The sequence below is a fragment of the Poromitra crassiceps genome, assembly GCF_964638095.1.
Source record: "Poromitra crassiceps genome assembly, chromosome: 20".
Lineage (NCBI taxonomy): Eukaryota > Metazoa > Chordata > Actinopteri > Beryciformes > Melamphaidae > Poromitra > Poromitra crassiceps.
Genome location: NC_139637.1, coordinates 8,772,400 through 8,904,677, shown reverse-complemented (window position 1 = coordinate 8,904,677; position 132,278 = coordinate 8,772,400). Strand labels below are relative to the sequence as shown.

Sequence of the window (132,278 nt, the reverse complement as noted above, 5' to 3'; positions counted from 1 at the left end):
AACCTGGTGCATTTGAGAGCAAAATGAAGAGGCTAAATCTGTGAAGAACTACACACATCTCTAATGTGTTGTGACTTTACAAATAATTAGGCCTAAACAATTAATATTAAGTGTATTTACACATTGTGCACAAATTGCATTCATTGTGACAAATTTACAATAGTTAATATCCAGCCAGAATCATTGCAAATGGATGTTCAAAGTAACAGTTAGCAATAGCATTCAGTTAATCAATGCCTAATGACAGCCAGATTCCATGTTAAACTTTAAAACAGAAAAACGGAAAAACGTTTAGCAAAAACTGGTCCATTGGAGTGAATGGAGATGTCAGAACTCTTCTATTATATGGCTCTGCTTGGGACTAAAGCACCTGGGGTTTTTCATCTTATAATAACATAATATAATAATCTTATAACAACTCTCATAATAGTGTAGACCTGAATGAGGATGCAAAGCACACTGGATTAGCAGCACATGCAAGTGATGTTCTCATGTTGTTCCACCAGACGGCGCTCTCGGTTTGTTGTTGGGATATCAGTGGCCTGTCTTCTTCGTGGGTAGAAGGTGACCGGAAGAATCAGAGAGCCGGTGGCGATAGAATAAGTGACATGTGCCTCTAGCAAAGTACAAGTTAACTAAAAGAGATATAACGCTACTCCCTTTGTGCTGTGGTCTCATTTTGAAACTTTACAGAGTCCAGTCATCAATGGTCAAACGTCGCCAAGTCGCAGATGATCACCAGTGTGATGTAATAATGGGCTTTTGTACCTCATGGGTATCCGTAGTTGATGACGCTGTACGTAACACGGAAGCAAACAGAACGTGATACTGTGATGAACTGCATGAGCTGTACTGCACGAGTAGCTACTAAAGTTATGCTGATATAAAGTCGTTGTCAAGCCTCATTAATATTACAACCAGTGTCTTTTGCTAACAGCGACCAGAACAGAGGTATGTTTACTATTTGTTTTACATTCAAATGATCAAACAGAGGATTTCATACCTGGAAAAGATTATTACATATTGAAAGCATTTTGTCTACGACGTATAACAACACCATGCTCTATTTTTGGAGCATGTCATGTTGTCTCACACAAAAATATATGTTTTAGAGATCATTGACAGTATATTTTATTGTACTTACAGTGAAATGCTCTAACCTAGGTCAGGGGTTTTCAAAGTCTGAGACTGTGAGCCTCCCCCCAGACAAGGCTTGGGAAAAGGACCCCCCCCCCTCTCGCTCAATTGCCTATGGGATCATGATTATTTGAGTCCAGACACTCAACAATTGTCACAAGATAGCCTGATATTACTGTTTGACATACATCAGACGACACCAAATACATAGAAAGGCCTGTCTGATGGCATTTATTTGTTCTGACTCTGGGAAAAACTCTCAAATTCCCCAAAACTACTGTATATCTGAACTACGGTATCTCTTTAACCAAATCACACTCATTTAGTCTATTCTATGTGACAACCTTTTAAAAACTAATGTACTATTTTTTCACTTCCATTCACTGAGTCTCGCCTGAAACTACTTGGAGCCCCCCTGGGGAGGCCTGCCTCACACTCACTTTAAAAACCTCTGATCTAGATCAAAAGCGACTGGGTTTAGACTGGTCCAACCTGGGCTGGAATTGTCAGTGAGCGCCTAAGATGGTTTTACACTCTTCTTTTCCAGAGGAGTTGTTTTCAGCCATGGCGCTGTACACGAGAGCCGCCGAGATCCTGGAGAAAGCTGAGCAGAAGCAGGGCGCTCTGAAGACTCTGGTGTACGACAGCGGCTTTGAGAACATCAAGCAGCTGTTCGCCCTGGTGTGCGAGACCCAGAAGTACTCGTCCATCCTGCAGGAAATCATCAGGTCCACCAAGCTGCTCAAACTGAGCCGGCTGAAGATGAGCCTGGCCAAAGTGCTGGTGTACGACCTGCTGCTGGGCCGCGGGCTGAAGTGCGGCGGCGCCTGGAAGGCCGTGATGACGAAGCACCGGTCCAGACTGCAGGCGGAGCTGGCCCGCATCAAGATCAAACACAAGGTCAGCAGGAACCAGGACCTGCTCCCTGCCACCGGCGTCCAGCCACCCGAGGCCGAGCAGCTGCCCAGGTATCAAGGGTATTAGAGTTAAAGGGATAGTTTGGTTTGTTTGAAGTGGGGTCCTATCAGCTAGTTCGATACACTAACTTAATTAGGTACAGTGTTCTGGAGGCTGGGCACATTGTGGAACGAGACCGCGCACTCAGTGCAGCAGCCAAACCAGCCTTTTCTCTGTAAGTACGGGGGGTCAACAACTAAAACGTAATTTAGCCACCTAAAACAACGCCCACCTAAACAAATCGATATCCGTGTACATGCACGCTCTATTTTGACAATTTTCAGCGCTTTACTTTTCCGCAAAACAGCAGTTTCATTCGGCACTGCTTTTTCTCCCAACCGTACAACTACCGTATTCCTCCGCTAAAAGCCTGGATTACTCCGCAGTTATTTGGGGGTATTTTATTTCTCCCGGTTTGTTAGTGAAGAGACAACAAATAGAATACACAAACGAAAATATTAGTGATTTTGATAGCGAGGATGATATGCCATTCACCTTGGTGACAAGAGGATACAATTATGAACCAGAGAGAATACAGAAGATGAACTTTTGCAGAGAGTGAACAGGCAGAAAGAGAGATGCGCCTCCTGCCTAAATGCCGGGGTGCCCTGCAGACCTTTTTCACCATTCCCAGGATAAATTGTGGAAAACGTCCCAGACCAGAGAGGCCAGGTGACTTGTTGTCTCTAAAGTAAGTCAGTGTTTTGTCTCTCTTCTAAGCCTTCCTGTTTTGTAAACCGCGGCTCTGTGCTCTGTGCAGGCTTTAGCGGAGGAATACGGTGGTTGTACGGTTGGGAGAAAAAGCAGTGCCGAATGAAATTGCTGTTTTGCGGAAAAGTAAAGAGCTGAAAATTGTCAAAATAGAACGTGCATGTACACGGATATCGATTTGTTTAGGTGGGCGTTGTTTTAGGTGGCTAAATTACGTTTTAGTTGTTGACCCCCCGTACTTACAGAGAAAAGGCTGGTTTGGGTGCTGCGCTGAGTGCGCGGTCTCGTTCCACAATGCGCCCAGCCTCCAGAACACTGTACCTAATTAAGTTAGTGTATCGAACTAGCTGATAGGACCCCACTTCAAACAAACCGAACTATCCCTTTAACTGAAGCTAAACAAACTGAAAATATATTGTGTTCTTAAGAAACTAACTAAAATAAAAAATATACAGAACATTTCTTTAGTTTTAGTCTTTGACCAATTTGTCAACAGAAGCATGAGGCGGCATTGATGCATAATGTTTATTGAGACTGGGATGTCTACATAACTCTTAGTGAATTTCACAGTGTTGTTGCCCTTGGCAAATAGCCCCACCACCACCCCATTATAAAAAAGAAAAGAAAAAAGCAAACCCACTCTGGAAACTTACTGTAACTAAACTGAATTGAAAACAAAAATTTTAAACAAAATAAAAACTTGATGACGAATACTAAACTCTAAATATCTCTGCCAGGTATGTGCGCGTGAACACCCTGAAGACCACGGTGGACGATGCCGTCGACTACCTGAAGAGGGACGGGTTCTCCTACCTGGGACAGGCCTGGAGGCTGGAGGACCTGAGCCTGAAGAAGAAATCCTTTGTGAGGGATCTGCACCTCTCGGACCTGCTGGTCTTTGCTCCTAAGACGGACTTCCATGACCACTTCTTGTACAAGGCGGGTCACATCATCCTGCAGGACAAAGCCAGCTGCCTCCCTGCCCACCTCCTCGACCCGCCGCCCGGCAGCCACGTCCTCGACGCCTGCGCCGCCCCGGGCAACAAGACCAGCCACCTGGCGGCCATCTTGAAGAACAAGGGGAAGCTGTTTGCCTTTGATTTGGACGCCAAGCGTCTGTCCACCATGTCCACCCTCCTGCTGCGGGCGGGGGTCACGTGTCAGCAGCTGGCCAACCAGGACTTCCTGAAGGTGGATCCCGACAGCCCGCAGTATAAAGACGTGGAGTTTGTCCTGCTGGATCCCTCGTGCAGCGGATCAGGTAGGATTCAGTGTTTGATCTCATAGTTGGTGGTGCTGCTGCAGCGATGAAGCGCGAAGCAGGCGAGACCTCGAGCGCGAAGCAAAGTACGAGGTACAGTAGAAATGAGCGCTGTCAGCTGAGTGGGCGAGCGTGTGCATGTGAACTGCGTGCGCTGGAAATACTGGAAGCGTGCTCTATTTCTAGTATGCTATAACACACCAATAATAATAATAACTAATAATAATAATAATAACTAATAATCTAGTATGCTATAATACACGATCAGTAATACACACGATCAGTAACGCATGATCAGTAACGCCATGTTTTGTTTACAACAGTCCTCCTGGATCAGATTTGTATTGCTTTCGGTCAGCCTGCACCTCATCAGTAACCTGACGCTGCCAGATGGTTTGTGTGTCGTGTGATCGTGATCTCATGATCTCGCGTGAATCCAGCTGCCTCGCAAGGTTTCCTCATCAGTGATTGTGTGCATTTTCCCCTCTCATATCATTTGCTTATGATGTGTGTGTGTGTGTGTGTGTGTGTGTGTGTGTGTGTGTGTGTGTGTGTGTGTGTATTTTGCAGGTATGGTGTGTCTGCGTGACGACGCCTCCTCCACTGACAGGGAGAAGCAGCAAGCTCGTCTGGCCTCCCTGGCCTCCTTCCAGCTGCGCTGCCTGAACCACGGCCTGCGCTTCCCCCGCCTGCAGCGCCTGGTCTACTCCACCTGCTCCGTCCACAGCCAGGAGAACGAGGAGGTCGTCACTGCCTGTCTGCAGCAAAACCCCGGCTTCAGGTAGGTCTACTCCACCTGCTGCGGGCTAAAGAGGTGTCCTGCTGCAGCTGTCTATACTTTAAATTTAAACCATTTTATATTGCAATTACAGCGTTTCCGTTTTTGCAAGTGGACAGTGTTTGGGACTGCACTAACGTGCAGTTTGAAGATCTGGATTATGAACAGTAAATATTGAACCCTCCCCTGGACATCTCTGTCTCCCCCTCAGGCTGGTTCCTCTGCTGGCCCAGTGGCCGGAGCGTGGCCTGCAGCCGCTCAGCCAGTGCCTGCGTGCCAGCACCAGCACCACCCTCACACACGGCTTCTTTGTGGCTCTGCTGGAGAAACACTGTGAAGACCAGGAGCAAGCGCTGCACATCATGTAAATATTGTCCAGTGATTTAAAATTTAAATTATTGTGGAAATCATGATTTTTTTTATCCTGTGCAATCTGTACTCTGAATTTGTACAGTAAAACCTTTAGGGGAAACTGTCTATTCTATTCTAGCCAATTCCACCTAAAAGTCTTACTTTACAAATGCAATAGACTTTTGCATTTTGGACACTTCCCCTGATAATGCAAATTAATTAGAAGTAGTCATTTGTTTTTGATGTGTGATTTCTTCTTCCAGACACCTTTCTGTCATCAAAGAAATCTAGGCAGGAGTGTAATCTATAAAGGAATGTTTTGAATGTATTTTCGCTGATAGACTCCCAGGTTGAGGACCACAAGAACAGTCAAGTTAGTCCGAACTAGGGGTGCCGCAAAATAATCGATTAATCGATTAGTCGTCGACACACTCACTAGTCGGAGTGAAAATTACTAATCGACAATTATTTTACTATTTTATTTTTATTTTTTGCGTCTTTCACCGTCAGTCATCCATGCGCTAGTAGAATTCCCAGGGTCACTGAAGGCAACTGCCCCTCCGCCCCCCTCCCCGCACACGGAGGCAGGAGTTGAGAAGTACACAAAGGAGGAGCAACAATGGCCACGCGACAGAAAACTAGCAAAGTTTGGCAATACTTTGATGAAGAAAGAGACAACAAGGTTGTGTGTCGGCTATGTTCTCTCAAGCTTGCATATAACCACTCTACCACTGCAATGAGGACCCACCTTCAGAACAAGCATCTCGACGTAAACTTGCGTGGAGGAGATGATGCGGATAGTAGCAGGCAGACCAGTATCACAGCTTTTACTGCAGAACCCCGCAGACGATGTGACCCTCGCCGGTCCGAAACGATCACACAACTCCTCGCTGAGATGACTGCCCGCGATATGCTACCACTGTGCTTTGTCGAGGGCGAAGGCTTTCGCAAGTTGATGAACTTTGTCGAGCCCGCATACACCGTGCCGGGGCGCACCTTGATAACATCCAGAGTGGAGGTGAGCCATGGCAAAATGACTGAGTACATTAAACAGCAGTTAGAGGAGGCACAGTGTGTGGCAATAACGTCAGACATCTGGACGTCCATTGCAACAGAAGCATACGTGACAATAACCTGTCATTTCATCAACGAACGTGGACAGCTCTGTAGCTGTGTTCTACAAACCCGCCCCATGGAGGACAGGCATAGCGGTGAAAATCTGGCAGCACACCTGCGAGAAGCAGTCAGTGACTGGAAACTGGAAGAGAAAGTCGTTGCCTGTGTGCACGATAATGCAAATAAATACATGTAATAATTGCATGTTGAATGTTTTGACATAGATTAAATTATGGTCAATTTAGATGGCGTCCTGATTATTATTATTATTAATTTTTTTTATTATTAATTTAAATTAAAAAAAAAAAAAATAATAATAATAATTTTTTTTTTTTTTTTTTTTTTGCTTATAGACTAATCGACTAATCGTCTTCAGAATTTAAGGGTAATCGACAGGAAAACTAATCGATAAAGGCATCCCTAGTCCGAACCATCTAAAACACCTGAACTGAATTCACAAGGTTTCCACACAACAGCATCAACATGTTTGCTTCCCTCCCTCTGCTCTCTTAACAGTGACCCCGGTCCAGAGGAGACACCCTGCCGCCCGTCTGTCTGTGAGGAGAAGCCTGCTGCCTCTCCAGGAGAGGCAGCAGCCAGCGAGGAGGAAATGGAGGCGACGGAGGACAAACCTGAAGTGCACGCCGTCGGTATGCCAGCCAAGAAGAAGAGGAAGAGGAAGAAGAAAAAGAAGGCAGACAAAGCAGAGTGAAACTGGACATTTAAAATGGAGAGACTGCCACCGTGTTGTCTGGAGGGGAATGTCATGCACAGGGCCTATACCTTTCCAATGAAACATCTGGGGAATGGAACTGAAAATAAAGATTTTTTTTTACTCTATAACATTGCCTCTGTCTGTGCCCAGGGTTCCTACGAAAGTATGGAATTTGATTAGACTATTTTCCAGATCTGGAAAAAGGAAGAGTATGGGAAAATATTTGTTTCCAGACTATTGTCTTGACTATCTGACTATACATTTTTCTAAATATTAAAATAATTAATTTATTCAAATATTTGTATTTATTTTTTCAAACAGACAAACTCATGAGACACAAAAATAAAATAAAAGACAAAACAAAACAGCAACATACGTATAACTGATGACCACTACCTCACACAGTTCCCATCACCACCTTATTATAGAAACATAAAAAAGTAGACAGAATATCATTTTACTCTATTGCAGCATATTGAGACTCAAAATTATTTAAAAATGGTTGCCAGACTTTAAAAAACTTTTGCACAGACCCTCGAATTGAGTATTTCAACTTTTCAAGTTTTAGATGAGCCATCACTTCTCCAACCCATTGTTTATGTGTAGGAGGTATAACCTAACCTGAATCTGCCAGATGGGGGCGGCATTGTTCAACAATTCACGATGTCAGGTTGTGAAACAAATGTGAACCAACCTACATCCATCTGGCAGCGTCAGGTTAGGTATAACCAACTTCAGTTTGAAAATTCTGAATTTAGACAAAATCAATTGTTAAGTAATCAATTGTTAATTAAGTTAATGGCCACACTGGGTTAACCCATTGATACCTGATGCAGCATTTGCGTGTATATCCCTCATTTGTGTGTGTATCCCTTTAAGACTGCGAACCACGGTCTTAAAGGGAATGCTGCATCAGGTATCAATGGGTTAATGCTGAACTTCAACACATGAAAACAACAAGGCACAGACAGAGTATTGTAGAGAAAAAAAGGCTTTATTCCATAACATTAACATAACATTTATTCTGTAACATTCTCTGGATATTTCCATCAGTTAAATAAACAATGCGAGAAAAGAGGTCCGTCCACCAGAAGCAGCTTGATCAAGATGTTGACCAATACTTGACCCAATTGATGATTACAAGGATGGCTTCTGATTGGACGAAGGTGTTTACATTCATTAATTACGTTCAATTGTTGCTGTAACCGTATGTTGAAAAAATCTGCCCAACGCCTGACTCCTGTGACATAACATCGTATCGTGACATAACATCGTATCGTGACATACGTGTACATTGAATGTAGGTCAGCTGCTTAACTCGTGTCAAATGAAGATGCAAAATGCGATCTGCCCACAGTGTGAAAACAATTCAACATCACAGTTCAGTCATTTGAAGCATCACTGACCTACAGAAAGGCAAACGCAAACAAAACAATTTGCAGGCTGAAAAAAAAAAACGTTTTATTGCAAAGTGAACCAACAGTCTGTCTGCACCTGGTGTCTCACAAACGAAAACAAGTCAGCAGGAGAAATAAACTATTAATCAGAGGTATTATTTTGTATCGTTCAAGTCATTAGCGTTCATATAGCGTGTCCATAAAGGCCGACTGGTTACATCCTGGAGCACTATTGGGAATGTTTGTCAGGTGATCTCAGGTCTGACATACTAACCATGAAAAGGGGAACAAGGAACATCAAGAGGAACATTTCAGTTTGAACCAAACCAACTGATCATAATATGAAGAGTAGACATCAAATGACACCAACAAATCCTGCACCTGTTGCACTGATTTTGCTGTTGATGATATTCCCGGGCTGTGTCGATTCTAAATATCATTCTAAAGCTAAACAGACTATCCCCTCCTTCAGGAAGTGAAAAGTGAGTGGGATTGTGTCACGATTGGGAGAGCTCCGCCTACCAATCGTCTGGGCACTAATTGTCAAAAATAGTTGTTTGAACGGCGGCTAACAAACCAAACCAAACCGACGGCCCTCTGTCACGTGACCAGAAATGACGCTCCCCCCCCCCCCGCTATTCTCCGTAGTGAAACAAACTGGAGATCACTTGGTAACATGGAGAGAACTTTTTAAATGTTGAAAATAGATTTTCCCCCCGAGCAACGTTACTTTATATGACTCCATTTTATCTGTTTACAAGCACACGACTTCTGCCTACCACCGGCCTTTCTGCACGAAGGGACACTAACCTAACTAATCTAACTAACCTAACCTAAACACTTTGGATTGTTGTTGTTTTACTCTCTAAATGAGTGGTGTGGATATAGACTGAGACCTGAGGCTGGTGTCAGTAACGTGTGCAAGCTGGACGTGTTATTAGGTGAAGTATGCAGTTTGTGCTGAATGATGGAATGAGCTGGAGGCACTTCAGTGTTTGGCGACGCCGTTGGTCTTCTTTGCGTTCTTCCCTCTTAGGGAGTCTCTGTACAGAAGCAGCCTCTCTGTGGTGTGAGGGGGCAGACGGCTCCTCTTGGCCCGGACGATGCATGTGGCCATGGGACAGAGGCGGTCGAAGCCCCCCGAGGTGGCCGGTACGGCCAGCAGCTTCCTGACAATGTTCTGCAGCCGGGGGAAGCGGTTAGCACACCTCCAGAACGGCAAGCTGGAGTTAGCGCACAGCAGCGGCTCCGACAGGTACATGTCCAGCTCAGAGATCTTCTTCTTTTTGGCGGGTGGCTGGAGAAAGTTGAAGATGGAGTCGGACTTGCGCTTGACGTCGTTTTCGCCGTCTCCATCGCCGCCGTCGGTGTCGTCTAAGCCGGCGCCGGAAGCGTCCGCGATCGAGTTGGACTGGCTCTCCTCTTCGTGGTCCTGCTTGCTTTGCGTTCCCTCGCCTGTCGTCTGTTCAGCTGCCTCCACAGTGGGAGAGGCCACGGCGTCCATGTTTTCCACTGTCTCCTCCACCGTCTCCTCCAACATGGAGCGAGCCTGGGACTTTGACAGAGCCATTAGGAACATCTCTCCTTCCTGTTTGGCATCAGGGAATGGCTGGAAAAAGGCAGTCAGGGTTAGAGTTTTGCTTCCAAGGCCAGATACAAACTGTGATTTGTACTTTGACAGATTACATTTAAACTCAAAGAACCATTGTTGCAAAACGACAGAACAATTATTTGTGGATGACGTTCTCTCACTCATAGATCTACCACAGATTGGATGGGGCATTGCTGTTACACTGTGTAACAGAAGGCAGCCATCTTGCCTGGGTCACAGGTATGGACAGAAATGTAGCTTTCAACATCTGAAAATACATTGAATGCTATTTTATTTTTTATCTTCACTGCTGAGACTTTTCCGGGTGTTTGGAAAGCAGTCAAACCATTGTTTTCTTTTCCATTAAATCTATAGGATCAGATGTGGCAAAAGAGCTATTTTGTCTGAGAAACAGAATTTTGTCTGTCATACTAAAGCCATTTTGGGGCCACCATCTCCCATCTCTCTTTGTCACCGTTCAATTGATCTACTTTAGATCAAGGATGACAACGAACTTCATACATCTGTCCAAACTCCATACCTGCAGTTTGATCCTGGGGTCGAGCACGGCGGCGACGATCAGGTCCCTCTGGAGGATCATGGACTGGAAGTGGGTGTGGAGGCCCATGCGCAGGCCCTTGGAGAAGTGGGTGTAGCTGGTGCTGCGGTTCTCCAAGCTCTTATCCAGGCCAACGATGGAGGGGATGATGAAGGAGATGGTCACCCCATTTCCCTGGAGGACCTGCAAGAAGAAATTAAAGCAGTCAGTCAGTTTCTACCAACAATATACTTCACTGGTTACAAATTAAGCACATCTCAAATCTAAATGATCCAACATACAAAAACAAAAAAACAATAAAATAACAAAAAACATGAAAACTGTTAGACTGTCCTTGTCAGGTGTGAAACCGACCAAAAGTAGATCCGCAACCCATTTGGGTATCAATGAGATGTAAAACAGCAACTAACTTGCCTAGGCTGAGCTTTGCCTATGTTGGCACCTCGTAACTCTCTTACCTGGATGGCTTCCTCAAAGGGCTCGAGGAGACCCAGGATGTCGACCACCTGTTCCCGCTTGGCCTGGACCAGCGGCGGGGCACTGGTGGTGTCCTTGGCCTCTATTCGAGCCTGGGCCAGGACGGATGTGATGGCGCTCCAGGCCGTCTCCTGGACCATCCGGCGCATGGAGATCATCATGGAGTTCCAACGGCAACTACTGGAGGGAGGGGACAGAGACAGGCCGCACTCCTTCAACAGCACCTGAGAAAGAAAACGTGTGACGGCCATATAAGTACCATGCGTCTCTAGAGACAGAAATTGTTTTTTTTTATCTCGCTAATCTGTGATTCCCCATTGAAAAAGTATCTGTCAGTTTACTAAAGGAAATGTTCTGGGGACATGATGGGTGTATAATGAAATCATTCAATTAAATAAACTATTCGATTGGAATTTAATCACCCAAAATGCATTTTAATGCCAGGTCCCTTTACACCTTGTATTAAAACACATGGGCTGTAAAAAAAACAACAACACAAGTGTATTTCTCCTACCTCGGTCCAGTAGGCGCTGCTCCTGAAGAAAGCCACCACATTGTGGACCTGGGAGAGCAGGTTCTCCACAACCCTGGAGTTCTTCAGTGCCTCCTTGATCACCAGCTGCAGCATTTTGGCCACACAGCTGGTCCCGGTTCCCATCTGCAGCTCCGAGAAGGGCGACTCCTCCGTTTCGGACAGCTGGTCCGACAGAAAGGCCACCAACTCGTCTCCGTCCGGTTCCCCCCTGTGAGACGAGCACATGATCTTGTAGTCGCAGAACAAGCTGTTGGCCGCCACCGCTTCCTTGGCCTGGTTGGGGAGGACGTAGCCGATGTTGTGCGGGAAAATGCCGTAGCTCAGCAGCACGCCTTCCAGCTTGCGGGCCACGGCGCCGCTCAGGTTCTTGCGGCCGAGGCGACGGAACGCCACGGTGGGATGACGGATCTGCCAGCTGTCGTTGAGGTAGTGGAGCTGCACGGCGACGATGGGCTCCTCCGACGATTGGCCACCTGCCCACAGGTCAAAGGTGACGTGAATGACGCCCTCCCCGCCACTGGCGGTGGCCAGGCAGGCCTTCAGGTCGTGGATAATTTTCAAACTATTCTCAATTTAACTGACGGTCTCAAATTGCGTGTTTTTCCAGTGAAAGTCACCTGAGAGGCAGCATGTCCTCGGCAATCATCCTCAGCGCTGCCTCAGTGAGCTTCCCCTGGATCTCCATCTGGACCGGTGCAATGGCTGGGCTGGAGCTGGAGCTGGAGCTGAGGGGGCGCGAGGAATACTCCTTCCTCGATGGTAAGGTCTGTGGAGGAGGGACCTTCTTCTGCTTGGCTTTCTTCTCCTCCTTCGGCTTTGTCTCTTTCTTGGGGTTGAGCTACAGGACCAGTAAGGAGTAGGAGTTAAAAAGTGAAGAACTATCTTAGCCCTACATATTATGCATACATGCTTGCCAGCTGTGTGTGCCTTGGCAAATAAGCACTTTTCTATGACAGGTTAGGAATCCTGAAGTTAAATTCAATACATTTTAAGGCTTTTTTAAGACCTTTTCAATATATTGTAAGACATCAACGCCAGCAATATTGGTGTAAATCACAAGTTTCATCACAATAGGATATATAGATTCTTTGGACAACAGATATTTGCCGATAGCACAAAGTCTGCCACAATACGATTTCGATTCAATTCAAGGGGCTGCGATCGATATGAGACGATAGCACACAGTATGCCCACTTAACGCAATCAGCATAATAGCTACACAATTTAATACCTCATCAAATAGTGATTAAGACTTTTTAAGGGCCTTAATTTTCCCTAAATTGATCTATCAACTTTAATACTTTTCAAGACCCAGTCATGAATACATACAAACACGTCTGATCTTGTAGCCACACCACATGACTACAGTGAGACACATCAATGGCTTGGGCATCGAGAACAACAAAACACATTGATCATCGAATTGATATAGTGTCATTGAAATGTAATGATTATAGCATTCTAACCGCCACAAGAGGGACGCGGCCACTCGTCAAAGGAGGTGCCGGCTCAGTGTCTAGAACAACGTCACACTTGAAGTCTACCTGCAAGACAACAGACCACACCAACTTGAATGTAGAGACTTCTATTGTGCATGTATGTACTATACAGCATGGCATTAGTATTATGTCATCTGGCTATTAGGCGTGTGCGATGTCAACCAAAGTGCCATCGCGATGGTTCCACAGTGACACAGCACGATGGACGATGGCACCCGTGTTGACGGTGGGGGTGGGCAGACAGCGCGCAACACTCAGCAGAGAGAGGGCAGGTGGAGGGGCTGGTGCTGAAACAACACTCAGCAGAGAGAGGGCAGGTGGAGGGGCTGGTGCTGAAACTGTGACCAGAGCTGAAGCTATTTAGCATATCGCCGCTGTCGTTCCAGGACCTCGAATTTCCAAAACATGAACTTTTCAGGAAGTAAAAAAAATCTGTTTGCTCTTAAACTACTGAACCAAATGTCGTCCAAGTTGGCACATGTCTTAATTATAGTTAGTTTCCCGCTGAATGTGTCATTACTTTATAAATATCTTACCTGGATAAGCTCAAATGATGTTGTTTATATTATCAGTCCGACTTGGAAGCGCTTTCTCACGGCCAGTCAAGCGGGAGAGAGTCGCATACTCATGCACGAGCCCCCAAGCTCCAGGCCGCGGGGGCGCGCGCAGGAGCAGCAGAATTGCCCCTCGCCTCTGATGGCCGAATGGGGGCTTTCACATGGGGTGAGAAATAGTCTGACATAACGTAACGTTAACGTTACTTTATTCTCGTCAGAAAACACTTTGCATGTTAAAACAAGTTTGCAGCCTAGGAATAACTGGAAAACATTTGATTGATATATTAACGTCAGAGGAAGCCAGGATTAGTCAAAACGATATGAGAAATACACAGCGCGTCTGCCGTGTGTCTTTTCCGGGTTTATTGTCCTGCGTGGGGGGGTACACGCGGAGGTAGGGGGGGAATTTCGAGGTTTGACTGACAGATTGAGGGCGAATGGCATTACGAGATTTACTCACAAGCTCGTTTTAATGCTTTTCCATTGGTTGCATTTGTTAAAAACCACACAGAGACGTGAAGGGTGACCAATGGCATTGATTCATGCGAAAAAAGGCACATTCGAGGTCCTGGAACGACAGCGACGATATGTTGGATATTTTTTAAATCAACGATGGTCCGATGTAGAAGGCTCGGAGGTGGATGGGGGTCGGCCCATCGACCATGGTCGACGCCATCGTGCCAACCCTACCGTCTATGGTGCGCATGTTATTAATGCTGTATGTTGTTAGAAGGCCTGGGGCTGTGAATCTTCACTGGCCTCACGATTCGATTCGATTACGATTCAGAGGGCTACGATTCGATTCGATTACGATTATCGATGCATCTTAAATCGCTGCATCACTTCTTTCCGCAATACATGATTTATTTTTTCTCACTTTCTTTTTTCTCACTGTGTGGCTACTTTTAAAATAAAAGTGCATTTGGAATTGCATTGTATTATGATCCATAATTAAAATAAACAACTGCATGTACTTCAATTATGTTTTATTTGATTATTAAAAAAAATAAAATAATAACAATAATAATTTAATAATCGATTTTTGACATTTGTGAATCGATGCAGAATCGTGCACGTCCGCATCGCGATGCATCTTATAATCGATTATTTTTGACAGCCCTATGGGTCGCATAACATCAGGACCATTTAGGTCAGTTGTCCATCACAGAAAATGCATTCAAATACTTTCCTGTGATTGCCCAAACATTATGGCACTCATCGCATTGTCCTCTGTGCCAAATACCACCCATGTGTTACCAAACAGGCTAAAACAATGCATACAAAGTATTTGCAATTACTATGCGCCCCAGTTCAGATTTTTAGACACGTGCTAATCTCAATGATCTCCGAGTATCGTACCTCTCCGTGCTCAAACTGCTGGATGTCGACGGTGACGCTGTCAAGATCTTCATTGAATAAACCCAGCTCGGCTTTACGTCTGATGGTCGCGTTCCAATGGTTCTTAATAGCATTGTCCGTCCTGCCAGAGGGATTGAAAATTAGCATTGACACCTCAGCATCGTTACTTATTTAAAAACATTAATTAACTTATTAATTATTATACTCGTTACTTATTTTGCTGTAAACATTGGTTTACAGCGATCTGATGCATGTTTATGTCGAGTCAACGGGATTAGATATATACACATATATACACACACACACACACACACATATATATATATATATATATATACTGTATTACAGTACATCATCTTCTTTCTGATGGACCATCCACCTTGTCAAACATCAAGACTAATGTCAACAAATCAACCACTGCTATGTGCCCCACCTTCCAGGGAGAAGCCTGGCGATCTCGGCCCACCGGTTTCCCAAAATGCTTTGGGCTTTGTAGACGATGAGGTCTTCCTCGTTGCTCCAGTTTGACTTTTTGACAAGCGGGTCAAGGTGGTTGTTCCAGCGCTCACGACACTGTTTCCCCTGCCGCCCCTTCAGGTTCTTAGCTACCACAGCCCAGTTTTTGGTGCCATGCTGGGCAACAAGTTCAACCACCTAAACAGAGAAAACAAATATGGACACAAACGGAAGGGGTGGATACGATTGATTTCATCATTTTCCAAAGCAGAGTAATTAGGGGTTCAAGCCCTGAAGGGGCTGAAACCCTATTGTTTTTCACCCGGTTTATTATTATTATTATTATTCCCGTTCTTGTTCATCTGCCCCAACGCAAATTCCCGTGAGTTGGTAAATGGTAGAGACCTCACATTTGGCCCAATGACAGATATTGTTGGCTGGTAGGTGCTCAAAAAAGATTTTTCGAATCGGCCTGAAGGTGGCGCTATAATCGAAGGTTTTACGTTAAAGGCCATAACTTCCACGCCGTTGGTCCGATTTTCAAACTTTTTTTCCCCAGATGTTCAGGTGGACCTGCTCTACAAATTTGCAATAAGGACCCTCAATGTCCGCCTGGAAAGTTTTTGAGATATTTGGAAAAGTTTGGAAAACACCTTTTTGACATCTCCTCCTAGACCGTTGGACCGATTTGCACCACCATCGCCAGGACGCATCTATGGAGCAAGCTCTACAAACTGCCTTTTTGAAACCTTTGAAATCTCCTTTCGTTTTGGAGATATTAATCGTTAAAGTTGTGAGAGGGCGTGGCCTCACAGCTAAATTGTCATAACTTCATGACCGATTAAGGAATCTTCACGAAACTTGCAGGAGGTCTTCGGAGACCATCCTAGACCATGTGTGTCAAATTTTGTGCAATTCGACCAAAAGGGGGCGCCATAAACGCCAGAAATGGGCGTGGCTTAACATAAAAAAGGCTGTAACTCCACACCTGTTTGTCCAATGATCGCGAAACTTGTCAGATATATCAAGGAGGATGTCCTAGTCAGAATCAGAAGCTTTGTCATCTGCGCAAGGCTTGAACCCCGCCCATCGCCGCTTGCGGCTATATTTATTTCCATAATTCTGTTAGTCCCTGAAGCGCAATTAGAAATGATTCTTAGTGTTTGATTTAACCTGCTTGAAGTACCTGATGAGGTTTGACACATTAGAACAGCTCATACAGTGTCTAACAGAAAAGTATACAAACTTGACTTTCAAACAACATTCGTGAGAGACTGAAGAAATGTTGCGTCCTGGTCCTGTGGTCAAATGAACTGGTGCTTAAAAGATGATTAACATGATCGTGAATAGTTAACTGGTCAGCCTCGGAGATTGTGTGACTCATTTCTCACCTTCTCATCTTCTTCCTTGGTCCAGCTGCCCCTGACCACGTCAGGATCCAGGTATTTTTTCCAGCGGTCCATACACTGGAAGTCTGTCCGCCCCTGTGACAGCAAAAATAAATCCCTTCTGAAGATTAACTTTTACTGCCTTTCTGTCATGGTTTGGATTCTGCGCACTTGTAATCTGATTTCTTAATGTTTACCATTTATTTTTAATCACCCCCCCACACACACACACATGAGTGCTACATACATAGTTTATTACTGCTATGATATTTTTTATAGAAACAAATCTGAAAAATAATCAAATAAACAAATGAATGAATGAACGGATGAATGAAGGAATGAATGATGTATGAAATGCAAGGAAGAAGGAAGGATTCATCATGATGAGATTCCTAATATAAATGGCACTGCAACAGTTACTCACAGGTAAGAAACTGGCGATGGTTTTCCAATCTTTCTTTCCAAAGTTGCTGATGAGGATTTTGAGATTTTCGTCCTGTAAATTGGAGGACAACAACAATTCAGATACAATGTAATCAAATACAATGTAATCAGATACAATGTAATCAGATACAATGTAATCAGATACAATGTAATCAGATACAATGTAATCAAATACAATGTAATCCTTAAAAGATAGATTTGAAATTCTGAGTTAGCAAGCAAGGCCATAAAAGGTATTATTCTGAATTATAAAACGGCTCTCTCAAATCAAGCAATCTGATTGGTTCACAGCCATTGTATAAATCCCGTAACCCACTCCAATAACCCATGGCCATGGGTTATGAGTTGCCATGGCAACTCTCTTACTAAAAGGCTTTGGTTACCTCAAATGACAATGTAGAAAAAACAAATGGCGGAGACAGCTGTCAGATCCTTGTGAATCGATCTTCGCTTATAACTTTACTAATACTTCGCAGAAAATTATGTTTTGTACAAGAATAGACGCGGGCTAATGTCTTCTTTGCAAAAAAAGGCTGTTAACCCCGCATTTAACCCCGTAACGTTAGTTGGTGTCGGGCTTTGCAGAAAACTCTCAGCTTCTCAGCAAGCGCTGAGAATGCAGCGCTGCGCTCGAGCTGCGTGTCGGGCTTTCCAGAAAGCTCTCAGCTTCTCAGCAAGCGCCAGGATTGGCCAATGTCAACTTCAGTCTCCAGAACGATCCAATCAAATCACCCGCACGTTCTTGCGGTCCCGCCTTACAGTAGTGTTTCAACTGACTCGATCAGAATGCCATGCCAGTCGGACTTATAGTATTATTATTATTATTATTATTATATTATCATACTTGGAAACCGTTTTATAAAAGCAATATAGCACTCGAGCTGCGTGTGTTATGGCATATATCCCGCTGCTCAGCAGTTGTCCCACTCGGCCGCAGCTGATCAGCGGGATATATTTGCCACAACACACGCAGCTCGAGTGCTATATTGCTTAAGTATAACCTGCTGACTTTTGGGACCTCAGATGAAATTTAGCTTCCTAGCTAATTCTGGGACAGTTTCTGACTGTCCATTGTCCCTGCCTGCCAAATAAATAAAATAAATAAATCCATTTTGATGTTCATTTTTCTCAAGGAAGGTTCGCTGACCAACCATGTATGTATACTTTTTTTAAGTGCTAGCCTGCTACGGTTCAGTGAGCAGCCAGTTTTGTAATTCTGGCAATTCTACTTTAAATCGTGACAGGTTTTCAGGATTTTCAGCTAAATGGCTAAAAAAAAAAATGTCAAGGTGTTGTTGTATGAGAAACAATTGTTAAATGTCACTCACCTCCTCCTGTGTCCATTTGACTTGGTTCAACTTCTTGTCTGCTGAGTCCGAGTCGGTGTCAATATACAGATTATCGTCTTTGTCTTCGTCCATGCTGAAAACACACAAGTAAACAAAAATGTACAAGAAGGGACAAATTGAAGAGGCGGTTCAAACACATTACCAGATATAAAGATTTAAAAAATCATCTTCGGTAGTATTAAATTGTGTGTGGGGTTAAAAATAATAATAATAATCAGGCGACCCTATTTGAATTCCAGGTGACCCCACTTAGGGTCATGATGACCCTAAGGTTGGGAACCACTGAATTAACGTTACCAAAGATTATATTTAATTCAGCCGCAAGTTGAGTATCACTGAATTAAACCTTCCACGTGGATCACTGAAGTGAAGATGAAATGCTAATCTGAATGACACTGCCTTGATCAGATCACTCATCACTAAACTGTGAAAAGCCAATACAGGTGATTCACCTGTATAAATAAAAAATAAAAAAATAAAACTGCTATAAAATGGCTACTCTCTCCCACTCATCATCAATGGGGCAACCGCCGATATCTTCCCCAGCATTTGTTCATGGGTTTCTGAGACTTGTTCTTTTGAGGAAAGGAAGGAAATGAGTACATGTAGACTAGAGTCTTGTGATCCAACGTCATGTCATGTTGAAAGCGTTTCTGAGACTGGCTGACTCACAAGCTATACGTTTTATGAAAGAAAAATAAGAAAAATTGTGATGGAGACAGAGATCTTGGCACAATGTAGCTAACCGCAACAGTTGCCTCATTGGGATAATGTTGCAGTTACCAAGGCATTGCACTTTCCCTTCCCCCAACCTGACTAACTTCACAAGCATGCATGCGGTTGCGCTAACGTACACAGCTAACTGCTCTGAGCAGAAAAGCAGGCAGATAGCTCAAAGGAAACTAGCACGTTCGGCACCAATCTAATGAAGATAGCCTTAAAAATGGAAAACACTGCACTGCTAAACTATTAACACAAAACTATTGCAAATAAACTTGACTTGACTAATATATGTTTCTTGCCATGTATTTGATGGCATAATATGGCACCGTAACAATTTAGCATTTATTTGGACTTCATATGTGTGTAAAAATCCAAGTTTGTGCCCATCAGGTAACACACGAGAGTGTTAAAAATTATTAATAAAAATTTAAAAATTATTAAAAATGTGCATGTCTAATATCTTCCTCCATGTGTGTGTTTCAGCAGCGGAGGATAAGATGGGCTGGCACGGGAAGCCGCTGCCTAAAGACATGGCGGACATCGTGATGAAGGAGCTGCAGAGTCGCATCAGCAGCAAGCGCCTCTACCCGGCCCCGCCCAACGACGACGCCCCGCCCGTCAACCTCCGCAACATCCGCATGCCAAGCGCACCCAGCTACAAAACTGGAGACAAGGTGTGTTTGAAAGTCAAGTCATACAGCCAAGCTGGGATGTCTTCATTAAGCTGTGTCCCCAATCATTCGTTTACACTGTGTGATTTATGGGGTTGAAAGTATTTGATCACTCTCAAATGTGGAACCTGGGGGCACCCGGGTAGTGTAGCGGTAGATTCCCTGCCTGCCCAACACGAGGGTTGCAGGTTCAAACCCCCTGCTCAAATAAAAGTAGAGCACGTACATCCACTCTTCAGTTAGCAAGTGCAGGAGAGCCCACGCACTGCGCAGAGCCCGATGCTGGGTGTGTGCGGACTTGATTATTACTATTTTATTTGTTTTACCTCAAGCCTCTGTGCTAGGCACTTAGGGGTATATGTCCTGGTCGCTGCACTAGCGCCTCCTCTGGTCGGTCGGGGCGCCTGTTCGGGGGCGAGAGGAACTGGGGGGGGGCAATAGTGTGATCTGGCCGGTGAAACTCCTCGCTGTCAAGTGAAAAGAAGCGACTGGCGACGCTGCACAATGTGACAACCTAGACTTGTCCCCGGACCATACGTTTCACAACGATACAGACACACCCCCGGATACACCCATCTACTTACGGATTCGTTCCATGGATGTATTATTGATTCGTTCCCGTTCGCGCCATTATTCAACTCCCTTCCGCATAATGTTCATTCAGTTTTTCTTCTGAGAGAAGGAAGGAGGAAAAAGCGAGAGGTGCGTCGCCGCCGGAGCAGCACGCTCAGATGGGACAGCAAACAAAAAGTAAGGTTGTTTAAAGTAAACCTGGTCACACTGTTTATCGTCCTCCGTGCCTTCAACAAACTCTTGTTTTCTCTCAGATCGCTCCATTGCCTCTCTGCTCGGATGCTCTCCTTTCAGCTGTCTCGCTGTTTACTCAAGCCACTGAAGCCAGCGTCACTCACCCACCCGCAGCAGCAAAACCCGTTCGGGATTCGCGGACTGCATATTGGACTGACTGACAGACTGTAAGTGAGAAAAGCTATTCTTACTTGACAGGGTTTTGTGGATTCTTTGTTTTGGGTTGTATTTAAAAGCTGAACTGAATTGAATTGCACTGAATGTAATTTCCTTGTTTCACCAGGGCTTTTTTGCTGGGAGCACATAACATGTGAAAAGAAAACCTGTAAATGGAATGGATTACTTTTTGTGGTACTATGAACCATTGAACTGACTGGATGGGTCGGGTGTAAATCCTGGACTGGATTACCTGTGTGAACTGAGGGATATGGACCTGAAATGAACTTTTCCCTGAAACTATTTTCTTGCACAATATATATACTGAAACTGAGTTTGTTGGGTGTGGTCTGAAATTATTTGAGTGTTTCTGTGTTTGCATTTAATGTTTGCATTTAATGTATTTGTTCTTGCTGGGTTGAACTTTGTTCATTCAATGTGCAGGGTGTAGCCTACATGTTGTTTTGTGTGCACCTTTGTGAGGTTTGGTAAGACTATGAATGACACAACCCTGACTTAACTCTTAAATGCTAGGAGAGAGACCTGGCTGGCACCCCTAACAAAATAATACAGAATAAAGAAGGAAGGATAAGTCTGAAAGTCAAACCGTCACAACATGTATCAGAGGTAGTATGTGCTCGTCTACCGCGGCTCTCACCTGATCGGCAGAGGGGGTGGAGCAACAACCAGGACAGGAGGGGGAATTAAAGTACAATTGGGTAGAAAACAGGTTAATAGTAGTCTGATGGCGTTCACTTTATAAGTAGATTACTATGAATAGCTGGGGTATCTAGAATATATCAACAAACAATCTGACTGTATTACCTGTGGATTGTGAATCGGTGTAGCAAGTTGACTGTCTGACTGTTTCTCTGTCTTTCTGTCTGTCTCTCTCTGTCTGTCTGTCTGTCTCTCTGTCTGTCTCTCTCTGTCTGTCTGTCTGTCTCTCTGTCTGTCTGTCTCTGTCTGTCTGTCTGTGTGTCTGTCTGTCTGTTGTTCTGTCTCTCTGTCTGTCTGTGTGTCTGTCGTTCTGTCTGTCTGTCTGTCTGTCTCACTGTCTCTCTGTCTGTCTGTCTGTCTCTCTGTCGTTCTGTCTCTCTGTCTGTCTGTTCTGATCTACAAACAGATTGCTACCAGGAAGGCGTACGGCATGGCGCTGGCCAAGCTAGGCCGCTCCAACGAGCATGTGGTGGCTCTGGACGGAGACACCAAGAACTCCACCTTCACCGAGCTCTTCAAGAACGAGCACCCCAACCGCTACGTGGAGTGATTCATCGCAGAGCAGAACATGGTAAGAAAGAGCAGTGAACTAGTCCTTTACTCAGCAACCAACAACAGTAGAGGAATATGGCTGCCAGTCTCCAAAACATTAAGCACTACTAAACATACAAGTTAAGTTAAGTTAAGTTGATAGCAACACAAGGGGAGTTGATCTATAATTCAAGAGTGAGATGAATCTCCTCTCTCCTCATCTCCTCTCCTCTCTTCTCCTCTCCTCTCTCTCCTCTCCCCTCCTCTCCTCTCCTCCTCTCCTTCCCTCTCCTCCTCTCCTCTCATCTCCTCTCCTCCTCTCCTCTCCTCTCCTCTCTTCTCCTCCTCTCTTCTCCTCTCTTCTCCTCCTCTCCTCCTCCTCCTCTCCTCCCCCTCCCCCTCTCTCTCCTCCAGGTGAGCGTGGCGATAGGCTGTGCCACGCGGGATCGTAACGTGGTGTTCGCCAGCACCTTCGCCACCTTCTTCACGCGGGCGTACGACCAGCTCCGCATGGCCGCCATCTCCGAGAGCAACGTCAACCTCTGCGGCTCCCACTGCGGCGTCTCCATTGGTCCGGCTCTCTCTCTCTCCTCCAATACATCCAGGCGGTGTCTCGTCATGGTCATCAATGGGTGGTCGTTTTCCCCCACGGCCACACACACACACACACACACACACACACACCTATCTATCACAGCCTGAATTAATTCAGTGCTGAAGGTAAACCAAACACCACGCACCACGCATATGAAATCAAGATCAAGTGTGTGTGTGTGTGTTTGTTTGTGTGTGTGTGTGTGCGTGTGCATGTGCATGTGTGTGTGTGTGTCTAGGTGAGGACGGGCCATCTCAGATGGGTCTGGAGGACTTAGCGATGTTCAGAGCCATCCCTACAGCAACCGTCTTCTACCCCAGCGATGGTGTCTCCACTGAGAAGGCTGTGGAGCTGGCCGCCAACACAAAGGTACGCACACACACACGCACACCTACACACACACACACACACACGCACACGCACACGCACACAGCCATACAAACCGTCTTGCATCGCTGTTGACATAAGGACTGAAGAGCGACTGAAAATGATTTTAAATCCAAATGTGGTCGTTACCAAACTGTCTCGAGCAGCAGAGTCAAAGCTAGTTTTGGTATTTCAAGTTCTACTGCATTGATTTGCACACACACACACACACACACACACACACACACACACACACACACACACACACACACACACACACACACACACACACAGGATCTTTCTCATCTGCTTCAGTGTTTTTATGAACTTTTATGAAGTCTTTAAAATCCAGACGATTCCTTCTCTTCATTCCAGGGTTTGTGTTTCATCCGAACGAGCCGCCCAGAGAACAACATCCTGTACAGCAGCAGTGAGGACTTCCATGTTGGACAGGCGAAGGTTTGTAAGAAACACCTCTTCACATAGTGTCGTTTTTAACATCATGTATTGTTCTGTTAATGCTGTTTGAGACACGTTTCCATCCCGGTAAGGAAAGCTTGCCCCCGCCAATGTCTGCTAGAACACAGGACGCAGAAGAGATCTGACATCATTGATGATGTCCTCGGGAAGCTCGCGATGACATCATCATTGACATCATGATGCCGGGGGAGGTCCATGCCATCTTACGATGACATCCTGTGTTGGGTCGGTTGCGCACCATGCCGGAGTTGAGCCGGCAAAACCTCCCAGGATTAGATGACAGCTTTGTGAATTGCTACAGCTTTAGCCACTGTGCTACTGTCCCTCATCCCTTTACTGTCCCTCGTCCCTTTACTGTCCCTCATCCCTTTACTGTCCCTCGTCCCTTTACTGTCCCTCGTCCCTTTACTGTCCCTCGTCCCTTTACTGTCCCTCGTCCCTTTACTGTCCCTCGTCCCTTTACTGTCCCTCGTCCCTTTACTGTCCCTCGTCCCTTTACTGTCCCTCGTCCCTTTACTGTCCCTCGGCCCTTTACTGTCCCTCGTCCCTTTACTGTCCCTCGTCCCTTTACTGTCCCTCGTCCCTTTACTGTCCCTCATCCCTTTACTGTCCCTTTACTGTCCCTCGTCCCTTTACTGTCCCTCATCCCTTTACTGTCCCTCGTCCCTTTACTGTCCCTCGTCCCGTTACTGTCCCTCATCCCTTTACTGTCCCTCATCCCTTTACTGTCCCTTTACTGTCCCTCGTCCCTTTACTGTCCCTCGTCCCTTTACTGTCCCTCATCCCTTTACTGTCCCTCGTCCCTTTACTGTCCCTCGTCCCTTTACTGTCCCTCGTCCCTTTACTGTCCCTCGTCCCTTTACTGTCCCTCGTCCCTTTACTGTCCCTCATCCCTTTACTGTCCCTTTACTGTCCCTCGTCCCTTTACTGTCCCTCATCCCTTTACTGTCCCTCGTCCCTTTACTGTCCCTCGTCCCTTTACTGTCCCTCGTCCCGTTACTGTCCCTCATCGCTTTACTGTCCCTCATCCCTTTACTGTCCCTCATCCATCTGAGCACCTTGACCAGAACCTTCTTAACTGAAACCTTCTTCTGAAATTCAAAGTGCCAATGATGCGAACAGAATGTGGAAAAAAGAGTCTCTCTTACTTTGGTCCCTGGTCGTGGAACGACCTGCAGTCCCGTTTAAAACTGGTCTCTTCCATTCCTCTGTCCAGTTTTAAACATGCTCTATCTGAAGTTCTTACTGCAAGCTGCTCCTGCAGTAATGTCTAGTTTACTTTGCCCTTTTTGACCTGTTATTCTTGTTTTTAGGCCATATGTTTTTACGTTCTTGATCTTGTGTTATTTATTACCCTTGGATGTGGTATTTTATGATGTATTTGGATGTCCCTGCTTTTTGAAATGTTTCAGCTTTATAGCCCTGTTTTTATGTTTCCTTTTATTTACTGTAATTTATGTTGATTGTAACCTGGCTTGTAATTGCTGCCTTCTTGGCCAGATCACATTCGCAAAAGAGATCTTGTATCTCAAATGTTTTATCTGGTTAAATAAAGGTTAAATAAAAAAATAAAAAAAATTAACTTAAGTATTAACCTGATAATGCTGTAATACTTCTCATCTGGCGTTTCAAACTTTAATTTCACACTTTTCTTAATCCCTCATCATCATCATCATCATCATCAAAACTAACTGCTTGATTCATCTGGAAGTGGGGAAGTTATATTTGAGAATATGTCCGTTCTCCCATCATGCAACCAGGTTGTGTACAAGACCAATGATGACCATGTGACTGTGATTGGAGCAGGAGTGACGCTGCACGAGGCTCTGGCTGCTGCTGAACAGCTGAAGAAAGGTAGGAAAGAAAGAAAGAAAGAAAGAAAGAAAGATGACTGTATATACCACATGATGGACATGATGCCCTCTTGTTACTGTACAGTGTGTCAGTAACATACAGAGCATCAGTTGGACTAAGGTGCATCTACACTTCCTCTGCTGCTGGCTTTAGAGTAATACTTTCCTCTCTCCTCCCTCAGAGAGAATCAACATCCGCGTGATCGACCCGTTCACCATCAAGCCCCTGGACTCCAAGACCATCATCGAGAACGCCAGGGCGACCAGAGGACGCATCATCACAGTGGAGGACCACTACTATGAAGGTGAGCCGTCACAGAGACAACAGCACTCAAATTAAGATTCCCCAAATAGAATTATTCTAAAAGAAAACAAAAAAGAAATGCCTGAAAGTATTGAATTACTTCCCAAAAATATCCTAAACCCTCTCTCTCTCTCTCTCTCTCTTAATTAACCTCTTAAGAGAGAGGTACCGTATCGATATCGATACGGTATCAATAGGGTATCGATACCGGATCGATACAGTATACGAAGAAATGGCCACCCGAAAAAATAACCCCTTGGAAAATACGATACCGTATCGATATAGTATGGATATTGTATCGATATTGTATCGAAACAGTATTGCAGAAAAACGTATTGCGATATATTGCCGTATCGATGTTATTGCACAGCCCTGGTTGTGACTGCTCTGTCTCGTCTGTCTCCTCAGGCGGGCTGGGCGAGGCCGTGTGCTCAGCGGTGGTGAACGAGTCTGGCTTCAGCGTGCGGCGCCTGGCCGTGTCCCACGTGCCCCGCAGCGGCAAGCCCAGCGAGCTGCTGCGCATCTTCGGCATCGACCGCGACGCCATCGCCCAGGCCGCACGCAAGCTGCTCAACAGCGCCACCAACGCCAAGTAAGGAGCACCTGCAGCAACGTCGCGGTAACTCCGTGGCAACCGGCGGTCGCCGTGGAGACAGCAAACAAACAGCCACAGAGGGAGGGGAAGCACTTCAGGCCCACGCACTCGCGCTCTCCGTCTTCATTTGGATAGAGAACGTTAACATGATGTTTCTGTTTAATTGTCATTGATGTGGTTTTGACACCCAGGTACCCCCCACCCCACCCTATGCCTACCCCACCCCACCTCACCCCATCCCACCCCCACCCAGCCTTTCCCCCCCTTCAGTTGCCCCGGTGAATTCAGTAACTCCACCCTACATCCACCCCTGTCCGTTTCCTCCTCCTCCCTCCAAGAGAAACTCTACTGCTGTAGAGAAACTCTACTGCTGTAGTGTGTCAGTAAAAAGCAGTGAAGAGAAACTCTACTGCTGTAGAGAAACTCTACTGCTGTAGTGTGTCAGTAAAAATCAGTGAACGTTGTTTGGAGTAAAGTGAAGGATTTTTTGTGTGACTTTTGCTTTATGTGGAAGGGAACCATTTTCACTTCTTTGGACTCAGCGGCCCCTATCGTTGCATCGGCGCAGTTTCTAGGCCGAGCGGCAGGCGCAGATCAAAGCAGTGGGCGTGGAAAGGCGCACTTGATATCGTCGTGCTGGCGCTAGATGCAGCCCAAAGCATTACAACCACGCCTTTTAGGCGTAAAATTATGCACCGTCATGCTCATTGGATAAGTGCAATAAACGAATCGCACGCTTGCCTTTTTAGCTCCAATTCCAGTGATCCCGCAAAACCAGACGAAAGCCAAACGCTCTGCCCCCCCCCCCCCTCCCTTCATCCAGCCTGTCTGTCTGCATTATAGGCTATTATTCCATATTATTATGCTTCTCAAACCAATCTAACTGCAGTTTCAATACTGCAAGCATGTAAATACGCTACACTATAGCAAGATCAAAGTGAAAATAATGTTCTATGCATCAGCTAGAAAAATATAGCCTATTAGATTGGTGAAAGTTTGTCCAGAAAGATATCATTTTCTCTCGCCTGCTGCAGGAAGGATGATGCACATAAATATACCCTACATTATGTCAAGTCATTGCATAAATGTGTTTTTATTGTAAAACTAAATGTGAAATAGGGCCAAGTTATTGGACGGACATCACAGTATAGCAGATGCCATTAGAAGCGCGTTCTGAAGCGTGTTCCGCTGTTACTTCTCTAAATCACGTTAACTCGACAAGGGGTATATATATGCCCAGGAGGACATATATGTTTCACATAGGGTGGTGTTTTCATTTCGAGGTTTTATTTGGTCCAATATTGAAATGTTGACAATGGCAGGCTGTGTTACCATTACACATTAATTTAGAACTACCTTTTATATCTATTTTGGCTCATTTGGTGGCTATTTAGTAGCGAAATGAAGAAACACAATGCATGCTGGGAACTCAGAGAGAGAGAGAGAGAAGGGTGACAGAGAAGAAGCAGTGAAGGCAAAGAATAGGCCTGCTTTTGAAAAGCGCAAAGCGCTAAATGTAGGCCAGCTCCCAAGATATGACTAGGCTGGTATTTAGCGCCGACACGCCCACTTTGGGACTGCGCCACGCCCATTCGGCCTAAAGCGCATTTGGCAGCCTAAAGCCTATTGCTATCTTGCCGAAACAGGCGCAAGGCACGTTTTTTTGCGGTTAAGGCCCGTAATAGCGCCGATGGCCTGTGGGAGAATAGAGCCCGCTGCGTCTCTTATGCCTGCACCCAGTACTACTGTTTTTGACCCCGCCCCCCAACCTCCCCACCACCACCTTTTTTCACCACTAGAGGCAGCAGGGTGTGGAGAAACTCTGGTTTTGGTCTGTTTGAGCACAGACTGTTTTTTAACCCTTTTTGACCCTGAGTTAGATGGTTCACCACCAATAAAGGGATGGTTTCTTCACAAAACCTGTCTGATGTCTTTTTTTTTGAGGTTTTTACACTTGAAATGTGAATAAAAAGTAACGATGAAATGAAAAATGACTTTCACTGAAGAATAAAATTGAAAATAAAGACTATTACTAACTAGATTCCTACCAAGACCATAAACAGAGGTGTGAGCAACTTTACTCGAGTCACAAGTCAGTATTTGCATTTGAGAAAATCTTAATAAACAAAGTAAAAAATATATAAATTAATATTTAAATATTATTAAAATAAATAAATGTATGTATGTATAGCCTTAAACTAGAGGGAGGAACTAGTTTCCTTATAGCTTCAGCTCTTCCTGTAGCCATCCTGGAGGCTTTCTTAACTATTTCTGTCCAGGCTTTAGGAACAGTCCGCACAAACGACTCTTAGGACCTCAGACTGTTCTGTCCTCTTATATACGAATGTGCATTTCTGTATATAGCGCTGAGACACCTACTCGTGTGTGTGTGAGAGAGAGAGAGAGAGAGATGTTTAAGTGCCTGGGTGAGCACTGAAAGCCTACTGGAGCACACAAGCCCAGATCGTCCACATGTTGTGCATCTTTCATGTGTGTTAATAATTGAAAAGCCTATTAAAAGATTCAAACTGCCTGCAGCACGTGTGCTTATATGGCTGTTTGTGAGAGAGTATATTATATATATATATATATATATATATATATATATATATATATATATATATATATCATATTATATATATAATATTATATATATATATATATAATAGTATAGTATATTAGATACTTCTGTGTCTAATTACAAGGCCTCCTTATACCAGATTAACATAATTTACTAAATGCTGGGCAATAATTCAAGATGATCATTCATTCGTTCATTCATAAAAAAAATCATCCTATCGTGATCGGAGTAATTGTATCAAATTATCTTGACACAATTACGTTGTCTAAACGAATGATAAAAAGCAAATACTAATCAAAATCTCTCACAATATGAGATGTGGGACAAAGGGAAACTTGTTTGGAAATTACAGCATTTGATTTGAAGATCAATGTGATTATTGTGTGATTTTGCATGTTGTCGCTGTGGTGTGAAAGCCTCATATCTCCAAAATGTCAACTTTTCAGAAACTCAGAAAAACAGCGTTGATGTTAGGTTGGCCACCTTCTTGTCTCTTTCAGTTGATCAAAAGCCGCTTTAAACCGGTTTCATCAGCCCAAGTCTGAACATTTCAAGTTAAAACATTGGAGGTTTCATGTCAACAGGCTCAGCAATATGTTCGCAGATATTGTCATATATCATATAGCTAGAACACTTTTCTATGATTATCCTGATATCAATATTGCTCTATACAGCCCTATAACCAAGTAACTCAACTGTCATAGTCGCCTATTTAACCCACTATATTTCTACATCTGATATTTTCTGTGATGGAACTTGAAGATTTGTGGCTCTATCCAGGGTTCAGTCACAGGTTAGCATGCTGTTCACTTTTCCTTCCCCTCTGATGTCCTGCATGGATCTGATGAACCTCGCTTCACATACAAATCAGCTTTAAGACATAGTTATATAAAAAAGTCTCTTATTGAAAAGTGTATGAAATAGATTCATAAATGCAGCAATGAACATACACGTGCCAGTCAAAAGCAGGTGACCATTCTGAAGTGTGACTTTGTATGAATGCTATATAGTGCGAGCCACCATATACAGTACAGGATCCTCTTTGTCCCTGACTGTATCACCACAGCCCTTTGTCTCCGCTGTGCTGAACCCCAGCTGGCCCGGGGGTCACATGATGCAGGAGGTTTGATGTGATGTCTTTGGATGTGTTTGACGTTGACCACGGTCCTATAGCCCAGCAGGAGTCTGTCTGCTTTCTGAGCGTCAGCTGGGTGTGTGAGAGTGTGTGTGTATGTGTGTGTGTGTGTGTGTGAGAGAGAGCAAAAACGACAGAATTGTGTGTTGTGTGTGTCTTCATATGTGTGTTTATGGATTAGTGTCTAATGTATATTTCGTGGTGTTCTCATATCATCTGTCAGGCCAGACAGTGCTACAGGGCTGACAACTCCTTCCCCTTCACTGAGCCCCCACCCCCCGACATACACACACACACACACACAAACACACACAAACACACACACAGCCGGGTTCACAGACACAAAGGAATATCAACTTAATTGTCTCATGCCATCAAGCTCAAGATTAGAACGAATAATAATAATTAATACGAATAATAACTATATTTATATAGCACCTTTAATAACAGATTTCACAAAGTGCTTTGACTGACAAAATAAAAGCAGAATACTCTCTTACTCTTAAAAATTATTCATTGAAAATACAGTAAATAACAGTAATAAACTGTAAAAGAAGAATAAAAGATAGAATTAAGAGATAGTTAAGATAAGACGTAAAAAGACAATAGAAAGATGATAAAAATTATAAAAAGCCAATGAGACAAAAAGCACAAACTTTATTTAAACAAATAATTAAAAAGGTAAAAGGTTGGAAAATACCAAGAATATGTAATTCAACAAAAAAAATAGAAGGAAATGAGGCTTAGGAAATGATTGTATTGCAAATACTGTAATACTGCACTGTAGCGTTTGCATATTGTACACACAATATAGAATACAATGTTGGAGAATATTGGAGATTCATTCACAAACTAATAGTTGTTTGAATGTTTTCTCTAAATTTTCTCGAACTAAAAAACACATTTTGACACCTTAATGTAAACAGCGAAGACGTTTGCTTGTGTCAGTGCAGACACACATGAAGACACACTGAAGCTTGTGTCAGTGCAGACACACATGAAGACGCACTGAAGCTTGTGTCAGTGCAGACACACATGAAGACACACTGAAGCTTGTGTCAGTGCAGACACACATGAAGACACACTGAAGCTTGTGTCAGTGCAGACACACATGAAGACACACTGAAGCTTGTGTCAGTGCAGACACACATGAAGACACACTGAAGCAGAGCAAGCATGAGCTATAGGAGAGGCTGCATCAACATGTTTTACTGCATCTGTTATTTAGTCGGTAAGATAACTACACCGTGCAGCAGATGATCTTTAGAAACAAGTTCAAAAGTATTAATCATAATTCTTGGCAATTTGTCTTATGTTATGATGCAGCACAGAGCAGCTCTAGCTTGTGTGTGGTGGAAACTGATTTGAATCTAAATTGACAAACACAACATGTGGGACAAATTCCAAGTAAAAGAATGGAGAATAGGCATCATCGACTGTGTAGTTTTCCCCATGTTTTTTCCACTACAGCGTCAAGCAAGACGCACTGTTTCTGCTTCCTCTCTCCACCTTCCTCTCCACCTTCCTCTCTCCTCCTCTCTCTCCACCTTCCTCTCTCCTCCTCCTCCCTCTTTCTGCCACATTCAGTAAGCCCCGCCCCCTCTTCCTCACTGTTTAGCGCCTGTACTCGTCCCCACAGTCCCCGATGAGCGCCATCAGGTCGCTGGAGCGCCGCGTCACGGCCTGCAGGGCGGCCAGGTCGTCCTCCGTCAGCCGGAGCTCGGGGCTGCAGCTGCGCAGGCTGTCGGCGATGTGTTGCCCCGCCCCCGCCACCCCCAGACGACAGCCCACGATGACCCCGCCCACCGCCGGCCGGTCCAGGATGCAGCGCGTCGCCACGGACGCCATCGAGCAGCCGCGTCGCTTGGCGACCGTCTCCAAGGTGACGAGGAGCTCCTGGAAGAGGCTCCAGCCGCCCCACGCGTCGATCATCTTCTTGTACTTGGAGAGAGAGGAGGTGTCCAGCTCCGCCTCTGACTTAGGCTCCGCCTTCCCCAGATAACGCTCTGACAGCAGACCTCCAGCTGAGAGGAGAGGGCAGGGAGAGAGAGGGAGAGAGGGGGAGGAAAGGGGAGAGAGAGAGAGGGAGAGAGAGGGAGGAGAGGGCAGGGAGAGAGGGGGAGGAGAGAGAGGGAGGAGAGAGCAGGGAGAGAGGGGGAGGAGAGGGAGTGAAGGAGTGAAGATGACGGGAGGGGGGGGGGTGTGAAGGGGGAGGGTGAAGGGGGAGGCGGCACGGAGAGGGGATGTGTCATCACCATTGGAGCGACTCCATCTTAGAAACCCACCATTTTACTTCTTTACCCCACTAACCCTAACTATAACCCAGCAGGATAACTATAACCCAGCAGGATAACTATAACCCAGCAGGATAACTATAACCCAGCAGGATAACTATAACCCAGCAGGATAACTATAACCCAGCAGGATAACTATAACCCAGCAGGATAACTATAACCCAGCAGGATAGTTCATATGCTCACTGCTTTTACATCATAAAACATCAAATCAACTTCTTCCTTGTAATTGTTCCACTTGAGTGACACGTATGTGTTTAATATGAGTAATACAACCGATGGGTAAATATAGTAGGGTCAAATATGATTGGCTTGAAGTCAATGTGCTGTATCTAACCCAGAGTATCTAACCCAGAGTGTGTCTAACCCAGAGTATCTAACCCAGAGTATCTAACCCAGAGTGTATCTAACCCAGAGTGTATCTAACCCAGAGTATCTAACCCAGAGTATCTAACCCAGAGTATCTAACCCAGAGTGTATCTAACCCAGAGTGTATCTAACCCAGAGTATCTAACCCAGAGTATCTAACCCAGAGTGTATCTAACCCAGAGTGTATCTAACCCAGAGTATCTAACCCAGAGTGTATCTAACCCAGAGTGTATCTAACCCAGAGTATCTAACCCAGAGTATCTAACCCAGAGAGTATCTAACCCAGAACCCAGAGTGTGTCTAACCCAGAGTGTGTCTAACCCAGAGTATCTAACCCAGAGTATCTAACCCAGAGTGTATCTAACCCAGAGTGTATCTAACCCAGAGTATCTAACCCAGAGTATCTAACCCAGAGTGTATCTAACCCAGAGTATCTAACCCAGAGTGTTATCTAACCCAGAGTGTTATCTAACCCAGAGTGTTATCTAACCCAGAGTATCTAACCCAGAGTATCTAACCCAGAGTATCTAACCCAGAGTGTTATCTAACCCAGAGTATCTAACCCAGAGTATCTAACCCAGAGTATCTAACCCAGAGTGTGTCTAACCCAGAGTATCTAACCCAGAGTATCTAACCCAGAGTATCTAACCCAGAGTGTATCTAACCCAGAGTGTTATCTAACCCAGAGTGTTATCTAACCCAGAGTGTATCTAACCCAGAGTGTATCTAACCCAGAGTGTATCTAACCCAGAGTATCTAACCCAGAGTATCTAACCCAGAGTATCTAACCCAGAGTATCTAACCCAGAGTATCTAACCCAGAGTATCTAACCCAGAGTGTTATCTAACCCAGAGTATCTAACCCAGATTATAAAATGGCTCTCTCAAATCAAGCAATCTGATTGGTTCACAGCCATTGTATAATTCCAGTAACCGAGTTCAATAACCCATGGCCATGGGTTATTGGTTGCCATGGCAACTCTCTTACTAAGAGAGTAATAATAAGGCTTACCTCAAATGACAACGTAGAAAAAAAAAAATGGCGGAGACAGCTGTCAGATCCTTGTGAATCGATCTTCGCTTATAACTTTACTAATACTTCGCAGAAAATGATGTTTTGTACAAGAATAGATGCGGGCTAATGTCTTCTTTGCAAAAGAAAGGCTGTTAACTCCGCATTTAACCCCGCATTTAACCCCGTAACGTTAGTTGGTGTCGGGCAAGCCCTGAGAATGCAACGCTGCGCTCGAGCTGCCTGGGTTTCCAGAAAGCTCTCAGCCAAGCGCCAGGATTGGCCAATGTCAACTTCAGTCTCCAGAACGATCCAATCAAATCACCCGCACGTCTATCTTCTTGCTAGAGGTCCCGCCTTACAGTAGTGTTTCAACTGACTCTCAGAATACCATGCCAGTCGGACTTATAGTGTTATTATTATTATATTATTATACTTGGAACCCTTTTATAAAAGCAATATAGCACTCGAGCAGCGTGTGTTGTGGAATATATCCCCCTGCTCAGTTGTTATCCCACTCGGCCTGCGGCCTCGTGGGATAACAACTGATATATTCACCACAACACACTTGCTCTCGTGATATATTGCTTAAGTATCTAACCCAGAGTGTATCTAACCCAGAGTGTGTCTAACCCAGAGTATCTAACCCAGAGTGTATCTAACCCAGAGTGTGTCTAACCCAGAGTATCTAACCCAGAGTATCTAACCCAGAGTGTATCTAACCCAGAGTGTTATCTAACCCAGAGTGTATCTAACCCAGAGTGTATCTAACCCAGAGTGTATCTAACCCAGAGTATCTAACCCAGAGTGTATCTAACCCAGAGTGTTATCTAACCCAGAGTGTATCTAACCCAGAGAGTATCTAACCCAGAGAGTATCTAACCCAGAGTGTTATCTAACCCAGAGTATCTAACCCAGAGTATCTAACCCAGAGTGTATCTAACCCAGAGAGTATCTAACCCAGAGAGTATCTAACCCAGAGTATCTAACCCAGAGTATCTAACCCAGAGTATCTAACCCAGAGTGTATCTAACCCAGAGTATCTAACCCAGAGTATCTAACCCAGAGTATCTAACCCAGAGTATCTAACCCAGAGTGTATCTAACCCAGAGTGTATCTAACCCAGAGTGCCGTAGGTCAGGAGCTGGATGTTGTTTGCCAGACAGAATTCCTCCATCCTCGCTGCTGGTCGCTGGTCGATCAGGGAGTACTGGACCTGCAGGACAGACACAGACATGAGTACTGGACCTGCAGGACAGACACAGCCATGAGTACTGGACCTGCAGGACAGACACAGTCATGAGTACTGGACCTGCAGGACAGACACAGCCATGAGTACTGGACCTGCAGGACAGACACAGACATGTACACGGTCCATACAGTCATATGTGTGTTAGTGAGAGAATGAGAGAGAGAGAGAGACAGACAGACAGAGATGGAGTCTATAGTAGTTAGTATATTATAGTGTCTAAAAGAGGTATACGGCCTGAAGGTAGTGGTACCTGGTTGCTAGAGATGCGGATGCCTCTGCTGGTGATCTCCTCCAGTCTCTGAGTGTCAAAGTTGGTGAGGGCCAGCTCTCCTGACACAGGAACCAGATGGAAGATGGAAAAGTCTCAATAAAAACACTGATCTGGGATCATAGAACAGGTCACTTAGCCACTAGTCTCGCTGGCCAGCCTCCTCTCCCTTCCGTCCGAGGAGTCTGGCGCCGCAGGTCTCCATAGTGGGATTGCGATGGGCGGCGCTTAGCGGCAGTGCCCTTGGAAAATAGTTTCAAACAATCCAACTTGCCGTTTTCCACGTGTAGCAATGAGCTAGCGTGTAGGTTTCTGCCGTTAGCTTGCTAGCTAGTTAGCGTTGTTGTTTTCCCTGAGGCGGCAGGGCACTATTTACAGCAACACACAGGGAGGAGGGAGCAGAAGCCGCTCTGATTGACATGGTCGGAGCCAATGACAGAGCTTCTGACATCCGGCTGCCACTGAAACCGATGCCTCCAATGGGAGAGCAGAGTAGAGCAGGGGAGGGTTTATCCCAGAATATGTCCATAGAGATAGCGAGGTCAGAAAGGTGTTGAGCTATCTTTTGTCTCTCTTTTGTTTAAGTGTGTGTGTGTGTGTGTGTGTGTGTGTGTGTGTGTGTGTGTGTGTGTGTGTGTGTGTGTGTGTGTTCAGTGCAGTAAACATACGTATGAGTCCCTCCTGCTGCAGGTCAGACAGGTGTCCCAGAACGTCCAGGTATCTCTTGTCTCCATACTTCCACCAGTGGAACTGAAGACAGTCCAGACTGTCCACCTGCATGCGAGCCATGGAGCGCCGCACAGCCGTCTCCACCACCTGAGCACAGAGGGACGCTTCAAGGCCTGCTGCACGGTTCAAACTCCAAGCTCAATTAAAGCTTTCAAAATAAAACCTTCAGTCAGACGTCCACAAAACACTTTGAAGCTTCTGAGAAATGAAATGATTTGATTTAAGAAGGTGGTGTAGTGAGTAGAGCCTCCTTCAGTCATAAGACCCAGATGAGGGAGGTCATCTTTAAAAAGACACACACTGCTCTCTAGTGGATGGAAATATGTCCACTGTAAAACATGACGGGGTTAAAACCTATTTCTCCCCAGCTCATCTTGCGATCCATCGGAAGCCATCCACCTGCTCTTGGCACCCATTTGGTCAGTCCCTGCAGAGCCGGGGTGGGACTCCCAGAGGATTTGGACTTCAGCTATGGATCAGACAAGGACTAGTACAAATTAGAAAGACTTTGAATGACATTGGCTCGTTTCTGACCGTTGCACTTTATTTTGACATCCACCAAGAAGGTTTTGACCCTGTTTGTTCCTTAGTTTGCCTTTACATGTATTTCAGCAGGATATCTAAAAATGTATGAATAGATTTCCATGAAAAATGGTGGACAGATCGACCTTGGGCCAAGGAAGAATTTATTTGATTTGTGTGATGATCCGTATCTGGAATTTCCACCATTAGACATTTATCATTTTTGTAGTCACTATGACGATGAGATAAAGAAGTGATTCCAAATGCCGGGTAAAGAAATCAATTCAACTTGAAATATAAGTGATAGAAATGATGTATTTGGGTATAACAACAAGTAGGAGAATTATTCAGCATTGGCACTATTCAATTTGTAATGTAGATATGAGATTTAAACTTATTCTGCCATTTCTGTATGTCCTTGACTCCCTGGGTACGTCAAGCAATCAATCAATAAGTCAATCAATTTAATATCTAAAATGTGAATGTATAATTGACTATGGTACTATATGTTTTACAATAAAAATTTTCAGTTAAAGCTTGTGCAAAATCAAATGAGAGAGAGAGAGAGTCTCTGTGTGTGTGTGTGTGTGTGTGTGTGTGTGTGTGTGTGTGTGTGTGTGTGTGTGTGTGTGTGCGTGTGCGTGTGCGTGTGTGTGTGTGTGTGTGTGTGTGTGTGTGTGTGTTAGTGTACCTGGCTGTTGAATTGTCCAAATATCTCCTCTGCAGGCCCATAATGGTCTGCCATGTCAAATGTGGTCAGGCCAGCATCTACATAGGCCTGCATGGCTTCAACTAGAGAGAGAGAGAGAGAGACCACATCAGGGAGATTCATCTAGTTTCACAGAAAACTATAAGTTTCAAATATGTGTGCTTGTATCCCGTGGTACTGTACAAACAGACATAATGAGTAAGGGACTATAGGCAGAAATGGCGTGTTGTATTAATTAGTCTTCTTTTGTTATGCTGTAATGTTTTAGTACTAGATAGCCAGATTTTATTATGAAACTACAGTATGTGTGGTGCAATGTCTGTATATTTAATATGTCTAAGAGCAAGGACCACAACGGAATTAAGTTTTTATGTACTTTTGTGTTATCCTTGATGCCTTTTTTTAAAATTGCATGTACATTTAATGTATGGCTTTTTTTTTTAAACAGATCATCAAATAAATCTATCTATGAATGAACCTAGAGGATTCCCACAATGCATTGCCCTGGATATAAAATGTCAATATCAATGTGGAATGCTTTTCCTTCCTGCTGTAATGTTGCTTCATCGGATCACTGGATGTGAAGTGGCCATGATGGCCGCCTTCAGGACTGTGTTGTCACTGGTTACACACTGCCAGTGACAACACCTGAAAGAGACTATCAATATACATTGAATTAAACCATATGAAAAGCAACATAATGCTATAAATATGTCCAAAAAGCACAAGACATTCTGCTATGTTCCTGTAAAGTGATTCCTTAACTTCCACATTGTCTCCCCGGGCCCTGTCATTCTGTCTTGACTCTTGACTACACCTCTCTCAGTCTCAAATGTCCCTGATGATATGATATGGACCCCGGAGCCCGGGGGTAAAGTCCTGTGTGTTGTGTCACCTGCTCTGGCCTCGTCCACCGCTCCGTGCCCCCCGGACACCTGCCACATGCCGTTCAGCACCCGGCAGATCTCCAGACCACCGGCCAGTCTGACTGTGGGCACCGCGGACATACTGGCTGCTGCCTGCCTGCCTGCCTGCCTGCAACAATAATAACAACAGACGTCTAGATGTCCAAGAGCAGCACGTTTACTGGTTCATAAAGTAGAACAAGACATGCATGGAGTGTCAGTGTCGCACACAGTTATTCCTCATACAATACAACATTGTAAAAATATGTAAATGATTAAAATGCACTTACTTCGCGCTCCGAATTTATACTTAAAGGGTAGTTTACACGTAACGCTACTCACTGCAACAAAACTGTTACAAAACACTAAGGGCGTTTTACAAGAGCCACACATCTTGATATGACGTCCCTGAAGTAAACACTCGGGTGTCCTGTCCTCGCGTGCCCTCTGCTGGACAACAGCTGTCACTTCTCTTTAGGAACACAACCCGATCTGTCAGCTGTGATTGGTCGAACAAGGCCCACGTCAGAGCAAAACACGGCAACTGGCAATTCCAGCGCTGATGTCTGATGTCTTGTCTAGCCGACCAACTCTGTTTACATTTTAAAAACTGCGACAGTTCACAACTTTAACAAGACATATATTATAGCCTACATCAAACTCTTGAGCTACTTCTGCTCTCACTCAGAATGTCAAAGCGATGTGATGTAGGCCTATAGTTTTTGAGATAATGTTTGTTTGGCACAACTCATACTATTGACTGCCGTGGGGTTCCGCATTTCTGGGTGGGAAGTGACGTCACGCTGATCATTTTGCTATTGTAGAAAGCATTTCAAGAAATAACACAACTAGAGGTTCATCTTAGTGTTCTCATGTTCATTATGTTGGACATACCGGTAGTTCAATTTCTACTTCAATTTTTATGGTAAAAAAAAACTTTGAAGGCAAAATCACTAAACCGGAAGTGCAATTCCTGCTGGAGCAAAAAATCCGGCTCAATCCTGCTCTCTCTCTCTCTCTCTCTCTCTCTCTCTGTCTCTCTCTCTCTCTCTCTCTAATCATTTCCTTGTTCGGTGTGGCGCAGATTATTTTCTCCAGGTAAAGGTAGGTAGGCTATTGTAACAGCACTTTACTGACACTTTTACTCTAACTTGACTCTTTAATGAGACTGTTAACACCGTTAAAACTGTTAGCCTTTTTGCTTATTTAGACTAAAAAGAGTTTTCTCCGTGTAAAAAAAACTCTAGATTCAAAACTAGACTTGTTTACCCCGAAGTTATGAGGCCGCCGCGCGCGCACCGTCATATCAAATGAACACACCTAGAACTGACAATGGAGAATAAGCAGTCTGTCTTCTCTCTCTCTCTCTCTCTCTAAAAGATAGACAACAAATGTTGGTTTTAGAATAAATCCTACTCTTGAGAAAAAAGAAAAAAAAAAGTTTTTCCAGTGTGGATGTATAAGAAACTCACATCTGATCATAGCATTACAGTGAACACAATTAGAACAATGGGCGCGCGCTCAAATTCCCCCAAAAGGCTACAAAATTTCCAAAGGAAACTAGTTGATTGTGGTTCAAGCTCAGTCTGAAGTGACTTTTGATGGACTCCTGTGAGTTTGCTGTCAGTTAGCCTAATTGCTATATCATCTCTTGTAAAATGGAATAACTTCTTGTCACATGTCGCTCTTCAGTCAGAAACCATTTTGATATTGCAGACTGTGACGTCAGACAGATTTTAGATGCACTCTCATAGACCCTTCTCACGGGGCCCATTTTGTGTCGAAAAGGCAGGGTAAACACAGGTGCAAGCAAAACACTAATGAGGGTTTCAAACTTTTGATTGGAATTTGGAAACCCTCATTAGTGTTTTGCTTGCACCTGTGTTTATTCTGCCTTTTCACACAAAATGGCCCACGTGAAAAGGATCTATTCTCACTCGTCATTTAATTATATAGTATATAATATAATGACCTCACGGTCTAAAAATTGGGGGCTTTAACAACATTTTGGGGGCACTTTAAAAATAGTAATTAATGCATAAAGTTGCTAAAGTGTAGTGTGAACAACAGCGCTGTTTGTGTGTGTTCTTCATCGTTGTCTTCTGGCATCCAGCTTGCAGGTGCTGAGTGTGTGATACAGATGTGATTTAAATCTATTGAATGAAAATACAATTGTCAAAATATTGGGGGCAATTTTTGCCTCATGATCATGTTTTTTAGGGGAATTAATCTGAGATTTCTTGGGGGCATTTTTGCCCTGTGTGTGTGTGTGTGTGTGTGTGTGTGTGTGTGTGTGTGTGTGTGGCCCCTGGCTAAATTCCTACACTGGCAAACACATAGATAAATACATAGCTGAGAGAGAGCAGAATAGACAGGGTATACTGTCTGGGGCTGGGCGATATGGTTGAAATCAGTATCACGAATATTCACAGTGGTCAGTTTAAAATTTAGAAACATAATGTATATCACAATATGGGTCATATATTAAGCAAAATTAAAATTTGGTACTCCAATTATCATATTATCATATATTATAATTACCTGGCGTTATGATGTCACTGAATAGACGACAAACGATTGTACTGGATTATCGTCCTTTGGCACGGCTGCTACTCAATCAGTCAGCTGTAGACATTCTGACTAGTCTAACCTTAACCAGAACTAACTAGCACAGAAGAAATCTAACTAATCTACCGCCTAGTCTGCCCTGTCCTGACCACCTCTAATCTAGTCTAATCTTAGCCTGAACACTATACGATCACGGCTAATCTGCAGCCTATTAATTAATTAATACACAGGACAAGATGTTACTATCCCTTGTGCCAAAATCCGAGGAAAAACACATTTAGAAGCCCAATCCAGAATAAAACAGGCTAACAAACTAATAAACAAGACACAAATCACCAGTTACCTACCCTAGCCAACAGCAGTATGAAGCATGTCATTGGGGTTTTCAAGTGGGCACCTTCCTTCACCGACGTTTCGTTAAGTTAGGCCCACGACACCTCAAGAAGGCTTAACGGTGTAATCCAGCGTCCTGGAAACACCCCCCTCCATGCTACCACCGCACAACTGCATATTACCTCACTATCTAAACCTAGCTATCCAGGTCGGTTCGGTATGACATTCCTGACTACACCACCACTGTCAATGATTCAGCCCTGTTGATGCGGACCGTCAATCATGACCAACAACAAACAATCCCTAACTACACCACCACTGTCAATGATTCTGCCCTGTTGATGCGGACCGTTAATCATGACCAACAACAAACAATAAATCTGACTTTAGCGAGCTCCCCAGCTAGCATGTTTCCTCCTTATCCACAGCCATTCACTTGCTCGTTCTGTTGCCCGAGACATGTTGCTAACCGCAAGTTTCAGGCTCCGTCCCCGAATGCCCAACTCAGTTAGTAAGGCAATAACGGACTTTGCCACAAAACCACGGCAGCCCACCTCTACAGGGCGCACTCGAGCCCTCCAACCTAAGTTAAGTTAAAGTTAAGTTATCCTTTATTTATCCCCTTGGGGAAATTCATCCTCTGCATTTGACCCATCCTCTACTAGGAACCTTCCTAGAACTAGGAGCAGCTGCTCTGCCTCTGCTGCCATTTCAGCATACCTAGCTTTCTTGCGCTCATAAGCCTCCTCAACTCGATCTTCCCACGGGACTGTGAGTTCGATAAAATAAACTCTCTTCTCTACCTCAGACCACAGTAACAAGTCCGGACGTAGCCGGGTGCTAACTATATATGCTGGGATGACTACCGGTAGCTGTTCATTCAAGTCAACCCTCATTTCCCAGGCTCCACCTACACTTAGCTGCCCTAACTTGTGCCTGACCTTAATTGGTCTAATCTTTTCTCCCTCACATACAAATTTGATCTGTCTAGTCTCTTTGCTAACCTAAACCACTCTGAGCTACCCCGGCACCGACTACCCCAGTCCCCACCCCCCCTCCCACAAACATATGAGAAGTGGAGCCCAGGCAGAGAAGTACCCCCACAACCCAACAACCCCACAACCCCACGGCCATAAGAAAACCTTATAGCCCCTGGATTGCCTCACCTTAAAGGAGAGGAGGAACCTTGTGAGGGCCGATGCAGCTTAGAGGCCAAACATAGAGCCCAACTGGGGACCCTCCTCCGGGACAGGCTGAGATGTAATCGATGCTCAGCTAAACATTTGACTGTTGCAAATATGGAGATGAAATTGCCACAAAAAAGAGTTGGTTGGTAGTTGAAGGTAAATAAAAATAGGACAGTGGATAACCACAATAATTTTGCACTGTTTTGTTTTTAGAGAAGCATGACATTTCTCACATAGTTATTGAATACCATAATGCTTATTTTCAGATGTGGAGGGAAGGGAAGTAAGATTTCACCTCAAATCCAAGATGGCCGCTGATCCCATGGGTCTAATGTTCAAATGTGCTCATAACAGTTGTGCACTTTTTGAGAAAAGCATGACATTTCTCACGTAGTGAGTGAATATCCTACCATAAGGTTTATTTTCAGATGTGGAGGGAAGTCAAGTTTGACCTCAAATCCAAGATGGCTGCCAATCCCCCGAGTCTAATACCGCATTCAAGACAACTTGGAACACTGGAAAAATTAGTTTTGACCTGTAAAAAATGATTTGAACGCTTGTCGAGGTCGGAATTACATGTCAGAAATTCGGGTATCATTTCAGATCTCCAGTCTGTCCGAGTTGACATCATCAAAGTGTTTTTTGACCTAATTTGAGGTGCAATTATGCAATATGTGTTTATATTGTTTATATTTCGCTCTGATTATAGCAATATGTTGAATTCAACAGCTATTTTACCAATGAAATTAGCTAGCTGAAGTTAGCTGTGTATGTTTTTGTAAATGTATCCTGTAATAACAGCTTGTAGTAATGACTGAGTGCAGCTAACAGCATGTTGGTGTGTTTGTGTTAAGGTGTTGTTGGCTCCACTATGAGTCAGTGTGAGGAGAGAGAGGAGGGGCTCTCTCTGTCTGAGGAACATGACAGCCGGACCAAAGCTAAGAGGTAAGATGACATAACTGTTCTCTATCTCACAGCTAAGCAGTGACATCATTACAGCACAGCAGTGACATCATTACAGCACAGCAGTGACATCATTACAGCTCAGCAGTGACATCATTACAGCTCAGCAGTGACATCATTACAGCTTAGCAGTGACATCATTACAACTCAGCAGTGACATCATTACAGCTCAGCAGTGACATCATTACAGCGCAGCAGTGACATCATTACAGCTCAGCACTGACATCATTACATCTCAGCAGTGACAGCAGTGACATCATTACAGCTCAGCAGTGACATCAATACAGCTCAGCAGTGACATCATTAACCCTTCATTATCCAGAGTCAAAGCTCTGTCTGTTTCTGTTGTGTTGAAGGCCAGTCCAGCAGGAGAGAGCAGACTCCCCTGTACCCAGCTGTGTGTCCATGAAGAGTGACTGGTCTATGGATCCTCCTCATCACTTCAAACATGGACAGCAGTCTACTGAGCAAAGGTAAGAACGGAAAGCAGATGAGTTTATTTGATTCTACTGAACAGAGGAAATAAGTCATGATACTCTGTTGATTTAGTTTCTTCTTTTATTACAATTAACTATCCAGATGTGGGAGGTACGGTGGTGTAGTGGTAAGCGCTATCGCCTCACAGCTCGAAGGTCGTGGGTTTGATTCCCACCTGGGACGATGTGAACGCTGAAGGAATGTGTGCCCGTCCGCATGTCCTCGAGTGCCCACCGCCCGGGTGGGGTCGTCAAAAGGGCCCTTCTGTGTGGAGTTTGCTGGGTTTCCCTCATATAGGAACCCCCTTCACAAAAACATGCAATATCCTGGTTGCTAATGTGGTTCCTCCTCTGGTCGTTAACTCATTGAGTGCCATGGACGAGTATGTTCGTCAATTGGTTTAGTAACGTAGAGTGCCAAGGACGAGTATGTTCGTCAATTGCGTTTTTTGACGGTGGGACATGCATCAAAGCCAGATCCATCTCCTGTGAAAGTATGGTGGCTGTTGAATGTGTAAAAGCTATTTTAGGGACCCATTAGGTGGCGACAGTGCTTTCCAGATTAGAGAAAGGCGAGGAAAAAAGAGAGAAGAAGTAATGGGGAAACGGAAATCGCATCGATATGCGTGAAGCATAACGTTAGCTGTGCCTGTGAACAGCAGTCATCTGCAGCCACAATTGAGCCCCATCCGTGTCCGCTGCGATAGCCCCTCCATATGATTTAGTTGCCGACACCAGCCTCTTTCTGAAAAGTTACATTATTCTCAGCTGGGAGCGGGCGACAGGCTGTGAAAAAGCGGGGTGCAGCGGACTTTTCAGTGCAGAGCAAACGCACTCGCAGCAGAGCCCCAGAGAGACACTCCCACTCGGACTCCACTCGGAGGAGGAGGAGGAGGAGGAGGGGGGTGGGGCACGCAGGGCACTACAGCATACAACCATTGACACAGACCCAGGCAGCAGCAGGCTGATGCACAGAGACAGGCAAACAAGCTAGAATAGGCTATCTGATGCCCACCAGCAGTAAATCAAGACCAGCAAGAAGGTGTAGGGTCTGCGCACGCAGGGGCCAGTGCTGCTGGTTGCAGCTAAAAAATATTATTTGGCCAAACAAAATTCCTTTGTTTTCACTCTTTTATTGAAGGAAATTATTTTTGAGGTGTCACATTAGAAAATATTAGCTTCAGAGTCAATGATGTGCTTGAAATGCTTCCTTTCACAAAAGGCTGAATATCTCAGATTCTAAATTGAAACGTGTCTTTTTGCTCAAAACAACCTATCTTCTCCGGCTCATAACTAAAGAACGGAAAATGGTATCAATAAACTTTTTTTTGCAGATGATAGAAGAGAGTCTCATCGTTCTTTGTGCGTGTTCGGTGTTTACATAGTAATATCACACAATATTCTGTGGGCCTCGAGAAATCACTGAAAACGCTCTGAAACTCTGGCACTGGGAGCGTCCGTTCTCCAAAAGTGGCTGGCACTCAATGAGTTAAGGGCACCTGTTCAGAGGGAGGGGAACCTGTTGGAATAGCGTGAACCTCCCACGTGCTATGTCCTACCGGTGAAGCTTCCTCTGTCAGGTGAAAAGAAGCGGCTGGCTAACTGCCCATGTCTCGGAGGAAGCATGGAGCCAGTTTCGGCTCTCCCCAGATCGGCAGAGGGTGGAGTAGCAACCAGGATAAAGAAATTACGTTAGCACTAATGGGGGATAAAAATGGGATAAAAAATCGAGAAAAAAATACAGCTCAGCAGTGACATCATTACAGCTCAGCAGTGACATTACATCTCAGCAGTGACATCATTACAGCTCAGCAGTGACATCATTAACCCTTCATTATCCAGAGTCAAAGCTCTGTCTGTCTCTGTTGTGTTGAAGGCCAGTTCAGCAGGAGAGAGCAGCCTCCCCTGTACCCAGCTGTGTATCCATGAAGAGTGACTGGTCTATGGATCCTCCTCTTCACTTCAAACATGGACAGCAGTCTACTGAGCAAAGGTAAGAACGGAAAGCAGATGAGTATATTTGATTCTACTGAACAGAGGAAAGAAGTCATGATACTCTGTTGATTTAATTTCTTCTTTTATTACAATTAACTATCCAGATTCCAGAAGGGTTTTGCTGAACATATTTTCTTTTGCAGCATTGCTCTGCCTCACATCCATAGCTACATATATTCATACCAGAGCTCCTCAGTACAACAACAGCCTTCTGCTGTTGGTCACTGAGCAGCTACCAGAACAGTCTGGGGGTTGAGATCTTTGCTCAAGGTCTAATTGTTGGTAGTTTCACAGGGTGGAGAAAGAGTTACATATTCAAAGTTGACTTTCAAAGTTGTTACTGGGATTCAAACCGGCAACCTACTGGTCAAAACCCTGCTTCTCTAACATGTTCACTGCCACCACCCTGTTTTATCAATCCTTAGCAGGATCCAGCAGAAGAAAGCAGACTCCCCTGTACCCAGCTGTGTGTCCATGAAGAGTGACCGGTCTATGGATCATCCTCCTGATATCAAAGATGGACAGCAGCCTACTGAGCAAAGGTAAGAACTGAAAACAGACAAGTTTATTATTTGATTCTACTGAACAGACATAGTCAAGTCAAGTCAAGTTTATTTGTATAGCACATTTCATACACAGATGCAGTTCAAAGTGCTTCACATAAAATGATGATGAGGATGACATAAGAAAATAAAAAAGAGGATAAAATAGACATTTCACAACAGCTTTGTCTTTATACTGTAGTTTCTGTGTGCTTCATACTTGTGCAGAATCGTTTTATTTTGAAAATATCCGACTGGACGTCGTATTGTTATTATCGCTAACTAACACAGGAGTGCAGCCGGTCAGTACGGTCTGCGTCTCTGCTTCGTGAGCTGGATTAGCTCGCTGGCATAACCAGACGGACCAGACTCCAAAACAGATGAGATTAAAATGTGTCAGATAGGTTTTGTTTGCAGGAGACAAGGCTACAGCTGCAGGATCAAATGAACAAAAAGACTGCAACACCACAAACACGACCAGAGCTCAGACAACAACTAACCATAAAGCACTATCCAGTGGCAGTATGGCCGCCTGTCACTCAACCGGGCCACACCCTTAATTATGCATAACCTTAAACCTTTATTAAATGTAAACGGCTGAGTTATGCAAAAATTGACCCCCCTACAGTTGTTATGAAAAGGTGAAATTAGCTCTATAGACCAAAACCGTGTTTCGGTCCACGCTGTAAAGATGTTTAATTACTGTTGGGGCATTTTAACAGGAACGACGGGACTTCTGAGTCCTGCCTCAAGTGGCCATTCGAGGAATTACAGCTTAAACAAAGACTTCCGCATCTTCAGGGGAAAGGTGGTGGGCTTGCCCCTTGGTCAAACCCTGAGCTAGCCCCCTGGTGGTCACTGAGCAGCTACCAGATCCGTCTGGGGGTTGAGATCTTTGCTCAAGGTCGAGTGGTGGTAGTTGCACAGGGTGGAGAAAGAATCATTCACTCTGACTTTGAAAGTTGGTACTGGGATTCAAACCGGCAACCTACTGGTCAAAACCCTGCTTCTCTAACATGTTCACTGCCACCACCCTGTTTGATCAATCCTTAGCAGGATCCAGCAGAAGAGAGCAGACTCCCCTGTACCCAGCTGTGTGTCCATGAAGAGTGACTTTTCTATGAATCATCCTATGAGTTTCAAAGATGGACAGCAGTCTACTGAGCAAAGGTAAAGCTTTGCAAAGCTACTGAACAGAGGAAAGAAGTCATGATACTCTGTTGATTTAGTTTCTTCTCTCAAAACATCACATCCAATAATCATAGCAGCATTTACAGTAGGAATGTACGATATTTAACGGACCGATACATTATCCTCCAATATGGCCATTTTGCATGAGCTCGTGACGTCACAGCTGCACCTGGTGCCAGGCGCACTAGAGCCAAACATGGCTGCCAGCAGTGTGGCTGTTCCACAGTTTCAGATGATAACAACTCGGGCTGTCAAACGATTAATTTTCTTAATCGCGATTAATCTTGCGATTAACTATAGTTAAATGATTCCAACATCGATATCCTAGGTTTATCTGAAACGTGGCTATCCCGGTCTTCTCCGGAAGCCGCCATAACAATGCCTGGCTTTAATGTTTTTAGAAAAGATAGGGATGAGGGGAGAGGAGGAGGTGTCCTCCTATATGTTAAAGATCACCTGAAATGTAGCCAGATTGAATGGCCTAATGCTACTAACATTGAATGCATTGGGGTAAATATCTCACTATCTGCAGAAATGACTTTTACAGTCATTTGTATTTACAGAAAACCCTCTGCAAAAGCAAACTTCTATGACGACCTTAAAGCTATGCTCAATATGTGTGACCACAAAAAGGAATTAATTTTATTAGGCGACCTGAACGTAAACTGGGATGAAAAAAATAATAGAAAAAACCTAAAAAAAATCACTGACTATCACAACTTTACCCAACTTATAGAACAGCCGACTAGAATCACAAACCTGACCAGAACCAGAATTGACCTTCTATTTACAAATAAACCAGACAGAATTCATAAAACGTTAAACTTCTTGACCAGTCTCTCAGACCATAATATAATTTTTTTTTATAGAAAACTATAGAAACAAAAAATGCCCCGTAAATTCACCCATAGATAAAACGAAAAAAAAAACAAGCTTTAGCATAATCCCTAAGAGTCAACATCAACATGTTGAATCTGCCCTAAAAGAATTATCCTGGGCTGATCTATTGTCTTGTGATGATGTAAATATCAATGCAAAATACCTCATAGCAAAAGTCAAGGAAATTATTGATACCTTCTCCATTAGAGGGAGCCAGAGAAGAAGGAAAGAAAATCTGCCATGGATCAATAGTGACTGCCTAAAACTAATGAAGGCCAGGGATCTACTCCTGAAAAAATCTTTACAAACTGGATTAATAATAGACAGGCAAAATTTCACCTCAATGAGAAACAAGGTTACACAAACAATGCGGAAGCTGAAAGCCAACTTCTTTATGACTCTGATCTCAAATGCTAGAGGAAATGGGAAGAAAGTCTGGCAAAATATAAATAAACTAACTGGTAGAATAAATAAAAAGAACACAAATGACCTTGAATTAATTGTAAACGGTCAACTGGTTGACAACCCTGTCACCGTTGCGACAGAGATGAACTCCTTCTTCGTAGAGTCTATTCAGGAGATAGCCCAGCTTTTCCCCCCCTCTACTCAAGACTCCTATTGTCCGATAAATGATACACATCCTATTTTTTCCTTTAAAGAAATCACTGAAGCTGAAACAGCCAAAATTATTGGCAACTTGAATAACTCTAAAGCTAGAGACGACTATGGTCTCGACTGTAGCTTTTTGAAAATATATGGAGATAACCTGATTTGCCCTATCACGCATTTGATCAATTTGTCTATTAAGGAATTCTGTCTTTCCGGCAGCTTGGAAGCTAGCCATAGTAAGCCCCATACACAAATCTGGCCATAAAACGAACCCCAAAAATGATAGACCCATTAGTATACTACCCATATTTTCCAAAGTAATAGAAAAATGTATAACTAATCAATTAATTAATCATTTAAATAATAGTCACAAGCCCCTGCATCCTATGCAATTTGGTTTTCGCTCTCATCACTCAACAGAGTCTGCCACCTTACTTTTTTTGGAAAAGACAAAGTGCTTTTTAGACAAATATAATTTTGTGTCTTGTGTATTTCTAGACCTCAGAAGAGCATTCGATACTGTTAACCATGAAGCCCTTCTAGCTAAACTTTCCCACTTTAACTTCTCCACGACAGCCATCTTGTGGATGAAATCCTATCTCTCAGATAGAAAACAGTGTGTAATGGTAAAGGGTGTTAAATCTCCCTATATAGAATGTACTACAGGACTGCCTCAGGGTTCCATTTTTGCACCTATATTATTTTCACTTTATATTAATGATTTACCAGATGTATGCCCTAGTATGAACACCTTAATGTACGCAGATGACGCAGTAATCTTCACTCCATCCAAAACTATGGAAGAAGCCTCAAACACCCTCTCTGTAGCCATGACTCAAATTCAGGTCTGGCTCGAAAAATCTTATCTTGCATTAAACACCAAGAAAACAGTGGCTATGGTTTTCTCGAAAAAACCCATCTTAAACCCACATCTTAACATCCTTGTGGGAGGGGTGGAGATAGAAACTGTGGATGAGTTTAAGTATCTAGGGCTCACTTTGGACTCCACACTCTCTTTCAAGAGTCATATAAAAAAGGTATCGAACACTCTAAAATTCAATCTCTGCAATTTTAGGCAGATTAGAGCATCTCTGACTGACAGTGCGGCTCTAACCTTTCTTCATTCAATGATTTTTGCACATATAGACTACTGCCTCACGAGCTGGTCCTTCACAGGAGTAACCACCTTGAAGTCCATCGAGTCTCTATATAAAAAGGCCCTGAAAATTTTAGATAAGAAACCTATATCTTACCATCATTGCAATATACTTCTAAAGTACAAGCTCCTCAGCTTTGACAATTATAAAAAATTTAAAATTGCTTGTATGATTTATAAAATTCTTCATGGGCTAGCACCATCTCCTTTAGAATGCTTTATCAAACGGAGAGCTACCCAGAACATCACGCGAAGCTCGTCGAGAGGCGACTGTGAACTACCTCTGAGACGGTCCTCTATCGGACAAAATGTTTTGTCCTATAGGGGTAGCAAACTATGGAATAGCCTACCAATGTCAGTCAGAGAAAGTAGCAGTTTTCACACCTTTAAGGGGCTGTTAAAGTCATGGCTCAGATCAAATCAAAACTGCGACCACATTTAAACCCTTCTGTTTCATGTGTTGTTTTTGTATGTCCTTGAAAGTCCTATGTCCACCTTGGTCAATGTCCCTAATGTTTCTTGTTTTTGTTTCATTTGTGTTGCATACCGGAATTGAAGGTCTGTGTGTGCCCACTTGAATTGCAAAGTTGAATGCCTCCTTCGTGTATATGTATGTCTCCTCTCCTCTTTACCCTATGTGTATGTATGTGTCACTTACATTGTTGTATGTGTATGTATGCCCTATGTATGCACTAATTTTTCTATTTCTTCTTTTAAACTTTTTCTACCTCACCTGTCGAGGGACTACGGATGGAAATTAGCTAAGGCTATAATCCGGCACATTTACATGCAAATGTTCATTAATGTTGCACTGTCCCTGAAATAAATAAATAAATAAATAAATAAATAAATCGCGATTAATCACATCTTTGTATCGCATGTTTAAAATGCCATTATTTTGCATTTCAAAGCATTTTTAATTAGATATTAATAATTCTTACCAGTGTGTCGTGATTGGGAATCAAATGAATGCAAATAAATGTACTTTGTGATCTTGAATTTTAGATTTATTTTCAATTAAATAGAAGTGCAATGTAGACAGGAGGTAACAATGTCTACAAAATATATATTGAATAGAAAATAAATGCACAATTGTAAACAGTGTAGTACACGCTCCAGAACCGATACTTCCGGCGGCGGCGCTGTGGAGCAGTCAAAACCCAAAATGACACAGCCAAAGAAGGGTGTGTCTGAGCTAAAAACTTTGGCACTTCCATGTGAATAATGGCTCGGTATTGGAAACTGTGTATTGATAACGTGTTTATCGCGTGAAGCCATTGGAGCCGACCTCCCAGTGGTTAGAGGACCCGCGCATCCGAGACTCTGAAGAAGGAATGAGTGATGAGTCTCGCGCTAGCTAGCTGGGTGCTAGCTGGCCGCTAGCTGCTCCGGTATGCTTAGCTTTTAGGTGATAGCTCAAACTCAATGTATTTCGGTGATATTTTAATTCCGTACTGTTGACTTGTCCACTGTGCCATTTGGGAGTTTTTTAAAGTAAAATGAGCCATTTAGAAGCATATTGCTGTCTTTATCCTCCATGCCTGCACAGGCAGGAGACAGGAAACGGCTGCGACCAGCTTGACTACAAGTACGGGTGCGACGAAGGGACAAAATAGCGGCAGGCGATTAACGCGACAGCCCTAATAACATCACTATTGCACTATTGAGGGGAAGCATCTGAGCTGGCATTACGTTAAACCAAAAAGTATTGGAGGCAGTCGCGCACTTCCAAAAAACGTAAAGCAGGTGCAGGAACCAAAAAACAGTACAAAGTGAATCACTGGAGCTCCAATTACCTTTTTATTTAGCCATCCAACATTGATGTTTCGAGCTACTGCTCTTCCTCAGACATAAAGATTGTTACAAAGACGCCATGTTTAAATACACCCGTCATGTGATCCAGAAAAGATACATAAAAGTTACATAAAAGCCACAGATGCACAACAACAGACACACAGTAGACAAATATGTTAACATAACCATCAAGTATATATATACAGGGTAAAAATACATATAGATCAGACCCTTAGGGCCCTATCGTTGTACGGCGCTATCGTTTGTGCTGCGTTTGCGCGCCTCTTATTGCTATCTTCCCAGCGTCTTAAGCTATCGTCTGCCTCCACCGTCCAGTTTTGCGCTGTGATGACACAGGTGTAGGCGTGGCCCGGGCGTGTCGGTGGCCCTCTACCCTATCATGTGTCTCGCGCAAGTGTCATTTAGCGCTGTGGGGAAGATACCGTCGGTATGTGCCGAGCGCAAAGAGAGGTTTGGGAGTTGCCCGTTCCAAAATAGGCGTTACAGAAAATGTTGGTGTTGGTGTTAGAAAAAAATTGCATTACATTACATTACATTACATTACGTCATTTGGAAGACGCTTTTATCCAAAGCGACTTACAATAACACCTATAAGAAATAAGAAATCGCCTTGGGTGCTCTCAATTTTAACGCCAGGAAATAGCTGGTCTTAGCGCAAATGCAGACGTACGCCTGAGCGCAGACAGTCTCTACATCTCCGTGCAGTGCAGGAAGTCCTTGCTTGGATACATTTACTCACGGCATGGATGTCACTCTCCTCGCGCCTGCACACACTCTTCTCTCCTCGGAATGCCACGTTGAGTTTCAACTATAGCCTACATTCCAGAAAAAACACACCTTGATTTAAAAATGAGAATTCCTTTGTCATGGTTTTATTAGGCTACATAATTCCGGACCATACAGGTCTGTGGTGTAACATTAGATTACTTTAGGTAGGAGACCACATGCCACAGGCATTACCACACCTCCACAATACTTTTGGGCATAAACCCGCCTATACGGAGATGTGCGCGGAGATGACGTGAAGCGCAGCGAGCTGACACGCCCACAATTAGGGCTTTGCACAGCGCTATTCCAGCGCAAAACGGGCGCTAACGCAAAATTACCGCCGTCGGGAAGATGGAGCCCTTAACACTTTGAGTGCCACGGCCCTTGGGCAAAAGGTTGCTTGCTGTGCCACATAGGCCGCAATGCATTTTAAAACAGTCATATAATTTTTTTAATAATTACTATGTAAACACTGAACACGCACAAATAACGATGAGACTCTCTTCTATCACCTGCAAAAAAAAGTTTATTGATCCCATTTTCCGTTCTTTAGTTATGAGCCGGAGAAGATAGCTTGATTGAAGCAAAAACATCCCTTTTTTTCTACGAGCTGAGATAATGAGCCTTTTGTGAAATTAAACATTTCAAGCACATCACTGACTCTGAAGCTAATTTTCTGATGTCTGGGTCTGTCTGGGTGAAGTGTATGCTGCTCTGCGTGCTCCCCCCCCCCCCCCCCCTCAACTGCACACGCCTCCTGGGTGTGTCTTATGTGTCTGGTGGCTCTCAGTCTCTGCTGAGTTTGCTGCGCACACACAGTGAATGGTGCGCGACATTCAGCTTTTTGGTTCCGCGTGTGTTTGTCACGGGCTGGCATGCTTCCAGTTCGGAATAATAAGGTTGATTATGTGAATGTGCTGTTGCAGCGTACATGGAGGTGCTCAGTTGTGACAGCGGATGCTGCTGCTGGGGGCACAGCTGGCGTTGTGCTCGTTTATGGAGGCACGTCGATGCATACGGACGGATGCGATGCGATTTCCTCATTTTCCCCAGTGACTATTTCTGTGTGTTTGGCTCCTTTTTCTCTGATCAGGAGAGTGCTGTCGCCACCTAATGGGTTTGTAAAATAGGTTATCGACCTCCAATAGCTACAATATTGTTAGAGGCGACGTAAGAAGCTTAGATCGACACCCCCCCGTCAAAAAAACAATTTGGAGTTATGACGCCATTTGGCGTCGCTGGCACTGTACGGTAAATTTCTAATGACGCCATATGGCGTCGCTGGCACTGAACGTGTTAAAGTACATAAGGAAAACAAGATCAGGACAAAATGCCATCATACCTTGGAAATGGTATGGTCTTAAGAGTGGCGCTTCTCAGGGGCGGAGTGACCCTCTCAGCCCAGAGGGGGCGAAGCTTTTAGGGGGGCCCACGCCGCCGGCTGCGAAGAAAAATTTGCCTTTTTTGCATGTTTGAATCTGTTTTAGCCATATTTAGTGGAATATCTCATTTTAAACACACCAATGTTATTGTCTATTGATTGAATTCCTCTCACACTCAGTCACACCACTGACTTTATTAAATAAAGTCATTTTAAGTCTGTGAATATGTATTTCTCCACTCTTCTTCTGGGGGCGTGGCCGCGTTTCAACTGCACAGCAGCGCCACGCCCCCAGAAGAAGAGTCTCTGAAAAGCAAAAGATACCGTTTCCGGCTACACAAATAAGCATAGTACTCGTAAACTGAAAGGTAACAAACATCGTTGCCAGACCGGAGTGAGGGAAGACACCCGTGGCTACGTGTGAGTACTTTTGTCTTTGTGATTCGTGCATGTTTGAAGCCAGCCGAGCTTGCTTTGGGTCTGACTTCCACGGAGAAGGGCAAGCCGTGCGCAACTCTAAAGGAGAATCCATTTAGAGTTGCGTGTCGCGGCTACTTGGACCCCATGGCCACTCCTGACACCTGAAGAAAGAAATCAGCACCATATAAACAATAATTAGATGTGAGCACACTGTACACACTCAATGAGATCCAAGATGCACTGGGTGCTACGGGTGTCCTCCTCCCTTGTGTATGAAGGGAGGGCTGTCACTAAGGGCTGAAGAGAATTATCCACAAAGGCCGAGATTCTTTCAGTGACGGAACCCATAGCAGCAATTATGGGGCGTCCAGGGGGTGTGTCCACAAATGATTTATGAATTTTAGGAAGGGTGTAAAATACAGGTGTGATTGGATACTCAACTTTCATAAATGCGTGTTCAGGTTTCGTGATAAGTTTATTTTCAAGGAGCTGGTTGAGTAGACTGTGAACCTGTGTCTTAAAGACAGAAATGGGGTTGTGATCCAACTTTCTGTAAAACTTAGAGTTGTTGAGTTGTTGGATTTCCCTGTCATATGAGTCACGGTTGAGGACCACGATAGCACCCCCCTTATCTGCACTCTGAACCACCAATGTTTTATCATCCCTTATAGCCTTAAGTTCATCCAGTTGTTCCTTAGATAGATTATTCCTCACTTTGTACTCCTTTCTTTTACTAAAGATAGTAGACACATCCCTCTCAACCAGTCTACAATAAATGTCCAGAGATGGGTTTCTGTACTTGGGAGGTATAAAGTAGGATTTACCTCTAAACTTGGTAGAGGGTTTCAAAGGAGTGGGACTGCTGTTAGGAGTATCATGTGGCTCTGTGTTCGTGGTGGGTTGAGGCAGTACATCCTGTGTACTGCTGCTGCTGCTGCTGCTGAGGACAGAGTTAGTAACCTCATGTGTATGAGCAGTCTCAGAGTGGCCATTACGTAAGGGATAATGGATAGTGAGCCGGTGATTACTGGCGAAATAATGACCGACAGGTGATATTGAGCCCGACGCGTAGCGGAGGGCTTAATCATTCACCTGAAGGTCATTATTTCCAGTAATCACCGGCTCACTATCCATTATCCCGCTTAGAACACGGCCTACAACTAAATCATTCAATAATCTGACAAAAATAATTATTCAAATAGATTTTTTAACACATTCACTGCCAGCCGTTTTTTCAATACTGTAGGTAGGTTCTGCCAAGGTTTTTTTTTGAGGATTCTGGCTCATCTTTCAAGAGCCGAGGATTCTTTTCTGCTAAGATTTTGTGAACACAAATGATCTCAAAAGAACTAATAGAATGTGTGCTTTCTCTGTCTAAAAGAGTTAGTTTGTAGAGTTAGTAGTTATGTAGGCATTAGCAGTAGAATACAGCATGGTTTCAGCGTCTGAAAATTTATTTTGAGATAAATGGCTTTTAGTGAAATTCGATAGAACAGTCACTTTAACCATTTATTTTTGGCGTAAGACGTCAGACATCTAAACAATAGTTTTGAACAGTAATTTCCTCCATAGCAGCAGGAAACCCCCCTCTCCTTCAAACTCCTCCCTCCGTGGGTGTGTCTCTGGTGGCTTTGCAGCGTTTGTCACAAGCGAGGCTCTGCCTGTCTGTGCTGCCTGGCTGCTGGCGGCTGCTCTTTGGGCGAGTCTGCATGAGTCGTTTCGGTTGTGAGCTCAGCTGCAATGAAGCTGCGTGCGATTGTGGGCTTTCTGCGGTGTTTCAAAGTGTGTTGCACGCATAATCTATTATGCAAATTTGCAATCCCCCACCGCCAGCTCCCAGCGCGATAATGCGCGAAAGCGAAAGCGTTTTCGCCAATCCATTTTACAGTATGAGAATGGTTTCCTCGCGCGTTCCCCTGCAGTTTTGGCTCGGCTTTTTCTAGTCTGGAGAGCACTGTCGCCACTTAGTGGGTCGGTGGAATGGGTTGTACACGTTCGGTGGCTCCAATATTTTTATAGGAGACGTGGGGGGCGTTGATCCACGTCCCACCGTCAATTTTTTTTTTTTTTTTTTTTTGACGAGTCAACTCGTCATTGGCAGTGAACGTGTTAATAGCGTTTTCAACGACAAAGCGGTTTCATTCATAATTGGCACACAAGACACCACAGCTGCAACTGGTTGGCCTAATTAGTAGTAGACAAAAGGCTCTTATCAACTGATTAATCCAGGTGTGGCAGAGCAGCGGTCGGTTGTCGAGAAATAATGACCGGTGAATCTTGTTGATTGACCAATCAGAATCGAGTATTCAAGAGAGCCGTGTTCTAAGTTACGTTAAACCAAACCTGACGAGGATGCATTTGATTAGTGTTCATGTTAGCTGCTGTGGCTAGCGAACACTAGCTCAACTGGCGTGGCCTGCTCTCAGGCACTCAGACTGATCAAACATCCCCGTATTCAAAGCACTTAAACACACAATCCCTGGACGTTTCATTTCAGGTAAAGATGATTCTATATGGTTTACTCCAGCTCTGGGAGTATGAACTCCAAAATCCAATCCACTAACATTATTAAGCTAACCAGGAGTCCCACTATAAACCAAATAGGGACTTTTGAGTTGAGCTATATGCAGAACTGGACAGAACCATCATCTGTTTGGAGACCAATAATAAGGAAAACAAACACACACATTACATAAAAGAAATCTGTCAACATCACATAGTGTCTTTTCTTTCATCTTTCATCTTTCCATGTCTTCCCCATTCACTTCAATAGAACTGGTCCCAATGCAAAATTCAAACAGATCAGTAACATGACAATAAAAGTCTAAATTACTAGCCTGCCTTTTGTCATTGTGTTTTATCTGCAGACTAAGCGGTTCAGTTCAATAAAAGCCTTTATTTTTTGTATTGTTTAATTGAGTGATACTTTACTAAAACAATCATATATATTATAGAGGGATGCACCGATATGAAAATTTTGGCTGATGCCGATAACCGATATTAAGATTGCTGTTATGGCCGATAACCGATATTTACCGATGTCGATATGATCTGTATAAAAACACATTTCTATGATAATAAAATTTTGTACATACTGAAAAACACATGTAAACACTGAATTTGAAAAAGTTATACATTTCTTTATTTCAAAAACATTTGTAAAAGCCCATAAATCATAGATTTACTGCATTATTTCATCTCAATGTGAAGGATTTTGCTGATACCGATAACCGCTATTAACAAAGCAACATCGGACCGATATCGATATGTTAAAAAATGACTAACATCGGCCGATACCAATATGATTGCCGATATATCGTGCATCCCTAATATTATATCAGAAGTGCTCTTTGTTTTGTGTTCACAGTAGTGATGTCAGTTAGATTTGGTTAGGTCAGAGCTATGGAATAGTCTTTTAAATCATCCATCTTTGCTCAACACATCTGTCTTTTGTCACCCCAGGTGTGCATAAAATACAGGTTAAGAACTTATTTCTTTAAATACAAAGATGTGAAATAATTATCGGTTATTGTATCCGTTATCGGCCAGGAGAAGCAGATATTTATCGGTTATCGTATCGGCTCCATATCGTGCATCCCTAATTTACAGTGGATTTCACTGTGTGTGTGTGTGTGTGTGTGTGTGTGTGTGTGTGTGTGTGTGTGTGTGTGTGTGTGTGTGTGTCTGTGTCTGTGTCTGTGTGTGTGTGTGTGTGTGTGTGTGTGTGTGTGTGTGCACATGTATCTGTGTGTGTGTGTGCGCGTGCGTGTGTGACATTATATGACCTAATACTTCATGTGTTCTCCAGAGTCCACCAGGAGAGGTCAGAGGTTCCCAGTGGTCAGTCTGTCCAGGAGCTTCAAACAGACCTAGACTCCATATTTATGGTGTGTAAATGTACAACACATTTTACTGCAGCTACTGAATTACAAAACAACTACTCTGGTCTTATAACAGTCTGTTGTTGTTGTTTCTCCTCTAGACTTCTTCTTCTGTCTCTCCCAAGACTCAAATATTACGTTGAATCGCTGCGCTCCGCATACTACACAAATTAGTCTGTGCCACTTCACAGCCACTGCTGGTGAATGAGTGACAGGTCATAGGAGTTAGGACCAATGAGAGAGCGGTTCGAAAAATGGGCTGCGCCTCCCGTGCAGAGCCATTTAGATAGAAGAGTCCCGACATCTCCATTCACTCCAATGGACCAGTTTTTTACTCTCAAGAGTTCCAGGAATTAAGGTCCTGGATTAAGCAGCACTGCCGAGTTGCAGCAAAATAGACAGTTTGTGTTGTACTCTGAAAGGGTTTTTCCCCCCTTGAATCAAATTGTACATTATCAGCTTTATTTTAGCATGCAAAAGTAGCGCGAGACCCATTCCTGGCTGTTCATTGGCTAATGAGTCTCACATTTTGGTCCTCCGCTGACGCCACTCTCTCTCTAGAGGACACTACTCCCGTGTCGTCTGATCGCAGATTGCAAAGTCGTTACTGAGTGGTGGAGACTGAATCCACCACTGGCCAATCACTGGCCAAGTGAACGGTTCACTTCCGTCCCCAGCTGGCTGAGGGGAGTGTCCCAGACGCAGACAGAGATCTGCAGCATGCAGTAACGTAGTGTATCAGCGTAACAACTCTCATGGGTCTGGCGTTGAGACTATTTCTCTCCAAACCCTGTTCCATCAGGAGGTCTTTTGCCTACTTCCTGGTCATTATTGTAGATAAGAATTTGTTCTGAACTAACTTCTTGCCTGGTAAAATAAAGATTGTTGGTTGATGAGGTCTTCAAGCTGCACTCTTTAGACCAGTGGATCTGATGTTATTACAGTAGTATTATTATTTTTCAGAATGTTTAATTCAAATGTTATTCTGTTGCAGCTGCTTGAGCAGAACATTGTCACTTTTGTGAAGAAGGAGCTGAAGAGAGTCCAGCTGGTTCTGAGTCCAGATTACCCAGAATGCTTAGAGTGTCCGAGGGAGGAGGAGGAGGCTTTTCTAAACATCACACTGCTCTTCCTGAGGAGAATGAAGCAGGAGGAGCTGGCTGACTCTCTGCACAGGAGTAAGAGGCTTTAACAGCTTTAACATGATGGAGGGAGGAAGTGGTGGGAAAATGGGAGATATATGATTAGTTAAATATAGACATTTCTCAAGAAAGATTGATTCAATTCCAGATTGCAAAATAATATTCACAATCCTCATGAATCATCAGCTAAAATCATTGATTTATTCATGTGGGTGTATAATGCTGAACACAGTATTATTTAAGAACAAATGCCACCACAGATGCATTTCACATTGGGTAGCACACACAGTCAGGACCTGTTTGTCCACCAGTGATGAGCAGAATAGATGCCATGTGGTTAGGAAAAGTATACATTCACATTAATATTTACACTTCTCATATTTACAGCAACATCCACTGATTGATGTAATTTGTCCTTTCAGAAACTCTTGCTGGAGTGTGCCAACGTAATCACAAATCCAGTCTGAAGGAGAAGTTCCAGTGTCTGTTTGAGGGGATTGCTAAAGCAGGAAACCCAACACTTCTGAATCAGACCTACACAGAGCATTACCTCACAGAGGGAGGGAGTGGAGATGTCAATGATGAACATGAGGTGAGACAGATTGAAGCAGCATCCAGGAAACCAGTGAGACCGGAAACAATAATCAAAAGTGAAGACATCTTTAAACCCTTACCTGGAAGAGATGAACCAACCAGAACATTGATGACAAAGGGAGTGGCTGGCATTGGGAAAACAGTCTTAACACAGAAGTTCACTCTGGACTGGGCTGAAGACAAAGCCAACCAGGATATACAGTTCACATTTCCATTCACTTTCCGAGAGCTGAATCTGCTGAAAGAGAAAAAGTACAGTTTGGTGGAACTTCTTCATCACTTCTTTCCTGAGACCAAAGGAATCTTCAGATTTGACAAGTTCCAAGTTGTGTTCATCTTTGACGGTGTGGATGAGTGTCGACTTCCTCTGGACTTCCAGAACAACAGGATTGTGACTGATGTTACAGAGTCAACCTCGGTGGACGTGCTGCTGACAAACCTTATCAAGGGGAAACTGCTTCCCGCTGCTCGCCTCTGGATGACCACACGACCGGCAGCAGCCAAGCAGATCCCTCCTGAGTGCATTGACATGGTGACAGAGGTGAGAGGCTTCACTGACTCACAGAAGGATGAGTACTTCAGGAAGAGATTCATAGATAAGGAGCAGGCCAGCAGAATCATTTCCCACATCAAGACTTCACGAACCCTCCACATCATGTGCCACATACCAGTGTTTTGTTGGATCACTGCTACAGTTCTGGAGCTTGTGTTGAAAACCAGAGAGGGAAGAGACATGCCCAAGACCCTGACTGAGATGTACATCCACTTCCTGCTGGTTCAGTCCAAACAGGCGGATGTCAAGTATCATGGGAGTGCTGAAACAGATCCAATCTGGAATACAGAGAGCAGCAAGATGATTCTCTCTCTGGGAAAACTGGCTTATGAGGAGCTAGAGAGAGGCAACCTAATATTCTATGAAGCTGACCTGAGAAAGTGTGACATTGATATCAGAGCAGCCTCAGTGTACTCAGGAGTGTTCACACAGATCTTTAAAGAGGAGCGTGGGCTGAACGAGGACACTGTGTTCTGCTTTGTCCATCTGAGCATTCAGGAGTTTCTGGCTGCAGTTTATGTCTTTCTGTCCTTCATCAACACTGGTGTCAATCTACTGTCAGAAAGTCAATCAACATCCTGCTGGTCAACACTATCAAGAGACAAATCTAAACTAACACACCTCTACCAGAGTGCTGTGGACAAGGCCTTACAGAGTCCAAATGGACACCTGGACTTGTTCCTCCGCTTCCTCCTGGGTCTTTCACTAGAGACCAATCAGACTCTCCTAAGAGGCCTGCTGACACAGACAGGAAGTAGTTTGGAGACCAATCAGAAAACGGTCCAGTACATCCAGAAGAAGATCAAGGTGAATCCCTCTTCAGAGAAAAGCATCAATCTGTTCCACTGTCTGAATGAGCTGAATGACCATTCTCTAGTGGAGGAGATCCAACAGCACGTGAGTTCAAGAAGTCTCTCCACAGCCAGACTCTCCCCTGCTCAGTGGTCAGCTCTGGTCTTCATCTTACTGTCATCAGAAAAAGAGCTCGATGTGTTTGACCTGAAGAAATACTCTGCTTCAGAGGAGGCTCTCCTGGGGCTGCTGCCGCTGGTCAAAGCCTCCAATAAATCTCTGTAGGTGCATGCATAACTTGATGTCTTCAATATGAAATGCAATATACAGAAAAAACTATTTTCAAATTTCTTGTTCATGGCTAATTCTTCCCCAGGTTGAGTGGCTGTAAGCTGTCAAAGAGAAGCTGTGAAGCTCTGGCCTCAGTTCTCAGCTCCCAGTCCTCTAGTCTGCGAGAGCTGGACCTGAGTAACAACGACTTGGAAGATCCAGGTGTGAAGCTGCTCTCTGCTGGACTGGAGAGTCCAAACTGTAGACTGGAGAGTCTCAGGTCAGTATCCCTTAAGCCCATGGTACACCAATAAACCTTCTCCAACAAACACAAACACAGATGTTTGTTTGGTGCCCCATTGCTGGCTGTCATTGTTTGGAGATGTTTGGTCAGATTCAACATGTTCAATCCTTTATAGAGGTCTTCACAGGTCTACTCGGGTATTACACATAACGATAGAATAGATAGTGATAGAATCGGACCCGACCCGGACCCTAATTGATCATAATAAATATGGACCCGGACCCGTACGGGTCTCGGGTCGGGTCCCTGATCCCACTCAGATGCACCACAGAGTAGAGCTGCCGAAAATAATCGATTCAGAGATGCATCGCGATGCTTAATAGGACGATTCTGAATCGATTAACAAATATCAAAAATCGATTATTAACACGTTCACTGCCAACAAGGAGTTGAGTCGTCAAACAGAATCCAACCGTTCACTGCCAACGACGAGTTGAGTCGTCAAAAAATAAAAATAAAATTTTTGACGGTGCTACGTGGATCAATGCCCCCCGCGTCTCCTATGGAGATATTGGAAGTATTGAATGTGTATAATCTATTTTACCGACCAGCTAGGTGGCGACGGTCCTCTCCTGACAGAGAGAAAGTCAACCAAAAGCAGCCGCCTCCCGCGGCTGCTTCCTCCATTCTCAAGGAAATGGCTTGGCGATTTTACAGTCAGAAACGAACGAGCCTCATTCTCATACTGTAGGCGGGGACGCTTTCGCGCTGCTGCGGTGGGGGGTTCCAGAAATGGACTGGGTGGGCAGCATAAAGCCTAGAGTCGCACGGGGCTTCATCGGGGCTCTCAAACCCAAGAGACGAGTGAGCCCTATCCACACTCGCTGCCAGGGAGGGAGGCTGCTCAAACTCGCTGCCAGGGAGGGAGGCTGCTCAAACTCGCAGCAGCAGCAGCAGAGCACTCGCTTGTGACAAACGCAGGCTGAAAGCCACTAGACACGCCCACGGAGGGAGGAGTTGAAGGAGAGGGCGTTCAGAACTATATTGTTTGGATGTCTGATCTCTCACTGATGCCAAAATTAAATGGTTAAAGTGACTGTTCTGCCTGTTTGATTGAATTTCACAAAACTGCGATTATCTCAGCTTTCACTCTCAGACGCTAAAACCATGCTGTACTCAACGGCTAATATCTACATAACTACTAACTCTACAAACTAACTCTTTTAGACAGAGAAAGCACACATTCTATTAGTACTTTTGTGAACTTTGTGTTCACAAACTCCAAGCAGAAAAGAATCCTCGGCTCTTGTAAAATGAGCCAGAATCCTCAAAAAACGGCTTGGCAGAAGCTACCTACAGCAAAAAAAAAAACGGCTGGCAGTCAATGTGTTAAAAAATATATATATATATATATATATATATATATAATCAAATAAAATAGAATGTAAGTACATGCAGTTGTTTATTTTAATTATGGATCATAATACAATGCAATTCCAAATGCACTTTTATTTTAAAAGTAGCCACACAGTGAGAAAAAAGAAAGTGAGAAAAAATAAATCATGTATTGCGGAAAAAGTGATGCATCGATTTAAGATGCATCGAGATGCATCGGAGATGCATCGAGATGCATCGTATAATCGAATCGAATCGAATCGTAGACTTGTATAATCGAATCGTGAGATCAGTGAAGATGCACAGCTCTACCACAGAGAGGCACAGGAAATAATTCCTGCCTGTGAAGTAGCCGGCATCCCGTGTTGTGCACAACCACGCTCTGACGTATGTGTGCGCGTTTGCGTGACAGGTCTACCTGAGATTGTGAGGATTACTTTTTCTTTTCTTCTCTTTTTACATAGAAAACACTGCATTCTGGCGGGCAATGATCTAACGCAGTAATGCAGCCTTTCTTGGATTAGTAACTGTAATATAATTACTGTTTTGGAAATTGTAACGCCTTATATTACTTTGTTATTGAAAAAGTAAGTAATTACAGTAGCACACCCAACACTGTTTATATTTCATCGCATGGTGAGTACACAAGTCACAACATGTACATGTGAGTGTTTCTGGCGCTGTTAGAATTTGTATTTTGGGTGACTGAACGGCGATACCATAAGCCGCTTTCAGACATGCCTTGGAATTCGGGAGTTACAGTATCTAGAGGGCATCCGGATGGCGGTGTATGTATGTATGAACACATTTTGGTGAGCTATGCTAGCTCCCGTGACCCTCCTACTATCCGGAGGTAAGACAACCTCGAGCCCTTGTATCAGGGACAGATTCGCCCCCCCAAGAGCTCCGTGAAGTAGCCAGCTCAGTGAGTGCATGAGGAGAGGGAGGGAGACAGAAAGCCAGCGTGGCAGATTATTATTATACTGTATGTGAATGAGCGAGCAAAAAAAACATCATGCCGTTTCAGTTTTTCCAAATGAAGCTTGAACCTGCTTCGTGTGTGTCAGCCAACAGGCTACATGTTGCTGGATTGAAATGCTCATGGCTTTGATCTTATTTCATTTCTGCATAGCATCGCACAGCACACACATTTAATTAGCATTTTTGGACGCGAGGGTCGTCCTGCTTCCCAGTATTGGACATTGCTAGGTAGGGTATCTGGATCTGGTTGCGTTCATGCCTTTGATTTAATGTTTACACAGCGTTTGTGAAGATTCACGTGCAGAACCGCAAATTCCAAGTAGCGTCAAGTGGCAGTATAAATGGAAACTTCAGGGCATAACCTTCGCAATAATGGCAATTAAATGAAGTAAATGCACGTGTAATGCTTTTTTGTGTGTGTTATCCGAAAGATACAGAACAGAGATAAACTTGAAGAATATCTGCTCCCTTCGAAAAGTCAATTTTAACCCGTAGTGAGTCGACCGTTCTGATTTCTTGTTACTAAGCAATACAACATTGATTTTATTTTGAAGGTAAAAACGTCTAGCTTCCTGTATTCTGTATAATTCTAGTAGGGTTGACGCATTTTAGGACTGAACATAGCAAAGACCTGTTTTATTTTTAGCGCTTGAGACTCGAGGAAATCGATGCATCTGGGCGTGAGTTGTAGGGTTGTTTAATTAATTACTAACGTTATGCGCAAACGATTATATGCCGTGAACGTTAGCAGTTATCGCCCATTATCTATTTTTAGCAACTTGTTTTCAGACTCTGCATGTCATGATAGTTTGTTGAATGTCAATGCGATTCACTTAAAGCAGCTACGAGCAAGATTTTCAATTGTTATTAAACAGTCTGAATGTAATATTGATGCATCACATCTTACCTATAATAGTAGCTGAGACCAAAGCCTTGTGAATCGGAGATTGCTCTCTTGATGTCTGTGTCTGTCTTCCGGCGGGCCGGATAGACCAGGAAGTGAAATGAAACATTTTACGGCAGCTGCCTGCCTTCAACCGTTTCGCTCTGCCTAGCAACAGACCATAAACAAGGAACACGCCATGCTCGCTACATCCAGGGGCTTGCTACTCTCGCGAACATCTCTCGTTATATTCTAACAGTTTGTTTGGAAGTTATTTTGTTATTTTGTGGTTATGGCCGAAGTGGCTGCCGCAAACCATTTCATTTCACTTCCTGATCTGCCCCGGCCGCAGACAGACTAATCATCAAGACAACACTGGGTGATTCACTCGGTGTTCAAGCGAGACTACTCTGCGTTGGTCTCGTCTACTATTAGAGGTAAGATGTGAGGCATCGATATTAAAATTAGACTGTTTAATAACAATCGAAAACAGACAGTGAAGTACAGCTGTGTGGTCAGTTTTCACAACTCCCCATTGTGTGGTCATGTCCAAATTCCCCTCTACCCCCGCCCCCTCTCTACTTTACACCCTACTTTACATGCTCCACATGTATGAAAGCAACATGCCTCATGTCTGAAAGGGTACACTTCACATATCCCCCGGGTCAGGCTCAGGGCAAGGGAATTGGAGGAATAACACTCCAACCTGACAGGAGGAACTAAATACAATACCAGCAACAATTGTGCAGCCTACAAATTTGAGGCCATAGAGACCTCCCAGGAAGCTACAGGATGAGGAACCAAATAAATTTAACTGAGCAAAATATCTCAATAACAAAAAACAATGTCTGACTCAGAGAAATGGAGAGAAATCAATATCATCATTTGCTTTTAGGGTTACAATCCAAAAGGTTTCTCTTTGGAGGAGATGTTTGAGTCTATCCCCTCCTCTGGCAGATTTGAGGATGACTTCTGTTGCCATGAAATGCCATGCATTTCTGTGTTGGGCCTCTACCCTGATGAAGGCTCTCTGTAGCTGAACGCGTTGGTCTTTTTAATTGTGTAAGATTTAGCCATGCCACAATAAAGGCTTTTTAACTGTTCTACCTGAAACAGAGTGGCCTTGGATTTTTCAAGTTTTTCCTGTACTCTACTCCATTTTTTTACTTTTACAAGGATCCAACTTGAACTTTTTCTCATGCTTCTCTCCACCCTCACCAAAGAGCACCTGTTTCAGTGATTTTACTAAGGACCCACGCAGCGGTTCCTCATCCCTTCTGTTAAATAAAGTTTGACTGAGCTCCAGCTAAATTGTCAAGTATTGCAGCCTGCTTGCCACCCAGGCACTTACTATATGTAGCCTACTTAATTTATATGATATAAATGTAACCAAACAGGTCGGCTTTGTGCACACAGGAGAAGTAGGTTAATTTTCTTTTGGAGAGAGATCCTTTATTGATTTGTTTGGGAAGAGGGTTTACTCTGAACACATTTGAGAACTGAACTGAATTGAAGAAACTGAATTTCTACCTTTTGCTGTACAGTACCTCCAATACACTGGATATTGGGTTTGCATTCTCACTCTGATTATGTAAGGGTTAATGCACGACGAGGTGTCCATTATCAGAAATTATTGGACGACATGGAGGCGTAATCCGTCTGAGGCGAAGCCGCGAAGTCCAATAATTTCTGATAATGGACACCTTGAAGTGCATTAACCCGCTTATACCATGGTCACTTGCCAAAGAAACAAAACAAGACCATTCATTTATATTTCCATGCATTTTGCAATCAAAATCTAGTTTTCATAACCTTGAATATGAGTTGAGAACTGGCGAGACAAAATAGTCCCCTCGGCTGCTCAAGATTAGGCTATCATTGGATAAAATGGCCGCTTAGTGCCTGCTGCACCTGGCACAATTCTAGAGTCAAGCTAACTTTGACCGACTAATGTTTTTTCTAAACTTATAAAAGTGCCATATTAAGCGTTAACGGTGGTATAGAGCTCAAACGGCTCTGTCGTGGTCGTAATCCTCGCGCATTGATATGAACGTGAACAGAGCATTTAGCTAGGTGTACATTATCACTGTACAATATCACAAATTAATGGACACCTTGCAGCCAATCAGAATCGAGTATTCACCCAGACCATGGTATAATGCTTGTTAACATTCTGGTTGGTGGTTCAAAAAGTGGCCCCCGGGCAAAGCAAGTTGAGTATCCCGGCTTTAGCCCATAGCACACCAATCAAACATTCCCCAACAACTGCCAGCATTGTTATTGTGCTTTAACCTGATCAACAGATGACCGTTTACCTCCTGCTTTACATACAGATTGCTGTCATTTACCTCCTGCTTTACATACAGATTACTATCAGCAGACAAACACCTGTGGGTGATTTTCTCTGTCCATGTATTTTTTAAACCAGGTGTGATACCAACATTTAGCCCTTCATAGCCCCTGTGAATGACTTTCCATGAGGGCATTTCATGCTTTCCTCTCTGTGCTGCCTCAGTTGTTGAAACCTGAAAAAGTAGAAAGAACTTCTAATATTCTGTCAGACAGTGAGTAGAGAACTCTCAAACTGCAGCACATAACCACAGAGCTGACCAGCCAACTGTATGAGGCAGTAACCGTTTTGCTAGAATTTGACGGCATTAGCACAACTAATTTCACAGTAGGCTACTAATCAAATCTGACATGGATTAATTTGTGTGTGTGTGTGTGTGTGTGTGTGTGTGTGTGTGTGTGTGTGTGTGTGTGTGTGTGTGTGTGCGTGCGCAGTTTGTCAGGCTGTCTGCTTACAGAGGAAGGCTGTGCTTCTCTGGCCTCAGCTCTGAGCTCCAACCCCTCCCATCTGAGAGAGCTGGACCTGAGCTACAATCATCCAGGAGGCCCAGGAGTGGAGCTGATCTCTGCTGGACTGGAGGATCCACACTGGAGACTGGACTCTCTCAGGTATATATTTAAAAAGCATCACCCTCCCCTATTTCCTCCAGTGACCCCTTCCATAAATAACGAACGGTCCCTATTATATGGAAAACCCTTCATAGGGAAGGTTTTGTTTCTGTCCTCAAATAGAATACTCTGGTCTGACTTTGTTTGCCCCACAGTGTGGACCATGGTGGAGTCCAGTGGTTGAAACCAGGCCTGAGGAAGTGTAAGTGTTTATCTCCTTAATAAATGCACGACCGTCTGTCTGTATGTTCTCTGTTTATCACACATCTCGAGAGCCGTTCGTCCGATCGACTTCAAACTTGCCGAGTGTGTTTCTGAGACACTGAGAAAATGCAGTGTTGAATAGTGCAAATTAGACACGTGACATGTTCAATATTAATACTTTTAGACAAGATTTTTACTATAAGCACCGCCCCACTGGGATGCGCTGGCGAGCAACCAGCGAGCCGGAAGCTGTGTGGTGCTGGCGGAGCTTAATAATATATGTGAAATTTGTGGACCTATAGGAGGTAAATCTGTGCATGGATTTTATTTTCTCCAGCGGATATCTTAAGGCTGCAACACACCACCAAAACTTAAAAAGACAAAGAATGCCGACTGTTGCATCACCTCACATCTCCTGTGTCACGGCCAAAAATGTGCACTTGAACACACTGCAAAGACAACAGTCAACTAGTATAGCACATACGTTACTGTGACTGCATGAGACCATAGTCAAGTCAAGTTTATTTGTATAGCCCTAATTCACAAGCATGTCTCAGAGGACTTCACAGAAAATATGTCTAGCTAATTCTAGCTGACACAACAGTAGCAATTACAGTAGTAAGGAAAACACATTGAACAATCATATGATAGAGAAATATAGAAAATATAGAAATATTGAATAGAAAGGGTGCCATGCTTTAGGGTAGAATGGGTGCTATGCTTTAGAATAGTGGGGGAGGAGAGATCAGGAGAGGGAGGAGGTGGGGAGTGTGCAGGGGAGGGAGAGCAGGGGGAATGTGAGAGGAGAGAGCAGGAAAGTGATGAGGTCAATTTCCCACATGAATGGGAAATGTGGGGGAGGAGAGAGCAGGGAAGGGGAGGAGAGAGCAGCGAAGGGGAGGAGGTGGGGAAGGGAGAAAGACGAGAGAGCAGAAGAGGGGAGGAGGGAGGGGGAGCGGGGGATGTGCGGGAGGAGAGAGCAGGGAAAGGGAGAGGTGGGGAGGGAATGGGAAATGTGGGGGAGGAGAGAGCAGGGAAGGAGAGGTGTGGAAGGAGCAAGGGGGAAAGATAATGGGTGCCATGGTATACAATAGAATGGGTGCCATGCTTTAGAATAGTGGGGGAGGATAGTTCAGGAAAGGGAGGAGGTGGGGAGGGAGAGCAGGGGGAGTATGAGAGAGTATGAGGAGAGAACAGGGAAAGGAGGGGATGCCATGCTTTAGAGTAGAATGAGTGCCATGCTTTAGAGTGTGAGAAAGGAGAGAGCACGAAAAGGGGGGAGCAAATCAGACAATCTGACTACTCTAGCCATTAACCAGAACTAACTAGAACACAGGGAATCTAGCTAATCTACAGCCTAGTCTGCCCTGTCCTATTCTGCTCTAGTCTGATTTAGCCTGAACATTATAACAGGTATACAGCCTACAGTTAGGCTGTAGCTAATCTATCGCCTAACCTAAGCTATTCTAACCTACCGGCATCCCTCTACCAGTGATGGAGAGCACCGATGCCCCCCACCCCGGCCCCCGCCCCCACACACATAAGGCGTGTGAGAGAAGGCCAGGCCGGGATACAGCGCCCCCCTCACCCCCAGTGCGCACCACATGGATTGCCTCAGTGACTTGTTGGCTGAGGAGGAACCTTGTGAGGGCTGATGTACTGTAGGGGCCCAACTATGGACCCCCTCTGGGGACCCCCCTCCGGGACAGGCTGAGAAGATGCCGGGCTAACCATTTACAGAGTTTCACATTATAGAAATAAAATTTACAAAAGAACAGAAAATTGAAAATGTAAATAGGAGTCCAACAAAAGCAATATGAAAATGTAGTCTTTAAATGATCCTAAGATCAGGGAAGAAAGTTGAAAGTGTAAAAAGGTAGATTCCAAAAAGAAATAGAAAATTGAGTCTTTAAGTGTTAGTAAGTTCAGGGAATACTAGCTAATTAGCTAGCTGAAAAGGGGGAAAATGATCAGGAGTTCCACGAGGGTGATCTGAGGGATCCATGAGTCCGCATTGGTGGCATCAACCGAGATGAGATGAGGGGAGGATAGGGGTCGGTGGTGATGATGAGGCCGGGGAAGGTGGGGGGGTGAAGGAGTAGTGGGTAGATGGGCCAGAGTGACGACAGGTGGCCAGGACGATGGCGATCAGATCGAGGGCTGAGGTGGCGGTCGACGGGCGGGCGGGGGTGTAAGTCAGGCCAGTGAAGGACACCTGAGGAGGAGAGAGAGAAGAGGGGAGAGCCAGTACGAAGGAATCTGCGCAGAGGTGGAACTAAGTTTGGCAGCTAATAATTTCCTGCCTATACTGCTGGGACAACTGATACTATACTACAAAATCAAGTCTAGATTTATACTGATACTGCTGGCTTGAGACATCCCGCTCAGCAGTTCAGGACTAAGTTTATTCAGCGGATATTAGATATTCTGTCCATACTACTAGGATCACTAATACTATACTGCTAATTCAGGTCTAGGTAGTCTAGGTCTAAATTTAGACTGATACTGCTGGCTTGAGATAGCCCGCTCAGCAGTTCAGGACTAAGTTTATTCACCAGCTATTAGATTTTCTATCTAGTAAGTAAGTAAATAATTTATTTCGGTCAGTTTGTCAATTTCACATGAATGCATTACAGTAATAATGTGCGTTTACATATAGCTACTAAGCTACTGGGTCGACTGATGCCATTATTAAATTAGGTCTAAGTTTATACTGATATTGCTGGCTTGAGACAGCCCGCTCAGCAATTCAGGATTATATATACTCAACAGCTAGTAAATGTTTCCAGAGAATGACACCATCAAACACAACCATATGATTGGGAAAATAAATGGGTTTTGAGTGTAGTTTTGAAGATTTCAATAGAGCCAGCTTCCCTAACTAACCATAGGACTGTGCATATAAACCAGATACAGTACACGAAACAAAGCAGTGTTTGCCAATATCTGATAAAAGATAGTTGCAAATGGCCCTGCTGTTGTCAGGCCTTGCCTGGTCTTTTGCTTGTGAAAGAATAAAGGAAGAAGTAGATGCGTAAATATAAGGAGAAGCCGAACCAAATGTGTCATATCATACATAGTCTAGCAGAATGGGCCCTCAGATTTTGAGATACCCCTACCCGAGGTAGAACAAATGACAACAATGATTTTTCTCATCTTTAGGGTCTCCCATTAATGAAATTGATTGTTGTCAAAAAAAAAATTGGGGGAAAAGATGTTTTTTTGGCTGTTCTTTAGAACTACCCCAATCCCTGAAAAATAGCCAAATTAGGCCAGTCCGAATAGGGGAAAGGTGACAAAAAAGCCAATAACTTGAGAATGCTCACTCTTTTCCTCATCAGATTTGCTGAGGTATGAACCAGGTGGCTGCCGTACATCACCAAATAGTCAAAAAATGATTTACCTAAAAAGATAATGAATTATAGTCCTGTAAATATAGCTTTAGTTTAGGCGGAAATTGTACTTTGTGGTGATAGGAACATAGGACATCACTTTTCTCTCATTTATCAGAAAAACTGAAATCCCTGAAAAATATACCATTACTGAATTGTCTAGGGTGCTATTGAACACTGACCAGTAGTTGTATGGAGATATCTGGTACAGTTCTATTGCAAATGAGATTTCTTTAGACATAGGCCTACTACCTCTTCACTGAAACAGTCAAATTATTGTATGTTATTCTGAATGGGGAATAAGTGGCATAAAAGCCTATAACTTGGGAATGCTCACTCTTTTCCTCGTCAGATTTGCTGAGGTATGAACCAGGTGGCTGCCCTACATCACCAAATAGTCAGAAAATGATTTACCTAAAAAGATAATGAATTATAGTCCTGTAAACATAGCTTTAGTTTAGGCAGAAATTGTACTTTGTGGTGATAGGAACATAGGACTCCATCACTTTTCTCTCATTTATCAGAAAAAAGAAAACCCTAAAAATATACCATTACTGAATTGTCTAGGGTGCTATTGAACACTGACCAGTAGTTGTATGGCGATATCTCGTATCGTTCTATTGCAATGAGATTTCTTTAAGTGGCATAATACTAATAATAATACATTTTATTTGGTGACACCTTTCAAAACACCCAAGCTCACCCAAGTGCATAAAAGAGACATGACATTCTAAAATATCATACATAAAAACAAGCATTGCAAACACCAGCATCATTAAAATATGACGAGCGTAGATATAAGAACAGACAGAAGATACACACGGCAGGCGAATAACAGATTGAGTACTGTATATGATTAAAGGTAGTAGGCCAATTTGAACAGGTGGGTTTTGAGGTGGGATTTGAATGTGGTGATGGAGTCAGACTGTTGGATGTGTGATGGCAACGAGTTCCAGAGTCTGGGTGCAGAGCAGCTGAAGGCCCTAGCACCCATGGTACTGAGGCGAGGGAGGCGGGACAGTCAGGAGGCCAGCTGAAGAAGAGCGTAGGGAGCGGGAAGGGGTGTATTCCTGGAGGAGGTCAGAGAGATGGGTGGGTGCTAGGTTGTGTAGGGCTTTGTAAGTGAGCAGAAGGTTTTTGAAGTCAATCCGGTAGTGAATGGGAAGCCAGTGGAGTTGAATGAGGACAGGGGTGAGGTGGTCAGATGATTTACTGCGGGTGATGATCCAGGCATTTGGAGTCTGTTGAGCAATTTGGTGGGTAGGCCAGAGAGAAGAGAGCTGCAGTAATCAATCTGGGATGTAACGTGGATCAGGATGAGGACTTTGGTGCTGTGTTGGGACAGGGATGGGCGGAGTCTGGAGATGTTGCGGATGTGGAAGAAAGCAGACCGGGTGATGTTTTTATGTGGGGTGCAAAGGAAAGGGTGCTGTCCAGAATGACGCGGAGGCTCTTGACTTGGGTGGAGAAGGGAACAGGGAAGCTGTCAATGATGATGTTTGGGGCAGTGGTGTTTTGAGCTTTGGAGAGGATGTTTTTGGAGCCGATGAGGAGGGCCTCGGTTTTACTGGCATTTAACTTCAGGAAGTTACTGCTCATCCAGCTCCTGATGTCCTGGAGGCAGGCAGTGAGGGAGGTGGGAGGAAGAGCGGTGGTGGGTTTGGTGGAGATATAGACCTGGGTATCATCGGCGTAGCAGTGAAACTGGACACCATAGTGTCGGAGGATTTTACCCAGGGGGAGGAGGTAGGTGATGAATAGGAGTGGACCCAATACTGACCCCTGGGTCAAATGGCAGAACACCCGGACGAGTGGTTCCCTAGTTGGACTAACTGTCGTCTGTCGGGAGGTAGGATGCAAACCAGGAAAGTGCAACACCAGTGATTCCAATGTTCGCCAGGTGCTCCACAAGTAGTGGGTGGGAGATGGTATTGAAAGCAGTGGAGAGGTCAAGGAGGATGAGGATGGTGAGGAGTCCAGAGTCAGCTGCACGGAGGAGGTCATTATTTATTTTTAACAGGGCTGTTTCAGTGCTGTGATTAGGGCGGAAACCATATTGAAATGGTTCGTGGAGGATGTTTGAGTCGAGGTGGGACTGGATTTGGGCGGCAACCACCCTCTCAAGAGTTTTGGAGATGAAGGGGATGTTGGAGTTGGGACGGTATAGTGTTTGAGGTCAGATGGGTACTGTGGCCTATAAGTTAAGAATGCTCACTCTGATGATCATCATATTTGGAGAGGGAAATACCAGGTGGCTGAACTACATCACCAAATAGTCAGAATGTGGGGAACCCAATAAAATAAAGTTGATCTAAATTACAAGCCTCTAAAACATAGAAATACAAGGTGTAAATATTGGAAGTTTTATTGAAACTGGAACATTAATCCAAACTATAAATCAGTAGTATCTCCTGTCTTCACATGATGGAATAATACAAGTATAATAGTAAGCATAATACATTTGTTTTATGGTAGCCCCAAATCTCAGTGCTTCATTTCATTTAATGAACAAAAACAGGAGAACAGACTAGAAAACAAAATACTGCTCATTTGACCTGGCATATGGACACTTGTTTCACAGCCAAAGTCCAAATATCCAAATATGAAATACAGTATCAGCCCTTTGTTGAACGTATTATGACCGTACCAGATTATTGTGCCAGTGTTTTCGAGTCTGGGGCACATTCACAAGCTTATACTCCATGGACTGCAATTGTAAGGATTGCAAAAGACTGATGCAAACAAACTGTCTAAATATTGCTCAGTCTTTAGGCAGCCTGTCTATCTGGAGACAATCGTGTTTAATATACTGCATCCTTAGTATCATTGTCCATTTGTCAGATTAAGCTATCACAATGTAAAAAAAAATCCTCTTCTGTGTATCATATTGTAAACTTTTTCCGAAGTATTTGGATGTTTCATTGTTGCTGCGCGTACATAAGATGTGTTTCAGTGAGAGGTCAAGTATATAGATACTAGAATGTCAAATGTCAGGTTCCTCAGATGTTTGGGGACACATTTTGACATTCTGCACAGCAGGTGCAGAACTCCGTACAGGGGAGGCCAACAGAGAGGCACTGGCACTTTCCACTCTCAACAGTTTGGATCTTTGCAATACAAGTAAGTAATGTCTCTCACTTCTGTAGGTGCTGGGGGTTTCCTAAATAGGACTGATTTAATGGCTCCATCTCTGACAATCCATCCCTTGCCGATAGGACTCCATAACAGGGGTTTGGGCATGTGACTGTGACACCATATCGCTGTCTGATACATTGCTCTTTGCACATGTTGTGCAAATGCATCCTCTGTTGGTGGCAAATTTGCAGAGGCTGCATATGTTGTTGATGCAATTATGAACCTCAGTTCATACAAGTTTGTGCACATCAGTCCATTTTTATACTTGGATTAATGTTCCAGTTTCAATCAAACTTCCAATATTTACAGCTTGTTATTTCTGTTTTATGGTAATGGTAAATGGCTTGCGCTTTTATTTAAAGCGCTTTACAATCAGTACAGTCACCTATTCATGCACCGATGGCGGCAGGTTAGGGTGCTGGCACACCATCAGGAGCAATTTGGGGTTCAGTATCTTGACCAAGGACACTTCGACATGCAGACTGGAGGAGGTGGGAATTGAACCACCGACCTCTTTGATCCAAATCGATTAGTGGACGACCCGCTCTACCTCCTGAGCTACAGCCGCTCCAGGCGGTTTGTAATTTAGATAATCTTTATTTTATTGGGTTACTCACATTCTGACTATTTGGTGATGTAGTTCAGCCACCTGGTATTTCCCTCTCCAAATATGATGACCATCAGAGTGAGCATTCTTAACTTATAGACTATTATGCCAGTGACCTAATTTGACTGTTTCAGAGAAGAGATAGTAGGCCTATGTCTAAAGAAATCTCATTTGCAATACAACTGTACCAGATATCTCCATACAGCTACTGGTCAGTGTTCAATAGCACCCTAGACAACTCCGTAATGGTATATTTTTCAGGGATTTCAGTTTTTCTGATAAATGAGAGAAAAGTGATGGAGTCATGTTCCTATCACCACAAATTACAATTTCCGCCTAAACTAAAGCTATATTTACAGGACTATAATTCATTATCTTTTTAGGTAAATCATTTTCTGACTATTTGGTGATGTAGGGCAGCCACCTGGTTCATACCTCAGCAAATCTGATGAGGAAAAGAGTGAGCATTCTCAAGTTATTGGCTTTTTTGTCACCTTTCCCCTATTCGGACTGGCCTAATTTGGCTCTTTTTCAGGGATTGGGGTAGTTTAAAGAACAGCCAAAAAAACATTTTTTCCCCCAATTTTTTTTTTGACAACAATCAATTTCATTAATGGGAGACCCTAAAGATAAGAAAAATCATTGTTGTCATTTGTTCTACCTCGGGTAGGGGTATCTCAAAAACTAAAGCCTTTTTTGAGGACTTGCTGCTAGACTAACAGGCTCAAAGGGCTTTCCTGATGCCCATGCTGTTGTGAAGATTTTGAGTGACATCACTGATGACATTACTCAGGCCCACCTACTTAGCCATCACCACTGAGTGACATCATAGTTGTCATAACCAGCTTTTGTCCTATATCACTTGAAAGTTGCTCATTAAATAGACTCCTCGGACATAATAAACTTAACGACCTGATCTGTCAGAGGACCTATCGAGGACTGTTCTGCTTCTTTTACAACAGCGCCTCCAGTCATTATGTTGCAGTGGAACAAACTGTTAGGCTTTGCTTCTTATCAATGTAAGCTCTTTGGCACAAATGGTGATGTGTGTTGTTACAGCGCGTGCACATGTACGTTTTCATAGAACATAAAAGTGAAACAGGGAGGAGTAACTGACAGGAGTGGAGCTTTAAAAAACCCCATCAGTAACTTTTTCACCTTAATATAAGATGGTCCAGTGTATTCTAAGAGGCAGAATGTCGCCTCTATTGGTCACACAGCGCCCTCCAAAGGCCTCTCCTGGCACTAAGCATTTTGTGCCTGCGTCTCGTACACAGCATGAGCGGCATACCGCGCATGCGCTGTACAGCGGAAGCGCTGTGTTCAGTAAAACAAGGAAGTAACTCGGTGCGGATTCGATACGAAAATGATGTTTCACGTAACTATGGATTATTATTTCATCATGTGGTGAGTACCCGATGTCACATGTACATAGAGCTTTCTGGCGCTGTGTTTTGTTGACTTTGAATGGCGATACTGATACAGACTATTGCACCCAGAGGGCGCTGTTTTCCCAATAGCAAAACTTGGAAAAGTTGCTGAATGGGGCTTTAAAGTCGAGCTGAACCCAAAAATGACTTTTCTTTTCTTTTAGTTCAAATACCTGGGTATGCAGTGCACCTATGTATGCCAAAAAAAATCACAAAAATCTAATTTATTTAGTTTTTCACACTTTTTCACATCAAAAGTTCATTTTTCAAGATTTCACTCATAACAGTAAACTAAAGTTTGCTGAAGTCACATGGTACTATAACATTTCTACCCCATTTCATCCAATCATATCACGACATGGCAGCTGTCAATCAAATCTTCATTTCAGGATAAATTTCTCTTCTAAATGAAGGAGAAAATGGCACCTAGTGCCTGTCATCTGGCAGAATTCCTATCCCATAAACTAACTACTAACTTGACCATTTGTATGTTGATATACACAATAAAGAAAACGGTTATGCCTAAGAATGCAAAGAAATGTAACTGGCTCGTTAAAACTCGCATTCCAGGAATATTGTATTTACCATAATTGCGTTAATGGCGCGTGCCTGAGAGCCTGGTTGTCAGGGGTCGCACCTCGGAGATTCCAGGCCGACGGGCTGCACTCTCCGCTCCGGCAGCTGGCTGCCTGCGGCTCGCCAAGCTCCACTCAGCCACTAAACCTCGCGTCACCAGGCTCTTCCCGAGGAGAGCGCCACAACATGCTGAATCCCACTCGATTTGGGGGTGGAACACACCAGGATTGGCCAAAGCCCAATCCAGTCCCCATAATTGTCAAATAAAATCATCAACATGCTACTATGACCCGCCTCTCAACCTGTCATCTCAGACAAGTTATGTTTTCAGTCTGAAACGGACTCCGACCCACGAGCCACTTGGGCTCCGAACGGGTTTGGGTTTAAGAGTCAGAGTCAGAGTCAGTTTATTTACCATTTGCAGTCGAAACTACATTGGAATTGGGGTGCAAGTGTGGATAAAGGCCCGAGTCATCCAGCTCACTTTAAAAGTGCAGGAATAAAGTGCACTCAATAATACAGCAATAAAAGTTAACAAGGATCTGGCTGTTGTGGGTGAACTCCTTTTACTTTTATCCAGATGTTCATATACAGAGTTCAAAGCTATAGAGACTGCATCCTCAACTGATCTGTTTTTCCTATAAGCAAACTGCCAAGGATCAAGAGTAGGAGGAATCTGACATTTAATGTAGTCCAGCACTAAACGCTCCAGACATTTCATAAACACTGATGTTAGTGCAATGGGTCTGTAATCATTGTGACATGTGACAGGAGATTTCCCCACCTTGGTCCTGGACAGAACCTTTCGAACCTCGTGTTCAGATACAGTTAGCCCAGACAGCACCACTGTCAACCCCTATAGGAATATTATAGGGATATTAACACCCTCAGGTCACAGACACACTGTCAACCCCTATAGGAATAGTATAGGGATATTAGCACACTGTCAACCCCTATAGGAATAGTATAGGGATATTAACACCCTGAGGTCTAAGGGTATATTTTTGGCACTGAACGTGACGTTCATCGGGCGATGTCACTTTCGTGACACAAAACTAAATCAAATCGTGACTGACAGACACCACACGCCCGCCCATCCATCTAGGCAATTTTATTATAGGATATATAACATACTTGATATTCAAATCTAGTTTGCTGGTATTATGCTGTGTGTGTGTGTGTGTGTGTGTGTGTGTGTGTGTGTGTGTGTGTGTGTGTGTGTGTGTGTGTGTGTAAGGTATCGGTAGGTGGCACTATGCCGAATTGCATGAAATCCGGCACTGAAATCCGTGAGGTCCCCCTCAGCGCATTCCCCGAGTGTGAAGTCGATCCGCCGAATGGTTCTCGAAATAAACAAAATTTGTGTTGCCAGTAGGTGGCGCTATGCCAATTGCACGAAATTCAGCACTGCACCCTATCAGGTCCCCCTAAGCCACACATGGACAAAATACGGCCCACGATGGAATTCCATTTCTTTTCTTTTTCTTTTTTTCTTCTTTTTTTTTACAGTGCACCTGAACGCAACATACAAGATACCCGCTGAATAAGTGTCCAAATGTTCATGTCATTCTGGCCAATACTCCACTTCTGTTATAACATTTAATTTCTAGCGGGCCTGGGGCCCCAGGGCCGGACTCAAAGAAAAACAAAATGACCCCCAAAAACTCAATAAAAGGCAGAATTATGTTAATAAATCTCATCTGCTACAGCCATTGGATTTGTATCACTATTATATCAGGAGATTAACAAGAAATTACCAATCACAACAGGAGAGAGGGTTAAAAATAGGAAGACTCCCTTGAAAATCATGAGTGTTGGCAGGTATGATCTCCAATGTGTGGCCCTTCACTTACTTGATGTAAGCCAGTCTGGCCCTCAGGAAAAACATGTTGCCCACACCTGCCCTAAGCGCTTTCCCCAAGTTTGAAGTTGATCAGACTAACGGTTATCGAGATAAAGCGCTTTCTGTGTTTGCCAGTAGGTGGTGCTATGCTGAATAGCATGAAACTTGGCGTAAGGTGTGTGTCTGGGGGGGTGAGGTGTGTGCGTGGGGGGGGGGGTGAGCTGTGTGTGTGTGGGGGGGTGAGGTGTCTGTGTGTGTGTGGGGGGGGTGAGGTGTCTGTGTGTGTGTGGGGGGTGAGGTGTGTGTGTGGGGGGGTGAGGTGTCTGTGTGTGGGGGGGTGAGGTGTGTGTGTGTGTGGGGGGTGAGGTGTCTGTGTGTGTGTGTGTGGGGGGTGAGGTGTGTGTGTGTGGGGTGGGTGAGCTGTCTGTGTGTGGGGGGCTGAGCTGTGTGTGTGGGGGGTGAGGTGTGTGTGTGTGGGGGGGTGAGGTGTGTGTGTGTGGGAGGGGTGAGGTGTGTGTGGGGGGGTGAGGTGTCTGTGTGGGGGGGTGAGGTGTGTGTGTGGGGGGGGGTGAGGTGTCTGTGTGTGGGGGGTGAGGTGTGTGTGTGGGGGGTGAGGTGTGTGTGGGGGGGTGAGCTGTCTGTGTGTGGGGGGTGAGGTGTGTGTGTGTGTGGGGGGGGTGAGGTGTGTGTGTGTGTGTGTGTGTGGGGGGGGTGAGGTGTGTGTGTGGGGGGTGAGGTGTCTGTGTGTGGGGGGTGAGGTGTGTGTGTGGGGGGTGAGGTGTCTGTGTGTGGGGGGTGAGGTGTGTGTGTGGGGGGTGAGGTGTGTGCGTGTGTGGGGGGTGAGGTGTGTGGGGGGGGGTGAGGTGTGTGTGTGGGGGGGGTGAGGTGTGTGTGTGTGGGGGGTGAGGTGTGTGTGTGTGGGGTGAGGTGTGTGTGTGGGTGGGCGTGAGGTGTGTGTGGGGGGTGGGGTGTGTGTGTGTGGGGGGTGAGGTGTGTGTGTGTGGGGGGGTGAGGTGTCTGTGTGTGTGTGGGGGGTGAGGTGTGTGTGTGGGGGGTGAGGTGTCTGTGTGTGTGTGGGGGGTGAGGTGTGTGTGTGTGTGTGTGGTGGGTGAGCTGTCTGTGTGTGGGGGGCTGAGCTGTAATGTAAGCCAGTCTGTGGGCTGTGGTGTGTGTGGGGGGGGGGGGGGGGGGGGTGAGGTGTGTGTGGGGGGTGAGGTATGTGTGTGTGGGGTGAGGTGTGTGTGTGTGTGTGTGTGTGTGTGTGTGTGTGTGTGGGTGGGCGTGAGGTGTGTGGGGGGTGAGGTGTGTGTGTGTGTGGGGGGGGGTGAGGTGTGTGTGTGTGTGTGGGGGGGTGAGGTGTGTGTGTGGGGGGTGAGGTGTGGGGGGGGTGAGGTGTGTGGGGGGTGAGGTGTGTGTGTGTGTGGGGGGGGGTGAGGTGTGTGTGTGTGTGTGGGGAGGTGAGGTGTGTGTGTGGGGGGTGAGGTGTCTGTGTGGGGGGTGAGGTGTGTGTGTGGGGGGTGAGGTGTGTGTGGGGGGGGTGAGCTGTCTGTGTGTGGGGGGTGAGGTGTGTGTGTGGGGGGGGGGTGAGGTGTGTGTGTGTGTGGGGGGTGAGGTGTCTGTGTGTGGGGGGTGAGGTGTGTGTGTGGGGGGGGGTGAGGTGTGTGTGTGGGGGGGGTGAGGTGTGTGTGTGAGGGGGGTGAGGTGTGTGTGTGTGTGTGTGTGTGGGTGGGCGTGGGGTGTGTGTGTGGGGGGTGAGGTGTGTGTGTGTGTGTGTGTGGGGGGGGGGGGGTGAGGTGTGTGTGTGTGTGGGGGGGTGAGGTGTGTGTGTGGGGGGGGGTGAGGTGTGTGTGTGTGTGTGGGGGGGTGAGGTGTGTGTGTGTGTGTGGTGTGTGTGTGTGCGTACGGTGTGTGTGTGTGTGGTGTGTGTGCGTGCGGTGTGTGTGTGTGTGCGTGCGTGTGTGCGTGCGTGTGTGTGTGTGTGTGTGTGTGTGCGTGTGCGTGCGTGCGTGCGTGCGTGCGTGTGTGTGTGTGCGTGCGCGCGCGTGCGTGCGTGCGTGCGCGTGCGTGCGTGCGTGCGTGCGTGCGTGTGTGTGTGTGTGTGTGCGTGCGCGTGCGTGCGTGCGTGTGTGCGTGCGTGCGTGTGTGTGTGCGTGCGCGTGCGTGCGTGCGTGCGTGCGTGTGTGTGTGTGTGTGTGTGTGTGGTGTGTGTGGTGTGTGTGTGTGTCCTACTCTGGTATCAACATGAGAAAAGGCAGATTGAAGTAGAGTTTGGACTTGAACATGTTGACTATATAAATGATATCAATGGTGTTAAAAGCAGTGTTATGCTTTGACAGAAACATCAGAATAGTAGAAAAATAGAAAGTCCCTCACAGCAGCTTGTGACATCTCTTCATTCAGTCCTGCTGTGAATGAAGATGATGGCTGATAGAATGTGTCACCATGAAAGTGTGAAGAGATTAAATGTCAAAGTGTTCATAAATCAACAGATAATAAACAGCTCTATTAGAATCAAAAGAGTTTCTGTATTGAGTCTTGTTCTCTCATCAGATGCCTGTAAACTCACACTGGATCCAAACACAGCATACAGACGCCTCCTCCTGTCTGAAGACAACAGAAAGGTGACGCTGGTGAGAGAGGAGCAGCCATATCCTGATCACACAGAGAGATTTGACAGCAGGGCTCAGCTGCTGTGTAGAGATGGTTTGACTGGTCGCTGTTATTGGGAGGTGAAGAGGGAAGGAGGGGTTGATATAGGAGTGACTTACAGAGGAATCAGCAGGAGAGGAGACGGTGATGACAGCAGGCTTGGAGGGAATGAAAAGTCCTGGAGTCTGTGGTGCTCTGATGATCATTACACTGCCGAGCACAATAACAGAGACACAGACATACCTTTCCCCTCCTCTCACTCTAACAGAGTCGCAGTGTATCTTGACTGGCCTGCTGGCTCTCTGTCCTTCTACAACGTTTCCTCTGACAAACTGATTCATCTCCACACGTTCAACTGCACCTTCACTGAACCTCTGTACCCTGGGTTCTATCTGGGTTATGGTAACTCAGTGTCTCTGTGTTAGATAGAGGAGTGAGAGAGAAACACTGTGACCAAACATAGCTTCTGACATGATGCTTCACTCTGTACAGGATCACTCACACACACACACACACACACACACAGTCTGTTGTCGATAAAATCTCTTTCTTTTGGACCTTTGTTATGTTTGTATTTTATTCATGTCACCAAACTAAACATCTCTCATGTTTCCAACAATGTAAGGTTAAATTCACATTGTTTGATCGTGTTGGTTTCAAACATTTGATTCTATACTTTTTATATAACTTTGACTTTTTATATAACTTTGACTTAACATGTGATTACAATGTTCCTCAAATCAAATCATATCTTGTTGATATGAGGTCATGAAGAGATGAGTGTGTAGTGTGCATATAAGTATCAACATCTGCTATTAAACAAATCTGACCCATTCTGCTTATTTCACTATTATTTAATAGACCAAATCACCGGGATGTTTACATTTACTTCCGGGTACCCCTGAGGTCCACACATTATAATGGCGGTGGACGGCATAAACTGACATGTTGAAGACAAAAACAGACAAAGAAGACAAAAATGGTTCGTCCGTGTTGTGTTGTTGTTTAATATCATTCATAACAACACTTTCACTAACGTTAGTGGAGACCAGACTAGCTAATTTACCTGTTGGACCAGACTAGAGTAGACTTGAAGCTAAATTAAATTGACGTGGCGTCAGTATCTCTGTCTGTACCAGGCTCTTTCTCGCCGAGAAGAGCGAAGAGCCTGGTGACGCGAGGTTACTCTGTAACGTTAACGACTGCAAAAAACAGCGAGTTTGACAGACGAACAAACGTTATTAGCTAGCTAACACTACATAAAACAAACACAGAAGAAAGGCTAGATACGTCGGACAAGCATGTTTACCAACCGTTTAACCATTTAAATTGAAAGTAGTCGGCTGAAAACAACGAGAGGGTTTGACAGCATTTATTTGACAACACGCACATTTAAACCTGCCGCCTTCCCCAAGTGGTACCCGGAAGTAAATTTGTTTACATGGTGACGTCACGGTGATTTGGTCTATACAAAACGTGTGTGTGTGTGTGTGCGCGCGCGCGCGCGTGCGTGTGTGTCTCTGCGCGCTCTCGTCTGTGTGTGTGTGTGTGTGCCTGATTCATTTGCTGATTGTTGTGGTAAAAACTGTGAGTTTGATGATTTGAGGAGTCAAATGATTTCAGTTAACTTCTAACATGTTGCCACAGCACAGCTGAGCCTCTACACCTCATCTCTAACTGTTTCATATCAAGATTATAGACACATTTACAACGTTTTGCAATGCGTCCATTCTTCTGTCTAGCGCTTGATATTCACGTGTGTGGTTGTTGATTGGTCAGATTTACAAGTGACCCACGTGGCCACCACACAAACCGCATTCTGATAGGCTGTTGACACCCCCCACCCCCGCAATGTGCGCCAAAGTGGTTTGGTCCATCCACTCTGTTTTTTTCCCACACTCGGCAGAGACTCTCTCTGTGTGTGTGTGTGTGTGTGTGTGTGTGTGTGTGTGTGTGTGTGTGTGTGTGTGTGTGTGTGTGTGTGTGTGTGTGTGTGTGTGTGTGTGTGTGTGTGTGTGTGTGTGTGTGTGTGTGTGTGTGTGAGAGAGAGAGAGCTCTCTAGGGAGGGAGAAGTGAAGCTGTGGGGTCATGTGACAATAACAATGGGCGTGGTCAACTATACACAGTTGGAATCAAAGTTTCCTGCATGTTGGTTTTGTATAATGATCTAGTCAGTTGTTTCTCTGGACACATTGATGTACGTGTGTCTGTATTGTAGAGATAACAGAGAAACTGTCATCAAAACAGTCATTCTTCTACATCTATTTGTGTTCACTTCTTGGAAATTTAATTCATTAGTTTGCTTGGGACCACCTGGAACCTCCTCAATGACCCCTGGTGGTCCCCCCGGACCTCACATTGAGAACCACTGATCTGGACTAAATTAAATTAAAAGACAAACCTTAATTATGGAAACTAAAATAACAACACATGACTACACAGTAAATGAGTAAATGTGTAGTTATGTGATGTCTGTCTGTCAGCATCACAGTCTGTCATCTTCTTCAACAGCTCTCTGGCTCCCTCTGCTGCTGACAACTGAGGAAACTTTATTTTTATTTCATATTTGATGTGCTCATATTCTGTTTTATTTCCCTGCTGAGTCTGAGCTGCAAAGGTCTCATTTTAACCAATAAATCTATAATTGATTATTTAGTTTGAAGACTTCACACTCAACACAAAGCAAGTCAGCAGACGAGGAATATGAAGAGTGTTGCTGTTAAAGAGCCACGAGCAGCAAAACTTCCCTGCATGATTCAAAGTTATAAAAACAATACAAAGTGCTGAGTGTTCAGTTGATAAGTTAGTGCAAAAAGGCTGCACGGTAGCAATGAAGTGCTACGACTGCATCAACTAATCAAGCTGCTTTCTGCCTTCCCTCAGTCATATCATGTCATGTCAAATATATCATCTGAAGAAGTAACACATGGGCGTACACCGCATGCTTAGTGAGAAAGACAGTGGTGTTTGGCAATAATATAAATACATTAATAATTATGTTTTATTTCTTTAGCACTTTTGCAGGTAGAGTTATTAAGTGTTTGACAGGGAATAAAACAAGTCAAAGCTAACAGGAATGAATTGAAAACAGATTAAAGAAGGATCAAATTGCAAAATGCAAGAGAGCAACAGGTAGAAACAAATTGTTTATCAAATATCAAATGAGTTTTGTGCATGGTTTGGCTCAAATTCATTTCAACCAGTGAAGTCAAGCTTCTGTCCATTGGTCAGTCATAGAGTCTTGATTCTCATTGATTTCTTTCAAGACAGCATGTATGAACCTTTTTCAAGATTTTGTTCTCAGTTTGTGGATTGAATCCAGCAGCTTAACTGGCTGAATAGAAAGTGAATTGACCCTTGACCCTGTGCCATGCTTCCAGGTTCAGCTCACCCTGACATCACTGTCTCCTGATTTCCCTCTAGATTAAGATGAAGCTCTGCCTCTTTTTTTAAACCAGGAGCTTTAGTGACTCAATAATAAGAGCTCTGTTTACACGCCTATGTTACAATGTTACAATTTACAGTGTTACAATATACAGTGTTACAATATTACAATTTACAGTGTTACAATGTGTGTCTGTGTGTGTGTGTGTGTGGGGGGGGGGGGGCATGTAGACCTGAATGAGGGAGTTCAGGTAGGCAGGAGTGCGTGTAGACCTGAATGAGGGTGCAAAGCACACTGGATTAGCAGCACATGCATGTGATGTTCTCATGTTGTTCCACCAGACGGCGCTCTCGGTTTGTTGTTGGGATATCAGTGGCCTGTCTTCTTCGTGGGTAGAAGGAGACCGGAAGAATCAGAGAGCCGGTGGCGATAGAATAAGTGGCATGTGCCTCTAGCAAAGTACAAGTTAACTAAAAGATTTATAACGCTACTCCCTTTGTGCTGTGGTCTCATTTTGAAACTTTACAGAGTCCAGTCATCAATGGTCAAACGTCGCCAAGTCGCAGATGATCACCAGTGTGATGTAATAATGGGCTTTTGTACCTCATGAGTATCCGTAGTTGAGGGGACTTGCTCCCAGATGGCGCTGTGAACAGTCTTGATTTCGAGCGCAGCTATCAAATTGATTAATAACGTGCAAAAGTGGCTTTTGGACAAAGAACAAGACAATTTTCCAGATACAGTTTTGAATCGTCTTTGATATCTAGTTGTTTCCCGGAGCTTTTGGTGCAATTTCAGCAGGTTATGTCGGGCTCCAGTGGGAGTACAAAGAGAAAAACACCATCAGTGAGGAAAGCATTGGTGACAGCGGCCGCCGGTGCTCCTGCCTTCAACGCTCTAATTGACACCTGCCACGACTACTCCCGCATTAACACCCCAACTTTTTCTGTCGTGAGTGAAGAAGATTTCCCCGCTCTGCCCGTCACTCCAGAGAAACCTCCAGCCAAGAAAGGTAAAAGTGAAATGGCTGACAACGCTGATGTTGTTGCTACTCTGTCTGAGTTGATTAACGCCAGATCAGATGAGTTAAAGACTTTGGTCCAGAACAACACTGTTCAAATCACGAGTCTGAGGGGAGAAATGGAGGTTATCTGCAAGCAAGTGAATGAGGTGAAAGGGAAAGTGTCCCAACTCGAATCCTCAGCTGAGGAAGAAAAGAAGCATGTCAAAATGTTGGAATCGCGCATCACCGAGATGGAAAGATACTCGAGGCGATGGAACCTGAAACTACATGGCGTAGCTGAGCGGGTGGAGGACAAAGACGTACGTAAAGAAGTGATCCGCATTTGCCAGGTGCTGCTGCCGTCGGATGCTGATCGACTCCCGAATGTGATTGATACTGTGCACCGCCTTGGGGTGAAGAAACCAACCGGCACCAGAGGCGTCATCCTACAGTTTTCCTCCCGTGTACACCGTGCAGCTGTGTGGGCGGCAGCGAAGAATTCCCCCTACCTTCGAGACAACGGTCTGCGCTTCTCTGAAGATCTCTGCAAAGCTGACAGAGAGACTAGGATGAAGTTATGGCCGCTTGTGGACAAAGCACGCAAGGCTGGTAAAATTGCCTACTTTGTAGGTGGTCGTGCCTTCATTGAGAAGAAAGAGATTCCTCTTCCAGTCTGACTAAGTTAAGTTGCATTGCAACCACAACCTTATGTTGCCTTTGATATTTGTCTTGTTTATTGCCAGAATTTTTTTGGCTATGTAATTCACTTTAAGCTGTTTTTTGCACTTTCTGTGCCTTAATATGATGCTGTTCTCGTATCATTCCACCATAGGCTATTTTTCAGAGTCTAAGTTGTGTGGCTGACGTTTTCAAGTTCAACTTTCTGATACAAATTTGTCATTATCTATTGTTTCTCTCAACGCCAGGGGTTTAAGGGATAATTTAAAGCGTAAGGCTTTATTTTTATTTGCAAAGCAATGCAAAACAGACTTTTGTTTTTTTCAGGAGACACATACTGTCAATGATGATGTACAGTTTTGGAGGTCTCAATGGGGAAATGAGGTATATTTCTCACATGCTTCACAACGTTCTGCTGGGGTCTGCACTCTAAAAAATAATTTCACAGGGGGTATATTGCATACAGACTGTGATACAAATGGACGTTATATCTGTCAAGTTATTGACACTCACAACACCAACTTTATAGTTATTAACATTTATGGTTACAACACAATATCAGATAACAATATTTTGCTTAGCAATGTGGAAAAGAGAATTCGTTATTGGCTTTCCAGATTTCCTAATGCGTATCTACTTATAGGTGGTGATTTTAATATCACATTGGACAACACTTTTGACAGGTGGCCACCCGGACCACAAAATAGTTCCAATGCAAATCTGAAAATGCTTATGCAAAGATTTGATTTAATAGATGCATGGAGAAACAAATTTCCTTATGACAGAACCTTTACTTGGTCCAATAAATCAAGGTCTAGACAATCTAGAATTGATTTTTGGTTAATTTCGAACAGTATCAAAGATTGTGTAAATGTTAACATTCTTTCCACCCCATTGACTGATCACAAGGCAATTCAAATTCACATTTCTTTACTTCCCTCTGCTTGTAACTCTCCACAAAATTCATATTGGAAACTTAATAGCTCTATTTTGTGTCATGAAGCAGTTAAACTCAAGGTCAAAGAACTAATACAAGTTTTCTGGAATGAGGCTCAAACTGAAGGAGTATATGGCAGTAAATGGGAACTTTTAAAATTTGAAGTTAGCAAATATTTTAGGAAATATAGTAGTAATCTTGCTAAGGTTAAGCGATGTGAGGAAGAAAAGGTGATTTCCACACTAACTGCCTTAACCTCCAAATGTCCTGATGAGCTATCCTCCCAAGAAAAAGAAACACTTTTCGAATATCAAAACAGACTAGATAAGCTCTATCAATCTAAAGCTGAAGGGGCTTTTGTAAGGTCCAGGAGACGATGGCTTGAAGAAGGTGAACAGAACTCAGCGTATTTCTTTAGGTTAGAAAAATCCCAGTCCAAAAATAATACCATTCATCAACTTAAAATAGAGAATGTAGTGTGTGATGATGCAAACAAGATTGCAAACTTCTGTTCTAATTTTTATAAAAATCTATATAGCTCTCAATACTGTGATGAGAGTACTGTTTCATTTCTGGATCCTCTGGTTGATACCATCCCAATCAACACTCCTGATCAAGAATTCTGTGATCAGCCAATCTCTCTTAAAGAAATAGTGGACTCAATTAATAGTTTAAAGAGCAATAAATCTCCTGGAGTGGATGGACTTAGCTCAGAATTCTATAAATCCTTCTCTAAAGAACTGGCTCCCTTCCTATTAGAAGTATTCTGCGAAAGTATTGCTAAAGGTGTTCTCCCACCTACTTTAACACAGGGCTTAATAACCCTTATCCCTAAACCTAAGAAAGATGTATTACTTATTGATAATTGGCGCCCGATTAGCCTCCTAAATAATGATTACAAAATTCTAGCTGTAATTTTTGCTAAGCGCATAAAAGTTGTTTTGGATGATATCATAGATGACACACAGTCTGGATTTATGAGAAATAGGCACATTTCCAACAATATTCGCCTAGTACTGGATATATTAGACTACCCTGAGCTAGTAAACAATGAAAGTTTCATCCTTTTCCTGGACTTTTACAAAGCCTTTGACTCGATTGAACATGAATTTATCTTTAAAACACTTAACAAATTTGGATTTGGCAACTTTTTTTGCAAAACAATTAAAACATTATACACTAATGGAAATAGCTCAATTAAATTAAAAAATGGTACATCTCCCAGATTTGAGTTAGGACGGGGAATTCGCCAGGGATGTCCTATCTCTCCATATTTATTTTTGTTATCCACCCAATTATTAGCCAATCATATTAAAGCTAGTGGCTTGAATGGTATGTCAATTATAGATAGGAAAATCATTATCAGCCAACTGGCTGATGACACTACGCTCTTCTTAGAAGATTCCTCTCAGATTCCTCTTGCTCTTGGTGTAATCCAGAAGTTCTCAAAGGCTTCGGGTCTTAATTTAAATGTGAACAAGTGTGAATTATTGGCAGTAAAAAACTGTGTGTTGCCCTCGATATGTAATATTCCAATTAAGGAGACAATCACCTACCTGGGGATAGTCATAACAAAAAACCAGAAAGCTAGATGTGACCTGAACTTTATCCCGATCTTAGAGAAAACCAGGAAAAGACTTAATCAGTGGCTTCAGAGAGACCTTTCTTTAAAGGGTAGAACGTTACTTTCTAAGGCAGAAGGTATTTCCAGGCTCACTTACGCTGCTATCTCATTAGATGTTGACAAAAAAACGAGTAAAGATATTGACCAACTACTTTATAACTTCATTTGGAAAAATAAAATTCATTACATTAAAAAGTCTGTCTTAATGAATAACTATAATAATGGTGGTCTAAATTTTCTTGATTTTAGTACATTAAACAACACTTTCAAGGTGAACTGGATTAGACACTACTTGAAAGACCCTACTTCTGTTTGGAATTTTATTTCTCATCACATGTTTTCTTATTTGGGTGGTCTGAAATTTGTCCTACTTTGTAATTACAATATTGACCGGATTCCTGTTTCTCTCTCAAATTTCCATAAGCAAGCACTTTTGGCTTGGTCTCTTATTTATAAACACAATTTTTCCCCAAATAGATATTTTATTTGGAACAACAGGGATGTGTGCTATAAAAAGAAATCTTTATTTTTTGACAACTGGTTTAGGAATGGTATTGTACGGGTGAGTCAACTTTTCAATAAGGAGGGAAAGCTTTTTGGCTACCAAGAATTTCTTCGTACATTATAAGATCCCTGTGAGCCCTAAACAATTTGCCATTGTTTTTGATGCTATTCCCTCTGGTGTTATCATGCTTTATAAGGGTTATGCTTTTCCTGCTTCTGATACGACACCTTCACTTGATCCAGTTGACACACCTATAGGAAAATTATGTTTTCGGCCTGCTTCCTGTAAAAATAATAGAAACGTCCGCACCTTGTTCCAATATGATTGTGTCTCTGTCCCATATGTAATGGCTTCTTGGAATAACCTTGTTCAGAATCAGGATATATGTTGGGAAAAAGTATGGTCTCTTCCTAATAGATTCCTACTGGTGAACAAGGTCAAAGAAATTTCTTTTAAGATTATTCATCGGTGTTATCCTGTCAAGTCATTTATGGTAAGGTATAAGAAGGATATTGATGTGACCTGCACTTTTTGTAACTTGCACCCAGAGACTGTATTTCATTTGTTTTGGACCTGTGAACACACTCGGAAGCTGTGGCAAGGTATATGTCGCTACCTCATGCAATAGTAAAGCTGTGAAAACCTTGAATTTATGCTCCAATTTTGGCATTTTGCTTTAACTGTAATTTATATGTATACTGCACTTTTTTGTTCTTTTTGTAATTGCAATGTTTTTTCTGTAATCCCTGGCGTTGTATATTTGTTTGTTTGTTATTCTTTGTCATTGTATCACTATTGTTGTCAATAAAAAAAAAAAAAAAAAAAAAAAAAAAAAAAAGTATCCGTAGTTGATGACGCTGTACGTAACACGGAAGCAAACAGAACGTGATAATGTGCTGAACTGCATGAGCTGTATACTGAACTGCACGAGTAGCTACTAAAGTTATGCTGATATAAAGTCGTTGTCAAGCCTCATTAATATTACAACCAGTGTCTTTTGCTAACAGCGACCAGAACAGCGGTATGTTTACTATTTGTTTTACATTCAAATGATCAAACAGAGGATTTCATACCTGGAAAAGATTATTACATATTGAAAGCATTTTGTCTACGACGTATAACAACACCATGCTCTATTTTTGGAGCATGTCATGTTGTCTCACACAAAAATATATGTTTTAGAGATCATTGACAGTATATTTTATTGTACTTACAGTGAAATGCTCTAACCTAGGTCAGGGGTTTTCAAAGTCTGAGACTGTGAGCCTCCCCCCAGACAAGGCTTGGAAAAAGGCCCCCCCCCCCCTCTCGCTCAATTGCCTATGGGATCATGATTATTTGAGTCCAGACACTCAACAATTGTGACAAGATAGCTTGATATTGCTGTTTAACAGACATCAGACGACACCAAATACATAGAAAGGCCTGTCTGATGGCATTTATTTGTTCTGACTCTGGGAAAAACTCTCAAATTCCCCAAAACTACTGTATATCTGAACTACGGTATCTCTTTAACCAAATCACACTCATTTAGTCTATTCTATGTGACAAACTTTTAAAAACTAATGTACTATTTTTTCCACTTCCATTCACTGAGTCTCACCTGAAACCGCTTGGAGCCCTCCTGGGGAGGCCTGCCTCCCACTCACTTTGAAAACCTCTGATCTAGATCAAAAGCTACTGGGTTTAGACTGGTCCAACCTGGGCTGGAATTGTCAGTGATTGTTTTACTCTTTTCCAGAGGAGTTGTTTTCAGCCATGGCGCTGTACACGAGAGCTGCCGAGATCCTGGAGAAAGCTGAGCAGAAGCAGGGCGCTCTGAAGACTCTGGTGTACGACAGCGGCTTTGAGAACATCAAGCAGCTGTTCGCCCTGGTGTGCGAGACCCAGAAGTACTCGTCCATCCTGCAGGAAATCATCAAGTCCACCAAGCTGCTCAAACTGAGCCGGCTGAAGATGAGCCTGGCCAAAGTGCTGGTGTACGACCTGCTGCTGGGCCGGGGGCTGAAGTGCGGCGGCGCCTGGAAGGCCGTGATGACGAAGCACCGGTCCAGACTGCAGGCGGAGCTGGCCCGCATCAAGATCAAACACAAGGTCAGCAGGAACCAGGACCTGCTCCCTGCCACCGGCGTACAGCCACCCGAGGCCGAGCAGCTGCCCAGGTATCAAGGGTGTTAGAGTTAACTGAAGCTAAACGAACTGAAAATATATTGTGTTCTTACAAAACTAAGTAAAATAAAAAATATACAGAACATTTCTTTAGTTTTAGTCTTTGACAAAATTTGGTCAAATTTGTCAACAGAAGCATGAGGAGGCATTGATGCATAATGTATGTATTGAGACTAAGATGTCTATATAACTCTGAGTGAATTGCCTTCACAGTGTTGTTGCCCTTGGCAAATACCCCCACCACCCCATTATATATATATATATATATATATATATATATATATATATATATATATATATATATATATATATATATATATATATAAAGTGAAATATATATATATATATATATATATTAGGGATGTCAACGGTTAACCGTTAATCGATTAACCGTCGCTAACGTCGTTGTTCGGTTATTGCTGTCGGTACATTTATTTTTTATTTTTTTTTAGAACACGTTTTTTGAGTTTCCTTGCAGATTTTGCACAGTGTTTTGCATCATGCAACTATTTTGTTCAAATTTTGTTCAATTGTTGGCAGCAAATCGAAATAGGCTATATTTTGTTTAAGTTTTTATGCTGCAAAAGACAGTAGGCCTAATGTGAAAAAAATCTAAAGAAATAACAGATTGTTGTTGTTGTAATGTTTACATAAACAGGAAATAAAGCTCTCAAAAATATATTTCCTTGTCATCCATATAAGAGCCAGAATGATTTTGGAATGATTACCTGATCAAAATGTGGCAATAAACTTATAAATTTCAGCAAAGCCAACAAAAAATAAAGGCATAGTTCTAACACAAAAAGCATTAACATTTCAGCATCCAAATAGACACGCCTTGTTTGGGCATGAGCTCATTGAGTAAATAGACATTTTTTTTTTTTTTTTTTTTTTTTTTTAATATTAAAAAATTATGAATTAACCGATAGGTTAATCGATTATTAGCGTCGGTATAATCGAATTATATATATATATAATGGGGTGGTGGGGGTATTTGCCAAGGGCAACAACACTGTGAAGGCAATTCACTCAGAGTTATATAGACATCTTATATATGTATATATATATGTATAAAAGAGCAAACCCACTCTGGAAACTAACTAACTAAACTCAATTGAAAACAAAAATAAAAAACAAAATAAAAACTTGATGACGAATACTAAACTCTAAATATCTCTGCCAGGTATGTGCGCGTGAACACCCTGAAGACCACGGTGGACGATGCCGTCGACTACCTGAAGAGGGACGGGTTCTCCTACCTGGGACAGGCCTGGAGGCTGGAGGACCTGAGCCTGAAGAAGAAAGCCTTTGTGAGGGATCTGCACCTCTCGGACCTGCTGGTCTTTGCTCCTAAGACGGACTTCCATGACCACTTCTTGTACAAGGCGGGTCACATCATCCTGCAGGACAAAGCCAGCTGCCTCCCTGCCCACCTCCTCGACCCGCCGCCCGGCAGCCACGTCCTCGACGCCTGCGCCGCCCCGGGCAACAAGACCAGCCACCTGGCGGCCATCTTGAAGAACAAGGGGAAGCTGTTTGCCTTTGATTTGGACGCCAAGCGTCTGTCCACCATGTCCACCCTCCTGCTGCGGGCGGGGGTCACGTGTCAGCAGCTGGCCAACCAGGACTTCCTGAAGGTGGATCCCGACAGCCCGCAGTATAAAGACGTGGAGTTTGTCCTGCTGGATCCCTCGTGCAGCGGATCAGGTAGGATTCAGTGTTTGATCTCATAGTTGGTGGTGCTGCTGCAGCGATGAAGCGCGAAGCAGGCGAGACCTCGAGCACGAAGCAAAGTACGAGGTACAGTAGAAATGAGCACGGTCAGCTGAGTGGGCGAGCGTGTGCATGTGAGCTGCGTGCACTGGAAATACTGGAAGCGTGCTCTATTTCTAGTATGCTATAACACACTAATAATAATAATAATAATAATCATCTAGTATGCTATAACACACGATCAGTAATACACACGATCAGTAACACATGATCAGTAACGCCATGTTTTGTTTACAACAGTCCCGGATCAGATTTGTATTGCTTTCGGTCAGCCTGCACCTCATCAGTAACCTGACGCTGCCAGATGGTTTGTGTGTCGTGTGATCGTGATCTCATGATCTCGCGTGAATCCAGCTGCCTCGCAAGGTTTCCTCATCAGTGATTGTGTGCATTTTCCCCTATCATATCATTTGCTTAGTGTGTGTGTGTGTGTGTGTGTGTGTGTGTGTGTGTGTGTGTGTGTGTGTGTATTTTGCAGGTATGGTGTGTCTGCGTGACGACGCCTCCTCCACTGACGGGGAGAAGCAGCAAGCTCGTCTGGCCTCCCTGGCCTCCTTCCAGCTGCGCTGCCTGAACCACGGCCTGCGCTTCCCCCGCCTGCAGCGCCTGGTCTACTCCACCTGCTCCATCCACAGCCAGGAGAACGAGGAGGTCGTCACTGCCTGTCTGCAGCAAAACCCCGGCTTCAGGTAGGTCTACTCCACCTTCTGCGGGCTAAAGAGGTGTCCTGCTGCATTTTATATTGCAATTACAGCGTTTCCGTTTTTGCAAGTGGACAGTGTTTGGGACCGCACTAACGTGCAGTTTGAAGATCTGGATTATGAACAGTAAATATTGAACCCTCCCCTGGACGTCTCTGTCTCCCCCTCAGGCTGGTTCCTCTGCTGGCCCAGTGGCCGGAGCGTGGCCTGCAGCCGCTCAGCCAGTGCCTGCGTGCCAGCACCAGCACCACCCTCACACACGGCTTCTTTGTGGCTCTGCTGGAGAAACACTGTGAAGACCAGGAGCAAGCGCTGCACATCATGTAAATATTGTCCAGTGATTTAAAATTTAAATCATTTAAATTTTAAATGATTGTGGAAATCATGTTTTTTTTTTATCCTGTGTAATCTGTACTCTGTAATTTGTACAGTAAAACCTTTAGGGGAAACTGTCTATTCTATTCGAGCCAATTCCACCTAAAAGTCTTACTTTACAAATACAATAGACTTATGCATTTTGGACACTTCCCCTGATAATGCAAATTAATTAGAAGTAGTATTTGTTTTTGATGTGTGATTTATTCTTCCAGACACCTTTCTGTCATCAAAGAAATCTAGGCAGGAGTGTAATCTATAAAGGAATGTTTTGAATGTATTTTCGCTGATAGACTCCCAGGTTGAGGACCACAAGAACAGTCAAGTTAGTCCGAAACATCTAAAACACCTGAACTGAATTCACAAGGTTTCCACACAACAGCATCAACATGTTTGCTTCCCTCCCTCTGCTCTCTAACAGTGACTCCGGTCCAGAGGAGACACCCTGCCGCCCGTCTGTCTGTGAGGAGAAGCCTGCTGCCTCTCCAGGAGAGCCAGCAGCCAGCGAGGAGGAGATGGAGGCGACGGAGGACAAACCTGAAGTGCACGCCGTCGGTATGCCAGCCAAGAAGAAGAGGAAGAGGAAGAAGAAAAAGAAGGCAGCCAAAGCAGAGTAAAACTGGACATTTAAAATGGAGAGACTGCCACCGTGTTGTCTGGAGGGGAATGTCATGCACAGGGCCTATACCTTTCCAATGAAACATCTGGGGAATGGAACTGAAAATAAAGATTTTTTTTACTCTATAACATTGCCTCTGTCTGTGCCCAGGGTTCCTACGAAAGTATGGAATTTGATTAGACTATTTTCCAGATCTGGAAAAGTATGGAAAAAGGAAGAGTATGGGAAAATATTTGTTTCCAGACTATTGTCTTGACTATCTGACTATTCATTTTCTAAATATTCTTCTATATAAATTCTGAATTTATTCAAATATTGTTATAGATTTTTTCAAACAGACAAAAAACTCACAAAACGTAAACCCCCCTTTCCCACATTGAGACACAAAAATAAAATAAAAGACAAAACAAAACAGCAACATATAACTGATGACCACTACCTCACACAGTTCCCATCACCACCTTATTATAGAAACATAAAAAAAGTAGAATGTCATTTTACTCTATTGTAGCATATTGAGACTCAAAATAATTTAAAAATGGTTGCCAGACTTTAAAAAACTTTTGCACAGACCCTCGAATTGAGTATTTCAACTTTTCAAGTTTTAGATGAGCCACCACTTCTCCAACCCATTGTTTATGTGTAGGAGGTATAACCTAACCTGAATCTGCCAGATGGGGGCGGCATTGTTCAACAATTCACGATGTCAGGTTGTGAAACAAATGTGAACCAACCTACATCCATCTGGCAGCGTCAGGTTAGGTATAACCAACTTCAGCTTGAAAATTCTGAATTTAGACAAAATAAATTGTTAAGTAATCAATTGTTAATTAAGTTAATGGCCACACTGGGTTAACCCATTGATACCTGTAGCCTGTACTACGAAGCTAGTTTAATGCCTTATCCGAGTAAGTTTGAGTTTAAACCTGGTTTAGCCGTACTACAAAGCAAGTTAACTTTCAATCACCATGGCAACTGACGCTGCAAAGCTAACCTGGTCGCGACCAGGTTAGCTTCAGAGGATAAGATCAAAATCCATGAGAGACCCATATAATATCGGCTCTCTGGAGTCACTCACCATTCATAAGATCGCCATATGAAAAATAGATTGCAGTCAACTGAGAATAGAACAAGCAAAACATTCGTGGCTCTGTAGGCTACATAATTAAATTAAGCCTACTTACCACTTTATGTCTTAACAGCTCAACGATGCGTGGAGAAATATGATCACTATTAATCACCGCGGCGCATATCATGAACGGACCCTCAAATGGAGTGAGGGTGATATTCTCCTACATGCCAGAAAAGCCTATACATATAATATAGATATTAGTTTAAATATGGGATAGCCCCAATACTAAATATGCAGGCTATTCTTGCATCTTTCAGCTGGAACTGTGTCCTGTAGGCTGTATGCCAATATATGAGCAAAAATAGGCTAGTTTTTATCAATGATAACTATGCCCGCATCGTCTCGATCAGTGCAACCACACACATGAGTGATAGAGATCATTATTCATTGAGCATGCGTTTCTAAATCTATGGTCTAAATAGGCTTACAGATTGTGGAAATGTATAGACTGAGATTACACTTTTACATTTGTTGCTGCTGCCTGTATCAATGCAGCTGTATCAGACAGAAATCGCTGATCAAAGTAAATCAAATGACTGATGTGAATACAAGCTGCTGCTTTAGACAGCCCTTCAGCAGACTATCCAACGCGGATTTTCATTCTGACATTAAATCGCGGATACATTAAATATCCGCAAAAATCTCTGATCACACTGTGGCTGCGCTGAATGAGGAAATGGGTGTGGAAATGGGTGTGGGCGTGGATCAACTCAGCTGTTCATAATGTGATTGGCTAGCGCACCTCTTTCGCGTGGACGCGCGCCTGTGCACGAGCGAAAAACGTGCGCGTGCACAGGCAGATCCCAGGTCCACTTACCTAGTAGAAAACCAGCGTCGTAGTATCAGTTAACTAGATAGCTTTGATCCTGTTCAGTCAAACCAGATCAAAGGGACTTATCGCGGATCTGTTAAACTAGCTTCGTAGTACAGGGTACAGATGCAGCATTTGCGTGTATATCCCTCATTTGTGTGTATCCCTTTAAGACTGCGAACCGCGGTCTTAAAGGGAATGCTGCATCAGGTATCAATGGGTTAATGCTGAACTTCAACACATGAAAACAACAAGGCACAGACAGAGTATTGTAGAGAAAAAAAGGCTTTATTCCATAACATTAACATAACATTTATTCTGTAACATTCTCTGGATATTTCCATCAGTTAAATAAACAATGCGAGAAAAGAGGTCCGTCCACCAGAAGCAGCTTGATCAAGATGTTGACCAATATTTGACCCAACTGATGATTACAAGGATGGCTTCTGATTGGACGAAGGTGTTTACATTCATTAATTACGTTCAATTGTTGCTGTAACCGTATGTTGAAAAAATCTGCCCAACGCCTGACTCCTGTGACATAACATCGTATCGTGACATACGTGTACATTGAATGTAGGTCAGCTGCTTAACTCGTGTCAAATCAAGATGCAAAACGCGATCTGCCCACTGTGAAAACAATTCAACATCACAGTTCAGTCATTTGAAGCATCACTGACCTACAGAAAAGCAAACGCAAACAAAACAGTTTGCAGGCTGAAAAAAAAAAAAAACGTTTTACTGCAAAGTGAACCAACAGTCTGTCTGCACTTGGTGTCTCACAAACGAAAACAAGTCAGCAGGAGAAATAAACTATTAATCAGAGGTATTATTTTGTATCGTTCAAGTCTTTAGCGTTCATATAGCGTGTCCATAAAGGCCGACTGGTTACATCCTGGAGCACTATTGGGAATGTTTGTCAGGTGATCTCAGGTCTGACATACTAACCATGAAAAGGGGAACAAGGAACATCAAGAGGAACATTTCAGTTTGAACCAAACCAACTGATCATAATATGAAGAGTAGACATCAAATGACACCAACAAATCCTGCACCTTTTGCACTGATTTTGCTGTTGATGATATTCCCGGGCTGTGTCGATTCTAAATATCATTCTAAAGCTAAACAGACTATCCCCCCCTTCAGGAAGTGAAAAGTGAGTGGGATTGTGTCACAGTTGGGAGAGCTCCGCCTACCAATCGTCTGGGCACTAATTGTCAAAAATAGTTGTTTGAACGGCGGCTAACAAACCAAACCAAACCGACGGCCCTCTGTCACATGACCAGAAATGACGCCCCCCCCCCCCCCCCCCCCCGCTATTCTCCGTAGTGAAACAAACTGGAGATCACTTTGTAACATGGAGAGAACTTTTTAAACGTGGAAAATAGATTTCCCCCCCGAGCAACGTTACATTATATGACTCCATTTTATCTGTTTACAAGCACACGACTTCTGCCTACCACCGGCCTTTCTGCACGAAGGGACACTAACCTAACCTAACTAACACTAACCCCAACTAACACTAACCTAACCTAAACACTTTGGATTGTTGTTGTTTTACTCTCTAAATGAGTGGTGTGGATATAGACTGAGACCTGAGGCTGGTGTCAGTAACGTGTGCAAGCTGGACGTGTTATTAGGTGAAGTATGCAGTTTGTGCTGAATGATGGAATGAGCTGGAGGCACTTCAGTGTTTGGCGACACCGTTGGTCTTCTTTGCGTTCTTCCCTCTTAGGGAGTCTCTGTACAGAAGCAGCCTCTCTGTGGTGTGAGGGGGCAGACGGCTCCTCTTGGCCCGGACGATGCATGTGGCCATGGGACAGAGGCGATCGAAGCCCCCCGAGGTGGCCGGTACGGCCAGCAGCTTCCTGACAATGTTCTGCAGCCGGGGGAAGCGGTTAGCACACCTCCAGAACGGCAAGCTGGAGTTAGCGCACAGCAGCGGCTCTGACAGGTACATGTCCAGCTCAGAGATCTTCTTCTTTTTGGCGGGTGGCTGGAGAAAGTTGAAGATGGAGTCGGACTTGCGCTTGACGTCGTTTTCGCCGTCTCCATCGCCGCCGTCGGTGTCGTCTAAGCCGGCGCCGGAAGCGTCCGCGATCGAGTTGGACTGGCTCTCCTCTTCGTGGTCCTGCTTGCTTTGCGTTCCCTCGCCTGTCGTCTGTTCAGCTGCCTCCACAGTGGGAGAGGCCACGGCGTCCATGTTTTCCACTGTCTCCTCCACCGTCTCCTCCACCATGGAGCGAGCCTGGGACTTTGACAGAGCCATTAGGAACATCTCTCCTTCCTGTTTGGCATCAGGGAATGGCTGGAAAAAGGCAGTCAGGGTTAGAGTTTTGCTTCCAAGGCCAGATACAAACTGTGATTTGTACTTTGACAGATTACATTTAAACTCAAAGAACCATTGTTGCAAAACGACAGAACAATTATTTGTGGATGACGTTCTCTCACTCATAGATCTACCACAGATTGGATGGGGCATTGCTGTTACACTGTGTAACAGAAGGCAGCCATCTTGCCTGGGTCACAGGTATGGACAGAAATGTAGCTTTCAACATCCGAAAATACGTTGAATGCCATTTTATTTTATTTTTATTTTTATCTTCACCACTGAGACTTTTCCGGGTGTTTGGAAAGCAGTCAAACCATTGTTTTCTTTTCCATTAAATCTATAGGATCAGATGTGGCAAAAGAGCTATTTTGTCTGAGAAACAGAATTTTGTGTATGTCATACTGCCCCCCTCTAAAGCCATTTTGGGCCCACCATCTCCCATCTCTCTTTGTCATCGTTCAATTGATCTACTTTAGATCAAGGATGACAACAAACTTCATACATCTGTCCAAACTCCATACCTGCAGTTTGATCCTGGGGTCGAGCACGGCGGCGACGATCAGGTCCCTCTGGAGGATCATGGACTGGAAGTGGGTGTGGAGGCCCATGCGCAGGCCCTTGGAGAAGTGGGTGTAGCTGGTGCTGCGGTTCTCCAAGCTCTTATCCAGGCCAACGATGGAGGGGATGATGAAGGAGATGGTCACCCCATTTCCCTGGAGGACCTGGGTTTAAAGCAGTCAGTCAGTTTCTACCAACAATATACTACTGGTTACAAATTAAGCACATCTCAAATCTAAATTATCCAACATACAAAAACAAAAAACAATAAAATAACAAAAAACATTAAAACTGTTGTCAGGTGTGAAACCCACCAGAAGTAGATCTGCAACCCATGTAAAACAGCATGCTCTGCTCTCTAAGGCTATTGGAACTAACTTGCCTAGGCTGAGCTTTGCCTATGTTGGCACCTCGTAACTCTCTTACCTGGATGGCTTCCTCAAAGGGCTCGAGGAGACCCAGGATGTCGACCACCTGTTCCCGCTTGGCCTGGACCAGCGGCGGGGCACTGGTGGTGTCCTTGGCCTCTATTCGAGCCTGGGCCAGGACGGATGTGATGGCGCTCCAGGCCGTCTCCTGGACCATCCGGCGCATGGAGATCATCATGGAGTTCCAACGGCAACTACTGGAGGGAGGGGACAGAGACAGGCCGCACTCCTTCAACAGCACCTGAGAAAGAAAACGTGTGACAGCCATAAGTAACATGCGTCTCTAGAGACAGAAACTGTTTGTTTTTTTATCTCGCTAATCTGTGATTCCCCATTGAAAAAGTATCTGTCAGTTTACTAAAGGAAATGTTCTGGGGACATGATGGGTGTATAATGAAATCATTAAATTAAATAAAAAACTATCCGATTGGAATCCAATCACCCAAAATGCATTTTAATGCCAGGTCCCTTTACACCTTGTATTAAAACACCTGGGCTGTAAAAAAAAATACAACACAAGTGTATTTCTCCTACCTCGGTCCAGTAGGCGCTGCTCCTGAAGAAAGCCACCACATTGTGGACCTGGGAGAGCAGGTTCTCCACAACCCTGGAGTTCTTCAGTGCCTCCTTGATCACCAGCTGCAGCATTTTGGCCACACAGCTGGTCCCGGTTCCCATCTGCAGCTCCGAGAAGGGCGACTCCTCCGTTTCGGACAGCTGGTCCGACAGAAAGGCCACCAACTCGTCTCCGTCCGGTTCCCCCCTGTGAGACGAGCACATGATCTTGTAGTCGCAGAACAAGCTGTTGGCCGCCACCGCTTCCTTGGCCTGGTTGGGGAGGACGTAGCCGATGTTGTGCGGGAAAATGCCGTAGCTCAGCAGCACGCCTTCCAGCTCGCGGGCCACGGCGCCGCTCAGGTTCTTGCGGCCGAGGCGACGGAACGCCACGGTGGGATGACGGATCTGCCAGCTGTCGTTGAGGTAGTGGAGCTGCACGGCGACGATGGGCTCCTCCGATGATTGGCCACCTGCCCACAGGTCAAAGGTGACGTGAATGACGCCCTCCCCGCCGCTGGCGGTGGCCAGGCAGGCCTTCAGGTCGTGGATAAACTGGGGCTTGACTTTTTTCTCCACGTCCTCGTACAGATGCTGGCCCACGGCACGCTGCGAGAGCTTGCTGTACTGAGGACCAATGATGGTGCTCATGAACGACCTGAAGCCTGTGCCTTCCACAAAACTGAGAGGAACAAAGAGAAGATGACAGGTTGATATTGTACATTTTCAAACTATTCTCAATTTAACTGACGGTCTCAAATTGCGTGTTTTTCCAGTGAAAGTCACCTGAGAGGCAGCATGTCCTCGGCAATCATCCTCAGCGCTGCCTCAGTGAGCTTCCCCTGGATCTCCATCTGGACCGGTGCAATGGCTGGGCTGGAGCTGGAGCTGGAGCTGGAGCTGAGGGGGCGCGAGGAATACTCCTTCCTCGATGGTAAGGTCTGTGGAGGAGGGACCTTCTTCTGCTTGACTTTCTTCTCCTCCTTCGGCTTTGTCTCTTTCTTGGGGTTGAGCTACAGGACCAGTAAAGAGTAGGAGTTAAAAAGTGAAGAACTATCTCAGCCCTACATATTATGCATACATGCTTGCCAGCTGTGTGTGCCTTGGCAAATAAGCACTTTTCTATGACAGGTTAGGAATCCTGAAGTTAAATTCAATACATTTTAAGGCTTTTTTAAGACCTTTTCAATATATTTTAAGACATCAACGCCAGCAATATTGGTGTAAATCACAAGTTTCATCACAATAGGATATATAGATTCTTTGGACAACAGATATTTGCTGATAGCACAAAGTCTGCCACAATACGATTTCGATTCAATTCAGGGGGCTGCGATCGATATGAGACGATAGCATACAGTATGCCCACTTAACGCAATCAGCATAATAGCTACACAATTGAATACCTCATCAAATAGTGATTAAGACTTTTTAAGGGCCTTAATTTTCCCTAAATTGATCTATCAACTTTAATACTTTTCAAGACCCAGTCATGAATACATATACAACACGTCTGATCTTGTAGCCACACCACATGACTACAGTGAGACACATCAATGGCTTGGGCATCGAGAACAACAAAACACATTGATCATCGAATTGATATAGTGTCATTGAAATGTAATGATTATAGCATTCTAACCGCCACAAGAGGGACGCGGCCACTCGTCAAAGGAGGTGCCGGCTCAGTGTCTAGAACAACGTCACACTTGAAGTCTACCTGCAAGACAACAGACCACACCAACTTGAATGTAGAGACTTCTATTGTGCATGTATGTACTATACAGCATGGCATTAGTATTATGTCATCTGTCTATTAGGCGTGTGCGATGTCAACCAAAGTGCCATCGCGATGGTTCCACAGTGACACATCACGATGGACGATGGCACCCGTGTTGACGGTGGGGGTGGGCAGACAGCGCGCAACACTCAGCAGAGAGAGGGCAGGCGGAGGGGCTGGTGCTGAAACAACACTCAGCAGAGAGAGGGCAGGTGGAGGGGCTGGTGCTGAAACAACACTCAGCAGAGAGAGGGCAGGTGGAGGGGCTGGTGCTGAAACTGTGACCAGAGCTGAAGCTATTTAGCATATCGCCGCTGTCGTTCCAGGACCTCGAATTTCCAAAACATGAACTTTTCAGGAAGTAAAAAAAATCTGTTTGCTCTTAAACTACTGAACCAAATGTTGTCCAAGTTGGCACATGTCTTAATTATAGTTAGTTTCCCGCTGAATGTGTCATTACTTTATAAATATCTTACCTCCCTGCTGAAAAAACCAGCATAGACCAGCATGAATTTCTTGCTGGTCTATGCTGGTTTATGCTGGTTAGTGCTGGTCTGATGCTGGTCTATGCTGGTTAGTGCTGGTCTGATGCTGGTGGACCAGCATTACCTTGCTGGTCCACCAGCTAATGCTTGCTGGTGAAGCTGGTAAACTACCATGGCCTTGCTGGTGAAGTTGCTGGACCAGCATGGTGAAGCTGGTGGACCAGCATGGTGAAGCTGGTGGACCAGCATGGTGAAGCTGGTGAAGCTGGTGGACCAGCATGGTCATGCTGATGAAGCTGGTGGACCAGCATGGTGAAGCGGGTGGACCAGCATGGTGAAGCTGGTGAAGCTGGTGGACCTGCATGGTGAAGCGGGTGGACCAGCATGGTGAAGCTGGTGAAGCTGGTGGACCTGCATGGTGAAGCTGGTGGACCAGCATGGTCATGCTGATGAAGCTGGTGGACCAGCATGGTATGGCGGGTGGACCAGCATGATGAAGCTGGTGAAGTTGGTGGACCAGCATGGTCATGCTGATGAAGCTGGTGGACCAGCATGGTGAAGCTGGTGAAGTTGCTGGACCAGCATGGTGAAGCTGGTGGACCAACATGGTTGTGCTGGGGATTGCTTGACCAGCATGGTCATGCTGGTGGAGGAGATTGTGAAGTGCTCCACAATGGAAATGACCTCCTCTGTACCCTGCTGGTCCATGGCATGGATTTAATTTTAACTTTCGTGTCCAGGCCAAGCCCAGGTCCCTTTTTGGGGTGTTTTACAAAAGTTAATTGTGTTAGTGTGTGTTAGAGAAGCAAATGAAAATGTAATTAATGTAATGAGAATATAATTAGGCCTATCAAAATCTTGGGGACAATTTTTGCCCCTTGATCATGTTTTTTTGGTGCATTCTGAGATTTATTAGAGCATATTTGGCCTTGCCCCTGGCTAATTTCCTACACTGGATCATACCATGAAAACATACAGTAAGGGGTAGACATTACCTTTTCTGTCATCATGTTTGGTTCAGGAGATTTGATGCAAAAATAATTATGTTATAGTGGAAAGTAAAATGGTTGCCATGGCAACCATGAGGAAAACATCTAAAAGCAAAAGTTTTATTGGATGGGGGACCCTGGCACAAAATTGGGGGTCTGTGGTCTAGTTTAGGGGACCTTGATGTGAAAAAGTTTGGGAAACAATCTGGCCCATCACCCATCCCCTATGGGTTATAGGGTGGGTTATATTAGCCTGGGTAAACCCAGCCTCCACGTGACCTGCTCTCAGACCTGCTCTCAGTCACTACGAGAGCAGAGCAGGTCTGAGAGCAGGTCACGTGGAGGCTGGGTTTACCCAGGCTAGGGTTATATGCCTTCTTTTTTATATTTTGTATCGTCTTCTGGCCTCCATTGACAGCTTGCCAGATAAAATAAATGGTACAGGGCCAAGTTATAACATAAGCAACAAATAACGCAACACACAAGAAAAAAGTTTTAACCATGCCCAACAAAACACCTTACAGGGTAACAGGCTAATATAACACAATACAAGAGGCTAATGCAATTCTATATCAAGCATAGTCCTTTAAAATAACATTACACATGAATGTATTATTATTATTATTATTATTATTATTATTATTATTATTGTTGTTGTTGTTGTTGTTGTTGTTGTTGTCATTATTATTACTATTATTACTTTCAAGCTATGTTATGTTTTCTACTGTAACAGAGGCTTTAATTAAACTCTAGGTGGCCGTGGGTCAGACTCATTTCTGAGGCCAGTTTTCCCATATAGAGGGTATGCACGTGATGTCACAGGCAGAAGTCACTGCATGGTCACGCCCACTGAGTGACAGCCAGACTGATTTTGAATGCAGTAATCAGCCTAGATTAATGACACCTACTGCTCCAAACAACAGAGAACCTGCTGAATGTTTTGCCCATAGGTTTTAGGTTTTGCCAGTCCCGATTGAGGGGGCATGTTCCAGTGGGAAAGTGACGTCCGTGCTGCATACCCTCCATTCAATTGGAACTATTTTATGGAACTGAGTATCACTACGCCTCTGATATGCTGCGCGAGACCATCTCCAAACTTTCGCGCGGCTGGACCTGTCTGCACCATTTGTCAATTGTCAGTACAGCACTCACTGCTCCGGTCTTCAAATAAACTCCAGAAACAACGAACCGGCGGCTTGAAGCAGATTATTTGTGGAGGTGAGTGAAGTAGGCTTAACTTGTGTGTTATTTACTACGACAGAAAGAGGTCAATTACTTGTAAGAAGGAGAGGGGCCGCAGGGGGGAACACTTTTTTACCGATAGAGCGCTGCTCTCACCTTCAGCTCTGTGTGTGTGTGTGTGTGTGTGTGTGTGTGTGTGCGTGTGTGTGTGTGTGTGCGTGCGCGCGCGCGCGCGCCTGTGGTGGCGTGGCTGGGTGATAATTCTATATTGTAACAGGTTAGTATTTTGGTTTAGTATTTAGTTTAGTATTTTAGTTCAGCTGTCAATCAAATCTTCATTACAGGATCATTTTCTCTTCCAAATGAAGGCGAAAATGGCACCTAGTGCCTGTCATCTGGCAGAGTTTCTAGCCCATAAACTAACTACTAACTTGAGCAATTATGCAAACTAAATCAAACGGTAATGTCTAAGAATGCAAAGAAATGTAACTGGCTCGTTAAAACACGCATTCCAGGAATATTATTTACATTTATAACGATAATGGCGCGCGCCTCCGAGCCTGACAGCCTCGCTGGCTGTCAGGGGTCGTCTCTCGGAGATTCCAGGCGGGCGGGCAGCACCTATGAATCGGATTGTCCGCTCGCTCCGCACGAAGCAGCTGGCTCCCTGGTACTCTGCGGATCCCACTCGTGTAGCATGACAACAGGCTGAATCCCACTGGATTTGGGGGTGGAACACGCCAGGATTGGCCAATGCCAAAGCCAGTCCTCAGAATTGTCAAATCAAATCATCGACACGTATATGGTCCGCCTCTCAATTCGTTTTCAGTGTCTGACGCTCGCGCTGGTGCATTCCGTTCCGGTTCACTTCGACTTTAATGGTGGAGCTGATTTAATTACTGTATAAATATGAAAACAGGGGGAAAGCTCTACCTTACCTGGTATTTGTGATGTGTAAAGTAAAGCTAGAGAAACTGACCCAGACCTTTTTTTTTGGGTTTCACTTTTCAATTGTGCAAATATTACACTCACTAAACTGTTTCCCTGTAGGCCTGCTCTGTAGATCTTGGATGTGCATGAGAAGCCTGGTGATGCCTCCTAAAGCAGACTGGACAGAGTGCTACAACATCAACTTCTCTATACAGAACCAGCTGCAGCTGACCGTGGCCTCACCCACTGCCACATGTCTGTATGTTAACTACAAGACTTTATCCACTATCTTTCTCCTACTAATACTGTCTCCTACCACTACACCATTCCACTCCCCTCTCTATCCCTCCATTTTTCTCTCTCATTGTTCTCTCTCCCATTGTAGATGATAACGGAACGCTGAACTGCCAGCATTACTATGGCATTGGCCAGGAGGCCATGCTGGACAAGAAGGTGGGTGCTGTCATCCACGCCGTCAACCTCAGGAAGCTCCTGGGAGCCAAGTGCAGGACGATACGGGAGGAGATGAGAGCGAGGAGGTCAGTGGCATGTGTGGAAACATACACATGAGCAAAGTGCACACAGACATACAGTACAGACAGACTGGATACTTGGTGAAAGAAGAGTGGCCAACTAAGAATCTTTCCCACTTCATACAACTGCTAATTTTTTTTACCTTTATTTATCCAGGGTAACCATAATGAGATTTCCATCTCTTTTTCAAGTGGGCCCTGCTCGCACTCACACACACATTAAGGGGTTAAGGGCCTTGCTCAAGGGCACCTCAGTGGTGGTAATGAGGGAGGGGCAAGTGCTGCTTTACACACATGCTTTTCTAATGGACACTGTCTCTTTGTCTATATACTGTGTGTGTGCAGGTTTTCGATATCATACATTGAGGGAGAAACAGCCAGTGGAGGACACACATTAATCTGTTAAGTAAGTTGAGAACTTTTCTTTTCCCCAAAAACCTATTCCTGTGGTCCTCTAGGCCTACTTGCTTTTTATCCTTTCTGGAAAGGATTTTATTTTATTTTATTTTATTTTTATTTTTTGTGTGTGCTTTGAGCACCACAACATGGCCGGTGTCTCCAAAACTCAGCAACTCACACCAAAACGATCTAGATGGACATATCCTGTGGGTGGCTGTAGTTTTAATTAAAGGTGACTGGCTTGTTAAATAAATGATTTGTGCACATAGCTGATGCCATGATCCCATGGAACCTAATGCATGTGTCACTGCATTTGGACTCTTATTTACCAAATTGTAATGTGTCTGGAATGGATGAGCTGTTTTACCAGGTTCCAAGGTGGATCAGAAAGGTACGATTTAACTTACAGTATCTGACTTATCAACTTCAAGATGAATTTTAAAATGTGTTGCGAACTTGGGACCAATCGGGCTGTGAGCCAGAAAGGTCTTTGTACAGCTAGACCCTGGGCAGACAGTACAGTGAAATCATTTTTAAAGTAGCTCATGCGTCATGCGTCACTTTTCTGTAGCACGTTTTCAAACAGCAGTTGAAATATTGACCAAAGAACAGTGTTACTCTGCCACTAATTTATCTCTGTTTGCTTTTCAGTTTGATACAAAGAATGGCTCCAGAACCAAAACCTGGGTGAAGCAGATGTGGAAGCTCGAGTGGGGAAGCCTGGATGCTACATCACAGAGAAAATAATGGACATAAACAAACAAGCAAAGAATAGCACTTGAAGGGACACTCCACCGAAAAACAATGCTGATTTATTTTGCACATAATCTCACACATATCCAAAAACTGTAAACCGTTTTGCAGGCATTCATTTAGTTTGACAGTTATTGAGAGTTGATTTAAGTTGTGATTTGTGAATGACATCACTGGTCCACGACTGAACTCAAATCAACTCTCAATAACTGAAATTAATTAATTACGGTAAATGAATGCCTGCAAAACATTGTTTTTTTCCATAAAGTTTTTAGGATTGTGAGATTTTGTGCAAAATAAATCTGCATTGTTTTTCAGTGGAATTCTCTACTTCTGATTTGACTTAAGGCCTTTGCTCCTCAAGGGAGCATAGGCCATTGACAAAATGTCGGTGGTTGGCGGTTCTTCCCTGTTCTCCCCAATTGAGCCTGCTCCCAGACATTTCTGCCTGCACACTTCTTCTCCAGCTGTTCCTGGGGTGACCTCTTTTCTTGTCAGGTGTTGTTGCCTGTTTGTTGTGTTATTGTTAATTAGTCAGTAGTTTTATTATTTAATTGAGTTTAATTGTAATGAGTCTTTAATTGCCTTCAGCACATTAATTGAGTTGAGTCACACTTTTACTTTTAATACTTTTGACATAAAGACAGGTACAGGCTGACTGTTCAGGTGCACTGCTGTATGTGCGGTTCTCTCTCCCACTCCCTCTCTGTGTTGCTTTTATTTAATAAATAATTATATTGTTATGTAAACCTGAAATAGTCTTCATTTAACTAGTTCAAGAAAGATTACTTTTGTGATGTTTATCTGGTCTGACTACTCTCAGCATGGGGTGCTGGTTAACAAGCATTCAGCCATAGACCAGCATGTTGTGTTTTGACACCAGAATAGCTGGTGTATGCTGGTCACACCAGCATCTACACCAGCATAGGTGTACTGGTGTATGCTTCCCATGCTGGTCACAAGACCAGCATGTGACCAGCACACCACCAGCATACCAGCATCATCGCATGCTGGTCACACCACCAGCATCCCATGCTGGTGGTGTGACCAGCATGGGATGCTGGTCACACCACCAGCATACCAGCATCATTGCATGCTGGTCACACCACCAGCATCCCATGCTGGTCACACCACCAGCATCCCATGCTGGTCACACCACCAGCATCCCATGCTGGTCACACCACCAGCATCCCAGCATCCCATGCTGGGATGCTGGTACACCAGCATAACTTGTTGTGTTTTCAAAACACAACAAGTTATGCTGGTGTACCAGCATCCCAGCATCGCATGCTGGGATGCTGGTAAATTTGTTGTGTTTTGAAAACACAACAAGTTATGCTGGTGTACCAGCATCCCATGCTGGGATGCTGGTACACCAGCATAACTTGTTGTGTTTTCAAAACACAACAAGTTATGCTGGTGTACCAGCATCCCATGCTGGGATGCTGGTACACCAGCATAACTTGTTGTGTTTTCAAAACACAACAAATTTACCAGCATCCCAGCATGCGATGCTGGGATGCTGGTACACCAGCATAAAAAGCTATGCTGGTGCATGCTGGTTTTTTCAGCAGGGCTGGATAAGCTCAAATGATGTTGTTTATATTATCAGTCCGACTTGGAAGCGCTTTCTCACGGCCAGTCAAGCGGGAGAGAGTCGCATACTCATGCACGAGCCCCCAAGCTCCAGGCCGCGGGGGCGCGCGCAGGAGCAGCAGAATTGCCCCTCGCCTCTGATGGCCGAATGGGGGCTTTCACATGGGGTGAGAAATAGTCTGACATAACGTAACGTTAACGTTACTTTATTCTCGTCAGAAAACACTCCGATTTGCATGTTAAAACAAGTTTGCAGCCTAGGAATAACTGGAAAACATTTGATTGATATATTAACGTCAGAGCCAGGATTAGTCAAAACGATATGAGAAATACACAGCGCGTCTGCCGTGTGTCTTTTCCGGGTTTATTGTCCTGCGTGGGGGGGGTACACGCGGAGGTAGGGGCGGAATTTCGAGGTTTGACTGACAGATTGAGGGCGAATGGCATTACGAGATTTACTCACAAGCTCGTTTTAATGCTTTTCCATTGGTTGCATTTGTTAAAAACCACACAGAGACGTGAAGGGTGACCAATGGCATTGATTCATGACAAAAAATAAAAAAGCGAAAAAAGGCACATTCGAGGTCCTGGAACGACAGCGACGATATGTTGGATATTTTTTAAATCAACGATGGTCCGATGTAGAAGGCTCGGAGGTGGATGGGGGTCGGCCCATCGACCATGGTCGACGCCATCGTGCCAACCCTACCGTCTATGGTGCGCATGTTATTAATGCTGTATGTTGTTAGAAGGCCTGGGGCTGTGAATCTTCACTGGCCTCACGATTCGATTCGATTACGATTCAGAGGGCTACGATTCGATTCGATTACGATTATCGATGCATCTCGATGCATCTTAAATCGATGGATCACTTCTTTCCGCAATACATGATTTATTTTTTCTCACTTTCTTTTTTCTCACTGTGTGGCTACTTTTAAAATAAAAGTGCATTTGGAATTGCATTGTATTATGATCCATAATTAAAATAAACAACTGCATGCACTTCCATTATGTTTTATTTGATTATTAAAAAAATTAAAATAATAATAATAATAATTTAATAATCGATTTTTGACATTTGTGAATCGATGCAGAATCGTGCACGCCCGCATCGCGATGCTTATAATCGATTATTTTTGACACCCCTATGGGTCGCATAACATCAGGACCATTTAGGTCAGTTGTCCATCACAGAAAATGCATTCAAATACTTTCCTGTGATTGCCCAAACATTATGGCACTCATCGCATTGTCCTCTGTGCCAAATACCACCAATGTGTTAGCAAACAGGCTAAAACAATGCATACAAAGTATTTGCAATTACTATGCGCCCCAGTTCAGATTTTTAGACACGTGCTAATCTCAATGATCTCCGAGTATCATACCTCTCCGTGCTCAAACTGCTGGATGTCGACGGTGACGCTGTCAAGATCTTCATTGAATAAACCTAGCTCGGCTTTACGTCTGATGGTCGCGTTCCAATGGTTCTTAATAGCATTGTCCGTCCTGCCAGAGGGATTGAAAATTAGCATTGACACCTCAGCATCGTTACTTATATTAGGTTTACAGCAATCTGATGCATGTTTATGTCGAGTCAACGGGATTAGATACACATATATACAGTATATACCGGTATACACACACACATATATATATATATACACACACACACACATATATATATATATATACATACACACACACACTAGGGATGTCATGAGAACCGATACTTCGGTGCCAAGTCGATACCAACATTCTGAAAACGTGACGGTACTCGCTTTCCTCCAATACCCAAAGTACCGACGGGAACCGAGGAGGCAAATCTGGTTGCTTCATTTGTGTTGTTTTTGGGCTGTAAATCAGCAGTTATCTGGCAACCTTTTTTTTTTTTTTTTTAAGACTCGCAGCCGTGAACACGTGACTACATACCCACACACTACACACAGGAGAACAACATGCAACATGGCGGAGGCACCCGCATCTGCTTCTTCAACAACTGCAGCGACAGCTGCCCCCCCATTAGTTGGCAAGAAAAACACCAAAAGTCTGGTATGGAAGTACTTTGGATTCGAGGCTGATGAGCATGGATTAATAATTGAACCCGATAAACCTGTATGCAAACGCTGCGCAGTTTCCAGACGAAAGGGGGGAACACATCCAACTTAACGAAGAATCTAAAAGACCGACATCCAGACCTCTACAAAGATTTCAAGGTGAGTGCGTTTCATTTCAACGTAACGTAACTTGACAACGTGTTGTTAACACGTGTTGTCATTGCCCATCTATTAATAACGTTACCTAAGGTAACGTTAAACAACCCTGAAATAATAAGATTTCAAGGTGAGTGCGTTTCATTTCAACGTAACGTAACTTGACAACGTGTTAACGTGTTGTCATTGCCCATCTATTAATAACGTTACCTAAGGTAACGTTAAACAACCCTGAAATAATAAGTTATCAAACGTTTTGTTTGAGAAGGAAGGCTGGCATTGCTGTTAGGTGTGTGTGTGTGTGTGTGTGTGTGCGGTTGTAATAGGCTACTGTTCACTCTGTCAAAAAAAACGATTAAAAAAACGTTTTAAATGTCACGACCACTCCATGTCAGTAAACTACTGCTTGCACTGTGTGTGTGTGTGTGTGACGTGTGTGTGTGTGTGTGTGTTGTGTTTATAGTCATTAAGCTGTACCTACTAAATTAAATATATATTTTCTTTCACAGTATGAGCCAGAGGAGGACTTGGACCAGGAGGACAGGGCCGGGCCAGGGCAAAGCCAGCAACAGCCACAGCAGCAGCAACAGCCAACAATAAACGGAGGCTTTTCTGAAGCTCAAAAAATATGACCATGACTCACATGAAGCAAGGAAATTAGATAGGACAGTTGCTGAATTCATATGCATGGACAAAGTTCCTATCTACACCGTAGAAAAGCATGGATTCCAGAAAATGCTTGAAAAGTTCAACCCCAGATATGAGCTACCATGTAGGAATTACTTCATGTACACAGAGATCCCCAAACTCTACACTGAAATTAGAAACCTCATCACCCAGCATTTCAAAGAGAAGCAATTCTATGCCTGCACAACTGATCTGTAGCGCACACAGTATTGTTTGTTTTAAATACTGAAGAAATGGTTCTAATAAAGGAGTGTATGTTGAACTACATGGGATTTATCGCTTTGTTTTTATTTTTACCGTGGTATCGAAAAGAATCGAGTATCGTGGAATTTCACTGGTATCGGCATCGACTACTACATTTCTGGTATCGTGACATCCCTAACACACACACACACATTATATATATATATATATATATATATATATTTTTTTTTTACTGTGTGTGTTTTTATTGGACCTTGTGTCTGCTAATAAAGATTGATTGATTGATATACACACACACATATATATATATATATATATATATATATATATATATATATATATATATATATATATATACTGTATTACAGTACATCATCTTCTTTCTGATGGACCATCCACCTTGTCGAACATCAAGACTAATGTCAACGAATCAACCACTGCTATGTGCCCCACCTTCCAGGGAGAAGCCTGGCGATCTCGGCCCACCGGTTTCCCAGAATGCTTTGGGCTTTGTAGACGATGAGGTCTTCCTCGTTGCTCCAGTTTGACTTTTTGACAAGCGGGTCAAGGTGGTTGTTCCAGCGCTCACGACACTGTTTCCCCTGCCGCCCCTTCAGGTTCTTAGCTACCACAGCCCAGTTTTTGGTGCCATGCTGGGCAACAAGTTCAACCACCTAAACAGAGAAAACAAATATGGACACAAACGGAAGGGGTGGATACGATTGATTTCATCATTTTCCAAAGCAGAGTAATTATTTCCATAATTCTGTTAGTCCCTGAAGCGCAATTAGAAATTATTCTTAGTGTTTGATTTAACCTGCTTGAAGTACCTGATGAGGTTTGACACATTAGAACAGCTCATACAGTGTCTAACAGAAAAGTATACAAACTTGACTTTCAAACAACATTCGTGAGAGACTGAAGAAATGTTGCGTCCTGGTCCTGTGGTCAAATGAACTGGTGCTTAAAAGATGATTAACATGATCGTGAATAGTTAACTGGTCAGCCTCAGAAATTGTGTGACTCATTTCTCACCTTCTCATCTTCTTCCTTGGTCCAGCTGCCCCTGACCACGTCAGGATCCAGGTATTTTTTCCAGCGGTCCATACACTGGAAGTCTGTCCGCCCCTGTGACAGCAAAAATAAATCCCTTCTGAAGATTAACTTTAACTGCCTTTCTGTCATGGTTTGGATTCTGCGCACTTGTAATCCGATTTCTTAATGTTTACTATTTATTTTTAACCCCCCCCCCCCCACACACACTTTTTTAAATCTTCAACTTCATATTCCTTGCTTTTATGTCAAGTACTTTCCAAATGCTGCTTTTAGATGAGTGCTACATACATAGTTTATAATATTACTGCTATGATATTTTTTATAGAAACAAATCTGAAAAATAATCAAATAAACAAATGAATGAATGAACGGATGAATGAAGGAATGAATGATGTATGAAATGCAAGGAAGAAGCAAGGATTCATCATGAGATTCCTAATATAAATGGCACTGCAACAGTTACTCACAGGTAAGAAACTGGCGATGGTTTTCCAATCTTTCTTCCCAAAGTTGCTGATGAGGATTTTGAGATTTTCGTCCTGTAAATTGGAGGACAACAATTCAGATACAACATAATCAGATACAATGTATCTTATTTCCTTATGCTGTCGTTGTTGATGCCACATACTATTCTGTCACAGACGAGTTCATCAGTTAACACTCCAAAATGACAGCTCTTAGCCTTGATCCTCAAATCACTGATGCACGACTCAATAGTCTCACCTTGTCTCTGATTCCTTGAGTGAAACTTGTGTCTCTCCACGGTTTTGTTGTGTAAAGGGTTACACACTTCTCCAAATTTCCGTTTCAGGCACTCAGGGTCCTCCCTGGATTCAGCTTCGACGATGACCGCTCCACCTTCGCCTGGCGCCTTCACCTCTGCTGCATAGACGAACGAACGCTCCCGTTCTATGGCCTCCGGCCGGTCCTGCGAGATTGAGGAGGATGTATGCCTTTGTCTTGGGAGGCTTGTCATAGTGCGCCGCTGCGATGAAGATATCGTATTCTTGTTCAAAAACTCGCCAATTTTCGGCGATATTCCCGTCGAATACAAGGGGTTCGGGTCTGCGAAACCCGTCCATCGTCGCCTTGCTAACGTGCTCTCGGCAAAAAAAAAACAGCAATAAAAAATAGCGCACCGAATGAACTCACAGGCGAGAGATTCGTGCCGTCTTCTGACACCATGTTGAGAGCACAAATCACACCATTGCTTTAACTCCAGGGGTGGTTTATTTCAGTGCCGGTGGTGAACATGTAAACATACATACAGGTACGGACTAGTCATCAGCTAGTGCTAGCCTGTGTATCTGAGCAGGAGCTAATACCCCGTTCAAGACAACTCGGACCGCCGGAAAAAATGGGTTCCGACCTGTAAAAAGTGAATTGAACGGTCGTTCAGGCCAGAATTACAGCTCGGAAATTCGGGTATCATCCAGAGCTCCGGTTTCTCCGAGTTGACGTCACAGCCACATCACAATGGCAACTTGCATCGTTAATGATAATCACAAAATTATTGTAAAGCCGTTTGTTGACGTTTTAACACACAATTTGAGGTCTTAATGATGTAATGTTAACGTTTCATATGTGTTTGTGTCATCTGTGTTTCACTCTGTGTGAAATTCAACATTCAGCATGTTTGGTTAGCATTGTTCACTAGTAGGTAGCTACCATTCTAACATGGGTTGCTATAGCAACAGTTTGGGGTTTCCCCCCGAGCGGGAGGTGCTGCGTGAACGCAAATCTGTCCAGCCGGAGGTTCCGTGTTGAAACTTATGGCGGTCCGAGTTGTCTTGAATGCGGCATAACACTCACACATGCGTGATTTCTAACCCCACATAGGATAAGCAATAACCACGCCCTGTGGCGCCGGGATTGGCCAGGAGCAGCACTGGAGGGCACGCAGCCCAGCGATTTCATGAACCAACTGAATAGCTCTTGAGAACGGACAGCGATTTCGAGAGCGGACATTGAAATTAATTATGGTCACCTACCTTCCTTAGCATAGTAATAATAATAATAAGCATAATAATTGTAATCTACACAATGTACAAAAACATGCAATAATATAAACGGTGTTGTGTTCACGTCCATAGCTCATATCATAATATAATGTATCATATCGTTAATTTCAAGCTCAATTCTTACCCAGAGAAAAGGAACAGCACTGAAAATGTAACAATCAATAGTTTTTTAAACATCTTTATTTTAAAAGATGACAAACCCCTGGTGCTTTAGTCCCAAGCTCCAATGCTCCTGGCCAATCCCAGCGCCACAGGGCGTGGTTATTGCTTATCCTATGTGGGGTTAGAAATCACGCCTCACGCGTACATACCATGGATGTATTACCGCGCACTTCCCTAGTACGGTGTCCCTAACGTTCACCCGTGAACGCAAACAGTCATTCACTAGAAATTAGAATGATCTACACTGGTCACACTGTTTATCCACCTGCCACTGAAGCCGTCCTCCGTGCCTTCAACAAACTCTTGTTTTCTCTCAGATCGCTCCATTGCCTCTCTGCTCGGATGCTCTCCTTTCAGCTGTCTCGCTGTTTACTCAAGCCACTGAAGCCAGCGTCACTCACCCACCCGCAGCAGCAAAACCCGTTCGGGATTCGCGGACTGCATATTGGACTGACTGACAGACTGTAAGTGAGAAAAGCTATTCTTACTTGACAGGGTTTTGTGGATTCTTTGTTTTGGGTTGTATTTAAAAGCTGAACTGAATTGAATTGCACTGAATGTAATTTCCTTGTTTCACCAGGGCTTTTTTGCTGGGAGCACATAACCTGTGAAAAGAAAACCTGTAAATGGAATGGATTACTTTTTGTGGTACTATGAACCATTGAACTGACTGGATGGGTCGGGTGTAAATCCTGGACTGGATTACCTGTGTGAACTGAGGGATATGGACCTGAAATGAACTTTTCCCTGAAACTATTTTCTTGCACAATATATATACTGAAACTGAGTTTGTTGGGTGTGGTCTGAAATTATTTGAGTGTTTCTGTGTTTGCATTTAATGTTTGCATTTAATGTATTTGTTCTTGCTGGGTTGAACTTTGTTCATTCAATGTGCAGGGTGTACATGTTGTTTTGTGTGCACCTTTGTGAGGTTTGGTAAGACTATGAATGACACAACCCTGACTTAACTCTTAAATGCTAGGAGAGAGACCTGGCTGGCACCCCTAACAAAATAATACAGAATAAAGAAGGAAGGATAAGTCTGAAAGTCAAACAAGCAACAACCAGGACAGGAGGGGGAATTAAAGTACAATTGGGTAGAAAACAGGTTAATAGTAGTCTGATGGCGTTCACTTTATAAGTAGATTACTATGGATAGCTGGGGTATCTAGAATATATCAACAAACAATCTGACTGTATTACCTGTGGATTGTGAATCAGTGTAGCAAGTTGATTGTCTGACTGTTTCTCTGTCTTTCTGTCTGTCTCTCTCTGTCTGTCTGTCTCTCTCTCTGTCTGTCTGTCTCTGTCTCTCTGTCTGTCTGTCTCTCTCTGTCTGTCTGTCTGTCTGTCTGTCTCTCTCTGTCTGTCTGTGTGTCTGTCTGTCTGTCATTCTGTCTCTCTGTCTGTCTGTCTGTCTGTCTGTCTCTCTGTCGTTCTGTCTCTCTGTCTGTCTGTCTGTCTCTCTGTCGTTCTGTCTCTCTGTCTGTTCTGATCTACAAACAGATTGCTACCAGGAAGGCGTACGGCATGGCGCTGGCCAAGCTAGGCCGCTCCAACGAGCATGTGGTGGCTCTGGACGGAGACACCAAGAACTCCACCTTCACCGAGCTCTTCAAGAACGAGCACCCCAACCGCTACGTGGAGTGCTTCATCGCAGAGCAGAACATGGTAAGAAAGAGCAGTGAACTAGTCCTTTACTCAGCAACCAACAACAGTAGAGGAATATGGCTGCCAGTCTCCAAAACATTAAGCACTACTAAACATACAAGTAAAGTAAAGTAAAGTAAAGTTAACCCATTGATACCTGATGCAGCATTTGCATGTATATCCCTCATTTGTGTGTGTATCCCTTTAAGACCGTGAACCGCGTAACCCGAAAGAATTTCCGCTTTGAAAATATGGCCACCCGAAAAAATGTCTGCTTTGCATCAGGTATCAATGGGTTAAGTTAAGTTGATAGCAACACAAGGGGAGTTGATCTATAATTCAAGAGTGAGGTGAATCTTCTCTCTCCTCATCTCCTCTCCTCTCCTCTCCTCTCCTCTCCTCTCCTCTCCTCTCCTCTCCTCTCCTCTCCTCTCCTCTCCTCTCCTCTCCTCTCCTCTCCTCCTTCTCCTCCTCTCCTCCCCCTCCCTCCCTCCCTCTCTCCTCCAGGTGAGTGTGGCGATAGGCTGTGCCACGCGGGATCGTAACGTGGTGTTCGCCAGCACCTTCGCCACCTTCTTCACGCGGGCGTACGACCAGCTCCGCATGGCCGCCATCTCCGAGAGCAACGTCAACCTCTGCGGCTCCCACTGCGGCGTCTCCATTGGTCAGTCTGGCTCTCTCTCTCCTCCAATACGTCCAGGCGGTGTCTCGTCATGGTCAATGGGTGGTCAGCGTGGGGGACATCCTCTCGTTTTCCCCCACGGCCCACAAACACACGTGCCCACACACACACACACACACACACACACACACACACACACACACACACACACACACACACACACACACACACACACACACACACACACACACACACCTATCTACCACAGCCTGAATTAATTCAGTGCTGAAGGTAAACCAAACACCATGCACCACGCATATGAAATCAAGATCGTGTGTGTGTGTGTGTGTGTGTGTGTCTAGGTGAGAGGGAAACTTGTTTGGAAATTACAGCATTTGATTTGAAGATCAATGTGATTATTGTGTGATTTTGCATGTTGTCGCTGTGGTGTGAAAGCCTCATATCTCCAAAATGTCAACTTTTCAGAAAAACAGCGTTGATGTTAGGTTGGCCACCTTCTTGTCTCTTTCAGTTGATCAAAAGCCGTTTTAAACCGGTTTCATCAGCCCAAGTCTGAACATTTCAAGTTAAAACATTGGAGGTTTCATGTCAACAGGCTCAGCAATATGTTAGCAGATATTGTCATATATCATATAGCTAGAACACTTTTCTATGATTATCCTGATATCAATATTGCTCTATACAGCCCTATAACCAAGTAACTCAACTGTCATAGTCACATATTTAACCCACTATATTTCTACATCTGATATTTTCTGTGATGGAACTTGAAGATTTGTGGCTCTATCCAGGGTTCAGTCACAGCACAGGTTAGCATGTTAGCACAGGTTAGCATGCTGTTCACTTTTCCTTCCCCTCTGATGTTCTGCATGGATCTGATGAACCTCGCTTCACATACAAATCAGCTTTAAGACATAGTTATATAAAAAAGTCTGTTATTGAAAAGTGTATGAAATAGATTCATAAATGCAGCAATGAACATACACGTGCCAGTCAAAAGCAGGTGACCATTCTGAAGTGTGACTTTGTATGTAGGCTATATAATGAGAGTCACCATATACAGTACAGGATCCTCTTTGTCCCTGACTGTATCACCACAGCCCTTTGTCTCCGCTGTGCTGAACCCCAGCTGGCCCGGGGGTCACATGATGCAGGAGGTTTGATGTGATGTCTTTGGATGTGTTTGACGTTGACCACGGTCCTATAGCGCAGCAGGAGTCTGTCTGCTTTCTGAGCGTCAGCTGGGTGTGTGAGAGTGTGTGTGTGTGTGTGAGAGAGAGTGTGTGTATGTGTGTGTGTGAGAGAGAGTGTGTGTATGTGTGTGTGTGTGTGAGAGAGAGCAAAAACGACAGATTGTGTGTTGTGTGTGTCTTCATATGTGTGTTTATGGATTAGTGTCTAATGTATATTTCGTGGTGTTCTCATATCATCTGTCAGGCCAGACAGTGCTACAGGGCTGACAACTCCTTCCCCTTCACTGAGCCCCCGCCCCCCGACACACACACACACAGCCGGGTTCACAGACACAAAGGAATATCAACTTAATTGTCTCATGCCATCAAGCTCAAGATTAGAACGAATAATAATAATTAATACGAATAATAACTATATTTATATAGCACCTTTAATAACAGATTTCACAAAGTGCTTTGACTGACAAAATAAAAGCAGAATACTCTCTTACTCTTAAAAATTATTCATTGAAAATACAGTAAATAACAGTAATAAACTGTAAAAGAAGAATAAAAGATAGAATTAAGAGATAGTTAAGATAAGACGTAAAAAGACAATAGAAAGATGATAAAAATGATAAAAAGCCAATGAGACAATAAAAGCACAAACTTTATTTAAACAAATAAATAAAAAGGTAAAAGGTTGGAAAATACCAAGAATATGTAATTCAACAAAAAAAATAGAAGGAAATGAGGCTTAGGAAATGATTGTATTGCAAATACTGTAATACTGCACTGTAGCGTTTGCATATTGTACACACAATATAAAATAGAATATTTGAGAATATTGGAGATTCATTCACAAACTAATAGTTGTTTGAATGTTTTCTGTGAATTTTCTCGAACTAAAAAACACATTTTGACACCTTAATGGAAACAGCGAAGACGTTTGCTTGTGTCAGTGCAGACACACATGAAGACACACTGAAGCTTGTGTCAGTGCAGACACACATGAAGACACACTGAAGCTTGTGTCAGTGCAGACACACATGAAGACACACTGAAGCTTGTGTCAGTGCAGACACACATGAAGACACACTGAAGCAGAGTAAGCATGAGATAGGAGAGGCTGCATCAACATGTTTTACTGCATCGGTTATTTAGTCGGTAAGATAACTACACCGTGTAGCAGATGATCTTTAGAAACAAGTTAAAAAGTATTAATCATAATTTTTGGCAATTTGTCTTATGTTATGATGTAGCACAGAGCAGCTCCAGCTTGTGTGTGGTGGAAACTGATTTGAATCTAAATTGACAAACACAACATGTGGGACAAATTCCAGGTAAAAGAATGGAGCATAGGCATCATCGACTGTGTAGTTTTTCCCATGTTTTTTCCACTACAGCGTCAAGCAAGCCGCACTATTTCTGCTTCCTCTCTCCTCCTTCCTCTCGTCCTCCTCCTCCCTCTTTCTGCCACATTCAGTCAGTCCCCCCCCCCCCCCCGCCCCCTCTTCCTCACTCTTTAGCGCCTGTACTCGTCCCCACAGTCCCCGATGAGCGCCATCAGGTCGCTGGAGCGCCGCGTCACGGCCTGCAGGGCGGCCAGGTCGTCCTCCGTCAGCCGGAGCTCGGGGCTGCAGCTGCGCAGGCTGTCTGCGATGTGTTGCCCCGCCCCCGCCACCCCCAGGCGACAGCCCACGATGACCCCGCCCACCGCCGGCCGGTCCAGGATGCAGCGCGTCGCCACGGACGCCATCGAGCAGCCGCGTCGCTCGGCGACCGTCGCCAAGGCGACGAGGAGCTCCTGGAAGAGGCTCCAGCCGCCCCACGCGTCCATCATCTTCTTGTACTTGGAGAGAGAGGAGGTGTCCAGCTCCGCCTCTGACTTAGGCTCCGCCTTCCCCAGATAACGCTCTGACAGCAGACCTCCAGCTGAGAGGAGAGAGGGGGAGGAGAGGGCAGGGAGAGAGAGGGAGAGAGGGGGATGAGAGGAGAGGGAGAGAGGGGGAGGAGAGGTGAGAGAGAGGGAGAGAGGGGGAGGAGAGGGGAGAGAGGGGGAGGAGAGGGGAGAGAGAGGGAGAGAGAGGGAGGGGTTGAAAAAAAAATGGAGAGACAGAGTGAAGGAGTGAAGATGATGGGAGGGAGGGAGGGAGGGGGGGAGGGGGGGGCACGGAGACGGTATGTGTCGTCACCATTGGAGCGACTCCATCTTAGAAACCCACCATTTTACTTCTTTACCCCACTAACCCTAACTATAACCCAGCAGGATAACTATAACCCAGCAGGATAACTATAACCCAGCAGGACAACTATAACCCAGCAGCATAACTATAACCCAGCAGGATAACTATAACCCAGCAGGACAACTATAACCCAGCAGGATAATTCATATGCTCACTGCTTTTACATCATAAAACATCAAATCAACTTCTTCCTTGTAATTGTTCCACTTGAGTGACACGTATGTGTTTAATATGAGTAATACAACCGATGGGTAAATATAGTAGGGTCAAATATGATTGGCTTGAAGTCAATGTGCTGTATCTAACACAGAGTATCTAACCCAGAGTGTATCTAACCCAGAGTATCTAACCCAGAGTGTATCTAACCCAGAGTGTATCTAACCCAGAGTATCTAACCCAGAGTGAAGTCAATGTGCTGTATCTAACCCAGAGTGTATCTAACCCAGAGTGTATCTAACCCAGAGTATCTAACCCAGAGTATCTAACCCAGAGTATCTAACCCAGAGTATCTAACCCAGAGTGTTATCTAACCCAGAGTGAAGTCAATGTGCTGTATCTAACCCAGAGTGAAGTCAATGTGCTGTATCTAACCCAGAGTGAAGTCAATGTGCTGTATCTAACCCAAAGTATCTAACCCAGAGTATCTAACCCAGAGAGTATCTAACCCAGAGTATCTAACCCAGAGTATCTAACCCAGAGAGTATCTAACCCAGAGTATCTAACCCAGAGTGTATCTAACCCAGAGAGTATCTAACCCAGAGTGTATCTAACCCAGAGTGTTATCTAACCCAGAGTGTATCTAACCCAGAGTGTATCTAACCCAGAGTATCTAACCTAGAGTGTTATCTAACCCAGAGTGTATCTAACCCAGAGTGTATCTAACCCAGAGTGTTATCTAACCCAGAGTGTATCTAACCCAGAGTATCTAACCCAGAGTGTATCTAACCCAGAGTATCTAACCCAGAGTGTATCTAACCCAGAGTATCTAACCCAGAGTGTATCTAACCCAGAGTGTATCTAACCCAGAGTGTCTAACCCAGAGTGTCTAACCCAGAGTTGAGTGTATCTAACCCAGAGTGCCGTAGGTCAGGAGCTGGATATTGTTTGCCAGACAGAATTCCTCCATCCTCGCTGCTGGTCGCTGGTCGATCAGGGAGTACTGGACCTGCAGGACAGACACAGACATGAGTACTGGACCTGCAGGACAGACACAGCCATGAGTACTGGACCTGCAGGACAGACACAGACATGAGTACTGGACCTGCAGGACAGACACAGCCATGTACACGGTCCATATATACAGTCATATGTGTGTTAGTGAGAGAATGAGAGAGAGAGAGAGAGACAGACAGAGATGGAGTCTATAGTAGTTAGTCTATTATAGTGTCTAAAGGAGGTATACGGCCTGAAGGTAGTGGTACCTGGTTGCTAGAGATGCGGATGCCTCTGCTGGTGATCTCCTCCAGTCTCTGAGTGTCAAAGTTGGTGAGGGCCAGCTCTCCTGACACAGGAACCAGATGGAAGATGGAAAAGTCTCAATAAAAACACTGATCTGGGATCATAGAACAGGTCACTTAGCCACTAGTCTCGCTGGCCAGCCTCCTCTCCCTTCCGTCTGAGGAGTCTGGCGCCGCAGGTCTCCATAGTGGGATTGCGATGGGCGGCGCTTAGCGGCAGTGCCCTTGGAAAATAGTTTCAAACAATCCAACTTGCCGTTTTCAGCGTGTTGCAACGAGCTAGCGTGTAGGTTTCTGCCGTTAGCTTGCTAGCTAGTTAGCGTTGTTGTTTTCACTGAGGTGGCAGGGCACTATTTACAGCAACACACAGGGAGGAGGGAGCAGAAGCCGCTCTGATTGACATGGTCGGAGCCAATGACAGAGCTTCTGACATCCGGCTGCCACTGAAACCGATGCCTCCAATGGGAGAGCAGAGTAGAGCAGGGGAGGGTTTATCCCAGTTATGTGTGTGTGTGTGTGTGTGTGTGTGTGTGTGTGTGTGTGTGTGTGTGTGTGTGTGTGTGTGTGTGTGTGTGTGTGTGTGTGTGTGTGTGTATGCATGTATGCATGTATACAGGACAACACAGGTGTACAAAATACAAACACAGAAAAGATAGACATGTAAGCAGAATACAACATGTATACATGTGTGTTTACATTGTAAACATCCAAATGCATGTATGACCAAACCTACATGAACACTGAAGAATATGTCCATAGAGAGACCGAGGTCAGAAAGGTGTTGCGCTATCTTTTGTCTCTCTTTTGTTTAAGTGTGTGTGTGTGTGTGTGTGTGTGTGTGTGTGTGTGTGTGTGTGTGTGTGTGTGTGTGTGTGTGTGTGTGTGTGTTCAGTGCAGTAAACATACGTATGAGTCCCTCCTGCTGCAGGTCAGACAGGTGTCCCAGAACGTCCAGGTATCTCTTGTCTCCATACTTCCACCAGTGGAACTGAAGACAGTCCAGACTGTCCACCTGCATGCGGGCCATGGAGCGCCGCACAGCCGTCTCCACCACCTGAGCACAGAGGGACGCTTCAAGGCCTGCTGCACGGTTCAAACTCCAAGCTCAATTAAAGCTTTCAAAATAAAACCTTCAGTCAGACGTCCACAAAACACTTTGAAGCTTCTGAGAAATTAAATGATTTGATTTAAGAAGGTGGTGTAGTGAGTATAGCCTCCTTCAGTCATAAGACCCAGATGAGGGAGGGCATCTTTAAAAAGACACACACTGCTCTCTAGTGGATGGAAATATGTCCACTGTAAAACATGACGGGGTTAAAACCTATTTCTCCCCAGCTCACCTTGCGATCCATCGGAAGCCATCCACCGGCTGGCTTCCGGTTTCTGACCGTTGCACTTTATTTTGACATCCACCAAGAAGGTTTTGCGCCTGTTTGTTCCTTAGTTTGCCTTTACATGTATTTCAGCAGGATATCTAAAAATGTATGAATAGATTTCCATGAAAAATGGTGGACAGATCGACCTTGGGCCAAGGAAGAATTTATTTGATTTGTCTGATGATCCGTATCTGGAATTTCCACCATTAGACATTTATCATTTTTGTCGTCACTATGACGATGAGATAAAGAAGTGATTCCAAATGCCGGGTAAAGAAATCAATTCAACTTGAAATATAAGTGATATAAATGATGTATTTGGGTATAACAACAAGTAGGAGAATTGTTCAGCATTGGCACTATTCAATTTGTAATGTTGATATGAGATTTAAACTTATCCTGCCATTTTTGTATGTCCTTGACTCCCTGGGTACGTCAAGCAATCAATCAATAAGTCAATCAATTTAATATCTAAAATGTGAATGTATAATTGACTATGATGTTTTACAATACAATTTTTCAGTTAAAGCTTGTGCAAAATCAAGAGAGAGAGAGAGTGTGTGTGTGTGTGTGTGTGTGTGTGTGTGTGTGTGTGTGTGTGTGTGTGTGTGTGTGTGTGTGTGTGTGTGTGTGTGTGTGTGTGTGTGTGTGTGTGTGTGTGTATATACCTGGCTGTTGAATTGTCCAAATATCTCCTCTGCAGGCCCATAATGGTCTGCCATGTCAAATGTGGTCAGGCCAGCATCTACATAGGCCTGCATGGCTTCAACTGGAGAGAAAGAGAGAGAGAGAGAGAGAGAGAGAGAGAGAGAGAGAGAGAGAGAGAGAGAGAGAGAGAGACCACATCAGGGAGATTCATCTATTTTCACAGAAAACTATAACTTTCAAATATGTGTGCTTGTATCCCGTGGTACTGTACAAACAGACATAATGAGTAAGGGACTATAGGCAGAAATGGGGTGTTGTATTAATTAGTCTTCTTTTGTTATGCTGTAATGTTTTAGTACTAGATAGCCAGATTTTAATATGAAACTACAGTGTGTGGTGCAATGTCTGTATATTTAATGTACTGTATGTCTAAGAGCAAGGACCACAACGGAATTAAGTTTTTGTGTACTTTTTGTGTTATCCTTGATTTCTTTTTTTAGAATTGCATGTACATTTAATGTATGGCATTTTTTTTAAACAGATCATCAAATAAATCTATCTATGAATGAACCTAGAGGATTCCCACAATGCATTGCCCTGGATATAAAATGCCAATATAAATGTGGAATGCTTTTCCTTCCTGCTGTTGCTTAATCGGATCACTGGATGTGAAGTGGCCATGATGGCCCCCTTCAGGACTGTGTTGTCACTGGTTACACAGTGGCACTGCTGGTGACAACACCTGAAAGGCACTACCAATATACAGTGTATTATCTGCTATGTTCCTGACTGTAAAGTGATTCCTTAACTTCCACATTGTCTCCCCGGGCCCTGTCATTCTGTCTTGACTCTTGACTACACCTCTCTCAGTCTCAAATGTCCCTGATGATATGATATGGACCCCGGAGCCCGGGGGTAAAGTCCTGTGTGTTGTGTCACCTGCTCTGGCCTCGTCCACCGCTCCGTGCCCCCCGGACACCTGCCACATGCCGTTCAGCACCCGGCAGATCTCCAGACCACCGGCCAGTCTGACTGTGGGCACCGCGGACATACTGCTGCTGCCTGCCTGCCTGCCTGCAACAATAATAACAACAGACGTCTAGATGTCCAAGAGCAGCACGTTTACTGGTTCATAAAGTAGAACAAGACATGCATGGAGTGTCAGTGTCGCACACAGTTATTCCTCATACAATACAACATTGTAAAAATATGTAAATGATTAAAATGCACTTACTTCACGCTCTGAATTTAATATTTAAAGGGCAGTTTACACGTAACGCCACTCACTGCAACACCACTGTTACAAAACACTTTGCGTAAGGGCGTTTTACAAGAGCCACACATCTTGATATGACGTCCCTGAAGTAAACACTCGAGTGTTCTGTCCTCGCGTGCCCTCTGCTGGACAACAGCTGTCACTTCTCTTTAGGAACACAACCCGATCTGTCAGCTGTGATTGGTCGAACAAGGCCCACGTCAGAGCAAAACACGGCAACTGGCAATTCCAGCTCTGATGTCTTGGGAAAATGTAATAATTTTGAGTGTCCGACTCTAGCCGACCAACTCTGTTTACATTTTAAAAACTGCGACAGTTCACACAACTTTAACAAGACATGCATATATTATACATCAAACTCTTGAGCTACTTCTGCTCTCACTCAGAATGTCAAAGCGATGTGATGTAGGCCTATAGTTTTTGAGATATTATGTTTGTTTGGCACAACTCATACTATTGACTGCCGTGGGGTTCCGCATTTCTGGGTGGCAAGTGACGTCACGCTGATCATTTTGCTATTGTAGAAAGCATTTCAAGAAATAACACAACTAGAGGTTCGTGTTCTCATGTTCATTATGTTGGACATACCGGTAGTTCAATTTCTACTTCAATTTTTATGGTAAAAAAACTTTGAAGGCAAAATCACTAAACCGGAAGTGCAATTCCTGCTGGAGCAAAAAATCCGGCTCAATCCTGCTCTCTCTCTCTCTCCCTCTCCCTCTCTGTCCCATCATTTCCTTGTTCGGTGTGGCGCAGATTATTTTCTCCAGGTAAAGGTAGGTAGGCTATTGTAACAGTACTTTACTGACACTTTTACTCTAACTTGACTGTTTAATGAGACTGTTAACACTGTTAAAACTGTTAGCCTTTTTGCTTATTTAGACTAAAAAGAGTTTTCTCCGTGTAAAAAAACTCTAGATTCAAAACTAGACTTGTTTACCCTGAAGTTATGAGGCCGCCGCGCGCGCACCGTCATATCAAATGAACACACCTAGAACTGACAGAGGAGAATAAGCAGTCTGTATTCTCTCTCTCTCTCTCTGTCTCTCTCTAAAAGATAGACAACAAATGTTGGTTTTAGAATAAATCCTACTCTTGAGAAAAAAAGGGAAAAAAAAGTTTTTCCAGTGTGGATGTATAAGAAACTCACATCTGATCATAGCATTACAGTGAACACAATTAGAACAATGGGCGCGCGCTCAAATTCCCCCAAAAGGCTACAAAATTTCCAAAGGAAACTAGTTGATTGTGGTTCAAGCTCAGTCTGAAGTGACTGTTGATGGACTCCTGTGAGTTTGCTGTCAGTTAGCCTAATTGCTATATCATCTCTTGTGAAATGGAATAACTTCTTGTCACATGTCGCTCTCTCAGAAACCATTTTGATATTGCAGACTGTGACGTCAGACAGATTTTAGATGCACTCTCATAGACCCTTCTCACGGGGCCCATTTTGTGTCGAAAAGGCAGGGTAAACAGGTGCAAGCAAAACACTAATGAGGGTTTCAAACTTTTGATTGGAATTTGGAAACCCTCATTAGTGTTTTGCTTGCACCTGTGTTTATTCTGCCTTTTCACACAAAATGGCCCACGTGAAAAGGGTCTATTCTCACTCGTCATTGAATTATATAGTATATAAGTAAGGGATAATGTATATTGAGGCGGTGATTACGGGGGAAATAATGACCGACAGGTGGATTGAGCCCGACGCGCCAGCGGAGGGCTTAATCGTTCACCTGAAGGTCATTATTTCCCAGTAATCACCGCCTCAATATACATTATCCCGCTTAGAACACGGCCTACAACTAAATCATTCAATAATCTGACAAAAATAATTATTCAAATAGATTTTTTAATAGCGTTTTCAACAACAAAGCGGTTTCATTCGTAATTGGCACACAAGACACCACAGCTGCAACTGGTTGGCCTAATTAGTAGTGTCTTGCTGACAAAAAGCTCTTATCAACTGATTAATCCAGGTGTGGCAGAGCAGCGGTCGGTTGTCGAGAAATAATGACCGGTGAATATTGTTGATTGACCAATCAGAATCGAGTATTCAAGAGAGCCGTGTTCTAATATAATGATATAACATCTAAATTACTGCTCCATGCATTACATGTGTGCTGCTCTGCAGTTTACGTCACTGTAGATGATGTGGTTAATGTCTCCATCTAGTGGACAGACAGTAGTACTCTTTCAGGTAGACCATTATGATGTTAGACTAGACTAGACATGAAGTTATGAGGCCACACCCTCATATCACATGAACACACCCAGAACTGACAGAGGAGAATAAGCAGCGTCTGTCTTCTCACTCTCTAAATAAATATATTGGGGGCAACTTTTGCCCTCACGGTCTAAAAATTGGGGGCTTTAACAACATTTTGGGGGCACTTTAAAAATAGTAATTACCGTAATGCATAAAGTTGCTAAAGTGTAGTGTGAACAACAGCGCTGTTTGTGTGTGTTCTTCATCGTTGTCTTCTGGCATCCAGCTTGCAGGTGCTGAGTGTGATACAGATGGGATTTAAATGTATTGAATGAAAATAAAATTATCAAAATATTGGGGGCAATTTTTGCCTCATGATCATGTTTTTTAGGGGAATTAATCTGAGATTTCTTGGGGGCATTTTTGCCCTGTGTGTGTGTGTGTGTGTGTGTGTGTGTGTGTGTGCGTGTGCGTGCGCGCGTGTGTGTGTGTGTGGCCCCTGGCTAAATTCCTACACTGGCAAACACATAGATAAATACATAGCTGAGCTGAGAGAGAGCAGAATAGACAGGGTATACTGTCTGGGGCTGGGCGATATGGTTGAAATCAGTATCACGAATAGTCACAGGGGTCAGTTTAGAATTTAGAAACATAACGTATATCACAATATGGGTCATATATTAAGCAAAATTAAAATTTGGTACTCCAATTATCATATTATCATATATTATAATTACCTGGCGTTATGATGTCACTGAATAGATGACAAACGATAGTACTGGATTATCTCCCTTTGGCACAGCTGCTACTCAATCAGTCAACTGTAGACATTCTGACTAGTCTAACCTTAACCAGAACTAACTAGCACAGAAGAAATCTAACTAATCTACCGCTTAGTGTCTAAACCACTCTGAGCTACCCCGGCACCGACTACCCCAGTCCCCAGTCCCCCTCCCACAAAGATATGAGAAGTGGAGCCCAGTCAGAGAAATACCCCCACAAATAACCCCACAACCCCACAACCCCCACAGCCCCACAACCCCACAACCCCACAACCCCACAACCCCACGGCCACAAGAAAACCTTTCCACCTGTGAATGTATAGCCCCTGGATTGCCTCACCTTAAAGGAGAGGAGGAACCTTGTGAGGGCCGATGCAGCTTAGAGACCAAACATAGAGCCCAACTGGGGACCCTCCTCCAGGACAGGCTGAGATGCAATCGATGTTCGGCTAAACATTTGACTGTTGCAAATATGGAGATGAAATTGCCACAAAAAAGAGTTGGTTGGTAGTTGAAGGTAAATAAAAATAAGACAGTGGATAACCACAATAATTTTGCACAGTTTTTTTTTAGAGAAGCATGACATTTCTCACATAGTTATTGAATACCATAATGCTTATTTTCAGATGTGGAGGGAAGGGAAGTCAAGTCAAGTTTATTTGTATAGCACATTTCATACACAGAGGCAATTCAAAGGAAGTAAGATTTGACCTCAAATCCAAGATGGCCACTGATCCCATGGGTCTAATGTTCAAATGTATGTAATGTTCATAACAGTTGTGCACCTTTTGAGAAAAGCATGACATTTCTCACATAGTGAGTGAATATCTACCATAAGGTTTATTTTCAGATGTGGAGGGAAGTCAGATTTGACCTCAAATCCAAGATGGCTGCCAATCCCCCGAGTCTAATACCGCATTCAAGACAACTTGGAACACTTGAAAAATTAGCTCTGACCTGTAAAAAATGATTTGAACGCTTGTCGAGGTCGGAATTACATGTCAGAAATTCGGGTATCATTTCAGATCTCCAGTTTGTGTTACGATCTGTAAAGGTGGTGTGATGATGTGTGGACCCAAGTGCAGACAAAGGGAAGCAGCAGGCAAGGTTTCAAGGACAACAAAAGGGTTTTTACTAGAAACTATAAATACAAAATAACAAAAACCTACTAGCTCACAGCTAGGCAATAAACTTGAGACACAGGCGAACACTGAGGACAAAAACGTACCGACGACAGGGTAAACAGTAGACAATGTTCCGACAAAGACAACACACAGACTGAGACAATATATACACAAAGGGATCATCAGGAACATGGGAGACAGCTGGGGAGGCAGGAACACAGGGCAAAACGGGAGAACTGATTGGTAGGGAGGTAATGGGGCAGACTAATGGCCCAATTCCACAGCAGCTAGTAGCGCGGTCCCGCTCCGCTCGACTCGACTTTTGGTCTCATCCCACCATCAAAAACCGGCCCAGCTCGGTTTGTTTTGTGGCCGAGTCGTGCTACTTTTGGTCCCTGCCTCGTCGGGGTACTTCGGGCTGGCGAGTAGGTCCCAAATGGTGACGTAAAACTCTGATGGCTACTGATTGGTCAGAGAGAATCGTGTTTACTCTGTCTACTGACTGTCAATGCAATGCTGGCGGCTGCATACCAGTTTAGTGGTCTTACCTTATCTTCTGTTATGTATATTTCCATCAGTATTTTGTGTCGCTGCCTTCACCTCCGGTGAAATAAAATCGTGGCGGGTGTTCAATTGTCTGAGAAAAAAGTCCGCTGCTCGCTCAGGGAGCTCTGTAGCTGAGTGGAGGCTGCAGCGCTCCGCTAGGCCGCAGCGGGTGTTTGGAAGCCCCGGTCTTGCCTGGTGAGAGGCTGCGGGGTAGAGGCTTCACTCTGTTGCGCCTCTCCCGTCCCCGCACAGCGCAGCATGCCTGTGATATCATTCTCTTGGCCGATTGTCACATTTGCCCATGTACACTGTAGGTCATTTAGAGGCACCAGTATTTCATAAACAGTTTAAAAGTTCTGTGGATGGATTTAATTGTAACGTTATGTTATAGCCGAAGGACAGATATGCGGTCGCTATTTTTAGACGACCAGCTGTGGGCGGGGGTGGGTGGGGGCCGATCGAGCGCCGGTCGAAGCAAAACATCCATCGAGTAGAGACGAGTGGAGCCGAGTGGGGACGAGCTGTGCAGGGCTGTTAAGTGTGGTGGGATTGAGC

At 44.1% G+C, this 132,278-nt stretch overlaps 5 protein-coding genes and 1 pseudogene across 6 annotated transcripts; 4 read left to right on the top strand and 2 right to left on the bottom strand.

Annotated features, from left to right (window-relative positions):
- Window positions 1–1,701: 1,701 nt before the first annotated feature.
- On the top strand, window positions 1,702–7,023 carry LOC310794841 (28S rRNA (cytosine-C(5))-methyltransferase-like; the record flags this gene model as incomplete). The annotated part of the gene is made up of 5 exons (XM_083656893.1): window positions 1,702–2,105; window positions 3,543–4,066; window positions 4,637–4,847; window positions 5,056–5,208; window positions 6,828–7,023. The coding sequence occupies 5 exons, from the start codon at window positions 1,702–1,704 to the stop codon at window positions 7,021–7,023; spliced, it is 1,488 nt and encodes a 495-aa protein (XP_083513019.1).
- Window positions 7,024–19,349: 12,326 nt separating this feature from the next.
- On the top strand, window positions 19,350–26,439 carry LOC310794840 (transketolase-like; annotated as a pseudogene). Its single transcript has 9 exons — window positions 19,350–19,374; window positions 19,844–20,034; window positions 22,121–22,285; window positions 22,660–22,816; window positions 23,079–23,209; window positions 23,582–23,665; window positions 25,447–25,540; window positions 25,722–25,844; window positions 26,252–26,439. The product of its transcript is annotated as a transketolase-like (transcript).
- Window positions 26,440–31,768: 5,329 nt separating this feature from the next.
- Window positions 31,769–38,315, bottom strand: LOC310794839 (putative oxidoreductase YccK; the record flags this gene model as incomplete). The annotated part of the gene is made up of 7 exons (XM_083656892.1): window positions 31,769–32,178; window positions 34,951–35,044; window positions 35,331–35,410; window positions 36,017–36,164; window positions 36,451–36,546; window positions 37,291–37,391; window positions 38,204–38,315. The coding sequence occupies 7 exons, from the start codon at window positions 38,313–38,315 to the stop codon at window positions 31,769–31,771; spliced, it is 1,041 nt and encodes a 346-aa protein (XP_083513018.1).
- Window positions 38,316–45,708: 7,393 nt separating this feature from the next.
- On the top strand, window positions 45,709–82,618 carry LOC310794838 (NLR family CARD domain-containing protein 3-like; the record flags this gene model as incomplete). Its single annotated transcript, XM_083656891.1, has 7 exons — window positions 45,709–45,733; window positions 58,305–58,319; window positions 59,942–61,739; window positions 61,835–62,008; window positions 68,016–68,189; window positions 68,345–68,391; window positions 81,927–82,618. The coding sequence occupies 7 exons, from the start codon at window positions 45,709–45,711 to the stop codon at window positions 82,448–82,450; spliced, it is 2,757 nt and encodes a 918-aa protein (XP_083513017.1). The 3' UTR covers window positions 82,451–82,618.
- Window positions 82,619–91,049: 8,431 nt separating this feature from the next.
- LOC310795166 (28S rRNA (cytosine-C(5))-methyltransferase-like) lies at window positions 91,050–95,869 on the top strand. The gene is made up of 6 exons (XM_083657216.1): window positions 91,050–91,178; window positions 91,899–92,319; window positions 93,510–94,033; window positions 94,578–94,788; window positions 94,971–95,123; window positions 95,597–95,869. Exons 2-6 carry the CDS (start codon window positions 91,916–91,918, stop codon window positions 95,790–95,792), a joined length of 1,488 nt encoding a protein of 495 aa, XP_083513342.1. The 5' UTR covers window positions 91,050–91,178; window positions 91,899–91,915; the 3' UTR covers window positions 95,793–95,869.
- A 25,718-nt stretch (window positions 95,870–121,587) lies between these two features.
- LOC310794837 (putative oxidoreductase YccK) lies at window positions 121,588–127,081 on the bottom strand (the record flags this gene model as incomplete). The annotated part of the gene is made up of 8 exons (XM_083656890.1): window positions 127,024–127,081; window positions 126,729–126,863; window positions 125,810–125,910; window positions 125,106–125,138; window positions 124,672–124,819; window positions 123,730–123,809; window positions 123,380–123,473; window positions 121,588–121,997 (listed from the first exon to the last, which is right to left on the bottom strand). Exons 2-8 carry the CDS (start codon window positions 126,838–126,840, stop codon window positions 121,588–121,590), a joined length of 978 nt encoding a protein of 325 aa, XP_083513016.1. The 5' UTR covers window positions 126,841–126,863; window positions 127,024–127,081.
- Between the last annotated feature and the right edge of the window lie 5,197 nt (window positions 127,082–132,278).

What these genes read in the sequence shown, in the direction of transcription:
- LOC310795166 (XM_083657216.1), top strand. Translation starts at nt 91,916, where the DNA reads ATGGCGCTGTACACGAGAGCTGCCGAGATCCTGGAGAAAGCTGAGCAG. An exon ending in GAGGCCGAGCAGCTGCCCAG is followed by an intron (nt 92,320 to 93,509) that starts GTATCAAGGGTG and finishes TATCTCTGCCAG; the next exon opens with GTATGTGCGCGTGAACACCC. An exon ending in TCCCTCGTGCAGCGGATCAG is followed by an intron (nt 94,034 to 94,577) that starts GTAGGATTCAGT and finishes TGTATTTTGCAG; the next exon opens with GTATGGTGTGTCTGCGTGAC.